This window comes from Staurois parvus, unplaced genomic scaffold (assembly GCF_062004578.1).
Source record: "Staurois parvus isolate SC_StPar_1 unplaced genomic scaffold, SC_StPar_1.0 ptg002872l, whole genome shotgun sequence".
Taxonomy (NCBI): Eukaryota; Metazoa; Chordata; class Amphibia; order Anura; family Ranidae; genus Staurois; species Staurois parvus.
The window spans coordinates 56,345-200,523 of NW_028320668.1; the positions used below are offsets into that span (position 1 = coordinate 56,345).

Below are 144,179 nucleotides of genomic sequence, written 5' to 3' on the forward strand. Positions count from 1 at the left end.
GCAAACTAAGAAAAAAACGTTTTTTTCTTCAAAATTTTCAGTTATGTTTGGTTTGTTTAGCAAAAAATAAAAAAAAAACAGAGGTGTTTAAATACTACCAAAAAAGCTCTATCTTTCTCAAAAAAATTATAAAAATTACATATGGGTACAGTGTTGCATGACCGCGCAATTGTCATTCAAAGTGCGACAGCGCTAAAAGCTGAAAATTGGCCTGGGCAGGAAGGGGGTATAAGTGCCCTGTAGGCAAGTGGTTAATCTACACTCAGTACCCCATAATGACAAACGTTTCCAAATATAGGAAAAACTAAATTATCACATTGGTATAAGTATTCAGACCCTTTGCAACAACACTTGAAATTTAGCTGGAGTGCCTCCTATTTCTCTTGATTGTTGCTGTGATGTTTCTACACCTGGATTGGAGTCCACCTGTGGGAAATTGAATTGATTGGACATGATTTGGAAAGGCACACGCATCTGTATAAAAGACCTCACAGCTGACAATGCTGTGACAGTGTCGGAGAAAAAGCCATAAGATCAAAAGAACAGGATTATTGCAAGGCACAGATTCTGCTGCACTGAAGGGTCCCAAGGGCACAGTGGCCTCCATAGTTTTCAAATGAAAGACGTTTGGCACAACCAGGACTCTTCCAAGAGCTGGTCTTCAGGCCAGTCTGAGCAATGGGGGGTGGGCCTTAGTAAGAGAGGTAGGTGACCAAGAACCCGATGGTCACACTGACTTGTGTGTGTGTGTGTGTGTGTGTGTGTGTGTGTGTATATATATATATATATCTAGTGAGCAGCAGTTGTGTGGCCGAAACGAAAATGCCTTGTTGAGGTCAGAGGAGAATGGGCATTCAATTTCAGCTACAACATTTAGATGGTAGAGTCAGAATTTGATGTACACATCATGAAATCATGGATCTTTCCTGCCTTGTATGAATGGTTCAGGCTGGTGGTGGTGGTGTAATAAGGTGGGGAATATTTTCATGGCACTAGCAAGGTGTACCTAATAAAGTGTTCTGTGAGTGTATATAACCAGCACCAACTTATGCACTTTGTTCTGTAATTAAAAAAAACAAAAAACAAAATTTGAGATGTGCTGCCCTTGCACGGTTACATTCAAGCAAGTTGGACTAATTCCTTTCAAAATGCATCACAGATGAAATCACATTCAGCTGAGTGCATGATATTGTATTGTACATTACTGTATGCATTATCCTGGGAAGAGCAAACAGCCGTGGACAAGATCAGTATATGAATGACCCCCCTCTTGACTCCCACAATGGCATAAAGATTGTCACTTCTAGACATGCCAATTATTTGTTCTGCATTCTGGATAAACTCATATCTAACCACCTATTATGATGCCATAGGTTGGTGTTATGATAACATACACTCACCGGACACTTTATCAGGTACACCTTGCTATTGCCAAGAAAATATCCCCCACACCATTACACCACCACCAGCCTGAACCGTTGATACAAGCAGGATGGATCCATACTTATGTTGTTTACTCCAAATTCTGACCCTACCTTCTGAATGTCGCAGCAACCAGTCTGTCCATTTTCCTCTGACATCCACAAAGCATTTTCATCCACACAACTGCTACTCGCTGGATATTTTCTCTTTTTCAGACCATTCTCTGTAAACCCTAGAGATGGTTGTGTGTGAAAATCCCAGTAGATCAGTTTTTAAATACTCAGACCAGCCTGTCTAGCACAGACAACCATGCTATGTTCAAAATCACCTAAACCCCCTTTCTTCCCCATTCTGATAATTGGTTTAAACTTCAGTAAGTAGTCTTCACCACATCTAGATGCCTAAAATGCATTGAGTTGCTGCCATGTGATTGGCTGATTGGCAATGTGTGTTACCAAGCAATTAAACAGATGTACCTAATAAAGTAGCCGGTGAGTGTATAGTGGGTGGAGACAACTGAGAAATCTAGTGGGTACATCTCATCACTGAACCTTTGGAAACATTAGACCAGTGTGTCAATGTACACTTTGCATTTGCTTTGCTTCTAAATTATTCCTGTTTATTGGAAAGAGGATAAAATTAGACAGTTTATGTCCCTTGCAGCCAAGATATTGCATGTTGTCCTTTCAGTTATGATTTAAACACAAAAGTGTCTTTGTTTTGACAAAATATGATGCTTCACTGCAGGGCAGAGGCTCGTGTACATTCTCCCTAAGGATTGCATCTAAATGATTTATTGTACTAAAAGAAATATGTAGACCGCTATGGCCCAGCTCTCTTGAAAAGGTAGTTTTACTGCTTCTGTTATCAGTGTTTTCTGAGTTTTTGATCTTAAATGAAATATGTAGACTACATGATTAACATTTGTATTCTAGGTTAGCCAAATCTACTGCATTAGCATGAAGGCCAGGCAACCACAATTTCAGAAAATGGTCATCAGTTCTTGCCTCCATTGGTGTCAGCACATTGATCTTACATTACATTAATGAGATGTTAGAATGCTAGACTTTTCACGCAATGGTGCATGGAAATGCAGGTCTGTGCATTCCTGTACACAGAGATGTGCTTTTGACCTGTTTCTGTGTTACAATATATTTGATTAGGTTTTGAAATGGAGAAACAGAGAAGTAATACACAATATGGGTTATTATTAGAATAATACAGATAGGATAGAACAAATGTAATAAATAAAGGAATAAAATTGTAAGCTCGAAAGAGCAGGGCCCTCAATCCCCTCATGTTTTGCATTGTATTGGTATTGTTCTGTCACATGTTCTGTCCCCCTTTGTAATGTACAGCGCTGAGCGAACTATTGGCGCTTTATAAATACTGTATAATAATAATAATACTGATAAATCTCACAGCGTTAAAATTAGCATGCAATTGGTGCACACTAATATCTCCAGGTTTTGAACGCCGCACCAAGCTTTGCAGTAAGTCGACCAGACTGCATTTAGTAGAAGCAACTTTTGGCTGCAGAGGAACAATTTTCCTGGTTGCTTCTCCAACTCCGTATGCTCAAAGTAGCAAGAAAATTCTACCAGTTAGACACAAGTACAGGTATGTATGACTCCTAATATTGTGTGGTCTGCAGGCAACCTCTTTAATCTACAGTATAAGTTGAACAATGAATGCATGAGCAATATGATTGAACAAGATAAATAAAAAACGTAACTGTTGCTGAGACTCAATGTAAATATTTACATATAAACTCAATCACTAAAGTCTCATATAAGCTTTAAAGCACTATTGAACCTTAAACCAAAAATGTAATAAGTTGCAGCTTACCAGTCAGAAGTGGTGGCTGCATTAGTTTTCTTTTCTTAGGCACAGTACAATGCATTACTAAATGTTTCAGCGAATAAAAGCCATTTAGGTGAAAATGTGAAACCTGCCAGGTACCATGACAAGCACACCGGTCTCCCAATGTGGCCTCTCAGGTACCAATAAATAGACATCAAATCCTCTACAAAGGCTTTCAAAATGTTCTCTTTTATTGTTTGACATGCTTCGCCCTTCCATTTGCTCCTTGCTGTGTTATAGATTAGGGCAGTGGCCATTTTTAGGAACTGCAGAATATTGGGGTGCCGTGAAGAGGCTCTGCAGCTTAGCATGTGTTTGCAAATGAGTGCTAACTAAACCCCTGTTTTTAACGCATACTGTTTGGTTTGTTTGCAAACTAGTCGGTAAGTTGAGCTTGGAATTTTTCTTTTATTGTTTGGTATTGCCCTTCAATGTGCTCCTTGCTGTGAAGGCCAGTTATAGATTGGGGCAGTGGCCATGTTTTGTACTACATGTATGTGAATCCAGCATTTCCAGGTAGGGGATATGCGCGTGTTGCCCCATCTGTGCTGTCATTCGGTCAGCTAATGATTTATGACGGGGTCCTGCTGATTTGGCTTAGAGAATAACAGTAGAGAACCCCATGTTTACTAACCCCACAGGGGTCTGTACACAGAGCAGTGATGTGGCTGTTTTTTTTTCTCCCTGTAAAGTCAGCCATGCACAGGTCGAATTCTGAAAGAATTCTTTTTAGAAAATTGTTCCAAGAGTTTTCGTTCAAATTGCGCACTATTGATGGGCCACATCAATGGCAGATTTTTGAGTGACCATCAAATTTGAGTGATTGGACATGTTGCAAATTTTTTTAAAAAACGAGCAAATTTTTAATTGATGGAAGAATCGTGCGAGAAATTGAAAACTGCAAGTAATTGAAAAAGAAATGAGCATGAGCTGTGACATGGAAAGAAAAGACAATTCTTGGCCATGAAAGTTCTTTTCTGTAGCACCATGAGGTGAAATTAAAGGCTTGGTTAGTCGAATTTTGAAATCAATGGTGATACCATTGGATTACAAACACCCAAAATTTCAGATTTTCTAAAGAAAATGTGTTCAGAATTCGACCCACGTATGGCCTGCATAGGTAAAAGCAGCACACATTACACATTGTTGGGCACACATTTAACCCTTTGATTGCCCCTAAATGTTAACCCCTTCCCAGTCATTAGTCATTAGTACAGTGATAGTGTATACTATTATCAATGTATTAGTGTCACTGGAGATATTGGTGTCAGATTGGCTGCCACACTATCACAGTCCCACTAGAAGTTGCTGATTGCTGCCGTTACTAGTATAAAAATAAATAACAATTAAAAATAACAGTATATACCCTCATTTGTAGACACTATATCTTTCACACAAACCAATATTCACTTATTGGGATTTCTACCACAGACATGTAGCAGAATACATTTTGGCATACATTTATGAAGAAATTTGATTCACTTTTTATTGGATGTGTTTTGTAATAGTAAAAAATTTGTTTTTTTTTTTTCAAAATTTTCAGTCTTTTTTTTAATTTATTTATATAATAAAAAATACAAACCCAGTGGTGACCACCAAAAAAAAGCTCTATTTGTGTGAACAAGAATGCTATAAATTTAATTTGTGTATAATGTTGCATGACCAACAATTGCCAATTAAAGTAGCGCAGTGTTGAATGGCAAAAAATTCCCTGGTCATGAAGGGTGTAAAACCTTCCGGAGCTTAGGTGGTTGAAGATGTTCAATGTTGTCGCCATCACCATGGGACATACTGGAAAGAGGCTGAAGGAGCTTAGCAGCAACAAAGGATGAAGGCAAGTGTTTATATAGCAAAATTGGAAATTGTTTGATAGATAATACATTGCAAACTAAATGTCATTCAGTAAAGCTTTACCTCTTCTTTTAGGACAAATTTAAGAACCACTGCTTTCTATCAATGTAGCTTATTTTGTAAGCATGCATGAATAAATCAGTTCAAGCAAAACTTTTTTTTACACAGGAAATGTCCAGAAAACACCTAAAGAATGTTAAGTGGCAATTGGGAAATAACTTTCTCCAAATGTATTTCTCTTGCTTTTGAGGTTAGGTCCTGAATTGATCTGTCCATTCTTGGCTTACTGATGTTAAACAGCAAGGAACTTGCACTTTTAGGAGGTCAGCAATGACAGCCACATGTTTCTCAGCACAGGCGTCCTTTAACAAGATTCGTGACCTCATGTTAGGGTAATGTTGGTCACAGCTGTAGAGGATCTGATGTCTATTTATTGGTACCTGAGAGGCCACATTGGGAGACTGGTGTGCTTGTCATGGTACCTGGCAGGTTTCACATTTTCCCCTAAATGGCTTTTAGTTGCTGAAATATTCAGTACTGTATTGTACTGTGCCATAAGCAGTGCCCACCTGAATATGAAGATTTTGGGTGGGTCATCTGAGGATCTGACCATTTTGTTTTTCTAAACTTCATTTAAAGTCATGAGGCCAAATAGTATTCTTTTCACACATTTGTGTATAAAAATGAATGCACTTAGTACAGCCTTTCTCAACCAGAGGTTGAGCAAAAAGCAACTTCTGCCATTCAGATGAAGAACCACTGACCACCATAACTTTTTTTTGGTACGGGTAAGGGTGGGATTTTTCCCAATAACCACAAATGTAAGCAGCATCCCTCCCAGTGACCATCACACTAATGTACTATGAACTGTAGATAGTATTTATTAGCAGGGGTTCTCTGATTCTAGAAAGTTTTTGAAAGGGTTCCTCCCCGGTCCAAAAGTAAAAAAAAAAAACTAAAAGTTTTTAAAGGGTTCCTCCTGTATTGGACAAAATAAAATAAATTGCCTTAGCAATGCACATTATGCAGTACACATATATTGGTGATATCCTGACTGTACAAACCAAATGCCATTGTCATGGGGTATTGGCTGCTCCAAAACAAGGGTTGATTTACTAAAACTGGAGAGTGCAAAATCTGGTGCAGCTTATACATAACAGCCAGTCAGGTTCTAACTTCTGCTTTTTCAATTAAGCTTTAACAATAAAACCTGAAAGTTGTTTGGTTTCTATGCAGAGTTGCTCTAGATTTTGCACTCTCCAGTTTTAGTAAAACAACCCCATTGCATGCTGTTGCAACAGTTGAATCCGCTTTCCTGAGAATCATTTGGCTGACTCTACTTTTTTTGTCCATATAAAGCACTTTCTCTTGGTGGAACGCACAATTCAGTGGAGTTTAGGTTGCTTATCGGTTGGATATAGAAAACCCAATGGGCTGGTTCAGAGATACTAACCTAAAGCTAAATGTGTGTAGCGTTTCCCCCTTAGGAGTCTGTAGAAGATTTGGGTCCCCCTATAGTCCTGCACAGCCAGGCATCACACATCTTGACAAAGAGCTTGCATCCAGAGCCACAAATTAGTCCTTGAGCTTTTGTTTTGTTGTTTATTGAGGGGATTTGAACTGGGATAGGGTTAGAGGTGTACAGGATACTCAATGGTACTGATAAACTGAGGACAACTTCCTGGAACTATTTATGAGCCTTCTCGGCAGCACAGTCTCTGTTGGAGAGCTAACCAGCGTCTCCTTAGTGTACCACCTCAGACCCTAGATGAATTTCTCCTCTTCACCCTGCAATCTGGAGGTGTCCCTGATCAGGGGATCTGGTTCCTGTCACTTTAAGAGATGAACAGTCACTGATAGGTAGCTAATCTGGTTTTCCACCAGAGTGCTCCTTCCCCTATCCACCCAGGCGGTGTAGGTGTGCTCACTCAGATCCTCTCCTGTACAACTGGTGGGTTGGTGGCTGCTGCCAGGTCTATCAGCTGGGCTGCTCCTTCCCTGCCATACAGGTGGTCCTCTGAGCTTTCCTCTTTTCCAGCTCCAGGCCATCCCACTGGGCCTCCTCCCTTCAGCCTCACATCTTACACCTGAACTCTCCACTCTCCTGCCACTGAGCAGGCTCCAACACTTTTAAGGGTGTCCAGCCCCTTGCCAACCTCTTGTAAAATTATAATATTCTGATTCTGAATTTTCTTAAATTATATAGGTTTCATAAGACACCTGATCTGCCTTCTTACTACAGGAAGTTGACTGTCTCTTAGAGCTTGTATACATGAGCACTGAATACAGTGAATCCAGGGTTCATCCGTTTCCATACTTATTACTCTTTATACATTCAGGCTGCATACTTGGTATCTACTAAGTGCTGTAGAATGGGTTGAAATACCCTGTGCATTCATCAAATAGAAAAGTCAGACTGTGGTTCTCACACACACAAACTGCCACCAAGCTCTCCTCTGATCTGACATATCAATATTGATCCAATTACAACCTCCCTGAGCAAGGATGTTGATTAGAGGAAAGGGGGCACTGAAGTGCTGGGCAACTGCTCATGTGTAACGCTGGGTACAAAAGGATTTTTTTTTTATTCAACCCGGCCAGCTAAATGAAAAGAAAAAAAACTTACACATCTGATGTGGGGGGCACACTGTTTAGTGCTTGCAGCCATTGGCTGCCAGCGCTATATGGATGTGCCGTTCAAATGCTGGTTTTCCAGCATGCCCGTTCGACAGTAGCTGGTCAAGGAGCTGTACACATGGGCCAAAAGTTGGCCGGTTCTTGTCAAACCATCTGTTTTTGGTCAATTTTTGGCCCGTTTGTACCTAGCTTTAGAATAAGGGTGTGAAGGGGAGTGGTGTGGTAGTCTCTCTCCACAGGTCCCTAGTAACACCTGTGCAGTACAGTTTTCCCCAGACTGATTCCCAAGCATTCCTCTGAGTACTCCTCTGGGTCCACACAATCTCCTTTCAACCTATCTGAAGAGAATATTTTTTGCCACCATGTCTGATTTTATGGGCAGGACTTTGGTCATTTGGAGATTGCAGTAGGCACATACAAGCCCTTTCAGTCTCCGCTCCTGAGTTGCTCTGTGACTTTACTCTTGGAGCTAATAAGCTGCCTGAGTAGAAGGTAGATGAGGATTATTACTCTTCTTTTTCTAAAGGAATCAGATCAGGGTGAGATGTATTTCCTGCAAGATTAAGGATACTATTGTTACCCTACTGAGCTTGCTCACCTGAGGTCTTCAGCATAGGTTCCCTAAAAATCTACAAACCTGCTAAGATACTCCCAGTTCCCTTGCTTTTGGACCTTGTCTTCTGGTGATTGGCCTCATCTGAAGCTCTTTACTCCTCCAAACTGCAAGAAACCTTCTGTTTAGGAAGTTTTCTTGCAGAAATGGAAAATCCCAGTGATTGAGCTAGCTATTTGTTTTCTTAGTAAGACACTAGTGGCCCCTGTGGAGTATAATGACATGTTCAAGGACCAAGAGGACAAGGTTAAAGGCCCTCTATAAGGCCCAATTTTGCTTGGTGAGCCCTGCTGTGCATTCTGCAGTTGCCTTCATGGCAGTCTACCAGACCTTAGCTGTCTGGACTAAATGCATGGCCCAAGATCCTAGATCAATCTTAATGTATCCCTCCATTCTCCACCACCTGGGGTTTTTATCTGTGGCCTTACACTATTGTGTGAATGGCTTGGCTGATACTTTTTTTTTTTTTCAGGATGGTCAGTGGAACACCTGTGCAAAAAAAAAGTTCTGTATTGTCCCTCCTTAGATAAAGAGATCACAGGGGATAAGAATATTCTCCTCCCAGAGAAAAACTCTTGTGTTCCTATTGGTCGATCTTCTGCTACTGAGACTAGGAAAAGTTCCTTTCACTGCTATCAGGATTTCAGCTCCAAGTCTAAGTCTAGAACACACTTTTGTTGGAAGACGTGGACTTCCAAACCAGCTAAGTTTGCCTCCAAACTTTCTAAATGATGGGGCATCAGTGGGTGGATGTCTATTGTCCTTCTTGTCCCAAGAAATCTCTAATGCTTGGTTCTAGAGACTGCCTCTGACTCTCCCTGCTTCTTGATCTCAAATTTGCCACTCTTTCTTGTTGCTGACAGCAGTTCCTTTATCGGGGGTTTATTGTTCCAGTCCCACTCAAACCTATTCATAGTTGGAAAGGCAAATGGAGGCATTCAGCCCATTCTAGATCTGAAAACTCTCAACTTGTTCCTGCAGATTCAAAAGTTTACATTGAATCAGCCAGGTTGGTCATTGCCTCCCTTCTTAAGGGGGATTTTCTGGCCTCAATGGACATCCAGAATGCTTTCTTGCACATTCCCATTTTTAATTCTCATTAACACTATCTGATTTTTGTTGTGGGGGCTCAACATTACCAATTTGTCAGCCTGTCCACTCCCCCTCTCCCCCTTGTTTTTTTTTGCTTGCTCTGGTTCTAACTTTGCTCTGGTGATATACTGTACATGTTATGGGTTACCTGGATGATCTCCTGCTAAAGGACCAGTCCTCCCTAAACCTGTCAGCCAATGCCAGGGTAGCCCAGCAGAGATTCAATTAGATTGTCAAACTTAGGGAGTTGTTGCCAGAGCTAATTCACTGATTGGAGTACCTGAGCCCACCATTAGATACAACCTTGTATAGGATCTTTCTTCTTGGGGCAAACGTCTGTCCCTCTGCACGTGTGCATGGGTCCTTTAGTTCCAAGGGCTTGCTCTTGATTCATGCCTGCATGAGGGTTCTGATTCAACAAGAAACTGGACAGGTTTGTAGCCAGGTCCAGGGACCCTTGGTACTTTGCGGTGGATGTTCTGGTGCCTCTGCGGGCTTAGTTCCACCTGATCTAACTTCCTGCCTCTTCAGCTTCACATTAAACTACTTCATAGTAATGAGAGTGATTCTCATTGCACAAAACTGGCAAAGGAGAAGACACTCAGACATATTGTGGGCCTTTCCAGATCATCCAGACCTTCTGTTCCAAGGGCTAGTGCTTCATCCTTCTTCTAGGTCACTGGCTTTAAAAATATGACTGTTGGAGCCCAGGTCCTGAGGGACAGGGGTCTATCGATTTTTGACTTAAAGAGAACAGTACAGGATGCAGTTCCCTTCCCTCTTTTCTTCGTTATTTCCTTATTGCTTGCTACGAAACAGATGCTAGCTGGGAGTTGGGGATGGAGAGCTACACAGGGGATGTCTCTGCAGCTTTCTTTTTGCTAGTCCAATCATCTGAAGGTAGCCATATTTAATCCATTGTTAAAAGCTAAAGGTTCTGTGTCCTCCAAGAAACAGGTTTTACTGGTAGCTCAAAAAATCCTATTTTTCCTCTTTAAAGGTTAACTCCACCTTTTACATCGTGTTACACCCATTGAATTTTGCACTGTTGTGTGGGGCTTTACCCCCACAGCTGCATCATTCATTTGCGGGGATTTGTGACAGATTGACTTGTAGTTTCAATTGAACACAACTGTGCTGATTACCACACTTGTAGTCTGTTGACTCTTCCTCCAGTTTAGTAACTGAAAGTCTCTACCTCAGTACTGACGTGGAGGAAGAGTTTGCAGTAGCCTGTCCATTGCAACCACAATCAACTGATCGTGTTTGCAATGCTTTGCAGGCTCTTTCACAAACATAGCACACTTTCTTTCTGCAAATAACGGTGCATTTATGTTGTTTTTGCAAAAGGTAGACTGAGCCTTTGAGTGATGTAGAAACTTGTCCTAGTTAAACTTTGTTTTATGGATTGAGTCATATTTCTAGAAAGACCAACAAAACTGGAGCTTTGGTTTGTTTACAGCATTTCAGGGTGCATTCTGAAGACTTGGCATATAAAAATAGACAGTGGAACGTACTGATGAAGCAATACAGCACTCTAATAAGGTTCTGGTATGTAAGCCTGTCAGGTGCTCCTCCATCAAAATGTGGTCAGATATATTTTTGTCTATTTCTATTTAATGTGGTCAAACAAAAGTTTGTGTGGGGTCTAAAGAGAGTTTTGGGTCTTACGCAAGCCATTAGTGGGAAGGTAAAAACAAAACAAATAACATTACAGAATATCAGACATATTTGATCAAGAATTTTGCTGATGGTCTCTTAAATCCAGCAGTAAATGTTGAGGGGAAAGGAGAGCATATTTTTCAGGTGGTTTGTTTTGAGTCATATTTGCTAAAGGTGTTTTTACCAAGTTTTTTTTGCATTTTTGAAGAACCAAATTTCAGATGACATAAATGGCAAAATGCAGTGAAACTCACCCAAAATTTAGCTGGAAAGTCTTTTTTCCTCATACACTGCAATGTGTTGGTTTGTGTAGGCTCTGTTGTAAAACAGTTTATTTTATCCATTTTATTGTGTTTCTTTCAAATTGCATTGTTTTCAATAGAATCCGCACCCAATGACATTACATTTAGGCTGTTTTCTTGCATTCCTTTCAGACATTGCCACCTGCTATTCTGTGTCTTAATACTACTTGGTTTCATAGAGGTTTAACTTGTTGTAGCCCATGAGAAACCGGGCATCTGTACTTTTATCCCCATTGCTGGAGGGCTGGCATCAATACAGCCCATGCTATACTGATACCAGCCATCACCAATTGGAAGGTAGGTGGGATGTAAAAAAATAGTGCATACCTCCTGAAGCACTGGTGCCTGATACTTTCAGTTGTAGGACTGGTAGGGAAGGGGGCGAATATATACAATTTACCTACCCTTTGATCGGTCAGATCAGTTAAGACACCTGACCATTCAGAGCAAATTTACTTTATAAAAAAAGCCAACACTCAGTGATGATACCATGGGTTTGTATGTTTACCCATGCTGGTCCTCTCTGTAGGAAGAAATTGGGCATATTGTTCTGTAGGGAAATGCAGAACCCAAATGTACTGGTAGATTAAGACAATGGGGCAGCACAGTGGCTAAATGGTTAGCACCTCTGCCTGGCAGTACTAGGGTCATCAGTTTGAATTCCAACCACGGCACCACCTGCCTGGAGTTTGCATGTTCTCACTGTGCCTGCGTGGGTTTCCTCCGGGTACTCCAGCTTCCTCCTGCACTCCAAAAACATGCTGGTAGGTTAATTTGGATCCTGTCTAAATTGGCCGTAGTATGAGTATGTATGAATGTAGTCCTATTTTTTACTTTGTGACGCCTTCCATGTTCACTGTTTAAAAAGCCAGTTATAGACCTGGGCAGGTGACCAGTTTTTTCTTTGTATGTTAATTTTGGAGGTTCAGTGGGTGCATTGGACACCCTGGCTGTCGTTGTGCTACATGCTGGGTGTCCGGTGCGCTCCCATGACCTTAATGAAGGGTGGGGCTCCCTCAGGTTCACCTGCCCTTGTTTCTATCCATTTAAATGCATGTGCCTCCATTGTGAGGACTCTCAAGATTTATAGAGTTAGGACCACAGATACTAAGGGTGCCGTGATGTGGCTCTGTGGCTTACGTATGTATTTGCAAATGTGTGCTAACTAAACCCCCGTTTTTAAACGCATGTTCTTAGACAGGTCAATTTGGTTTTTGATAGTTGGCTAACTGGCTGGCAGTTTGAACTGGCTTTCTTATCCCCCTCTTTTGATAAGTTATACTTATCCATGTTCCTTGCCGACAATAGCCATTATTAGACTGGGGTAGGCTGGCAAGTTGAACTGGATAGTCCTATTTTTTACTTTGTGACGCCTTCCATGTTCACTGTTTAAAAAGCCAGTTATAGACCTGGGTAGGTGACCAGTTTTTTCTTTGTATGTATGAATGTAAGCTAGGGACTTGAGATTGTATGCCCCTTGAGGGTTAGGGACTGATGTGAATGTGCAATATATATGTAAAGCGCTGCATAAATTGACAGCGCTATAAAAATACCCGTAATAAATAAATAAAAAGCGAATTAGAGGAAATTGTGAAAAAAAAAAACTTCTACAAGTTTCTTTTTATCTCTCTATCCCCTCTCCATCTCCCTCTCTCCCACATTCCTAAGTTCTCTCTTCTGCTCAATTTTTATACATATATACTTAACTATGTCAGTATTGTATATATTTATAAGAAATGTAATGGTGGAAACACTTTAAGGCAATAAACTCTGAATATATTCTGCTCATTTCTTGGCTTACACATAAAGAAAACAAATCTGTTTCCAATGTGAACATGCATGAGTGACAGATTATGATTTTTGCAGGTGGTACAGTATAGCTGGCTTCCAACTATACATAAATTCCCATCACTGATATTTGTGGAGGATGGTTCAAAATGTCCCAACTAAACCCGTCTTTAAGCATTTTAAAGTAATAAATGATTGTCATTATTACATTTGCACAATAATGGAATATGGAACGTTCAGATAAACGTGAGATATTTTGTTGGAAATGGATAACAAGTGAAGAATTGAAAACTTTGTGAGGTCAGAAACTACAATTAGTGTCAGACTTCTCTATGAAGAAATGAACAGGCTGGTGCTGGCCATGGACACTAGATAGTGGTTAATTGTGCCTGTCCAATCCATTTGCTTGATTCTTTATGTAAATAGCCAAACATTAAACTCAATACATAAAGATGCAGACATGGTCAAGAGGTTTAGTTAGAATGGGCAAGATAAGTATTTTAGCAATTCATTGTAGATTGATCATTGGTGCCAGACGTGGTACGTGGTGGTTACAGAATCTCAGAAACTGCTGACCTGCAGAGATTTTTTTTTTTTCACTAGTCTTCAAGCTAGAGGAAGGTTAGAAAAACAAAACCTAAAAAAAAAAAAAACATTCAGAGTCAGCTGTAGTCCTGTGGATAAAAAAAAAAAAAGAAAACAAAACTTGTTATTGAGAGAGGTCGGGGGAGAATGGCTAGGCTTGTTTGAAGTGGCAGGAAGTCCATAACTGCTCAATTAGCCAGTCTTTACAACAGTAAATAAAAAATAAATTGTGCTGGACATATATCACAATATGTAAAATGTGTAGAAATAAATAATCCACAATAAGTGTATTACTTTAAATAACGTGTGTAGATATAGCAACAAAATACTATGTATATACAGTATCACCACAAATAAACAAAACATCAACTAGGAAAAAACATCCATCTGTGATAATCTGTCCATCCAATTGCAATGCTTCCAATACATGAATGGAAAAGTGTATTCCCCCAAAGAAAAGGGCTGCCACTGAACCCCAAATGGTGTGCACTCACCATAATTTTTGACCTTCAGCCCAAAGGTCGATTGCGCATATTAACACTTTAAGACACAAGTGGCAAAAGTCTTCAGCCCAATAAAACAAACCACAATCTTCTACGTTTGCTATCTATTAAATAAAGTTTAAGATGTACTCACATAGGCCCCTTTCGGGACCTGTCCACTGATCCCCCTTGCTGAGCAGAACAAACAGATGAAAGGTCCTTGTCTGCTTCGTTTTATGCAGACTGGACATATGGGTGGTTGGGTGTAAATGGATCGGCTGTTCGTTTACACCTGATTGCCCTCTGATCTGCCTAGACGGAGGTGGACAGATCCCCTTCCGTTTGTTTTTAGCAGACCGGATCGGAGGTAGGTGGGGTGTAAATGGACACAAGTCCATTTATACCCTCCGGTCTAAAGGGCTGCACGGGCCGCGCGATCAGGTCCACCCGAAAAACTGACAGGCACCTGATTGGATCACCCATGTAAAAGGAGCCATAGTGTTGCAGATAAAATTACTTTGTACAATAAGTCTGCAGCTCCTCAATGAAGATAAGCTGCTCACAGCCAAGAGCAAAGATCATACCACTCTGTAAACAGCCAGCTCTCCCTCAGACTCCCAGGCTCTGCCCAACATGCTTCAGCTAATGTGACTTCTTCAGGGATGTCTCCAGGTGCAATGGATAACAAGTGGCTAGTAATGAATGGGTTACATAGTTAGTCTGGCTGAAAAAAAGACAAAAGTCCATCCAGTTCAATTATATAAAAAAGAGTTGTAATCCTACACCTACAGTTGATCTAGAGGAAAGCAAAGAACCCAACAAAGCACGATCCAATTTGCACCTGATGGGAAAAAAAATTCCTTCCTGATCCCCCGAGAGGCAATCGGATATTCCCTGGATCAACTTTACCTATAAAGGTTAGTATCCAGTTATATTCTGAGCTTGAAAGAGCAGAGCCCTCGAACTCCTCGTGTATCACATTGTATTGTTATTGTACTGTCGCATGTACTCTCTCCCATTGTGATGTACAGCACTGAGCGAACTGTTGGAGCTTTATAAATATTGTATTATAATAATAATAATTCTGTGTATCTAGGAAACAATCCAGGCGTTTTTTTGAAGCAATCCACTGAGCTGGCCAGAACCAAATCTTGAGGGAGTCAATTCCACATTTTCACAGCTCTCACTGTGAAGAAATCTTTCCATGTTTGGAGATTAAATTTCTTTTCCTCCAGACGTAAAGAGTGCCCCCTTGTCCTCTGTGATGACCTCAGGGTGAATAGCTCTACACCGAGTTCACTATATGAACCACTGATGTATTTATACATGTTGATCATATCCCCCCTTAATGTCCTCTTCTCAAGAGAAAATAAACTCAGTTCCTCTAATCTTTCCTCATAGCTGAGCTCCTCCATGCCTCTTATCAGTTTGGTTGCCCTTCTCTGTACTTTCTCCAGTTCCCCAATGTTCTTTTTGTGAATTGGTGCCCAAAACTGAACTGCATATTCCAGGTGAGGTGTTACTAATGATTTGTACAGGGGTAATATATCTCTCTCTCTCTGGAGTCTATACCTCTTTTAATACAAGAGAGGATTTTGCTCACTTCAGAAACCGCAGCTTGGCATTGCATGCCGTTATTAAGCTTGTGATCTACCAGAACCCCCAGATCCTTCTCCACCATTGATTCCCCCAGTTGTACCCCCCTAGTATGTATGATACATGCATATTCTTAGCCCCCAAGTACATAACCTTACATTTATCAACATTAAACCTCATTTGCCACATAGTTTGCCCAATTAAACAGTGCATTGAGGTCGGCTTGTAAGTTGGAGACATCCTGTAAGGACATTATTCCACTGCACAGCTTGGTGTCATCTGCAACGACTGAAATGGCATTTTCAATCCCAGACCCTATATCATTTATAAATATATTAAAAAGTAAGGGTCCCAACACTGAACCCAGGGGTACACCACTGACAACCCTAGACCATTCAGAGTATGAATCATTAACCACAACTCTCTGAATACGATCTTTTAGCCAGTTTTCTATCCATTTACATATGGATTTTTCCAAGCACGTAGACTTTACCTTACAAATTAGCTGTGTTTGGGGAACTGTGTCAAATGCTTTTGCAAGATCCAAGTATACCTCATCCACCGCCACCCCTCTGTCCAAGGTTTGGCTCACCCCCTCATAAAAAGAAATCAGATTTGTTTGACAACTTCTGTCTTTTATGAATCCATGCTGTCTGTTGCTCAAATATTTTTTTCCAGCAAGAACTCATCTATGTGGTCTTTTATTAAACTCTCAAGTATCTTCACAACTATAGAAGTTAAACTAACAGGTCTATAATTACTTGGTCTTTGTGCTGTAACCAAAATAGTAACACTGGACTTTTAAGATGTTTTGCACCCTCATTGGTCAAATGCATTTAGTTTTTTTTTTTCTGTGGTCCATTGGGGAGATTCACACTTTCCTCTCACATGTTGTATCTCCAGGACAGATTGTGAAATCCTCACCTTGCTTTCACTAGACCAGGTGTCCTCACTAAAATACGGTCCTTGTACTCCTGTTTGGAAGACAACAATAACATTTTGGAATGAGCAGCACTTACTGGACAAACGGAGAATTTTCCCAGAAGGAACACAGCAATAAAAACCTAACAGAGGTTCTGACTCTGCCCCATTCTTTTCAAAACATAAAAAATGTTTTGGCATTAGATACAATGTATAATAAATATAATCGAAAATAATACAAATAATAACAACAAGTGAAAAGAATTCCTTCAGAATGACTTTAGGCGTGTAGACCAAGGATATCAAGGATGACTCACTGCCACGGTCTCCAGGATATAGACAAAATTGTTTTTTTAGCATGTTGAAACTACTTAAAACTGAAATACGATTTCTGTGTGGACTCACTCCATTAAATAATACTTTGGTCTGAACCCCAGTAGTCTCAAACAGCTTCTATTTTCTAATTCTTCCATGTGTACAGCCCTGATGTGCATAAAATGTGTGCTAAAAGGTGTTGCTGCCCATACCAACCAATCATTTATTTATAGTTTTCTTTTTCAAGGCTTGATGGTAAAAATTACAGTTGGAAGCTGGTTTGTTGCTACGGGCAACAATAGACTTTCATTGAACACACTTTTCATATAAAAGACCCTCTGTTTTTATCCTTTAAATAAAGTGTTATAGTTTTTTTTTTGTGGTTATATTATGCGGCCAATTTAGATGTAAATTGTGCTTAGTGGAGTCCTGTATCCCAGCCAATAAATTCAGAGCCAGATTTGCTGTTGTAATGTTTTACTTAATTTCACAGCAAAAATATACTTCTTGCTATAGAGCCTTATATGACCTACAGCTTTCCATGCCCCCTTCTCTTCTCATGGCACTGGTCCAAAACTATTTAAAATGTTCTTGCTGAAATATATACAGCAAGGACAAGACCATGTCATCGTCTGATTGCACGCTGGGTTTAAAAACATTCCTTGTTACCAATCTAAATGTTAAATTAAATTAACGTAGCAAGATGTGCAACTGTATATATCAGACATGACCAGTGAAAGGCTTTCTGGCCTTGTGGTTGTATCCCTTGGAAAATGTGCTCATTTTCCCAGCTTTTGATCGCTGGATTGTGGCTTCGGACCTTGCAATTGTGGTTGACTAGATGTGGTGATAAGAAGATGTGAAAACATACGTGCAATAATATGTTTATGTGTTTGAATTCCATGAAATATTTAGCAATAACCAAGTTACGAAACTGTTTGCAATGTTACTTTTAGGCATTGACCAATAAAAGGAAGATAGGGGGTTACCTTAAGGGCATCAAAGTAGACTTGACCCATATTGAGGTTTAATTTGCCTGATTAAGTAAGCTAAGTTGCTGCCAATTGTTTTATTAAGAGCTAAACCAAACTTAAAAATAATAGCGACTTAGTAGGCTGACTATTAAAGCTCAAATGAACTTTCAGTTTAAATAGACACCATCACCTTGCTCATGCCTGGCAAAATGACAGTGTTTCTGGAAAGTGCATCATCTGGCCCCTTTATATTTGCTTTACCTGTGGTTCCTTGCAGTACCTTGCTGCTCTGCAGTCGGCAACAATACCCACTTCAATTTCCTTTTTTACCTAGCAATTGACTGCTAGGTTTGGGCACCATAAGTATTTTAGCATGTTACAAATATGAGTCACACAGAGGCCACGTTTTTGAGCCAATACCCAGCTCAGGTACTCAACACAGCCCTACAATATGTTCTTGCCACTAGGAGGGCAGACCTCTTCCTAAGTAGCCATCACTAACTTTCAACCAGACCAAATCAACACTTTGCACCATGTCATGCAGGACCCTGTTGTTTATTACCAGTCTTGCATATTATGAGAATTACATTTCCTATTATGGCCGCCAGTGGCCTAACTATTTCCAGACCAACTTCACATGCTGAAACCTGAATACACAGACATCTGCAGATACAACATATCCATCCATAAGCCAGCTTTTTTTTCTTTACTTTGATAATAAAACAGCGCAACTTCAAGCAAATAGTGACACACTGCTCAAAACAATTACATGAACACTTTTTAATCAGAGTATAGCATCAAGTCAATTAAACTCCTGGGATATTGATCTGGTCAGTTAAGAAGCAGACGGGGTTTTTAATTAGTTTCAGCTGCTTTGGTGTTAATGAAATTAACAACAGGTGCACTAGATGGGGCAACATTGATATGACCCCTGAAACAAGAATGGTTTTACAAGTGGAGGCCACTGACATTTTTTTCCCTACTCATCTTTTCTGACTGTTTTTCACTAGTTTTGCATTTGGCTTGGGTCAGTGTCACTACTGGTAGCATGAGGTGATACCTGGACCCTACAGAAGTTACACAGGCAGTCCAACTCCTCCAGGATGGCACACCAATATGTGCCATTGCCATAAGGTTTTCTGTGTCTCCCAGCACAGTCTCAAGAGCATGGAGGAGGTTCTAGGAGACAGGCAGTTACTGTAGGAGAGCTGGAAAGGGCCGTAGAAGGTCCTTAACCCATCAGCAGGACTGGTATCTGCTTCTTTGTGCACGGAGGAACAGAATGAACACTGCTAGAGTCCTACAAAATGACCTCCAGCAGGCCACTGGTGTGAATGTCTCTGACCAAACAATCAGAAACAGACTTCATGAGGGTGGCCTGAGGGCCTGACATCCTCTAGTGGGCCCTGTGCTCACTTCTCAGCACCTTAAAGCTGGATTGGCATTTGCCAATGAACATCAGAATTGGCAGGTCCGCCACTGGTGCCCTGTGCGTTTCACAGATGAGAGCAGGTTCACCCTGAGCACATGTGACAGATGTGAAATGGTCTGGAGAAGCCATGGAGAATGTTAGGTTGCATGTAACATCGTACAGCATGACTGTTCTGGTGGTGGGTCAGTGATGGTCCATATCCATGGAGGGATGCACAGACCTCTACAGGCTAGACAATGGCACCCTGACTGCCATTAGGTATCCAGATTAAATTCTTGGACCCATTGTGAGACCTTATGCTGGTGCAGTGGGTCCTTGGCTCCTCCTGGTGCATGACTATGCCCGGCCTCATGTGGCAAGAGTATGCAGGCTGTTCCTGGAGGATGAAGGAATTAATAACTTTGAATGTCCCCCAGGCTCGCCTGACCTAAATCTAATAGAACACCTGGGATATCATGTTTCGGTCCATCACACGCCACCAGGTTGCACCTCAGACTGTCCAGGAGCTCAGTGATGCCCTGGTCCAGATCTGGGAGGAAATACCCCATGACACCATCTGTCGTCTCATTAGGAGCATGCCCCAACATTGTCAGGCATGCATACAAGCACATAGGGCCATACAAACTACTGAGTACCATTTTGAGTTGCTGCAATGAAATTTCAGCAAAATGGACTAGCCTGCTGCATCATTTTTTCACTTTGATTTCCATGGTGTCTCTGAATTCAGTCCTCTAGAGGTTGATAATTTTCATTTCCATCAAGCTATGGGGTATCCTTATGTTCCTAACACATTACCCAGTCCATATCAGTATAGATATCCAGCATGAGATTTTTTCCCCATTGAGTTCTGATGTGTTTTTAAAGTGTTTCTTTAATTTTTTTGAACAGGGTATATAAAAGGCATGTTGTGAACACATCAGGTTTCTTATTATAGTCTATAAACCCCAACCTCCTGGCATAGAGTCATGTGCAAAGCACAGGGAGGCCCAAAACATGGGAAACCCATGTGGGCAACCAAGAGCACAATTTCACTACTTCACTCCTACATGTTGCTTATCTGGACTGCACATGCCACCACCCTTGCTAAACTCCACCACCCACATACAAGGAATCTGCCAGAAAGGGCAGAGGTGAAAGATTACTTCCTGTAAGGAGACAAGGAAGAAACCAGATAACCTCTTCATACAAGTATAAGACTTGGAGAGGGAACTGGGTACAGGCCATGTTACCTTTCTCCAATCATATCTCCCAATCCCAAGGGGGTGCGACAGACTATTGCTAGATTCTGCAAAGCTTTCTGGGAGGGGTACCTGGCACAACATTTTTAGATGTATTATTACTAATGCGTAGGTTAAGTTTGATCCTGGTTATGCTAGGCTTATTCATACAGGGGCTTCAGGCCAGCGAACTTCCCTAGAACCACCCTCAGGCAGGGCCGTCACTTGTTCACCCGCCTTCAAGCAGGGCATTCTGTAACCCTCATTCTCCTGCATGGCCTCCGCTCTCCTAAAAGCACTGAAATGTGTGGACATGTGTGAACACCTTTAAGTATGTAGATTGTGCTGTAGTTAGACATTCATCTGCTTTGCCAAAAGAACACAATTAGTTTTTAAAGAGATTAAATAAGTTAAACTCATTATATGATCAGAAATAATCTTTTCCTGGAAAAGCAATAACAGGTTTAATAAATGAATTTAGCAAGCATTTAGACGTCAATATTTACTTTGGTGTACTATATCTAGTGAGTCAGAATTGGATGACAGATATGTTTTCCATCCTGGGAGGATATTCCTGTTTTCATATTGTCTGAATACCCCTTGAAAACATAGAAGGTATTCACATTTTTATGTTTTTCTGTAGAATAAAGCCTGCAGGCTTTGCAATGGCATGTAGTTCAGATGAATCCACAGTGCCACTGTTGCTCTAGGGCAGGGGTGGGCAAACTTTTTGACTTGAGGGCCGCAATGGGTTCATATATTGGACCCGGGGGCCGGACCAAGAGTAGATGAATGATGTGTATGTGTCATCCATAGTAAGTATAGTAATATTCCCCCATAGTAAGCATAGTAATTAATCCGCCATATAGTAATTCATCCCCCATATAGTAATTCATCCCCCATATAGTAATTCATCCCCCATAGTAATTCATCCCCCATATAGTAATTCATCCCCCATATAGTAATTCATCCCCCATATAGTAATTCATTCCCCATATTAAGTCCCCAAGTCCCCCCTGTGTCAATTCACTTACCTTTGCTCCGCGCGTTCCTCTCGCCGTGTTCCCGCGCCGTTCTGGTGTAGCATGAAAATCTGTCTCCTATGAGGATCTGTCCCCCTCGACGTATCTGCGCATGTGCCAGTTTCAGGCATTAGCAGCCGATCGGCGATCTCTGGCACATGCGCAGATACGTCAAGGGGGACAGATCCCCATAGGAGACAGATTTTCATGCTACACCGGTCTTCAAGGCGGACTGTGAGAGGAGCCTAGCTCCCCTCACGTTCGTCACGCTGCCCCGCCTACACACATCCTGACAGCATCACGCTCCGCGGGCCGGATTAAAAGGTCCGCCAGGCCGTATACGGCCCGCGGGCCGTAGTTTGCCCATTGCTGCTCTAGGGGCATCTGTACATGTGTGTTTTTAAATGAATCTCAAGACATGATTCCGAAGATCATCAGATGCACTCCTATTAATATCAACTAAATCTGAACAGGCAGTGTGTACTTATATTTTTTCTTGATTTCAAGATACTTTAGAATTTTATAAATGTGTATTTTTCTATTCAAGTACAGAGCAGGCCTGTTTTAATATAATGTCAATATGTTGTTATATTAGGACAACATAAGCATTTGCAATGCTGCCACCCTTCCTTTTTGAAGAAAACCAACAGCCCCCTAGCAAATTAAAAAATTCTTATTAAAGTATAACACTTACAAATGCATCAACATTGTTAATATTTATTATGCAGCTTAAATGCATAAATTATAGCATACAGTTTTGCAGAGGGATGTTTTGCATATGTCATTCTGCACCACATGCATACAGCAATCCTAGATAAATAAATTAGGACAGCTAGCAGTTTTGAACATCTACACAATTGGGTGTGGTAAAAAAAAAAAGTGCAGTTGTCCCGCAAAACCGAACTGTACATTCATTCTTCATGGATACCAGCAAAATCAAAAGTGCCTAGGTTATTTTCTGTTGAGGTGAGTGTGGGGAGGGGAGTGCTAAGACGCATCTACCCTGTGTGCATTTGGGGATGGACTATCAGCAATGGGGGTTAGTGGAAGGTGGAAGTGGAACTAGGCAACTAGCAAAGGTCTCCTTGCGGCAACTGCAAATGGGCAGTCTTTAGTCCTGAATCTTCAGCTGGCTAACATTGGTGCTCAGTTGTAGCGTTAGTGCACATCAGAACAGTCACAGTAATGCCTGCAGGCAATAATGGCCTATAAGGTAGCTGTGTAGTCAATCCCTAAGGGCTTAGTCTCTCTAGTTGCAATAGGTCATGGCCGCAAGGCTGTTATGATCCGCCAGGTGGTGCCTCAGGCTGCCAACTGACAGACCTACTCAGAGCGTGGGGTCTAAGCCCGGGCTGTGCTTTCACCAGAGCCCCTGATGGTGGGGATGGACTTGAAACAGTCCCGGGCCAGGTCACGACCTCCGAGCAGGCCCGCCAGTGGCTGAGGAGACCTTTGGGGACAGGTACCGGGAGAGCCAGATATGAAGAGGATGGCGGCCCCAGCAGGGTAGTAACGGATCGTGGGCCCGTGAGGGTAAGCGGGGTACAGAATCGGTAGGCGAGAGTAGTCGGGTCACACGCAGGGTCAGCAGGGAAGTCAATCCGTAGAATGGTCAGGGCAATCCGGGTCAAACGCAGGAGCAGGCAGAATAATCAGGACAATCCGGGTCAAACGCAGGAGCAGGCAGAGTAGTCAGGACAATCCGGGTCAAACGCAGGAGCAGGCAGAATAGTCAGGGTCAATCAGGGTCACAAGATAGCTGCAGGAACTCAGGATCACAGGAAGGCCTTGCGGCAATCTGTGACAGTGCAGGGCATCTTTAAATAGTGCGCCCTGCACTGTCATTGGCCGGCTAGGACGTGCCCCCGGCTGTCATTGGACGCCTGAGGCGCGCCCGCGGCTCCTACTGCGCATGCGCGGCGTCCTGTCAGCCGCGGCTCGCCGGGACCTAGTGCCTGTGTCCCGGCGCGATCTGCCGCCACTGCGCATGCGCGAGGGACGGAGCCGCGATCGCGGACCATGGAGCCGCGGTCCCTGACATTGCCCCCCCCCCCCCAATGGGCACCCTCCGGGAGCCCCACTGATCTCTCCACCGCGGGTGAGCACGAAAAAACTCCCGGATGAGCCTGGGTGCGTGGACGTTCTGGGCGGGTTCCCATGAGTTCTCCTCAGGGCCATACCCCTTCCATTTTATCAGGAACTGTGTCTGGCCCCCCCTCCTTCGGCAACTGAGGATAGTCTCCACTTCAAATTCCTCCTGGTCACCTATAGTGACTGCCTCGGGAGGTCTGGATTCACGGTCCGGGAAGGGATCCGGTCTGGATGGCTTCAGGAGAGATACATGGAAGACAGGATGTATCTTGAAGGTCTGCGGAAGCTCGAGTTCGTAGGCCACCTCGTTAACTACTCGCTTTACCGGAAAGGGGCCGATGAACTTGGGTCCCAGCTTCCTTGAAGGACATAACATCTTCAAGTTGGTTGTTGCTAGCCAAACCTGATCCCCTGGTTGAAGCAGTAATTCTCCTCTTCTCTTTCTGTCGAATGCCCTTTTACTGTCCTCTTGGGCTTTAGCGATGGCTTCCTGAATTGTCTTGTTATTGACAGAAAAGAAGTTCAAGATGTCTTGAGATGCTGGTACCGGATTCTCAGGCATCAGATCAGGGAGGAATGTGGGATGATACCCATAATTGGAAAAGAACGGGGATTGACCCGTGGCTGAGTGACTCGAGTTGTTGTACGCGAATTCCGCGGAAGGCAGCAACGACAGCCAGTCGTCCTGAAGGTAGGATGTGTAGCACCGTAAGTACTGTTCCAGCGTCTGGTTTGTTCTCTCAGTTTGGCCGTTGGTCTGTGGATGGTAGGCGGATGAAAGCGACAGCTTGATTCCCAGCGATTTACATAAGGCGTTCCAGAACCTGGAGGTGAATTGGACCCCCCGATCTGATACGATATCTTCGGGAACACCATGAAGCCTAACCACTTCCTTGATGAAGATCCGTGCCGTTTCCGGTGCTGATGGGGTCTTCTCCAGGGGCACGAAATGTGCCATCTTTGAGAAGCGGTCGACGATCACCATTATTGCAGTGTAGCCCTGGGATGGTGGAAGTTCGACCACGAAATCCATGGCTATCCTTTGCCAGGCCCGCGTGGGTATGGGTAATGGACGTAACAATCCCCATGCCCTGCTCCTGGAGGGCTTGTTCCTTTGACAGGTGGAACACATTCGGACGTACTGCTCACAATCCTTGATCATGTCTGGCCACCAGAACGAGCGCCGTAGCAGATCCAGAGTCTTCGTTACCCCGAAGTGGCCCGCCATAGGATGGTCGTGGCAGTGCCCTAGGACCAGGGTTCGCACTTCTTCTGGGACCATGATCCGGTCTTCCTTCCAAATTAGCCCACCGTGGCTCTGGAGGGGTGATTCAGACGGAACTGGTAGTCCTACAGAAGCATCAAGAAGCCGGGAGCGAAGTTCCGTTTGTAGAGCGAGGAAACTCCCAGAAGGTAAGATGGTGTCAGGTACCACAGCGTCGTCGGGGTCCTCAAACATGCGAGACAGAGCGTCTGGTTTAGTGTTCTTAGTACCGGGTCGGTACGTTATATGGAATGAGAATCGAGAGAAGAAAAGCGCCCATCTCGCTTGGCGAGGTCTCAGTCGTTTTGCCGTTCTCAAATATTCAAGGTTTTTGTGATCTGTGAATATTAGGATTGGGTGTGTGGCTCCTTCCAGTAAATACCTCCATTCTTCAAGAGCAGTTTTAATGGCCAGGAGCTCCCGATCTCCAATGTCGTAGTTACGTTCTGCTGGGGTCAACTTCCTGGAGAAGAACGCCACAGGGTGCAGAAGTTCCTTGGTACCATTCCTTTGGGACAAAACCGCCCCTACAGCATTTTCGGAGGCGTCCACTTCCAACACATATGGGAGAGAAGCATCTGGATGGCAGAGAATGGGAGCAGAGGTGAACAATTCTTTGAGCTTTTCGAAGGCTGTCTGCGCTTCGGGAGTCCACTTAAAGCGGACCCCTTGTTTCGTCAGTTGCGTGATCGGGGAGACCAGACCGGAGAAGTTCCTAATAAACTTCCTGTAAAAGTTGGAAAAACCGATGAAACGCTGTACCCCCTTTTTGTCGGCGGGTATTGGCCAATCTAAGATCGCCGTGACTTTCTGGGGATCCATCGCGACCCCCGCGGAAGAGAGAACCAGTCCCAAGAATGTGGTTTCGTGCTGTTCGAAACAGCACTTTTCTGCCTTTGCGTATAGCCCGTGTTGACGCAACCGTTCTAATACCCGTATCACGTGACCCCGATGAACCTCCAGTGAAGGGGAAAAAATTAAGATGTCATCCAAATAAACCACCACAAAAATATCAAGAAGGTCACGAAAAACATCTTTGATAAAGTGCTGAAAGGTCGCCGGTGCATTACAGAGCCCGAACGGCATCACCAAGTACTCGTAGTGACCGAATCTCGTACGGAACGCCGTCTTCCACTCATCCCCCTACCTGATACGGACAAGGTTATAGGCCCCCCGCAGGTCTAATTTAGTGAATATCGTTGCCGATCTCAATCTCTGGAGGAGCTCGGGGACTAGGGGTAAAGGATAACGATTCTTTACCGTTATTTTGTTCAGGTCACGGTAGTCTATGCAGGGCCGTAACGATTTGTCCTTCTTCTCTACGAAGAATAACCCGGCCCCGGCTGGGGATGTGGATGGACGAATAAATCCCTTCCGAAGGTTCTCATCAATGTATTCCCTCAGTACTCCTGATTCTGCTTCGGACAAGGGAAAGATACGGCCGAATGAGATTTCAGATCCGGGTAGGAGGTCTATGGAGCAGTCGTAGGAACGGTGCGGAGGGAGAACGTCAGCTCCTCGCTTACTAAAGACGTCTAAGAAGTCATGGTAGGCTGGGGGAATAACCTGGGATAGATCGGTGTCACCATCCAAGCACAGGAGGAACCGGGGAACCACGGATCCTGTGACGTGGCAGTGACTCAAACAATAGGGTGAGCAAAATTGAACTGTTCCCTTTTCCCAGTCAATCTGGGGGTTATGGGCCCTCAGCCAAGGGAGGCCCAGAATGACTGGAAAAAGGGGGGATGCGATGGCATCCAAACGGAGGAACTCCTGGTGATGGTCTGCCATTGTGGTGAAAATGGGTGGTGTCTCCTGGTCCACCACTCCTGATTTTATACGGGACCCATCTGCCAAGAAGATGTTGAACCCCCTTTCTTTGGTCTGGAGAGGGATTTTTTGCCGGTGGGCAAAAGTCAGATCGATGAAGCAACTACAGGCTCCTGAATCAACGATTGCGGTCACCGACAATGTTCCTCCGGGGAGCTGTAAAGACACAGGAATGGCCAGGTAACTCGACTGATCATCCCTTCCTGCGGGTAGAGTAAAAGAAACGGGCGTGGACTTACTCATTTTAGCAGGACAGGAGCGCACCTGATGACCGGCTTCCCCGCAGTACAGACATAGGTTCTGTGATAGTCTCCTTTGACGTTCCTCGACCGATAAGTGAGAACGGGCCAATCCCAGCTGCATGGGTTCCGGGTTGTCCCCTGTTTCCGTGCTTCGCGGATGGTTCCCTGGGGTTGGAGCTGTATCTCTGGAAGGAATCCATGCCACCCTTTGACCCTGACTGCTCCTTTCCAGCCGACGTTCCCTTAGTCTACGGTCAATTTGAATGGCCAACTCAATCAGTTTTTCCAGGGAGTCAGGTAGGCCTACTCGCGCTAGTTCGTCCTTGAGAGGCTCAGACAGCCCGATGCGGAACTGGTGACATAAGGCCGCATCGTTCCATCTGGTGTCGCCCATGCAACGCCTAAAATCGGACGCGTATTCTTCGACTGTCCGGCGGCCCTGCCGCAGGGAGTATAGAGTCGCTTCTGCGGAAGCAGCTCGCTGAGGGTCGTCATACAAGACGGCCATGGCCCGAAAGAACTCGGTCACGGAGTCAAGATGGGGGTCGTGCTTCTCCATCAGACGGTGAGCCCAATCCTGGGGCTCATCCTGAAGGAGGGAGACTATAAACCCCACCTTGACGGTCTCAGTGGTGAACGTGCGGGGTTGTAAGTCAAAGTATAGGGTGCAGGCGTTCCGGAAGGCACGGAAGCGGCTCCGGTCACCACGGAATCGTTCCGGCAGAGGAACGCGGGGTTCAGGAGCTAGGGATGTGGCAACCGCTCCGGATACCAGGTTAGCGGGAGGTCCTGCAGGTGGAGGACTCTGAGCAGGGGGAGTCAGGGGGGCTAATGACTCCATGCGGTCCTCCAGTCGGGCGCAGCGACTGTGGAAGTTCTGAAAAGCCTGGGTCAAGGTGGCCAGGTGCTGACAAATATCCTCTAGGGACGCCGGTCCACTTCCTGGCTCTGTCATGGCCGCAAGGTACTGTTATGATCCGCCAGGTGGTGCCTCAGGCTGCCAACTGACAGACCTACTCAGAGCGTGGGGTCTAAGCCCGGGCTGTGCTTTCACCAGAGCCCCTGATGGTGGGGATGGACTTGAAACAGTCCCGGGCCAGGTCACGACCTCCGAGCAGGCCCGCCAGTGGCTGAGGAGACCTTTGGGGACAGGTACCGGGAGAGCCAGATATGAAGAGGATGGCGGCCCCAGCAGGGTAGTAACGGATCGTGGGCCCGTGAGGGTAAGCGGGGTACAGAATCGGTAGGCGAGAGTAGTCGGGTCACACGCAGGGTCAGCAGGGAAGTCAATCCGTAGAATGGTCAGGGCAATCCGGGTCAAACGCAGGAGCAGGCAGAATAGTCAGGACAATCCGGGTCAAACGCAGGAGCAGGCAGAGTAGTCAGGACAATCCGGGTCAAACGCAGGAGCAGGCAGAATAGTCAGGGTCAATCAGGGTCACAAGATAGGTGCAGGAACTCAGGATCACAGGAAGGCCTTGCGGCAATCTGTGACAGTGCAGGGCATCTTTAAATAGTGCGCCCTGCACTGTCATTGGCCGGCTAGGACGCGCCCCCGGCTGTCATTGGACGCCTGAGGCGCGCCCGCGGCTCCTACTGCGCATGCGCGGCGTCCTGTCAGCCGCGGCTCGCCGGGACCTAGTGCCTGTGTCCCGGCGCGATCTGCCGCCACTGCGCATGCGCGAGGGACGGAGCCGCGATCGCGGACCATGGAGCCGCGGTCCCTGACATTGCCCCCCCCCCCCAATGGGCACCCTCCGGGAGCCCCACTGATCTCTCCACCGCGGGTGAGCACGAAAAAACTCCCGGATGAGCCTGGGTGCAGGCAGAATAGTCAGGACAATCCGGGTCAAACGCAGGAGCAGGCAGAGTAGTCAGGACAATCCGGGTCAAACGCAGGAGCAGGCAGAATAGTCAGGGTCAATCAGGGTCACAAGATAGGTGCAGGAACTCAGGATCACAGGAAGGCCTTGCGGCAATCTGTGACAGTGCAGGGCATCTTTAAATAGTGCGCCCTGCACTGTCATTGGCCGGCTAGGACGCGCCCCCGGCTGTCATTGGACGCCTGAGGCGCGCCCGCGGCTCCTACTGCGCATGCGCGGCGTCCTGTCAGCCGCGGCTCGCCGGGACCTAGTGCCTGTGTCCCGGCGCGATCTGCCGCCACTGCGCATGCGCGAGGGACGGAGCCGCGATCGCGGACCATGGAGCCGCGGTCCCTGACAAAGGCCCTCTCACCAGACCCAGTGGTCCAGCACGAAAGTCCTACTGGATGTAGGGGAATCCTCTGTCTTGGTTCCTTGTGGCTCTGGACCTTGGTTCACCCAGTGGTACTGCTTTAGTGCTGGTGACAGTCCTAGTCTATGCACTCTCTGATCCTCTCTCTCCCTGTGGTTTCAGAGTTGTATGCCTGAGGCCTCAGCTCTAGCTACAAGTAGATCTGAATGGGGATGCGCTTGCTCCAGCCTCCTGCAGCAGAAAGACCACACATTTCAAAGAACCGCCCTGAGAAGATACTGCTGCTCTCTCTTCCCATGTACTGGCTTCCTCTGGGAGCTGTAGTCCACTGAGTGATGGAGGCTCACAATAATTCTTCTTGCCTGGACTTCAACTCCCATCTTCTACTGTGGCCAGCTTCACAGTCCATTGGCTTGTGTCAGCATTACCACTCCCTGCTGATGGGAGTTAGCAGCACATTCAATTCCAGCTTGTCTGTTCACTTCTAGTGCACATGTAGCTGTTGATAATGTCCCCAGCTTCCTTTCATACAAGTACTTTACTGCACTGTTTTCACTGAAGCCCTCTACCCAAGGTGCCCTCCTACTGGCAAGGGAAGAGTTGGCATTAACCCTTCTAATCACTGCTACTTACATATGGGGACCCCTAGGGGCTACTATGGCACCTCCACTGCCTATCTAGCCAAGTGGTCCTTTATCACCATCTTATGGCCAGAAGGGGAACTACACTAGGCACACCTGTATCCTACCGTACACTGCTAAATATATATCACAGTAACACTAGCTTGCTTGTTGACATGCTTCTGAAAGTCCTATTTGCCTGGCCTTATGCTGGTCCAGTGAGGCAGCGAGCTGGAGAACATGTTCTCACTTTCCAATCCACATGCTTATTCTAGGTCAGTAACTTTGTAAATAGCCCGAGACAGCCAGGCAGCTAGTATTTTTAGTAAGACGTCAGCATCGTCAGGCCCTACAGTATATTTTTCAAATTGCAGAATCATAACCTTAAAGTAAACCTGTACCCGAACTTTGCACACTAAGGCTAGATTCTGCCATATTACAGGAGCACTGGTAAGGTGCATTGGGGAGCCACTATATATCCCATAGTTTGTAGACGCTATAACTTTCACACAAACCAATCAATATACACTTATTGGGATTTTTATATCTACCAAAGACATGTAGCAGAAAACATTTTGGCCCAAATTTATTAAGAGTTTTGATTTTTAGTTTATTTTTTATGGGATGTTTTATAGCAGAAAGTAAAAAATATTGTTTTTTATTTTTTCAAAATTGTAGATCTCTTTTCTTTTTAAAAAATACTGCCAAAGCAAAGCTCTATTTGTGTGAAAAAAAAGATATAAATTTGCTTTGGGTACAGCGTGCAATTGTCAGTTAAAGTAGCACAGTGCCGCATAGCAAAAAATGGCCTGGTCATGAAGGGCGATGAATCTTCCACAGGGCAAGTGGTTAATATGTGCTTTGTATCTGCCTGGAATACAGCTTTAATGCATGACAGGGATAACAGGAACTCAAGCTGTAAGATCATTCAGCAGTGATCTTATACAGGGCCCTGGTTTGAGTAGACCACAAGGCACTTAGTATCTGTGCATGTATGTGCATCCACATACATGCTGTTGTGTGTGTGTTCCTGTGTGTGTGCACGTTGTGGCCCGATTTCTTAGGCTCCCATGCCTGAAAACGTGTGTGTTTATGCGCATGAGCCTTTCATTCGTCTTTGCAGAAGCTTCCTGCAAAAAGACCGGTACCTTCAATTCCCTCTCCTTTTGCAGGGTGACTGTCCTTGTCAATGCCCCTCCTGTATTTTTCTGCAAGCAGCCTGTAACAGGTGGAGTCTTCTGGACTCTGCTTTCTGCGCAGAAGTGTATTATGCAGTGATGATGTCACTGCTCTCTGCGCAGAAGTGTATTATGCAGTGATAATATCACTGCTCTCTGCGCAGACTGTACTGTGCAGTGATGATGTCACTACTCTTTGCGCAGAAGTGTATTATGCAGTGATGATGTCACTGCTCTCTGCGTAGACTGTACTGTGCAGTGGCGATGTCACTGCTCTCTGCGCAGACTGTACTGTGCAGTGGCGATGTCTCTGCTCTCTGCTCTTACTGTACTGTGCAGTTGATGCCACTGCTCTCTGCGCAGACTGTACTGTGCAGTGATGATGTCACTGCTCTCTGCGCAGACTGTACTGTGCAGTGATGATGTCACTGCTACTTTTACAAGGTAATAACTGGGTTTGCAAAGGCATTTATGGCACACAAAGTGCATTTATTTCCATTGTGGCTATTGAGCAGTATGAAGGTTTTGTTCCCGGACTTCAGCATTAAAGTAAATCAAGCAGTCAGTTTTTCTCTTCTCAGGATACGTTCGTTCAATACACTTTTGTTTACCCTGCATCCTCCAGATCAATATGCATCTATATATAAACTTCTCATAGAAGAAAATCTATTCATGTAACTGTTCCAGCATCCAGCGGCAGCTCATCGGCCATGCCCAGTGCTGCTTGTTCCAGCTTGCGTATTGCCGCCTCAGGCCTGGAATATACATCAACCTGCTTGGAGTCTGCCAAGCCAGTAGGAAAATCAATGAGAATAGTTTTACTTTCAAGAGCTTTCTGGGACAGTCTAGTTATACAACTGTGCCTGTCTGCATTGCGTAAGGGTGCAGGGCGCTCCACCTCTAGGCATATGTAACAAGGCTGCTTTCAGTAATCTGCTACTATTCTATGTTATAAAACAAGATTACAATTTACATAAACTTAAGACATTCTCTTTAATAGAGGCTCTAGGCAAAACTGAACATGAAACAATGGTATGCCTATAATAGACACAGTCCAACCTGCCCTGGGGCTTTGGTTTTCATATTCAGGCGTAGTTCTTTTTTTCGTTCACCAGGCTATCCCATGTCCAAAGCCACCCTGTTGCCAGGATTCTGGTGTTCTGGGAATGCTATATTGATATTACGCAATGAAATGCTAAAGTTCAATCTGTTTATATTTTGCTTGATCCTGAATCTTCCTTTTCCCCGTCATCAACATGCTAATAAAATGTTAACCTTTTCTTTACATACCTTTTTTTTTAGACCCAATTACATCATTACTGAGTCTATGTGCTTCTCTATACAGTGGATATAAAACGTCTGCACACCCCTGTTAAAATGTCAGGTTTCTGTGATGTAAAAAAAATTAGACAAAGATAAATCATTTCAGAACTTTGTCCACCTTTAATGTAACCTATAAACTGTACAACTCAGTTGAACAACAAACAGAAATCTTTACGTTGGAGAGAAGTAAAACTAAAAAACTAAAATAATATGGTTGCGTAAGTGTGCACATCCTTAAGCTAATACTTTGTTGAACCACCTTTTGTTGTGATTCCAGCACTCAGTCATTTTGGGGATGAGTCTATCAGCATGGCACATCTTGACTTGGTAATATTTGCCCACTCTTCCTTGCAAAAACACTCCAAATCAGTGAGATTGTGAGGGCATCTCCTGTGCACAGCCCTCTTCTGATCACCCTACAGATATTTTGATCGGATTCAGGTCTGGGTTCTAGCTGAACCATTCCAAAACTTTAATCTTCTTTTGGTGAAGCCATTCCTTTGTTGATTTGGATGTATGCTTTGGGTCGTTGTCATGCTAAAAGATGAAGTTCCTCCTCATGTTCAGCTTTCTTGCAGCAACTTGAAGGTTTTGTGCCAATATTGACTGGTATTTGGAACTGTTCATAATTCCCTCTACCTTGACCTTAAACCCAGTTCCAGATGAAGAAAAACAGCCCCAAAGCATGATGCTGCAATCATCATGCTTTACTGGGGATATGGTGTTCTTTGGTGATGTACCAAACATATATTTTGGAATTATGACCAAAAAGTTCAACTTTGGTTTCATCAGACCATAACACATTTTCCCACATGCTTTTGGAAGACTTAAGGTGTGTTTTTGCAAAATTTAGCTGGGCTTGGATGTTTTTCTTTGTAAGAAAAGGCTTCCGTCTTGCCACTCTACCCCATAGCCCAGACATACAGTCATGGCCGAAATTGTTGGCACCCTTGATATTTCTCCAGGAAATCATGTATTTCTCACGAAACGTATTGCATTAACACATGTTTTGCTATACACATGTTTATTCCCTTTGTGTGTATTGGGACAAAACAAAAAAAGGGAGGAAAGAAAGCAAATTCGACATAATGTCACACAAACCTCCAAAAATGGGCTGGACAAAAGTATTGGCACCCTTTCACAACTGCGGATAAATAAGAATGTTACAAGCATGTGATGCTCCTGTAAACTCACCTGGGGCAAGTAACAGGTGTGGGCAATATAGAAATCACACCTGAAAGCAGATAAAAAGGAGAGACGTTCACTTAACCTTTGCATTGTGTGTCTGTCTGTGCCACACTAAGCATGGACAACAGAAAGAGGAGACGAGAACTGTCTGAGGACCTGAGAACCAAAATTGTGGCAAAATATCAACAATCTCAAGGTTACAAGTCCATCTCCAGAGAACTAGATTTGCCTTTGTCCACAGTGCGCAACATTATCAAGAAGTTTGCAACCCATGGCACTGTAGCTAATCTCCCTGGTCGTGGACGGATGAGGAAAATTGATGAAAGATTGCAACGCAGAATAGTCCGGATGGTGGATAAGCAGCCCCAAACATGTTCCAAAGACATTCAAGCTGTCCTGCAGGCTCAGGGAGCATCAGTGTCAGCGCGAACTATCCGTCGACATTTAAATGAAATGAAACGCTATGGCAGGAGACCCAGGAGGACCCCACTGCTGACACAGAGACATAAAAAAGCAAGACTACAGTTTGCCAAAATGTACTTGAGTAAGCCAAAAGCCTTCTGGGAAAACGTCTTGTGGACAGATGAGACCAAGATAGAGCTTTTCGGTAAAGCACATCATTCTACTGTTTACCGAAAACGGAATGAGGCCTACAAAGAACAAAACACAGTACCTACGGTAAAATATGGTGGAGGTTCAATGATGTTTTGGGGTTGTTTTGCTGCCTCTGGCACTGGGTGCCTTGACTGTGTGCAAGGCATCATGAAATCTGAGGATTACCAAAGGATTTTGGGTCGCACTGTAGGGCCCAGTGTCAGAAAGCTGGGTTTGCGTCCAAGATCCTGGGTCTTCCAGCAGGACAATGACCCCAAACATACGTCAAAAAGCACTCAGAAATGGATGGCAAAGAAGCGCTGGAGAGTTCTGAAGTGGCCAGCAATGAGCCCAGATCTAAATCCCATTGAACACCTGTGGAGAGATCTTAAAATTGCTGTTGGGAAAAGGTGTCCTTCCAATAAGAGAGACCTGGAGCTGTTTGCAAAGGAAGAGTGGTCCAAAATTCCGGGTGAGAGGTGTCAGAAGCTTATTGATGGTTATAGGAAGCGACTGATTTCAGTTATGTTTTCCAAAGGGTGTGCAACCAAATATTAAGTTAAGGGTGCCAATACTTTTGTCCAGCCCATTTTTGGGGTTTTGTGTGACATTATGTCATATTTGCTTTTCTGCCTCTGTTTTATATTTGTTCCAATACATACAAAGGGAATAAACATGTGTATAGCAAAACATGTGTTAATGCAATACCTTTTTTGTGTGAAATACTTGATTTTCAGGAAAAATATCAAGGGTGCCAACAATTTCGGCCATGACTGTATGTCTGATTGTTGTCACATGTACCACTCAGCCAGTACTTGGCAGATATTCCTTCAGCTCCTTCAATGTTGCTGTAGGCCTCTTGGCAGCCTCCCAGACCAGTTTTCTTCTCATCTTTTCATCAATTTTGGAGGGGCGTCCAGTTCTTGGTAATGTCACTGTTGCACCATATTTTCTCCACTTGATGAAGACCATCTTCACTGTGTTCCATGGTATATCTAATGTATTGAAAATTTTTTTTGTACCCTTCTCCTGATACCTTTTAACAATGAGATCCCTCTGATGCTTTGGAAGCTCTCTGCGAACCATGGCTTTTGCTGTAGGATGTGACTAAGAAAATGTCAGGAAAGACCTGCTAGAACAGCTGAACTTTATTTGGGGTTAATCAGAGGCACTTTAAATGATGGCAGATGTGTACTGACTCCTATTTACCATGATTTTGAATGTGATTGCTTAATTCTGAACACAGCTACATCCCCTGTTATAAGAGGGTGTGCACACTTAGGCAACCACATTATTTTAGTTTTTATGTTTACTTCCCCCCTAAAAGATTTCAGTTTGTTTTTCAATTGAGTTGTACAGTTTATAGGTCACATTAAAGGTGGAAAAAGTTTTGAAATGAGTTATCTTTGTCTCATTTTTTTACACCACAGAAACCTACCATTTTAACAGGGGTGTTTAGACTTTGTATATCCACTATACAATGCAGGCAGATCATGACTGGTGGGTGGGGCTAGCAGGGTACCATGCATAGCTCCTTGAAAACATCACAACACCCTACATCATTACTCTACAGCCCTCAGCCCAGTTATACAAATATAAAAAATTCTTGACGGTTGTATATCTGTAGTGCACTGACCCCTGAAGGGCTCCGCTATTTGTCCTGAGTTCTATTTCCTAGAGGATACAGCAGCCAGGCACATGGTAGCTTTCCAGTTTCTCCTCACCATGCAGAATTTTTATATATTTATTGTTGAAGAACTTGGATAGGGTATAGGGTGATCCTTGAGATACTCCACATTTAGTGCAAACTAAAATACAGGACACTTTCTGATAGTAGCTAAACCCTTCAGGGTAGACCTTTAGTACAAGAGATAGTGATCATACAGCCCAGGGGACTCGCACTCTGGAAGCAGCCCTGAGCCAAAAACTCTGGAATGGTCTCTACAATTTTTAGTGCACAAAGTAGTAGGAGGAATATCTGATTTTTTTTCTCTACTCTTTAGGATAGCTCTCCCCTTGCTTAAGAATAGAAGATCTACAGCTCAGGGACGTCAGACACCAGGACAGTCCTAAATCAGCTACTCTGGAGCAGCTGCTCAAAGGGTTAAAGCGGCAACAGTCATTAGGATCTCTCTCTAAGGCCTTTACTCATTGTGTCCCAGTGTATTTGGTTGCCTCCTTCCAATACCAGCCAGACACTGTACCACAACTATTTTGACTCCAACTGTTATCCCTTATGGATAGGGTGGGGGGAAGTGCTAGGTGATGCTGGGCGCACTCTAGCCAAGAAATTTGGCATGCTGTATCTGACTTACTGCAGCTTCTAATGCACAATGGGAGAAGCTCTCAGTGTTCAGTGAAATCACAGTAAGCAAGTTCAGTACAGGATAGGAGTCTGTATAACTCTTTAAGGTTGGAGTTCAGCATTAAACTCCAGTAAGCATTTCCAACTCCACTCATTGCTGCTTTCATGTTCCCTGAATAGTCAAAGATTTTTCTTATTCACATTATGCATCTTTTTCTGAAGTGCAGCTGGCATGGTGAATCCATATTACTTTGGAAACAGAGTAGGGCGCCAGATTAGTATATGATTAAAAACAACACTTTAATGCCATTTCTCACTTACATCTGAAAGACCTGTAGACTGCTCCAGGTGTCAGAGTGGTGGTGCAATATACAGCTCTCCGCAATCTGGATGGACTGATAGGGTTGCAGGGCACAAGCAGGGACCCACTGCAAGATGATAAATTGGCAGCGTCTCTCCTCTCACTCATGGCACTAACAGGAAGGCAGACAGGAGAACGTGACAGGCTGTGGGGATGGCAGACTGCAACGTGTTTCCAAGGTCCTGCCTCCTTTTTCAAGCATTGCAAGGCTTGAAAGAGGAGGCAGGAGCTCGGAAATGCGTTGACAAATGAGGTGGACAGGAATCCACATGTTCCTCTGAACTCCCAGTACTCTATCAAATGACCTCCTAAAGAATCAGCAGCAGTTTCCTCTTTTAATCGGGAGGACTACGGCTCTCCTTGATTATTCCACTCTGCAACATATTTTGGATCAAGTCTTTGACTTCTTGACATAGAACCAGGGGTATGTGGTGGTACCTCTTCTGAATGGGAGGAGTACTACACGTTTGGATGTGATGGTCTATGGCCTTGGTGCACCAAAAATCTTCAGAATTAGTTCCAAAAACTAGTAAGTGTTTCTCCAGCAGTTGATGGAAGAGGCATTGCTGGGGCAATAAGTGACCCTGGAAGGGGATGGCTAGTTGATTCAACAACTGCTGATATTAGTCAAGGTCAAAGGGGCTTGTGACGGCTTGCAGCAGAGCACAGATAACTTGCACTGCTGGTTGGGGGTCCCATGATGCAGTGTTTAGGCACGGCAGAGATCTATGAAGATCCTTTGGTTTTACATATAGACAGAGGCCATCTTCAGGTTGATGAGCTGGATTAGTTGGACAGGGTTCGAGCTATCAGCCAATCCCCCAACATCTCAAGATCTTGGCGGGGTTCCACCATAACCGTGGCACCCCGTAGCTTTTTGTGGGCCCCAGTGGGCAAGAACTGGATGCCTTCTTGGAGGAGGGTCAAAAGCAGCTTCTGTTTCGGTGGCATGCGGACAACACTTACCAGTTCTGGCTGCTGTTTTGCCACACATTGTTGGGCTTTGTAAGCTTGTAATACATTGAGCCACACTGTCTGCAAGCCACAACTCTGTTTGCGTTCGTTAAGCTGCTCTGCTTCCACCAGCAGGTGAGGCAAGTCCAGACTTTTTAGGACATTCATGAGTGAGAGCATGGGCACTGAGGACACGACTGGGCTGTGGGTAAACCCTACTTCAACTTGTTCTACCACTTAGTCAAAGATTTGGACCCTCATCCACAGGACCCCTTCCTCCCTGATGAGTAAGATATTAGTTGCTTTTAGGGACAACCAGGATGGGTCTAGCTGGTCTTGGCTCCCAAAACGCTGGATGTAAAAGTCATATTCCATGACACTGACTTCAAATCCTGTGTTCACTAAAGCTTAGGCATACCATGACCACCTGTCTTGTGGGACCTTGGATTGTTCCTCTCCCCTGGGAGCCTCTAGTTTAATGGCTGGCAAGGGGTATCACAGCTCCTGGCCAGGTGCCCAAAATGACCACTCTGCCAACACTTCTAATCTTTATTCAGATCTTTTCCCAGGGGGTTCTCACCCTTGGTCAGGTTCCTGTTTAACTGTTGTCATTTCTTACCACATGGATGCCAGGTTATGAGTCAGTTCTTGAATGTCTGAAGGGCCAACAGTGGGAAAGGGGCCAGGGCCTCTTCTCTGACATAGAGAGGTTCACTTTTCTTGATTATGACCACAGTGGCTTCTGTCTCCTCCTGTTCCCTGGCCACCTCCTCCACCATTATATCATTAAAGGTGAGAGAGCATTGAAATTTCACCCTTTCCTGCAGGGCGAGCTAGATAGGTCATCATCATCTAAGGAATTGATAGCCAGTTCTGCAATCAGCCTGGTGGGTACTTGATAGGGGTAGGCAGCACTCCCCAGCCTCTCCTCTCACTCTGAAAGGAAGGTGTTAGACCCATTAAACTTGGTCAGCAGAGCTAGGGCTGCTCCCAGTCGTGCAATGGTAGCCCCTACTCTCCTGTCCATGGCAACCACTGAATGGGGCATATCCTGCCAACTACGCCAAGTGTAAGCTGTAGGGGCCAGGTGGTAGGCAGGGAAGGGAAGGAACTGCACACACAATTGCTGAAATTGAAGGAAATGTATTATCAAAAATGTTCCAACATGCAGTAACAGAGTCTATGTAGCGGCACAGAACTGGCAGAAACACTCATAGAAGTTATGCAGTACTTACAGAGAGTGATGTACGGAGACCAAGAGCATCTGGCATGGGGGGCTTCTGAGAAGTCGTAGGCAACAAAGAATTATTAAAGGTTCCCCAAAGCAGCACTGACAACAGTCCCTATGCTGCCCCTCCTCCTCTGGAACCTCTCTTTCACTCTAGGCACACTCTCCCTATCCAGCAGGTTCCTGTCCCTGACCTAACCACACAGGAAAAGCATGCCAAAAGCAGTGAGCCAGTGCTTTTTATAATCACACAACTGCTACCCAGATGACAAGTACGGGGGCTTCAGAGGAACAAAGTTCCTCTTATCCTCGATTGTCCTTCTATAGCAATGCTGTGAAACAGCACCATCTACAGCTAGGAGGCTGCACTGCACCTGATTACCCACTCATAAATGTGCACACAAGCATAACATTAGAGGCATCTTTTCTGCCAACTTCTGGCAGCTTAATTGGAGCATAAATTCATATGCCCCTGAGGCCTAAAGTATAACTCTGGCAAAAAATGTACATTTTCCCCTTCTTGTGATATCAGGGCAGGAAATGAATATAACGGGGGTCTCTGAGACAAGAAAATAAAATTATAGACAGCCGTAAAAAACTTCACAGAGGTTGCACTGCAATTAGAACATGTTGATGGATGGCAATGAGTCACTGAAATTGTGTGAGAGGTCTGTCCATCATCTAATGCAGTAGCATAAATGCAATGCATAAAATAATGCAGCTGTATTCCAGACAAAAATAAAATACACACATTAACCCAGTTCCATATTACTTCAGAAATAGTTTTACTTATTTCTTATTGCAAACTTTGTAACTATCTAAATTTGATTTAATTGATTTGCAATTTTATATACACTATATTGCCAAAAGTATTGGGTCACCTCTCCAAATCATTGGATTCAGGTGTTCCAATCACCTCCATGACCACAGGTGTATAAAATCAAGCACATAGGCATGCAGACTGCTTCTACAAATATTTGTGAAAGAATGGGTCGCTTTCAGGAGTTCAGTGAATTCAAGTGTGGTACTGTGATAAAAGGTCACAGTAGAATTGGCCTCAAGAAGTTTAACAGAGTTATATGTAGCCGCTATTTGCGCTCATTTTTGTATTGCGGAGTGTTAATTTTGAAATATGATGGAATATGCTTTCTGTTGTCTCTTTCTGTTGCTAATAAATTAAAAAAAAGTTTTATATATATATATATATATATATGTTTTTATTCAATTATATATTATGTTTTATAATAATATAATTAATATATTATGAATTATACAATATTAGCATATGATATATATAATATCACACACATCTAGGCATGCAGACTGCTTCTACAAACATTTGTGAAAGAATGGGTCATTCTCAGGAGCTCAGTGAATTCAAGCATGGTACAGTGATAGGTTGCCACCTGTGCAAATATATCTGTGAAGTGGAAGCAACTGGGAACACCAGTAACTGAACCACCAAGTGGTAGGCCAGGTAACAGAATGGGCTCAGCGCATGCTGAAGCAGACAGTGCGCAGATGTGGCCAACTGTCTGCAGAGTCAATAGCTACTTCATGTGGCCTTCAGAACAGCACAACAACAGTGTGTAGAGAGCTTCATGGAATTGGTTTCCATGGGAAAGCCTCACATCACCAAGTGCAATGCAAAGCGTAAGATGCAGTGGTGTAAAGCATGCTGCCACTGGACTCTAGAGCAGTGGAGACATGTCATCTGGAGTGACTAATCATGCTTCTGTCTGGCAATCTGATGGACATGTCTGGGTTTGGCGGTTGCTAGGAGAACGGTTCTTGCCTGACTGCATTGTGCCAAAGTTTGGTGGAGGGGGGATTATAGTGTGGGGTTGTTTTTCAAGAGTTGGGCTTGGCCCCTTAGTTCCAGTGAAGGGAACTCTTAAGGTGCCAGCATACCAAGACATTTTGGACAATTTCATGCTCCCAACTTTGTGGGAACAGTTTGGGGATGGCCCTTTCCTGTTCCAACGTGATTGCACAAAGGAAGGTCCATAAAGACATGGATGAGTGAGTTTGGGGTGGAGGAACTTGACTGTCTTCAACCTGATAGAACACCTTTGGGATGAATTAGAGCAGAGACTGTGAGTCAGGCATTCTCGTCCAACATCAGTGCCTGACCTCACAAATGCGCTTCTGAAAGAATGGTCAAACATTCCCATAGACACACTCCTAAACCTTGTGGACAGCCTTCCCAGAAGAGTTGAAGCTGTTATAGCTGCAAAGGGTGGGCCAACTCAATATTGAACCTTATGGACTAAGACTGGGATGCCATTTACGTTCATGTGCATGTAAAGGCAGGTGTCTCAATACTATAGGCAATATAGTGTACATTGATATAGTATGGGAAAGGAAGGGGTCAGACTAGGAATCAACCAACCATACTGCAAGCCAATGCACTGGAAAGTTACATGATGATAGGAAGAAAAAACTGGGTGAGCAATGGGATAACTCATCTGTCTGCTGCTGCTCATTTGCTGTGGAGTCACAAGGCTGGGGATGGAGTGGGGACACCACTATATTTCTTAACTGGGAGTGTTTGATATTGCATTACTCACTTTAATGTTGCTATGCAGTGTTCTCCCCTGCAGAAACTCCTCTCTGCCACTAGATGTCACCAGTCTGTGGGCGGGGCCGACCCACCCGGTGTATGCACTTGCTAATGCTTGGGACCATAAGGGGCTGCGTTCATGTGACCTCAACATTGTGGAGGTACCTTGTCTTAGAAGTGAGCAGTATGCCCCAGTGTTCCTGTATTATAACCTGAAGCTATCATACAGGGGCCTCCTGGTCTCACCATACATACAGCTGCTCAGGGTTTGCCAGAAGGAAACACCACAGAGCAGTGTCCCATTCCATCAGTCCAGCTTGACTCTGGCACCTATCTCCTAGGGACAGAACGGGTCCCACCTGGAACCAGTGTGGACCCCATATGCATGCATAATTAACTCTTTTCTCTTCCGTAGCATGTGGCTAAGCCCCTAGGGTCTCTGCCACATGAGTCCAGTCTCAGCTGCTGGGACACCGACCACTACGGAGGTAGGCTATGAACCTCTCCCCTCACTATACTGTCACCCCTGCCAGTACCACTCTCCCACTGTCATATCATCCTTCTCTGGTATGTGTTGCCCCTAGCATCGACATATCACCACATGTGTGCATTACAGCCCTGTTCTTCCATACGCTAATACCACCATGCATCCCTTTTAGTAACTTAATAACAGGCAAGGACAATGTTTCAAAAGTTTTGCTGTAACTCTCAACATAACAGTTCCAAAACAAAAAGTACAGTATTTTCCCTAAACTAATCCCTAACTCAGGCATGTGGCTGCCCCAGCATACCTGCACAGGCAAGAGTCCATAAAAAGTAGGTTCCACAGTGGCAGATCTCCAGAGCTGGTGTTCTTCCAGATGGACTGCAGGTTTCAGCAATCCCCTGACATGGTGGATGTGGCAGCAATAATGCTTGCTGTCTGAGGTGGAATTACTTCCAATTTTCTCTGACTGGGCAGAGCCCTCCCACCTTTAATTATCAGCACAAAGAAAAAGAGAGGCAGAGCTCAGTAGAAAGTGCAAGAAACAGGTTAACTGTTCTCCCCAGCCCCCACCCACCCGGTTGAACAGCAGCAGCTGTCTCACTAGCCAGCATTTCAACCTGCTTACAAATCTTCTGGGTTGAATTACAGCCGGAAGAAAAAGACGAGTGACATAATTGGACTTGCCAGAAGACCTTTGGAAAAAGGTATTTATAATATGATTTTATTAAAAGAAAGCCCCTGGGTCATTGAAACCGTAATTCTGCACATGACATATGTCATTATAAAAAAACATTGTCCATAATCAACAAATCATGGATGCATTTAGCATTCCATGAGTTTACAAAATAGAAATAATATGTTAATAGGAAATGTCCTATTTATTTAGGGTATATACTGTATGTATTTCATCAGAGAGGCCCGTGAGGCACACTAAATCTAGTATATAATACAACAGCAGTTATAATAATAATTATCTTCTTAGTATAGGCTTTATGCCCTTCACCGAGATTTAACTCAGTATGCTGTCTGACAAAGAGCCCAGCAGCTAGAAACAACTAGCAGACGTTTCTGTGCTTCTATGAACCTAACCGCTGATGTCTCTCATTGACCTTCACACTAATGGACCATGAGCTGTGGCTACAATAATTATTAGCATGGGTTCTCTGAGACTGGAAAGTTCTTTTGAGGGTTCCTCTGTGTTAAATATGTTGAGAAAGGCTGCAATAGGTGTTATTAGGTATTATTATTACAGGATTATGTTGAAGGCCAAATAGGCGTTAAAGTGACTTTTTCCCTTTAATTAAAAAAATACACCTGTAAAAGAAGACTTTTCATACTTGCCTCACCAGCAGGCGATAAATTAGATTGTACATTTGTTGAACTACAGCCTCCACAAGAATCTTCACATCCAACCTTTTTGTGTGTTGCACATGCCTGCATAGCCCACTGTACACTGTTGTTCCATCCACTGTCCCCTACTACAGTATTGTGTCCTGCAGTGATATAGAAACCGGCAGGAGAAACCTCATCACACTGTGGGAAATCAGGCATCCGACACACCAGGAAGAGTGTCAATGCAGAACAGAATCTGAGTCAGCAATCTCTGGAGTAAGTATGAACAGACTTTTTTTGTGAATGCCCTTTCTTTAGGAAAGCAACAGAGTCACTTTAAGTATTATGATTAGAATAAGTGCTAAGGCAGTCTTTCTTAACCGCTTCTGCGCCGCCCTATAGCAGAAATTCTGCTACAGGGTGGCACGGGTTCGCAAAATCACGTATATATACGTAACTTTGCAGTACCGGTTAGGGGGCACGCTTGTGCCCTACCCACGCCGCCACTCACGGCCTCGGCTGTCAATCGCCGGGTCCCAAATGGTGATTCTCCGCAGGCACCTGGCGATCTCTGAGTATTACCGACAGGGGGAGGGACCTGTGTATAAACAACACAGATCTCTCCCCTGTCAGCTCCTGCACACTGCTTTGTATAGCTCTGTATGGCCATACAAAGCAGTGTGCTTACAGTGTAAAGCACACACACAGCACAGAGTAAAACAGCACACAGTTAACCCTTTGCCCACATGTTAACCCCTTCCTGCCCAGTGCCATTAGTACAGTGTCAGTGCTTTTTATTAGCACTGATCACTGTATTGGTGTCACTGGGGATGTCAGTGACACCAAGTCAGTTCCCTTCAGTGTCAGAATACCCTCCGCAGTCCCGCTATAAGTTGCTGATCGCCACCATTACTATTAAAAAAAAAAACATAATTTCAGTACATATACCGCCATTTGTAAACACTATAGCTATCATGTAAATTAATTTACATGCATTGGGATTTTTTTTTTTAGCAAAGACATGTAGCAGAATACATTTTGGCCTAAATTTATGATGGAATTAGATTTTTTTAATTTAATTTTTTTTTTTTTTTTTTTTACTGGACATGTTTAATAGCAAAAAGTCAAAAATATAGTTTTATTTTCAAAATTGTAGGTTTTTTTGTTTATAGTGTAAAAAATACAAAATGCTGAGGTGATCAAATACCACAGAAAGAAAGCTCTATTTGTGGGGAAAAAAAGGACATAAATTTCATTTGGGTGCAGCGTTGCATGACCGCGCAATTGTCAGTTGAAGTAACGCAGTGCCGTATCGCAAAAAATAGCCTGGTCAGGAAGGAGGGTAAATCCTCTGGAAGGCAAGTGGTTAACGGAGCTTTATTGTTCCTTCAGTGGTAGTTGTGAATTCCCATCTGATGGTGCCTGCTTACAGTGGTTCCAGGGCTGGTGTCACTCAACATGGGGCCGGTGGATCCTCTGCTCTCAACTCCTAAATAAGTAACCACTGACACCAATGATATTTTTAGCTATCTGTAAGGGGTCATTCCTCTCATTGATCCAGAAGGGCAATCTTCCTACTGGACCCTATTGTTACTCTGTTGTGAAGTCAAATGTAAAAAGTCCTTCAGCCACTTTGCTCTTCACCAACTTACAAGGTCACCTCTCCCTCTGATCATACTATTATATAGTGATCCAGAGTATTAAAGTCAAAGCATTACAATGCCAACCAGGCAAATAGTATTCTAAAGAAGGTCAGCAATGGTAAGTTCCCCTTTAAAACAGTTTACATATTATTTTTCAGATCATAGATATGCAGCCATCTGAAGTTACTTGTTTTGATTATAATACATAGCTGAATATGTTATCAGCCAAACGCGAGTAGCCGAAGGACATAGTTTTATAATAGCAGCATTATAATTTAAAACTGCCTTTAATCATCAAGCACTTTAATTAGAAAATGTTTTCAGGATCTAAACGTTCTGTCTTTTTTAGACATTTTACTTATTAGTTACAATCATTTCCATTTTAACTCATTTTGAGACCAACATAACAGTACAGTCTTGGAATGCTTTGTACAGCTCCTTTAAGTATATTTTCAGGAAGCACACATTCTGAGCTGTTATAACATTTACCTTAAAGACCTTTTCATGTCATTTTGACATTTTTACAATGAGGATAGGTAAAGACGGAAGTACAAAACTGTACATTAGGAATGTTACAATATACACATTCATCCTTAGGGTTGCAACATAAGATGTTGTGATATTGGGAGTTGTTTCATTTAATTAATAGTTTAAATTAAGTGAGTCCATACCAGTTTGAACTGCGGTTCGAGACTTGCCAGCCCACTTTTATTAAACAAAATTAAAGTGATTGTAAAAAGTATTGGTTTTTTTAATAACAAACATGGTATATACAGTTGTGTTCAAAATAATAGCAGTGTGTTTGAAAAAAGTGAATAAAGCTCAAAATCCTTCCAATAGCTTTTATTTCCAAACACACAAATGCATTCGGAACACTACACATTCTATTCCAAATCAAAACATGAAGAAAAATATATCAAATTTGTGTTGTTCCTCTAAAAAAATTGAAGAAAAGTGAATATTAGACTGTTCAAAAAAATAGCAGTGATTGTATTCTTCTTTACAAACTCAAACATTCACTATATAAACTGAAAAATGTTTGAAGATTTTGCTTTCCTTTGAATCACTTAATGAATATTTAGTTGTATAAGCACTGTTTCTGAGAACTGCTGTACATCTGTGTTGCATGGAGTCAACCAACTTCTGGCACCTGTGAACAGGTATTCCAGCCCAGGATGATTGGACTACATTCCACAGTTCTTCTCTATTTCTTGGTTTTGCCTCAGAAACTGCATTTTTGATGTCACCCCACAAGTTTTCTATTGGATTAAGATCCGGGGATTGGGCTGGCCACTCCATAACATCAATTTTGTTGGTCTGGAACCAAGATGTTGCACGTTTACTGGTGTGTTTGGGGTCATTGTCTTGTTGGAACACCCATTTCAAGGGCATTTCCTCTTCAGCATAAGGCAGCATGACCTCTTCAAGTATTCTGATTTATTCAAACTGATCCATGATCCCTGGTATGCGATAAATAGGCCCAACACCGTAGTATGAGAAACATCCCCATATCATGATGCTTGCGCAACCATGCTTCACTGTCTTCACAGTGTACTGTGGCTTGAATTCAGTGTTTGGGGGTCGTCTGACAAACTGTCTCCAGCCACTAGACCCAAAAAGAACAATCTTACTTTCAACAGTCCACAAAATGTTGCACCATTTCTCTTTAGGCCAGTCATTGTGCTCTTTGGCAAATTGTAACCTCTTCAGCGCGTCTTTTTTTCAACAGTGGGACTTTGCGGGGGCTTCTTGCAGATAGCTTGGCTTCACATAGGTGTCTTCTAATTGTAACAGTACTGACAGGTAACTTTAGACCTTCTTTGATCTTCCTGGAGCTGATTGTTGGCTGAGTCCTTGCCATTTTGGCTATTCTTCTATACATTCGAATGGTAGTTTTTCGCTTTCTTCCACGTCTTTCAGGTTTTGGTTGCCATTTTAAAGCATTTGCGATCATTTTAATTGAGCAGCCTATCATTTTCTGCACTTCTTTATATATTTTCCCCTCTCCAATCAACTTTTTAATCAAGGTACGCTGTTCTTCTGAACAATGTCTGGAAGGACCCATTTTCCTCAGAATTTCAGAGAGAAATGCACTGTAACCAGCATGTACAACATTTGCTGTCTTCCTTCCTTAAATAAGGGCAATAATTGCCACCTGTTTTTCAAAGAATGAATGACCTCACTAATAGAACTCCACACTGCTATTATTTTGAACATGCCCCTTTCAATTAGTGATTCAATTACACAGAATCAGCAGCATGAATGTCATGACTGTTGGGTCTGTTGGATTTCTATTACTCTACTACACCTGCTAGTAAATTATTTGCCATGTAGAAATATCATTTCTACCAAAAACAGTGATTGATCAGGTTAGTGATGTCTGACTGCTATTATTTTGAACACAACTGTACTTACCTGCTTTGTGCAATGGTTTTGCACAGAGCAGCCCCGGTCCTCCTCTTCTCAGGTCCCCCATCTGTGCTCCTGGCTCCTCTCTCCCTCACCTTGTGCCCTCATTTCAAGCCAATTGCTTTGGGGGCACTCGTGTATACTTTCTCCCGAGCCTCACTCTGTGTGGTTGACAGCAGTTGGAACCAATGGCTCCTGCTGCTGTGTCTGAGCCAACAAGGAGGTAGAGAGCCTCTGCTCTCATGCACATCACTGGATTGAGATCAGGCTCGGGTAGGTATAAGGGGGGGCTGGGGTGGATGCTGCATACTGAAGGTTTTTTTTACCTTAATGCAGAGAATACATTAAGGTAAAATATCTTCAGGCTTTAGAACTACTTTAAAGTTCAATAGAAAACAGTTGCCCATACTGATGATATTCACCATCAAAACTAAGTAACAAAAAAAATACTGGGCCACCTATCTCTCTCTTTGGCAGCACCGATGCCTAAACTAAAGATTTTAAACCTTGGCCTTTGGATTCTGGCCCCCCAGATCATCTTACACAGTACCCCTGTGTTTCCAGTTGCAGTCTTGTCTCAGCTTTCCTTGCACCCCAGGCTCTCTCATTCCTCTGAGTCTTCCAAATTCCCTCAGTTCCCTGGACTTGCCAAGTCATCTCAGCTCTTCCAGTCTCCCAGATTCAATTAGCCATCTTGACTCTCTCACAGCCCTATGGGCAAGGAATCTCACCTCTAGCATTTCAGCAGAATATACCTGTTTCTTAACAGGAGCCCTGAACTATGCCCAAGTCCTTCATTATAAGGGCTGTGTGTACCTGCACTCACAGCTTGCTGGTCTCCTGCAAGACCTGGACACTGGGTTGGAGACTTCTTCTCTTTCAAAAGTCTTAGAAATTGTTAATTGGGGAAAACCAAAACCCAGGGAACTTTGAACCACCTTTCTCCTTTCATAATCAACATTCCAGAGCCCTGCACTCTGCATATGTGAGAATCCTTGTCTTTAATTTATTGCAAGTTCCCCTCCATGTTCATGCTTTTTGTTGAAAGTTTGTTTCTACAACTTTTAATTCACAGTAAATTGTCTCCTCTTCTTGTGAACTTGTCAGCAGGACCTTGATTCGCCACTAGCAATGGTCATGCTGGCCAAGGGCACCTCCTACCATCCTCCTGCAACAGGAACAAGATGGGGTACCATGCACAATACCCTACATCAGTGGTCTCCAAACAAGTGCTCAGAGGCCCTTCACTTGCTTTTATCTGGCCCTGGAGGCATTATTTCATCCACTGATATGAGTTAGGTATAATCCCCCCCCCCACTTACACCAATGAAAGGGGCACAACTCCTTACAATGACACCAATGATGAGGCAAATTCCTCCCAGTGACACAAATGATAGGGTCCAATGATATGAATGATGGGCAGAATTCCTCCCACTGACATCAAACAAAGGGGCATTATTTTTTCCCCACTGACATAGGTTTCTTGTCTACTCCCACTGGCCGTAGTCCGGCCCTTGTAAAGTCTGAAGGACAGTAAACTGGCCCTTTGTTTAGAAAGTTTGGGGACCCCTTCCCTACATGATCATGTTCTGATGGGTACCTCTTCCCATAAATCTCTGCATTAGAGAGGTTCTTCTGACTCCAAATTATAAAGGACTAAGCTAGCCCCACTCAAAGTACCCACCCAGGAGAGCAGTTTCTTTAAAAGGGTTACTAACATCTGCTTACACTAATCCCCTGTTTAATCATTGCATGTCCCTGTGCCATGGGTACCACAATTCTGGAAGGTAAACTGGAAAACTGGTAAATAGGTCCTCAGACCACATACCAGAGTATGATAGTGCCACACCAGGTTATACCACAGGGTACAGTTCCCAGTCATTTCACTCTACTACATACAGTCAGGTCCATAAATATTGGGACAGCAACACAATTCTAACATTTTTGGCTCTATACACCACCACAATGGATTTGAAATGAAACAAACAAGATGTGCTTTAACTGCAGACTGACAGCTTTAATGTGAAGGTATTTACATCCAAATCAGGTGAACGGTGTAGGAATTACAACAGTTTGCATATGTGCCACCCACTTGTTAAGGGACCAAAAGTAATGGGACAATTGGTTTCTCAGCTTTTCTATGGCCAGGTGTGTGTTATTCCCTCATTATCCCAACTACAATGAGCAAATAAAAGGTCCAGAGTTAATTTCAAGTGTGCTATTTGCATTTGGAATCTGTTGCTGTCAACTTTCAAGATGAGATCCAAAGAGCTGTCACTATCAGTGAAGCAAGCCATAATTAGGCTGAAAAAACAAAACAAACCCATCAGAGAGATAGCAAAAACATTAGGCATGGCCAAAACAACTGTTTGGAACATTCTTAAAAAGAAGGAACACACCGGTGAGCTCAGCAACACCAAAAGACCCGGAAGACCACGGAAAACAACTGTGGTGGATGACCAAAGAGTTCTTTCCCTGGTGAAGAAAACACCCTTCACAACAGTTGGCCAGATCAAGAACACTCTCCAGGAGGTAGGTGTATGTGTGTCAAAGTCAACAATCAAGAGAAGACTTCACCAGAGTGAATACAGAGGATCCACCACAAGATGTAAACCATTGGTGAGCCTCAAAAACAGGAAGGCCAGATTAGAGTTTGCCAAAAGACATCTAAAAAAGCCTTCACAGTTCTGGAACAACATCCTATGGACAGATGAGACCGAGATCAACTTGTACCAGAGTGATGGGAAGAGAAGAGTATGGAGAAGGAAAGGAACTGCTCATGATCCTAAGCATACCACCTCATCAGTGAAGCATGATGGTGGTAGTGTCATGGTGTGGGCATGTATGGCTGCCAATGGAACTGGTTCTCTTGTATTTATTGATGATGTGACTGCTGACAAAAGCAGCAGGATGAATTCTGAAGTGTTTCGGGCAATATTATCTGCTCATATTCAGCCAAATGCTTCACAACTCATTGGACGCCGCTTCACAGTGCAGATGGACAATGACCCAAAGCATACTGCAAATGTAACCAAAGAGTTTTTTAAGGGAAATAAGTGAAATGTTATGCAATGGCCAAGTCAATCACCTGACCTGAATCCGATTGAGCATGCATTTCACTTGCTGAAGACAAAACTGAAGGAAAATGCCCCAAGAACAAGCAGGAACTGAAGACAGTTGCAGTAGAGGCCTAGCAGAGCATCACCAGGGATGAAACCCAGCGTCTGGTGATGTCTATGCGTTCCAGACTTCAGGCTGTAATTGACTGCAAAGGATTTGCAACCAAGTATTAAAAAGTGAAAGTTTGATTTATGATTATTATTCTGTCCCATTACTTTTGGTCCCTTAACAAGTGGGTGGCACATATACAAACTGTTGTAATTCCTACACCGTTCACCTGATTTGGATGTAAATACCCTCAAATTAAAGCTGACAGTCTGTAGTTAAAGCACATCTTGTTCGTTTCATGTCAAATCCATTGTGGTGGTGTATAGAGCCAAAAATGTTAGAATTGTGTTGATGTCCCAATATTTATGGACCTGACTGTAAATGAATAGAAGTAATTAAATGTCATTGATGGAGGTCTGGAGCATTGTGGGGAGAAATGACCCATCCCACTGTCATTTAGTCAAAATTATTGCATTAATAGGAAATATTCGAATATGCTACTGAGGGTGCTACGTCCTAAGTATTCCCAACCCTGTCAGAGTCCCTGTCTCTCTGCATTGCTCTCCATGCTGTATATTGCACCGTCTCTCTACATTGCTCTCTATGCTGTATTCTGCACTGTCTAAGTTGCTCTCCATTCTGTATACTGCACTGTCTCTCTACATTGCTCTCCATGCTGTATACTGCACTGTCTCTCTACGTTGCTCTCCATGCTGTATATTGCACCGTCTCTCTACGTTGCTCTCCATGCTGTATACTGCACCGTCTCTCTACGTTGCTCTCCATGCTGTATTCTGCACTGTCTCTCTACATTGCTCTCTATGCTGTATTCTGCAATGTCTCTCTACATTGCTCTCTATGCTGTATATTGCACTATTTCTCTACATTGCTCTCCATGCTGTATACTGCACTGTCTCTCTACATTGCTCTCCATGCTGTATACTGCCCCTGCTGTTGCCCTCAGCTCTGTCCTGGGCTGATTCTGGGTTTCTGTGTGTTGCTGTCTTGTCTCAGCAGGCTGTGCTGTATCAGGTAATGTACTATATTCTGTCATGCTGTGTGCACTATCCTTGGCTGGCTGCCCTGCTCTCTCACTGGGGGTGGAGTAATGCTGTTTTGGGGCTTTTCCAGATAAAAGAAGCTGAATCAGTGCTGGGCTGTGAGGACGCAGAGAGGAGGCTGGACAGAAGGGAAGATTGCTGTTCTCCTGGGCAGGGAGAGGGAGCTGTGTGCTGCTGCTGGGATCCAGCCTCTGTGCCTGGCACACACTGACAACCTGCTGGGATCCAGCCTCTGCGCCTGACAACCTGCTGGGATCCAGCCTTTGTGCCTGGCACACACTGACAACCTGCTGGGATCTAGCCTCTGCGCCTGACAACCTGCTGGGATCCAGCCTCTGCGCCTGACAACCTGCTGGGACCCAGCCTCTGCGCCTGACAACCTGCTTGGATCCAGCCTCTGCGCCTGGCACACACTGACAACCTGCTGGGATCCAGCCTCTGCGCCTGGCACACACTGACAACCTGCTGGTATACACCCTGTCTATGTTTCACACTTGCTACTCTTTTCTGTAAACTTCTTTCACCCTCCAGGTCACTGTATTACTATTTGTAAGGAGAGATCCTGTCTACTGCATTCTTTATATTATGTGTTTATATATTTGACATTTACTATTATTCATATATTAGGCAAATAGCAGTGTGCAGTGTTGGAGTCCAGATTGGATCTTTCAGCGCTCAGACTCCAGGAATCTGTACATTGGTAGTTTGCTGGCGTTTGTTACCTATTGCCTAATAAAATAATTCAGTTTGCACTGGATAATGCTGCGATCCAGAAACACTAACCTCTGTAATGTCATTCAGGGAAGGAAGCCACCTGAATTGAGCCATAACCCAGCTTTTTTATATTTTATGTAGTGAATCCATGTAGCTGTGCCTTTTTCATTTTGTTTTTAAAGTTTGCTGTTTTGAATAACGTTTCAAAAGAACGCTAAACTCTTTGGATTCAGTAAGTAGAACTGTGGAACCCTATCATTAGTGTTAATATCTGCTGTTTATTTTTCCAGGTTCAATTTTGTGTCTGGGGTATTTGCACATGTGGTGCCCTCTATTGTCAAGCGTCAGTATTACAATGCTGTGGGTCTTGGTACTGCTGTCCTGTGGGGTTCCTGCTGCTCTGATCCCATCACCTGTTTCCCGCTGTCCGGCTCGCTGTGATCCATCCTCCTGCTCGCCAGTGCCCACGAACTGCCCATCTGGAGAGACGGCACTGCGTTGTGGCTGCTGTACTGTATGTGCTGCTGATGAGGGGGACAGATGTGGAGAAGGACCAACGGATCCTACTTGTGCCTCCGCTCTGCGCTGTGTGAAGAGTGGGCTTGCGGGGGGTACAAGGACTTGCCAGTGTCCATCTCCCCAGCCTGTGTGTGGGAGCGATGGAAAAACTTATAGCAGCTCATGCAAGTTGCAGGCAGAGAGTAAAGCTGTACAGAATCAGGGATCTGCAGCCATCATCCCAATCCAGAGAGGAGATTGCGAGCAAGGTAAGAACAAGGGTAGCTGGGGACTGAAATATTCAGTTGTACATGTAGGACAATCTGGATCCCCAGTATTAATCCTAATAATGATGATTTTGTTTTAAGGTCATTTAAAAGGGATGTGCAAACTGCACTAACCTTTATCAACTGTTAATCAGTTTGGAGTCAATTTGCAAGCATCACTACATTCTGCACATTGTTTTTTTTGCTGCAAATATTTAAATTTTTGGCTATAGTTACATTCTATATACATTAATCTTTACCAGTATAACCACTGAATCTTTGCATTAAAGACATGTAAAAGATGTTCCTGGAAGTAACTTTCTTTTGGAAATCTATCTTGCCTTCTCTTTTGAATCTGAGCATGCTAAGCCAATTCCATTTTATCCTCTGTTTTTTCTAAATATAATTTCCATTCTGTTTCTTAAGTCATCTTACACTATTTATATAGCCTCACTGATTTATGCTGCACTTTACATATTGTACACTTACATCAGTCCCTACCCTCGAGGAGCTTATAATCTAAGGTCCCTAACTCACATGCATAGGACCAAATTAGACAGGAGCCAATTAACCTTCAAGCATGTCTGGAGTGTGGGAGGGTACTGACACAAGCACAGTGAGAACATGCGAACTCCATGCAGATAGTGTCCTGACTGGGATTCAAATGGGGGACCCTAAGTGCTTTTAGGCAGAAATGCGAACCACTAGACCAGTGACATTTTTATTGACATTGCGTCATTCAGCCATGAAACACTAAACTAAAAATTATATCTTCTTTTGTATAATCTTTGTTTATTGAAGATTTTTCAATACAATACAGAAGTAATAGAATCACAAAGAGAGAGCAGCAAATGTGTTGTAGAAAGTATTCCAATTACTGCATTTCCACATTTTAACAATTGTAAGTAGCGTCCGGCAAGGAGACAGTAGAATTCTATCTCACCACACCACTTATGAAACCCAAGTGATAGGACATCGGTGATAACACAGATAAGAAGCAGTTGAACATCAAAAGATAAAATAAAAAAACAATAACATAAACCTATGCAATAAGGTCAACTAAAGTAGGTCTACTCGCTTGTAGAGATGCGTGCATAAGGAGCAAAATGGAAAGTCAAGGTCAGTGTATAGTCTATTGCAGAAAATAATAATCCCCCTTTAGGGGGTCAGCAGTAGCCATTAGGGCTATTATGACTTCTGAAGGTAACTTCTGAAGGTGTGGCCAGCATTGACGAATGGTCAGTTCAGTGGTCAAGTATCAGGCTGGGTTAGCCTGTGAAGCTCAAGAGAATAATACATCCAGCCAGACCAGATGTCATGAAGTTTCTCTTGTTTGTTCTTAGCAGTGTAAGGGTATTGCCTCCATCACCCTATATCTCACTCCACCAATCTTGTAGGGTGGGACAACAAGTTTGTTTCCAAAATCTTGGGGTAGGGCTTTTAGCCACATTTAAAAGGTGTGGAGTGACACTATATTTGTATGATTTGAAAGAGGACGGGGTATTGTGGAATAAATACTGGAGGGGAATGAACTGTATAGGTTTAAGGGTGGTTTTCTGAATCCACAGTGAAATTTCGCTGCAAAAGTTTTGAATCTTAGGGCAATGCCACCACAGGTGCATGTAAGAGTATACCTTCTTTTGGAAATTAAACTGTATCTCAATTTATGATCTGTAATCTGTCCCTGCAGTTTGTTATGCTTCTTAATTGTTGTCTATAATAGAGGTGCTTATCACACACACACAGTATCTCCCAGAAGTGAGTACACCCCTCACATTTTTGTAAATATTTTATTATATCTTTTCATGTGACAACACTGAAGAAATGACACTTTGCGACAATGTGACATAGTGAGTGTACAGCTTGTATAACAGTGTAAATTTGCTGTCCCCTCAAAATAACTCAACACACAGCCATTAATGTCTAAACTAACAAACAAACCAACAAAACTGAGTACACTCCTAAGTGAAAATGTCCAAATTGGGCCCAAAGTGTCAATATTTTGTGTGGACACCATTATTTTTCAGCACTACCTTAACCCTCTTGGTCATGGAGTTCACCAGATCTTCACAGGTTGCCACTGGAGTTCTCTTCCCCTCCTCCATGATGATATCACGGAGCTGGTGGATGTTAGAGACCTTGTGCTCCTCCACCTTCCGTTTGAGGATGCCCCACAGATGGCCAATAGGGTTTAGGTCTGGAGACATGCTTAACCAGTCCATCACCTTTACCCTCAGCTTCTTTAGCAAGGCAGTGGTTGTCTTGGAGGTGTGTTTGGGGTCGTTATCATGTTGGAATACTGGCCCAGTCTCTGAAGGGAGGGGATCATGCTCTGCTTCAGTATGTCACAGTGCATGTTGGCATTCATGGTTCCTTCAATGAACTGTAGCTCCCCAGTGCCGGCAGCACTCATGCAGCCCCAGACCATGACACTCCCACCACCATGCTTGACTGTAGGCAAGACACACTTGTCTTTGTACTCCTCACCTGGTTGCCGCAACACACACTTGACACCATCTGAAGCAAATAAGTTTATCTTGGTCTCATCAGACCACAGGACATGGTTCCAGTAATCCATGTCCTTAGCATGCTTGTCTTCAGCAAAGTGTTTGCGGGCTTTCTTGTGCATCATCTTTAGAAGAGCCATGCAGACCAATTTGATGCAGTGTGCAGCGTATGGTCTGAGCACTGACAGACTGACCCTCCACCTCTTCAACCTCTTCAGCAATGCTGACAGCACTCATACGTCTATTTCCCAAAGACAACCTCTGGATATGACGTTGAGCAAGTGCACTCAACTTCTTTGGTCGACCACGGTGAGGCCTGTTCTGAGTGGAACCTGTCCTGTTAAACCACTGTATGGTTTTGGCCACCATGCTGCAGCTCAGTTTCAGGGTCTTGGTAAGTTTCTTATAGCCTAGGCCATCTTTATGTAGAGCAACAATTCTTTTTTTCAGATCCTCGGAGAGTTCTATGAGGTGCCATGTTGAACTTCCAGTGACCAGTATGAGAGAGTGAGAGCGATAACACCAAATTTAACACACCTGCTACCCTTTCACACCTGAGACCTTGTAACATTAACGAGTCACATGACACTGGGGAGGGAAAATGGCATCCTCAAATGGAAGGTGGAGGAGCGCAAGATCTCTAACATCCACCAGCTCCGTGATGTCATCATGGAGGAGTTGAAAAAGACTCCAGTGGTACCATGTGAAGCTCTGGTGAACTCCATGCACAAGAGTGTCATTAATGGCTGTGTGTTGTTATTTTAAAGGGACAGCAAATTTACACTGTTATACAAGCTGTACACTCATTACGTCACATTGTAGCGAAGTGTCATTTCTTCAGTGTTGTCACATGAAAAGATATAATAAAATATTTACAAAAATGTGAAGGGTGAAGATACTGTAGATTTCTTCTTCAATTGTTCAATTCTTTTCAAATTGTAACAAGAAAAGGGAAGGAGCTGTTAGCTAGTTAGCTGGCCTGCCCCTTGGGTGGTATAGAAGGTGTATTAGGCTAAACCATACATGTGCATGCCTCGCTGTTCATATAGCTGAATTGTGGCCACCAACATGAACCTTAGTAGCAGTGCAAGGGAACTGCCTTATTGTGGTCTGCCAACCATTTGAAGAGCGCGGCAGGCGTAGTTCACATGGCTTCAGCTCCCAATGTGTCATCTCTTTTTTTTTTCGTTGGTGAAGCTCAACTTCACCTGCACCTGTATATTGCTATAAAATGTAGCGGCAGGCACCCACAGGTGTCTGCAAACAATTCCAGCTGTTCTTCAAAATGTCATCACACCCATAAAATGTGAACTGCTAGCTCTGACTTCATCTAAAAAGTTGGTGCTTGGCCTTCCTCCTTTGTCTCTATATGGAGCAGCCATGTGATGAGCAGATTTAAGTGACCAATAGGGAGTGCAAGAGGGGGCATGGCCATTTATGACACTAGGAAGTCAACATTTGCATATCATTGCACTTCAATTTTAGAGACTTTTAAGAGGGTTTATATTTAGGTTTCAAGAAACAAGAGGACTGCTGTTCTTTTATAATGGACCAGTTCACACCCCTGCTGTGTATTGGTATAAATGGTACAGGTATATACGCTTATTATTATAAAGTATTTATATAGTGCCAACAGTTTGTGCAGAACTTTACATTATAAAGGGACAGTTACAACAGAATTCAAAACAAGAGGGCCCTACTTCTAAGAGCTTGCAGTATGGTGCATCAATGTGTGCTTTTGGCCTCATAGACCTCAATAGCAAAGCATGAAAAAACACATGTACCATGCATTTTATTGATTTTTTTCAGAGAATGACAACAAGCCCCACCCCCTAGCAAACTCTTGTTTATTTAAGTCTTTTGTTGGACAAACATAAAATGCAGAATGCATGAAAACACACTGGAGGTACATTGACACCAGATGTGGTGGGACTGTATTGGGTGGCTTTTACAGCACAGTCTCAACGCATGGACAAGGCAAAATGTGCCTGGTTCACACCACTGAGTCGTGGTGGTGTGCAGGCACAGTGAGCTGAGAAAATGTACTTACTGCAGGCTGAAAATGTAAGTTTATATAACATCTTTGTGAAATCTTCATAAAGTTTGTTAAAAAAAAAATGAGAAAACAGTGTGATCTGCCTAGCTCTCTGAGCAGATCTCAGCCGAATCACACTGCACACCAGAGACTGGAGTGAATGAGCCCTAAAACATGTCAACTCATGTTAAAAGGTGTATCAAAAAGCAGGAAAATGTAGCCAATGAGTATGAACCTAGTCAGAACAGCAGGGATTGCATGCAGGAATCACTGAGTGCTTGCTATTATGTGTGGGTAACAGCTCAATAATTTTCATACCTTTACAGGTACACTTTAGCTAAATTATCATTGCCAAAAGATAAAGCAGTCCCATCATGACCAGGAAAGTGCATTTTCACATGGAGGGTGCTACCCATTTTGTACAGCCGTCCCTTGTCTGTTTGCAGCACTTCAATTGTATTTTATTAGGGGAACCTCTAGTAATAAGTGGTATTTATTATGTATTAAATGTTTAACTGCAAAAGTAGACAGAAGAAATGAAGGTATTACGATCGAATCGTTAAATCACAGTTTCTTCATACACTTTTTGGCTAATGATAAATTTGTAAATAGTGGTTATGATTCATTACAATATTATGTTGTGCCCAGTTTGGAATGCTCATATTTTACTTGTTGCCATGTTGGAACCATGGAAAGCTGTGTCCATGTGAACTTTCCATACTGAATTATGAATAGCCGCAGACAGGAAATCAAGCCAGTGAACACAGTCTGAATACTTCACAGGAGAAAAAGATAGATAATTAATACTGTTTAAAAATGTTTGTCATTTTACTGCCATTACTACCATTAGTTACAAAGTCACATATATCAGAGAGGTGGGGAACATCAAAGTGTAAGAAAAAAAACATACTCAGTAAATCTCTGTAATACATGTACATTTATCCATGGTTTGTCCCTGCAAGTTACAAAATACCTATTGAACTTGCTAGAAATCCAGAGAGCTTCTAACTATGGATGAGTCCTGGTTGAGTCTGAACCCCATTCAGCAGAACCCATGGGATGGTGTCACATAATTTCAAGCTTTCCAGCCCAATAAGCTGGTCATTGTCATTTTCCAAATATGGCCATGGTGCCATATTAGGCCAGTGGTGTCACAAGCATCCCTGCCTCTTCTGCATACAGAAATGCTCCAGTCGCAGCTGATTGAACTGACTGGGGCTTGGGCAGCAGGGATGCAATCATGAGACAGTTTCTCATGGGTTTTGCCAAACTGGGTTCACACCAAACCCAGCTCATCCCTACTCCTAACTTTCTATATTTGCTGACAACTCTGCTTTTGCTGCACTGAGATCCCAAGAAGTGTTGTCAGCTTTGCCTAAGTTATTTTCTTAAGTACTACACTTCCCCTTTTCCTTGTGTTACAGAGTTGTGGAGAGGGGAAGGTCTTATGTATTCCAGAAGAGAGAAATGGACAAGAAAGATAATGCTGCTTAGGATTTCAATAGAGGCACTGTGTTGTCAGCTCAAAGAGATAGTAACAGGAACTCAAGCCAAACATTTTGTTTGCTATGTACAGAGTGGGGATGGGTTCTTAGAGCTGTCGTGCCCCCATTGGGAAGAATTACCCTCACTTTCTGTCCAAGTGACAGGGTGTCACAAGGACAAGAATTGGTCAGGCATCTCTCTGACTGGAACACAGAATGCAAAAAAAGGAAATTTGTTTAGCAGAATGGGAAAGGATTAGAAAAGCTACCAGGTTTCTTATTGTGCTATGTCTTTTCTTGTCCAGTGACACCTATACCCTCTCAAATCTTGTCCTGATGTCAGGAGAACAAGAAGTAAAGGGAAACTACTCAATAAAGCTATAGACAGGAATAAAAACTTAACAGAGGTTGTGACTATTAGTCATTATATTAAAAACTTAAGAAACCTCTCCCTATGCTTGTGATCAAGCCAACAGTGGTGAAACACATCAAGGAAGGTTGGTTTTGGGTGGAGACCACAATGTATGCAGTCTTTTTTGACAAATTAAACACAAAAAGAAGAACCAAGTTTTGGATTATTGCTTATATCTTTTACTTAAAAAACTGAGCTCGAATTAGCCTTTCAATAGAATGTTTTTACCTGTTTTTTGTAGTTATACTTCTACAAGCTTTTTGCCCCACAGTGAAATGTTCAGATTTGACATGTTTTCTTGGACAGTGTGTCTACAGCTGTTTTCAGTTACCTTCATCTGTCTTCAAAATGTTCACACGATGTTCCATGTGTCTACAAAGCAACAAGCAAAACCTAAGTTTATCCCAGTGGACACAACACATAAAGTTAATAAAGGGTCAGTCCACCCAAAAGTGATACTGAAGTAATTGGTGGAACCTGGTAGGTTGAGTCAGCTCTTAGCTTTTTTTTTTGCTTGGACAACCCAACAGTGAGATCTTCCAGCCATAATTCTTGCCTGTATTCTGGATGTTATTGCTCAACTTTACATGTTCAGCACCTCTAGTTACATTCCCTGTAATATAAAATTATTATGTAATCTAACAGGGAGAGTGGGAATCCCTCACAATGATGACAGGAGGTCTTTAGACTCTGGAACTCAAGCTTGGCTATTTTACCAGTAAAGTCCCAAAGGGGTATGAAAAATATCTGGTAGTTTAAATTTCCCACATCTACCCAAAACTGAAATTTTGTTTGGTGTACTGACCTTTTTAACACACTATACAGGGACATGAGAAGTAATACATTTTCTTTACATATTTATTTATTTTTTTATTTTATTTTGTGCCTTACAGTGTAAAAATTGCCAGAACAGTGGAGTTGCCCTTTAAGCACTAACATGGAGCACTGGTCAGTTTAATTTGTAGTCATTATTATGTCTTGTTTCAGTTCCAATTAAAACAAATGCTTGGATAAAATTCCTATTTGAAGATAAGGGCAATATAACAGCTTTAAAAACACAAATGGAAACTGGCAGCCAACAGTACAGCCTGGGAATATATTTCTGGCACTTATTCAAGATCCAGATTGATATGTTATCCTATTTTCACTTTTGCTGTTAGTGAATACTACCTCCTGTTTATTAATGTATAATACTCATTTATATAGCATTTGTTCACTTTTGTTCTTGTTACAGGTCAGAAGGATCCAGACAGCCCTCGCTATAAGTATAACTTCATCGCTGATGTGGTGGAGAAGATTGCACCAGCTGTTGTGCATATTGAGCTGTACCGCATGTAAATCTCAGCCACGTCATGTTATATAACATAGTTCAAATGGGGTTGGACTAACTTTTGTCATACAGGATGCATTGGTTTAGTAACCATATGGAAAAAGTTAACCTAACAATGTACAGTATATCTTGTGTTTAAATAGTGCCTGTTTTGTGCAGTACACACACTTTTGTGTGTGTTTATAAAAACAATGGACAGTATAGCTATTCATCCTGTGAAACTGCATGTCCATTCTTTCTGTGTGTATGAAGACAGAATTGAAAGTTATTAGGCATTTTTTTTCTCAAGGTTTAATGTTATTTATTTATACAGAATAGTGTGAATCAGGAAAATACTGCATTATGGTCACTAGATGGATCTGATAATCAGAGGAAATAAATACTTATTTATAAATAATAATAAATAAATAATACATATTTACTATGATCATCTCCTCAATCTAAAAGTGGCAATACAATATTTTTCTGAACCACTCTGTGTTTGTTGAATAAATAACATTCAACCTGGAGAGAAAATAACTTACGATTTTGCCCCCATTCACTCAGAAGGACTGTACACAGGATAAATACAGTAGCTCTGCAAAGTGATTTATTATATGATATGCAGAGTTTTGTCTATATGCTATTATTGCACTTATATGCTTTAATAATTGCACTTATATGTGCTAATGATTGTTTTTTTTTTTATTACATTGGTTTATAGATAGTGGTACTTTTACCTTAATCATTACTTCAACTTTCAGTTAAATTTTAATTTACAGGTTAACATGGTCCCAAATAATAGAAATAAAAAGGCATAATAGGATAAACTTTAAAAATCACTGTAGGAATATAGACTGTTGTAGAAAGCTGTATACATATTTGGTAGATAGGTTCAATAGTTATACACACTTTAAGGGGTATTTATGAAAAACAAGGGTAGATGAAAAAGGTTTGTTTTTTTAAAGTGATAGCAAATATCAAAATGAATTGAACAACACTGCTACATATGGCAAAGAACAATGTGCCCACCACAGCCAATCTAAAATAATTTCTCCTAGTTCCGGCTACCCTATTTTTAAAGCAGGTGAACTCTGGTTGATTGTTTCACTTAATTGCACTTTACAGTTGCATACATTTTAATATATTCTTTATTACATTTTTTTGCAACACCTCCAATTTTGGGCCTCTTGGCTTCAATTTATGGTCACTTGGCTAGAATTTGTGATGGGCTTGTATTTTAAACATGATAAAATGTAAAAAAAAAACAACCTGGCAGGTCCCAAGGAGCTTCTTCTAATAATTACTCTATTTACAGCTCACTGTACAATAGCATAAACAGTAATCTGGCATGTAAGAAATAGTAAAGGAATGAGGAATATGGCATAGTTCACATTTTTGGTAACCACTTTATTTGACAAAATTATTTCCATTGATAACAATAAAATGGAATAAACAGTTATTTGGCCAGAAAGAAAATTGTTTTGTTTCCCTAGTGGTCAGTGGAAAGTGGTCATTGGGAGGAGGGCTCTCTTGCACTGTTGATCAGTGAGAGAAGGGCCTTATGAAGGTCAATGGGAAGAATGCTCCTTAAATTGGTAGTTAGTTGAAAGAATGCTATCTTTCAAAAAAAAAAAGAAGTGTCAGTGGTAACTTATATGAAAGGCAGAGACACCTAATTGCTCAAGGAACGTTTGTGGCCTCTGGAGAACCCTAGAGTTCCATGGAACACCGGATGAAAAAGGCTTTTGTAATATGTTACTTGTGCATTGTCTTGGGATTCTACCGTCTTACAACCATTTCTTGTGTCCAGGTTCTCTTTCTTTGGAAAGCGTGACATCCCCTCAGCCAGCGGATCAGGTTTCATTGTCTCAGAAGATGGGTTGATTCTTACCAATGCCCACGTGGTGACAAACAAGCAAAGGCTGAAAGTGGAGAGGAGTGATGGGTCCACATACGATGCAAAAATAATAGATGTAGATGAAAAAGCTGATATTGCCCTCATTAAAATCAAGCCAAAGGTATTGCACATCTTTTGTACTCTTCTACACTGTAAACTTTGAACTTACCTTCAGCTGGCACCATACATTTCAGGGTCACTGGGTATCTGGCTCAACAGAGCCTCCTCCCTCTGCCGAGGAGGTTCAGTGCAAACATTTATGGCTATAAGAGATTGCAACTCTGTTACAAATGTCAAGTTTGCAATCTGCAGAATTTAATTATTACTAATAAGTCAATGGTAAATATGAAACATGCTCTGTAAATACATCTGATATAAGCATGCATCTTTGCTTACTCTTAGTTGGTAGAGCTTTCTGTTGTTAGACGCATTGGTCAATATGTGAACATTGCATATTTTTAGAGTTACATGCTTTGACAGGTCTGAACAGCAGTGATACCTACATCTGCTCCAGGATGGCAGATGCTTTCAATACGTGACTGATGCTGGCTATATACAGTATTGGCACTTTTGGAAGCTTTCCATCAGCTGTTGAATAAAGACTTGATTGAGTAGAACTGAATAGCCCACAGCAAAGGTTTGATTGTTTTTCCTGATTTTGGTAGATTAAAGTGACTCTGCAATGAGAAAAATATGCCAACTAGTATTGCTTGCCTTCTTTTGAAAATGCTTCTTGCCTGACTGTGTCTAGCTGCAATGGTTTTGAGTCACAGACTTGGAAATGCATGCTATAAATGAGTGTCAGAAAACTCTCAGAATTCCTTATTTTGATATTTGTTCCTGGTCAGAGACCCAGAAAGTAAAGAAACTAAATCATCAACTTCACAGTTAGGGAACCAATATTCTTAAATGAGAGATCACCAATGGAAGCCCCATACGTTTTTACATTAAATTCAATTTAGGTGAATAAAACTGTGGTGCAAATTGACCAACATGCTTTTCAACTGTTTTTTTTGGTGTTTTAAAGTGACTTACACCACAATTGTTTGGATACAGAATTCAGAATGCTTGGGAAGCAATTAAAATAAGTGAGTTGAAGGGTGAAGGAAAGCTTTAAAAATTGCCCAATTATGCCAAGCATTTTATTTACTGTTACTGAGTGCTAATTTTTCATGGTGTAAGGGAAATACCTATTAATAATAAGTGATAGTGAGCTAAAATAAAATGCTTAGACTTGTTCTGTGCAATGGTAAATACTCCAGTAACACATCATTGTCGCTGTGGAAGCTGAATAAATGCCTGACAGGAGAATTCTGTGACAGTCTGTAGACAATAGAGCTCTGTAACTAAATGACCACATAGTCATTTGACTGTGCTGATAACTACATGCTCGTATTTACCAAATGTTTCTGCATATACCACCTATGGGTCTATGTTTTCTAATTAGAGAGAACTGACAATACAGATACTGTAGGTAGATAACAGCCCTGGGTCACTGCTGCTCTTATGGCTAAAAGCCAGTGCTGAAGGGTAGAATGGGTCAACTTCTGTGTTGTGCAATGGATGTATAGATATCAGTGTGGTAATTAGATATATGCAGTAAATGAAAACAACTGAGTACACGTATTGGTGATTTTCTTACTGAAAAAAGCTCTGCTGGTAACAAACTTACACAGGACATATTTCTCTAAATTCTGCTACACCATTAGAATATGTCTGCTGAATGTGAAAATGAAGTACTCTGATAGTCGGTATTTAGGGAAGCTGGTCATACACTTTACAGTTTGATTGTACAAACTTTGTTACAATCTCTTTTTGATTTATCAAAACTATGTAATGTGAGGGCCTACAATTTTTATTTTGTAAATAATCAGGCAGGCTCCACTAAATTTGATGGTGAATCTAATGGAAATTCTACGGGTCAGACAGTAATATGTATTGCTGGTTTTACATTCCTGTTGGCATGCAGCAAGGACTCCAGACAACTAACAATAATTCTTTTCTAACATGAATTCTTTTGACTCCCTCTTTTGCATGCATTAAATATTTGAAATCTATTCTAGTCAGAGGAATCTGAAGGCCAATCCAAAGCATTCATCTTAAACTTCTTGAGGCAGTTCATAGTTTATTTGTGTTTTGGATTATTATTATGATTATTATGTGGAACTACACTATATCTTCTCTTTTCAGGTTCAGTTTTATCACTGATTGCAGGACATTCATTGATACTTAGTAGTTTCAATTCTTCCCTCTATCTATACAGTAATAAATGTGCCATTGCGTGTCACACATCTCTAAGTCACAATAGATTGACTCCAGGGCTTAACTATTGGCAAAGTGTTCTTTTCTTCAAATTCTTCTTTTGTCCTCCAAATCCACACTTGACAATTAAAGCCTTAGGTCTGATTTTCTTTCATCAGGCCACAGCACTTGGCTTTAAAATACCTCTGGCTTATCAAGGCTTTGTATTGCATATTTCATATATCATGTTGCTACATTTGTTTCAAGATAATCTGTCAAAAAGTTTTAGTGGATTCATTAAACCAAAAAAAAAAAAACCCGTATTTTGAAAATTTGCTTTAAAATGTTTAAGGTGTTAAAAGCCAGAGAGATGTGTTGATTGGTCAAGACATCGATCAATACATTGATCAAGAGGGTTTCAAACCTTTTACATATCTATTCACGTCTTGGACAATTAACATTTGCCTTGACATGATACATGAAACATGGTAGAGTTAAGGTGTAAGTACAGCTGGTAAAGCCATTTTTGTTTTTTTTAGTTTTGGATAAAGTAAGGTTTCAAACCCTTGTCAGTTTGTTTACTGTCTGTGTACCATTGGTGAAACTTCCCTTCATTTTTTGTCACAGAGAAGCAACAAGGAGTTATGAGAAATCTCCCAAGATGAGGGATTCCCTTTCTTAGACAGCTCTCCCTGGAACAGGGATGAATGGAAGATTTCCCCTTAGCTCTTGTACTGGCAACAACTACAAAATTTTGGATGTCCCCTCACCTACTTTCTTGTGGTCACCAGGGCAAACAAAGTGGTTTTAACTAATCCATTCTTTGTCCTTCACAATTAACCTAGAAGCCCTGCAACCTGTTCTTCAAATGGCTTTCTATTTCATCAAATATGCAAAAAAAGGGGTTGATATTAACGGGAAAGAGAAACAATCCTTGATTGGTAATGTACTTTTACCAAATCTGCAAACTGAGAGATGGCAAGTACTATTTTGTTGCTTAGAAATACAAGTGGCTAATTAAAGGCAAAACTCTATCTATGCTTTAGTGTTGGGTGACGTGCTGTCTTAGATCGAGTCAGCTAAGCATTTCACAGTAGACCCAAATGTAGCAAAACCCTTAACAATCTTTTATTTGTTACATCTTCCTGATGTGATCCTTGACAGTCTCTAGTGTTGAGATGGGTCACCATATGGTGGAACAGTGATAACCATTGATTCCGATCTCCAATTCAGACTGGATGTGGCTACTAGGGAGATCAGATAACCCTCGAATGTGTATTGAAATATCCTTGTTTGCTTTCTTTGCCAGCCAACTTTGAGGTGCTTACACCCTGACTGTATGACAGCACTCTTTTTTGATCTACCCAGAATAGGCTGCTGGGGCAAAGGGAGAGGAATGACATGTCATAAGTAGGCTCTAACAGCCAGGGGGAGAAGATCACATATTTTTTTATGACCACTTTTTTGGTAGTTCAGAGACCTTTTTGGAAGTTGGCAAGGTTAAGAGACCTTTTTGGAAGTTGGCAAAGTTAAAAGGTACACCCAAAGCCTAATTTATAACTTTAGTCTTAGAAGTGCCCATCATGGCACACTGACTAATACCAGAGGAACCTAGAATATACTAATAGGAGAGGCTGACACTATTTTTTCCAACTGTAAGAGGTTTGTATAAATTTATTGACACTCAGCATCAGAGTCTTACAACATGCCACACAATAAATATCTAATTTAGACTCTATATTGCACTTACCCTGGATCTGACATTTTGATGAAGCAGTCTTGGCCTAGGCGGCCACATTTGCCAGGGCAGTACTTTGGAGGTAGTTAAAGGTTCAGTACTGTGTTTCTAAATTCTTGCTTAAATACGCCACCTTTCTTCATGCATATGTCAGATCTGTTCACAGCAGTCTTGTCTGTGGCCATAAATTACTGCCAAAGAACATCAGTATATCCAATTGAAAATGCTAATAAATCCCGCAGCTCACATAGTAAATTTAAGACCTGTGGCATCAACTATAAAACATTATCCACATTTCAAAGCATTTCTGTTTTACAGGAATATATCAAGTGATATTTATTTATTTATTTCAGGTACTTGTATAGCGCGGCCAGTTTACGCAGCGCTGTACATATATATATTGTACATTCATATCAGTCCCTTACCCTCATCCTGTTAACGTAAACTTTACCTGTAATGCAGCACTGTAAAATAGATAGGACTCCAAAATCTCACTCAAAACTTATACCATTATTCACATATACTTAAAAAATGTTTTTGATCAGTAAATTGTTTAGTAGGCTGTTTAAAGAACATTTAATTTCTAAAAAAATAAACATGTACAAAGTACGTCCAACCATAGTACAAAGCATGAGAAATTTTCCTGCTGCACAATTATGTTATATATTGTAACAAATACAGAGATGGCATAGTCTTAAAGAGAAGTAGCAAAATTAAGCAGTTTCAACCACTGATTTTTGGAAAAGGGATAAGATAAAACACAGTACTGACTATAGCAATCATGCCCACAGAGATGGACGCGGTTCAACCATTTTGGCTCCAATCTCCATCTTGGCAAAGGATCCTCCGTATTGTACAAACATATCCCCCTCATTCACATTCTTCCTCTCTGTTCAGCCACAGTGACATATGGCCTGTGTGTTGGCAGTGTCACAGGAGGCCAGAGCACAGCAGGGAGCCCCGAGCTATAATACCCTCAAGGAAGCTGGGGCCTCCCTGTCCAAAGAACCTGTGCAATCTAGCACATCGTAAAAAGATCACCCAAGCCTTCCCCTGAGTTCGAACACATTCCAGAGGAGTAGAGACTAGCTAACACTTTTAAAATCCATTTTTCCCCTATATCCCCTTACATAAAATACAGGCCTCTTCAGATTGCCCACGAGAAAACAAACAGTTTGATAGGTCACACTCCCTGACTGGAATACCTAGAAAAGCAGAAAATTACATCTCTTGAACCCTTCAAATATGTATTTCATATTTCATATCTAACCATTCCTCAGATGCGTCTGCATAGTAATCTACCCACGGGTGGAATGTCCCTTGTGCATAGGAAAAGTTATGAGCCAAAATATGAACTATGAGAGATTTTGCCTCTAGTTTAGGTCTACGCACAGACCTTCCCTCCCTAAATGAAGCATTGGTCCTTGGCTTTAGAGCCACCCCCTGCTGGGGGACTACAAAATGGGCTGTCAGGCCTAAGAGAGTAAGTTGAAGAATTCTCCCTTTTAACATCAGAACCAACTTGGGAGACGTGCCCTTTCACTCTGAAACTTGATCTGCTTAACCCAAGGCTGATTGGCAAGTACTTTAACCCTTTAACCTCCTTTCTGTTACCTCTTTTACTGTGCTGTTGTTCTCTGTATATTTATATTTATATTGGTTACATCTTTTTTCTGTAAATTTTTATTGCACCCTTTTGACCTTTTAGTAATAAATCTTTCTTTCTGAAAGTGTTGAACTGTTTCTAAAGCTCCTTAATGCAATTTACGAATTCCTGCCTCTAAAAGAGTGCTACCGTGTTTGTTTAACCCTCTGTATAACCTGTCTGCAGTGACAGCGCTATACAGATGATTATCTCAACCATTGTAGTGTTATTGCTGGTATTGCCGAGTTTCCTCTTTCTCTGTACAAAAAGGAGGTGGTGGCAGTGTGAAGGTTTAATGGCATTCAGGTTGCCGGTACATCGATTGGAGGTCCAGTGAGCTGGGAAATCATTGTGCAGGGTGCAGCTAGGCGTGGCATTGTTATGCACGTGACATCACGGTTTAGATTGGCTAGTCCTTCGGTCACGAGTTTGGTGAGAAGTTCAGGGGTCTGACGCCGCGATCATCACACTGACCCTTTAAAAAGGGAGGGGATAGGAAAGAAATAAATGTTGCCACACCAAGTCTGGGTCTTTCTTCCTCACTCCCAGAGGAGGGTTAAAGATAAAAAGAGGGGAAGACCAGAAAAAAAGGGGAAAAAGTGAGGGGTGTGTGTGTTTGTGTTTTTTCCATAAAAGCTTTATTAAAGAACAAGATTGTTGCAAGTAATATAAAAATAAGCACATGTATTGAAATGACACGGTGCATAGTAACATTTTAAGAAGCTGTTTTTGGGTCATTGGTAGGAGATGGGACGAGCCCAGGAATCCAAAAATGTGAAATTGTCCAACCTGGAAATAGGCCTAGAAAGGTATTGAGAAATCAGGGGATGAGGTAGGCACCGCTGTCCTGTCTAAGAAACATCCCCGGTCAAAGAAGTGATTGGTGCACATATTGGGTTTGGGCCACATATCATCCAAAAACCATCCCAAAAGTCCAGAGAGGAAGTCTGGGTTCAAGCGGAGAGGCATAAGTGAGCCCTTCTGCGAGGAGGCAGCAAACTGTTTGCACGCTAGGGTAAAAACCCGGAGCATAGGGCCGATAATAGGATGGGTCTTGATCAGACGATAAGCCGCAGAGGAGGGGAGGCATGGGATAGTATCCAGCAGAATGGGAGAATACAGCTGCTTTATGGTTACCCATGCTTCACCCGTTGGTGAATTGACCAATTGACCACTCTGTTCAGATAGCAGGCCCAATAGTATTTCTTAAGACCAGGAAGGCCAATGCCACCTCTGAGCTTAAGAAGGGATAAGAGAGCATGTCCTAACAATGGGACTTCCTTTGCCATAAGAAAATAAGCATGATATTGCACAGAGACGAAAAGAAAGAAGCCCAAATGGAGATAGGATAGGATCAGTCTGAAACAAATACAACAGGCGTTATAAAATCTTCATTTTGAGAACGGATGCCCTGCCAACCCAGAGTAACAGGGTTTACCCCAGTGTTGAAGATCCTGAGTAATTCTAGATACACAAGAAAGGAAATTCCAACTGTTGGACAAATCATTCGATAGCTGGATCCCTATGTAGGTATAGCGTCCTTCCACCCACAAAAATTGAAATGGGCGAAAGCCCCCAGTAGGGCAGGTAGAGAAGTGCGGGGAGCAGACAGGAACAATAAGACGTCATCCGCAAATGTGGCCAATTTAAGCTCACTTCCCCTCATAGAGATTCCTTTAATCAGAGGATTTGCCCTTATCTGCCTAAGGAAAGGCTCCAAGGTGATAATAAACAAGATGGGTGAAAGGTGAAACACCGGTGACGCGTACCATTGTAAATTCAAAAAATGTCTGATCAGTGGTGTATTTTGGTTTTGTGCTGCCCCCCTGAAAAATGGCACCATAGGCAAACACCTTGTTTGCCATGCGGTAAATACGCCCCTGTGTCTGACAGGTGGACCTTGGCTCTGACCCTAGCCTGAGGAGAAGCAAAGAGGGCCATAATCCAAGAGCAGCATTTGCCTTGTAGCCTAAGAAATGAAGAGCCAATTCCATGTAGTTCCAGGCCACCCTGTCAAACTCCTTTTCAGCGTCAAGGGAGAGGAAGAATCCCCACTGGCCTATCGTAGTCACTTGAGCTCTGAGTCTGCTGGGGCTGCTGACATTACATCCAAGATAGCAACGTCCAACAACAGTCTCAGGGCTTTTAGGTTTTTACACAAATAATGATTTACTGGTAAATAATATGCACCAAACAAGCTAAATGCACATATAATCTTATGTATTTTTAATTTTATTTTAAATTAATGATCTTGCAGCAGGGTTGTTTCAGTGACCTGGGGAGGAGTTGCATCCTCTCCGGCTCATTTGTGTGCTGAGAGGTGGAACCAGCTGCCAATCAGGCAACCTGATGGAATCTGACAATATTGTTGGGATCCTTCCAGTAGCTTTGGCTATACTTTTATTTTAAAGTCTAGTAAAGTGCAGACATATGGAAACACATTTCCATGTAATAATTTCCAGCATTTCCTTACATTTTTGTCATTATATAACGCGTATATTCCTGATACATGCATGGTTTATTCTTCATCTGTACAGTAAATTACTCCGTTTAAGTTTATAAATAAGTAGACAGATTTATTTCAACATGTGGGGACACAGCTGTGAATGATTCACTTTGACTCGTCATTCTTAGTTGATATCATTAAGCGGATGGATTTCAAGCATTTGCTTGTAAATAAAAACAATTCAAACTGGAGACGTGACTAGACCAGGAACACAATATCTGGCTGACACTCTAATACACTCTAATAAAAACCAAAATAAAAGTGAGCCATCATCAAAGAACCTCCCATGATAATGTTATTGACTTGTCTCGTACTGCAATAAATCAGGGCGGAAACTACAAAGGTCACCATTTTTTGATGTGTGAAATGACAGCTCTGTACTCCCATCCAGGTGTCGCGATTCTGATGAGATGACATGTTTAATGTTTCTAGTAATCCTTCTCTTTTTTAGATGTTTGATTGCTCATATGACTCATAGGCAGCTGTTTTTTGGCTGAGAGCAATGGCAGTTCATGGAGAATGAAGATTGACTGTGCGTCCTGAGCCTTGGCCTTGTGCTGTTACTTTTGCTTATAAGACTTAGGCAAAATGATGTGGCAAGCAGAGTTATGGGAACAATATGTGTCCTTTTTTTCAGATTCGTATTGCCAGGCAACATTGATGTGTTGAATAACAACACCTTTTTCTAATTAAACATTACTTTCAGACAATACTTTGATCACTAGGGCCTATTCACACTACAGCACTATTTTGCTGTATGAAAAAGGCATGCTAAGTAGAGATCACAGCTTTTCTATGTGGCTGGTTCACATCTATGAACTACAGTTTAATGTGAAAGACATTGATACAAACAATAAGATTTTTTGAAAATTTCAAAGCTGAGTTGAACTTTTCCAGAAAATAGCCTATGCATTCAAGGGGCCTCAGCATTATAAAATGATCATTAATGTTATTGTTTTACCCGTAGGCTATTTGGGTCCCCTCAGAAACCTGGCTGAAAAACTCCTAGTTAGCAACTCCCACATCTTGCATTGTTGATAGCATGCAAAAACCATTGTTTTTCATTCTTGCAATCCTGGGAGTGGGCATCCAGTGGTTTTCATGTCTTAGCAACAAGTCAGGACATGGATGTAGCTAACTAGAAATTTTTAAGCAGGCTTCTGAGGGTACCCAAATGTCCTACAGGTAAAACAATACAATTAATTATTTTACAAAGCTGAACAGATTTTTTAATATATACTGGGGGCTCTTGACTGCATAGGCTATTTTGTGGAAAAGGTGATGTTTTGCTTCTGCAAACTAAGCACTGAAAGTGTGATCTCTATAACTGGTCTAGTTGTGGTGAGATAGCTTAACTTACAGTCTCAGTAGCATGGCAGACAGTAAATCAATCCAAATGACATCTTGCAGATCATAGAAAGCTTTAATCCAAAACTTGTGCAGACTATAACAGATGAACATCAGATAGGTAAAAAAATCAGTGTGTTAGCAGAATGCAGTACATGTGGTGAATGGAGGCTAAAGCATGAAGAAGGGTGCGACTAACTACATAGAGTTACCCCTAGCCACGAAATGAGATAAGGACAAAATTATTTAAAGGCAAAACAAACAGCAATGCATGTGTTATATGATAGGTGACCTTAACGTTAAAGATACTGCAAAATCATAAACTCAATATAATGTAGTATTTAATATTATTTGATTAAAATCTGCAAGCTAAAACAGGCTGGTACAAGTTACAGTCTTATATTGCTCATACACCCCATCCATATGAGTAACCCCATTATAATACACTCACCAGCCACTTTATTAGGTACACCTTGCTAGTTCTGGGTTGGACCCCCTATTGCCTTCAGAACTGCCTTAGGGCAGTTCACACTACATGTGTTTCACTGTGCTTTTTTTCTGCATCCAAAATGCACAGAATGTAGATTATATGGTTGTCAATGCCATAGTTCACATCAGTGCTTGCAGTTCCAGTGCGTTCCGGATGCAAAAAAAAAAGCAGAACAGAATGCATTTTTCCTGCACAGAACTGGAACGCTGTAAAACTCATCAAAAACACATTGGAATGCACTGGAATGTACCAAAACACACCACAAACGCACTGGAATGCACATGCCCCTATTTAAATTGAAGAAAAAGAGAGGGAAAAAAATTAATTGGAATGCATCAAAAATGCACCAGAACGCGAAAAAAAGGCGTCAAAAATGCGCATGCAGAAATGCATCTGGAACACATCTGGACTGCGTTTCTATAGTGTGAACCAGACCTTAATTCTTTGTGGCATAGATTCAACAAAGTGTTGGAAACATTCCTTAGAGATTCTGTTTCAAATTGACATGAGTTACTGTTGCCTTTCTATCATCTTGAACCAGTCTGCTCATTCTCCTCTGACCTCTGACATCAAAAAGGCATTCTCTTCCACACAACTGCCGCTCACTGGATATATTCTCTTTTTAGGACCATTCTCTATAAACCTTAGAGATGGTTGTGTGTGAAAATCCCAGTAGATCAGCAGTTTTTGAAATACTCAGATCAGCCCATCTGGCACCAACAAACATGCCACGTTCAAAGTCACTTAAATCCCCTTTCTTCACCATTCTGATGCTCGATTTGAACTTCACCAGGTTATCTTCACTACATCCAGAAGCCTAAATGCTGCCATGTGATTGGCTGATGGGGCTATAGTAGACACTCTCGATGCATTTTTTGGCCATAAAAATTCTACTTCTTCAGGAAAACCAGAGGGTAACCATTCTTCATTTAGCAATGCAACAACACAGCAGCCAGATTAAAATATGTTTACCATGCCTTTTATGCACACAGATCCAGTCCCACAAGAGATGACTGAGCCTAAGAACCACAAGGGATGGGAATGTCACCACCAGGGGTGGACTGACAACTCATGGGGCCCCCCGGCAATAGGGGATCATGGGGCCCCTGTGTCCTTGCCCAAACTCAAAAAAGCCTATGAAAAAGGTACCAGGGGCATCTCATGAGGCCCCCTACTGACCCCGGGCCCTCGGGCAGTGCCCAAGTTTCCAAATGGTCAGTCTGCCCCTGGTCACCACTCACCCAGACAGTTATCTTCCATAGGCATAATATGGCAAGCAATAATAAGAGTTATAAAGTGCCCTCCTATTTCTCCTCAATTATGAAAAAGATTCCACCTAATAACAGTGTGCTAATCTGTATATATCGTACATAATGTTGCCTGTCCTAATATAGCCACTGAGTCATGTTGGACAACACCCGGGGATGCTTCTTTAAGGAATGCCTATTTACAATTCAGACTTCCCTGGCTTTTGAGGTCATAAAGATGGGCACAGTTGTCCCCAGTGGTTGGCTTATCTGTTAATTCCATGTGTATAGTAGTCTCAGATGTTGGGGGATTCCTTACCCGACAGGTGGTTCCCTTGGAAGTGAAATACAAAGTGAAACTTTATAGGCTCACTTACACCTACACGTGTGCATTACCACATCCGCACCATTCACAGGGAACAGTGTCAATCTAGCTTTTTAATATGTTACATATTTACAATACCTGATTAATATTTACTAACCTGAACTGAGATTGCTCTTAAAGTACACTTCAGATACTTAAAGTGGAACTTCACTCTCTCAATTAACATTGACTATTTTGAATCCTTATGCTGCTAGCAATAGTAAATAGATAGGATAGTATATGATATTTACTTGTTTTAAACAGTTGTTTTTCCATTTCTTTAGTTACTTACTGGTTTCAGTGTCTAGGCAAATGATGTCATCCATCTCAGGAGTCTGGAGGAGGTGTTTTCTCAGTTGAGGACACCCTCCTGCCTTTATGCCTGAGCTAAGGGCAAATGGATTCCAGGAAGTAAATGCTACATGAATCATCTGCCCTCACTCAAGATGGCCGCCGCCAGAAATGCTAGGGGATGTGTTCCTAAGTGATTTCTCAGCAAAATAAAGCTTGAAGACATGGATGAATGGGGGAGTTTGCTTTAAGTATTAAGCTAGACATGTGCAGAAAAGAAAAATTTGTTTCGTTTTGTTTAATTTCATTATATTACTAGTTTCCTTTCATAGATTTGATTTGGAATTTGTTTAGTTTAGTTTAGTTTATTAATTTTCTAACGAATTTCAAATTTTCAGAACAATTCTAATTCGAATCTACTGCTCCAAATTCTGTGGGAAAAATAGTTGGTTGTTAAGGAGAGGGTCGGGAAGCCGGCCTGTGCGTCCTTAACATCTGATGACTCATCAGCTGTCAGTGGATTTCCGCACTGACAGCTGAATGTAGACAAAAGAATGTCGACAATGAAAAATAAGGAATATAAAAAAGTGGCAGATGGCGCTGCTGTCAGATGGCGGGAGCCTTTGTTGGGTGTGTTTTAATAAAGGTCTTATTAAAAACTGATAATGTGTTTTTACTTACTTTTTTGGTGAATGAGTAGGGGTTCTATGTACCTCATACTCATTTACATGGGGGAGGATCTGGGGCCCCCTTGTTAAAGGGGGCCTCCAGATTCTGATAAGCCCCTAGCCCACAGACCCCCACAACCACAGCCCAGGGTTGTGAGGAAGGGTTGCGATTAACATGAGAATAAGGTGATTTGGAGGGGGCCCATGTTGAGGGCATGCGGCCTGGTATGGTTTGGGGAGGGTCTTGCTTGCTTTACCCCCTCCTTTCCTGACCTGCTGGGCTGCATGCTTGAATAAGGGTGTGGTATAGATTTTGGGGGAGACCCCACTTTTTTTTTTGGCATGGGGTTCCCCTTAAAATCCATGTCAGACCCCCACATTTTGTTCTTTATTTTTCATTGCTGACATTCTTTTGTTTACATTCAGGTGTCAGTCGGGAAACCCACTGACAGCTGATGAGCCATTGGTTGTTAAGGATGCAGCAGCCGACTTCCCGGCCCTCTCCTTAACAACCAGCTATTCTTCACACAATTCGGATTGGGCGATACGTTTTCGTACTGATCATTTGGAATTAGAAAACAAAGCAAAATGAATTTTATTGAGATTTGGATACATCCGAATTACAAAATAACCAAAAATTAGTTCAAATTTAAATACGAACTGAAACAACTTGTCCAACTTCAGCCCAGCAGCGAGTGGACCGATTGTACGTTACTACAGTATATTCATGAGAAAGTGTGTTTGCCACGCGTGTTCTAAAGCAAGTGCTTAGGAAGGCTACAGTTCTGCTGTTGTAGGAAAACTGATAACCTTAGTTTTTTTGCACTGCCCACTTTCCCTGAAATAATGTTGGTTTTCTAAGTTGCTTTAAGTTCTGCTTTAAATTTTGAGGACAAGCTTTAGAGTGTATCCCCTTCTTCAGTCATTTATCTCGTGTCAAGCAGATTCCTATTCATAGTTCAACAGTTTTCCTTTCCTGAGAATATTTTTTTTAATCCCTTTAAGAACCAAATCCTTCATGACTTCCATAGACAGGTATAGATGTGAGAAATTATGTCCCTCAGGTGTGCCATAATCATCTTCTTTGTGTTGCATTTTCTACAGGGGAAGCTGCCTGTGCTGCTATTGGGTCGATCAGAAGATCTCCGGCCTGGTGAGTTTGTTGTGGCAATTGGAAGTCCATTCTCTTTACAGAATACAGTCACAACAGGTATTGTGAGCACGGCACAACGTGGTGGGAAAGAACTGGGCTTGAGGAACTCTGATATGGAATACATCCAAACTGATGCTATCATAAATGTGAGTGCTTCATAGTTATTGAACCTCCTTAGCATTTGCCAAAGCATGCTAATTATGAGTCTGAAAATTATTTTTTCTTTTTTTTTTTAATATACTGTATGTTAGTGATTTTAATTGTAACTTGACAACTGGCATTGGCAGTAAGATAGATAGTAACAGATAGTAAGATAGATAGTAACAGGCTCCTATTTAAATAAACTGTTAACATATGGTAATAATATGGTAGAGACTCCATATAAGCGCAGGAGGAATTTGTTCTTATATGCAAATAAACTGCTTTCCCCTTCTTACACATTTGCATATCCACTTGCCGTGGTACACTCTGGCCAAACTCTCTGTCTGGAACTCACATGACACCTGCAATGTTCAGCCTTTTCCCATTTTTTTCCACAATATCTCATCATGTATTACCTCATTTAGTATGGCTTGTGTCCCGACTTGGCATTACCAGCACCAATGTCTTCCTCAGATCTTACCAACTCCATGGGCCCAATCTTATGTCTGATATAGCTGTAAATTCTGAGCTATGTTTTATGCAGAACACGTTTTTCAAGGAGTTTGTGTTTACCATGAGGAGATCATTGATTGTTCTAGCAGTTCAAGAGGTGAGAGCACCAAAGAACAATTTTACAAATTAAGTTTATCTTTTTTGTACTACCTGGATATCAGGACACAGCTACGGGGAAATTTAATAACGAAGAGACTGCAGGGGCTGTAAAGAGCAGTCACAAGTCTTGATTTTGTAATGTGCATCCTTCTTTCTCTGAAGGCAGCTGACCAATAGACTATATAATGCATTCCAAATTAAACTGACCCTGAGGCCTGATTCATGCCTCTGCAATTTTCAGTGTGTTTTCAGTTTAGCAGAAATGCACTACAGTCCATTTTACATAGTTTCCTTTGGGTCACCTTCACATCTGTGCATTTTTTTGGAAAGGGTCAGGGACTTTTTTCTTGCAGCATTTTCCATTTTTGGTTCCATAGACTTCAATGCAAACACATAAAAAATGCAGTGCTTTTGTTTTCAGAGTTTTTGCTGGGGTCTTCTGCAGGACAACAGACACCTCCCAAAAACGCAAAATACACCAAAAACAAATTAAAAATGTGTAAAAAACATGTGTGAAAAAAACACAAAGCATCAATCGCAACTTGCATAGGTGTGAAACAGGCCTCAAAACAGAAAAGGAGGTATACTGTCACAGTTCTAGGTATATATTGATCAGCAGAAGATTAAACTTGGAGAAAACTCACACTGTCCAGTGCCTTAATCCACTAAGGCTACTTAGCTGCAATGCTCCATTTGGAATCCCATGTTTTGGAATCCAATAATGGTATGTTTGTAAATAAAAAAAAGTCTGGTTGGTTTAAAATATGGTGTTAAAGGATAAATTCACATTTAAAAAAATAAATAAATGCACATCTTTTGCAGGTAAAGAAATGTGCATTTTTTGTATTAGGAGCCTGTAAAGCATTGCATTCACGATCTGCAGATTGCGGGTATAATGCAGGTCTCTTGCAGACTGTCAGTGTAAGTTGTCTGCTCTTACCTCATACGGGAAGACAGTTACACACTGACAGGATCAGCAGCAATGAACTACCTAGAGCCATCAACAGCGCCGTGGTAGTTCATTGAGAACTACAAGCCAACAGCTGCAAAGGCTGTCAGTACTTGTAGTTCATTCACTCACAGAATTTATAAATAAATGACGTCGACATGTGGGTGTAGCCCCAACATGGACACAATTATTTCAGATAGTGACAGCAGGTATGGGGAGAATATCCCCAACTTGCAGTCACAGGGAGTGGGGAGTGGGGGGATCAGGGAGCAACTGCAGGACTGGGAACATGTTACATGTGCCACCCTAAAAATGGGTGGCACATGTAACATGTTCCCAAAGGCGAACCTATTCTTTAAGCTTTTAAGATAATATCACATGGCTGATTACTAATCAATTAAACAATGGGAATGAGACAATACAGACCATTACCCTGACAGGTACTAAAGTCAATTGAATAGGAAAATGATGAACATTGGACTGCAGTCCATGGACTTTATAGGCACCACACCAATTGTTATAAAAAAATTTAAACTTTAAAAATTTTAAGTAAAACAATTTAAAAATAAAGTAAAAACAAATTAACCACATGACCTCTGGAAGATTTACCCCCCTTCCTGACCAGGCCATTTTTTGCTGTATGGCGCTATGTTACTTTAACTGACAATTGTGCGGTTATGCAAAGCTGTACGTAAATTAAATTCATTTAATTTTTTCCCCACAAATAGAGCTGTCTTTTGGTGGTATTTGTTCACCTCTGTTTTTTTTTTATTTTTTGTGCTATAAACCGAAAAAGACCAACAATTTTGAGAATAACACCCCAATATTTTTTACTTTCTGCTTCAAAACATATCCAATAAAAAATATAAAAAATCAAATTTCTTCATAAATTTAGGCCAATATGTATTCTGCTACAAAAAATCCCAATAAGCATACAAGATAGGTTTGTGCAAACGTTATTGCGTCTACAAACTAGGGTATATATACTGGAATTTTTAATTTTTTTTATATTAGTAATGGCTGTGATCAGCATCTTATAGCAGGACTGCGATATTGCAATGGACAATCTGACACTAACTGATACTAACTGACACTAAACCAGTGGCACTAATACAGTGATCAGTGCTAAAAATATACACTGTCACTGTACTAATACCACTGGCTGGGAAGGGGTTAAACATCTAGGGTGATCAAAGGGTTAAATGTGTGCCTAACCAGTGCCTAACCAGTGTTTATATGGGTACTATAATATAGTGTTTTTACTAAGAGGTGTGCTGGATTTTATTCCCTGCTTTGCAGGGAAACAAAATCCAGCACATCGCCACAGACAGGACACAGCTCGGCCTTGTTTGCATAGGCAGAGCTGTGTCCTGTCTCTCTCCTTACCCATCAGTGGGTACCGGTGATCAACCATTGGCCAGCACCCGCTGGTCAACTTCTGCTGTGACTAATGACAGCAGAAGCGGCCCGCTAGGGGTGCGTGTGCCCTACCAGGAAGTGCAGATTCATATATATATATATATATATATACTGTATACATTATCCTACATACAGCGGCTACCCTGTAGCAGTAAAGCGGCTATATAAGACATAGTAGCATCCTGCACCCTTAAGTCAATTATGGTGGTGGCCCCACACTCATGGAGGAAGTATCCAATATTCAGGCTAATGGTACAGATATAATCATCCTTGAGTTGCCATTATCCATTCAGATAAAGCTTGACATGTTTCATGTTTTTTCCTTTTTCAAAAGCAGAAGGTGCATATGTTGGACTACTACCCTAGAAATAAAATACATGCAAAAAAAATAAATTGAGTATTATATAAATACAATTATTTGCAAAGATGTAACTCAAACATTATCACAGTCATTGCACTTACAAAGCATCAGCAAGGAGGCATTCCAAAACTGGTCTGCCACAGGAGACAACACATCCCCCCAAAAAAAAGAAAGGAAAAAATTTCAATAGTACTTCAGGAGCTGATCACATCTAAAATAAAAAAAAACACATCAGCTGTAAATTCAAGGCAGACAAGGCAGAATTAGTCCAAATAAATTGTGACAGTTGTATGCCTCTCATGTCATCAGGTTAGTATCTGAAAAACATGTCTATCTGTCTGATTTTTACTATGAATGTGCTAAAAGAAGACAAGAATGTAATAGCTGAGACAGCACTAACTGTAAGTATCTGTTTATCTTGCAGTATGGAAACTCAGGAGGACCTCTTGTGAACCTGGTAAGAGCTCATGTCCTCCCTGCCTGTAGGTACTGGTTCTATGTGTAGAGCCATGATGTGCTGTCAGTACACGTTGATTGATAGAGCCTGGCAGGAGGTTAGCTGTACTGGCATTACATTACTGTATGACTCAGATGTATGTGGTTGGCAAGACTTTCAGAGGGAGTTGGTGTCACTGACTGACTAACCCTTCACACATGTAAAAGTTCAATAGATCTAAACTTTGTGGATGTTTAGTCACTGGGGAAAATGTAAGTTTCCATCCCACTGACATGTTGATCATTTAAAAAGTAAATCCGCACAGGAAATCATCATGTATCGGAAGTGTTGCAACTTTTTTAGTGGGAGGCAGAAAATAAAGATTAATATAGAAAAAGGATTACCTTTGATGGGACGACAAACTTAAAAAAAAAACATCAAGCCCTGTGTTTATTCACAACCACCATATGTATTTTCTTCCTGAATGTTCCTACCTTTATTCATGTACTAAGGCTTTTTTTTTGTTAGGTGTGTCCCTCTCTGGTTCACTGCTTCCCTACTGACCCTTTGATCACATTTTGGGGTAGATTTACTGAAAATGTTGCACACAGACTCTGGAGTAGCTGTGCATGGTACCCAATCAGCTTCTAAATTCAGTTGTTCAAGTGTGTTTAATCAACCTTTGAGAATAAAACCTGGAAGCTGATGGGTTTCTATCCAGGGCTGCACCAGATTTTGCACTCACCAGTTTTAGTAAATAACCCCCTTTATGTCTGTCTCACCTGTGCAATATTATTTTCTTCATTCCTTCTCTTTATCTTTAGTCTTCTGCCAATTTTCTTCATCTCTTGTTCTAAGTGTCCTTACCTTTAAGGACATTTTCCTTTAAATTATGATTTAAACTAAGTTTAAAAATAACATTCCTTACACTTGATAAGATAAAGATACCCACCCACAAAAAGAAAAAGAAACTCATCTCATATACCTTCTAAAGATTTTGCGTAAATCCATCCCAAAAAAGAAGAAACAACTTCCATCCATGTTTTGTTCTAAGTGTCCTTACCTTTATTCATATCCCATGTCTCTTTCTTTCTCTCCCCTGCTTCATCTTTGTCTTTATCTGTACCCTTCTCTTTCTTTCTGAGTAGTCTTCACCTTTTTACCATGTCCTTCATTGCTTCCATTGCTCCCTTGCCCTCCCTCCCGTCTCTTCCTTTTCTCTTTTCCTTTTCCCTTCCCTGATACCAAAGGTTGAAGGAAAAAAAATAGCATAATCGACCAATCAACAGTAATAGCCGCTGGCAGTAATCGAACGAAAAAAAAAACCCCAACAGGCTGGTTGTACTGAATTCTATTGATAGATCGACTTCAGTACAACCAGCCTGCCCGTACAGGAATTAGTCAAATTTCGATCTGTCTATGGATGGCTTAAGGATAGGGTGAGTTTCATCAACAATGGAGAAACCCATCTTCTAAACATTCAAGGGGTTAGTTCATTTTTATTTAAATTTTCCCCAAAAATCCCTATGTATTATAACATCGTCCACGCATTAATATCCAGTCCTCCATTTTATAAAGGGTTGCTAACTTTTAAAGCTGCTTTTTCCATTGCACTCCCCTTTCTGTTCTGCATATGGTAAGCCATATTGAGCATTTCGATGCATGGCTCTGGCAACTTAGGAACAAGCACTCAGCTTCATTTCCTACCCACACATGCGCAGTCTGGTCTATTTCTTTTTTTTTTAAATTATATAATCACTGTTTGTTGAGATTTTGTACAAGACATAGTTAGTCTGGCTGAAAAAAAACAAAAATCTATCCAGTTCAACCATTAAAAAAAAAGTTATAATCCTATACCCACAGTTGATCCAGAGGAAGACAATAGTACAAAAAAACAACAACACACATACATCAAAAAGGATCAGTGTTTGCAAGATAAGTCCTGACAGTGATACAGCATGATAACAGGGTAGATTGCAGTTCAACACATTGTGCCCAAAGGCCAGATAAAGTACATCAACTGATATACAAATCAAAGTCTAACTTGCAAGCAATAAAGACGTACACAGAGAAGTACTGTAAAAATTCTATGTACCATCCTCTCAGGACCACATCCAGCAAAAGGAAGAAAGAAAAAGTAACAAGACAAATACCAATGAACTATGATCACAATTAGGGCACATCTAATACCATCCATTGGTGAGTAACCATCCCCCAAAGAACATGGGTGTAGAGGGAATGAGCACCTCAAAATCCATATCTAACTTAAAAGACAAAAATATGATAGGACATGTCTGTAAAATGCCAAGGTTATCATAGATTTGACCTAGCACTACATAGAGGCTTAAGATTCACACGGGGACTAAAATGTGAACATAGGGGGGGCACTATTAAATCCAGTAAGGAATTTAGTTAAGCATCTGGGATCTCATTAGAGTAATACATCCACACTGACCCAGTCTGGTCTGTTTCACTCTCCCAAAAAGCTGGGCTGCAAAAGAGTGAGGACTGCGCATGCATGGGTAAGGAATGAAGCAGAGTGCTTGTCTGTGAGTTATTGGGGCTGTGTATTCAACTTGGATCAATATAATATAAGCCCAGTCAGGGAGCAATTTGTATTCATTGAAAAAATGCAAAGTGTTCTGTAAATTGTGCTTGTGCAATTGAGTTACCTCCTGTGTTCTGTAAGCAGCAGAGCAGCCACTCAGCATGGGACCTGGACTCAAGTAGAGATCACTGGAGTAGTGGTGCCTCCTACAGTGATTTTCAGCTTTCAGGAGGATCGGCCAGGCATATAGTTACATTGGTTTAAGCTGGAACAAAGTAACTATGTAAAAACATATCCATACTTGGAACTATTTTTTAAAGCTGTAAATAGACATTTTAGATGTTATACCTCCATGGTTACAGCTGGAACACAAATTAAAATTTTCACCTCAGAGTAAAACAGAAACCAACAGGCACATATGGAAGATATGAGACATGAAACACCAAGGACCATTCTATCACTTGACCCAATGAGGGAGATTTACTAAAGCTGGTGAATGGAAAATCTCAATCAGCTTCCAGGTTTTATTGTCAAAGCTTAATTGAACAAGCTGAAGTTAGAAGCTGATTGGTTACTATGCACAGCTGCACTAGATTTTAAGTGCACCAGTTTTAGTAAATTTCCCCCAATGGGTAAATCATCAACTTACTTCTTGAGCACCACAACCATGCTCAGGACACGTTGAACATTGCTATTATTAAGCCGTGCTCTCTTGATGTTGAAAACTTGCAAGCTGTCATCTAGAAATGTTGTTTCCATCTGGCGGGGATAGTGTTTCCTCGCTACTTGCCAACCACACTTCATTAACCGGCATTTTCCCCTTTTCACCACAGGACGGTGAAGTGATCGGAATAAACACTCTAAAAGTTACTGCTGGCATCTCATTTGCTATCCCATCTGATAAAATCCGCAAATTTCTCGCCGAGTCACACAGCAGGCAATCCGCAGGTGAATGTGAAGCCGCTATCTGACCTTTTATATGCTTCTAGTGAATAGTCGTCTTTTTATCATCCCAGATTACATGGTGCATGCCAGCCTGCCCACTTACTGGTTTGTGGCTTAAATGTAAATAAAGCAATGGGCAGGTTTATTAAAGGGCTGTTATTAACATAGTGCATAGAAATAACAGTCCCACACACGTTGTAACCTATCCTTTTGCTGCAAACAGCAATGTCAGATCAGCACTATGTCCACATATTATACCAACCGATGTTTAGACACCAAACCAACAAGCAAATTAATAGGTAGATTTAATGCCTATCTGTCTAGTTTGAATAATAAACTCGACATGCAGCAAAGTAGTAATACATTCTCAGAGGTTTTTTATCTGAGCACAATAAAATAAACATTCCACAGTAAACAATTTTTTCAAATTCTTACTCCAGCACTTCAAAGCTGCAGACTCTTGCTCTGGCAGTTCTGCTTCCCTGAACTTCCAGTCTTTATAGGCAACAGTTAATAGGGGACGGTGCAGTCTGAAGTTGGTCTGTTAGCTTGGGAGGTGCAGTAGAGCAGTTTTTCGCCCCTTGTCAACCTAGGCTATGGGGCTGTATGTTTCTGTTGATGCACAACTCTAGTACCTGCTTGCAAGGGTGGCTCCATAAGATGTTGCAAGAGAAAGGAGCTACCCTGAAACAATAAACCTGGGGCAATGGTTATGGCACCAGTTTAAACTAGAAGATAGGCAAGGATTAATGGATAAAGAAGCTACAGATTCAGTATTTGATGAAATCAGCTGCTAAAAAAAATGAAAGGATAATATTACACTTTAAAGGTAACTGTTTTTCACTGCAAAACCCAGTCAGTCAATATTCACAAATGTACATTTATGAATCGGCACAATACTGCCTAGTGAGCAGTCATCACAATGTTTTGGAGTCCTATTGCCCTGTTCAATCAAGTAATAAGTGAAATACTTGATCCTTGTCTGGTTCTGTGTCAATCCCTTTGATAATCTAGCCCAGCTATTCTCAGCCAGTTTCCATGGAACCTTAGGGTTCCTCCAGAGGTTGTTAGGGGTTCCTTGAAGAGTAGCTGATTGACCTTCTGTTTCTGCTGCAAAATGTCAGGGCCAATGCCACTTGGGAAAGCCAGCTACATGACACCAATGATCTATTTAATTATCTGTTAAGGTGGCATTCTGGCCACCACTGTAAGGGGGTATTCTTTCCACTGGCAACCAATGAATTGATTTTAGTAGGCCTGGAAATTATTCCAAGGGTTCCTGTGGCATAGGAAGGCTGAGAGGCTTTTCTAGCCCTAACAGAAAGCACTGGCACAAGAAAGTGAAAAAATATGCTCAGTGAACCGCACATACCATATAAAACCTGCCATACAAGTGAATAGTTGTATGTGGCTGCACTCTTGTAAATGTCGATGTTCTTGTGCATCACCATTTACTCGCACATGCTCATATAACATATTGCTTGAATGAGGAAGTTCTATGTCTGGGAAATACGTTCTACAGGCTTTGGTGGCAAAGCGGCGAAGTGTTGCTATTTACAAAGGTACGGCCATATACAGCCATTCACTTGTACAGCACACTCTATATGGCACCTGCTGTTCTGCGGGGGCAGGGAAATGGCTGGAATTTTACCTCCAGCATTTTTTAGTCTTTCACCATCTGAGTGCATTTTATGGATAGTGAATAGCGTAGGAAAGGGTTTAGGACCTGTGCCAAGTTCTGTTGTTGTGTGTGTCCCCATTGGGAGGATTCACTCTCAGTATTTGTCCTGGTAACTGTTGTCACTAGGACAGAAAGTGAGGGAAATCCCAAAAATTGGAGTTTGACTTCAGAGCAAGTTACAAAAGAAAATCCTTTAGTGGAGACACCTGTTCTTATGACAGCTTTTTAAGTTCTGGTTCACACAGCCAAATTATGCATCTTAGCCCGCAGCGCGATTGTGAGTCCGGGAACCACAGTGAAACCGCATGGTCAAAAAGACCATGAGGTTTTCCTGCTGTCACATTTTTAAAAAGGTACATTTTTGTGCAGGAAATGCGGCACAGCAGCCCATTCATTTGCCCGAGCAAACGCCTGCAATAGTGTGAACTGAGCCTAAGATGGGAATTCTGTTCAGTTTGAGGAGATTTCCTCCTATATTTCGTTGCTTCTCTAGGTCAAGGAGTGAAGGGAAATTTCCCCTGCAAGTCACAGACAGCAAAACCTTGATAAGGGTTTTAATCATTCCTTACTATCTTATGGGCTAACTCCACCTTTTACATCATATTACATGTTAAAGTGATACTAAACCCAGGAACCTGCATTCACTATATCTGATCTCCCTCAGTACACACAACATGGAAATGCAATTATTTTAGTAAATATAGACTGCTATATTCCTTTTCTCATCAGCAGTTAGAGCAGTCTTGTGACTTCAGCAGAGCACTGGTAAAGCTTGTAGGAGGAGATTTCTTTCTGCTCTAGGAGGATATGGAAGTCCTAACCCTCTGTCTGGACAGTGCTGATTGGCCCTGATCATATGCACTCTGCCAAGGAATAAAAAAAAAAACCTCTCTAGCAATACACACCAAACTGAGTATGCACATGTGACCATAGGTTCAGTTTGTATCAGGTATGTGACCATAGGTTCAGTTTGTATCAGGTGGCCATTTCAACAAGAAGAGGGGCAGAGAAGAAAGGATTAAACAGCCTTTTTACACAATGCAGAGGATTAACCCCTTAGGTTCCACAGTGAGCTTAACAGCAAATACAGACTGATTTTACTGATTCCATTGATTGTGGGTTCCAGTGATTCCACTGATTGTGGGTTCCAGTGATTCCACTGATTGTGGGTTTAGTAACATTTTAAGACCACTTTTACGCTCCATTCACATTGGCTTAAAAACTGCTGTTTCTACAGGAGTTTTGTGTTTTTCCTGTAGAAGCAGCTCAGTGTTATCCTATGGGTCCATGCACATTAGAATGATTAGAGACATATTTTAATTCCAACATTTAGAGGCAGGAGAAAAAACCCTTCTGGTTTGCATTTTTGATTGGAGCTTTCTAGTAGAAAAAAATGCTGAACTCCTCTAAACTCGCCTAAACTATATACAAAAACACTCCATATCAGTCAAGGGAGAAGGCGGTTTTTTAAACCCAGTGTGCATGGAGCCCTAGAATTTAACATGGTTGCAACAAATGCTGTCTTCAAGCACTTAAAGCTGAATTATCTTTTTTCCTTATCACAGGAAATTCCTATGATATTTAAGGCTATCTAGTGGCCAAATGTGGTATTTTCTGTTTTTAATGAAAACATTCCACTTGCACAGGAAATAGCCTAATAAGATTCATTTTTTGTCCCATTCCCATAGGGTGTACTGGTTTGTGCACTTTCGTTGGACAAATTGCTATGTTTTTTTTTGTTTTTAGAAATCCACCCCTGAGTTTTGAATTTGTGTACGTTTTTGTCTTGGTTCTCTCAAGATCAACAAACTATAATATGGTTGTCCGACCCTCAGGCCGCCCTACAATTCAGATGTAATTTTATATCAGTGTTTTATTTTGTGTTTTCTAACTGGAGTCCATTTTGCAGGTCAGGGAATTAAGAAGAAAAAATACTTGGGTATAAGGATGCTGTCGCTTGGTCCTAGGTGAGATAAACAATTACTCAATACCTTTAAAGGGGACATTTTGTATTTTATAGGTATTTTATAAATGTATTATAATAGGCTTTGCTTTCAGTGTCTCACACTACTTTTTAGAATCTATAACAGGGCTGTAAAACTCAGACCTGGGATCCCATAATGCTCAAAATGTTTTAGGTTTCAAATTCATATTCAAGATGGAATAAAACAAGGATTGTTCAGTAAACAGTAAACAAGGACAGTTATGTCTGTCCCAAAAATGACCATGTGGTTTATCAGCTGTACATACTATTCTTCCCTTTACTACTCTGCCGCTTTGTATAGCTTCCAGGAGCGAAGAGAAGTTCCTAGTACTTCCAAGTATGGGGAAGGTAATTGGCTATTGCAACATTCAGCGCTGTCAAATGAGGACACTCACCCTGTGAAAGCTCCAAGTTGCAAGCCACTCAGATTGACTATCCATTACAAATGCCCTTAGTGGTTGTTACTAATTGCTGTTTTTCCTCAGTAGCTTTTCTTAGATACATTTTTTTAAATTTTCTTTATTTACTTTTTAATCTGCCGGTCCCTAGGAAATACAATGGCAGTTTAGAAAAATAATTTGATTTTAGTTTGCTCCCCACCACATAGCTGACATCAAATGTTATGCAGTGTTTAGTGCATGATCCGAAACCATTTTGAAGTGCTGTACTATCCATTACTGCAAGTAACAATGTTCTCATTACAGCAAAGTAAAGGAGCTCAGGGAACAGCTTAAGGATTTCCCTAATGTGACGTCCGGAGCTTACATTGTAGAAGTGATTCCAGATACACCGGCAGAAGAGTAAGTGCAACGTAAACTGTGTTTTGTTTTGTTCCCTTTTGGAAAATACAACAGAAATGCATGTAACAGCTTTGGATAAGCATTCATGTGGTAAAATTTATTATGGCGTTTCTAAGCGACATGAGAAGTAAGTGTAGCCATACCATCTTAAGGGCGATTGGATTTGTTTTGGGTCCCCCTAAGCTCTGCATGGCCAGACAACACACATTTTCCACACTTGCACACTTGGAGTCAGTAATACAGTCCTTGAGCTGGTTTTTAGTTGTTTTTATTAAGGGGTTAACAACTTGTATGGGGTCTAGGGGTATTTGAGATGCTCAAGGAACTGCAAACTTGAAGACAAACTTCTTAGCAACAATACTGTACAAAGATGTGGATCACAAATAGCAACTGTCTATGTTAAGGAGCACTGAAGTCCCCTTGGTGTACCTCCTCAGAACCCAAATTAATCCTCCTCTTCTCCCAGCTGCACTGGGGGTATCTCTGTGCAAGGGATGTCAAGATCTAGCAATTAAGTAGTCCCGGATGAGGACTAGTTGGGTCTTGCACCTGACTGCCCTCTCCCTTTATCTGGCCCAGGGGGTGTAGGAGTACTCACACTCTTCTGTCCTGTCAGTGTGGTGGGTTGTAGCTGCTTTCAGGCCTTTCGCTGGGCTGGTTCCTTCCCTGCTGCTCAGGCTGTTCTCCCTAGGAAACTTTGGGAAGTGGAGATTCTTCTTCCAGAAAACAGCCTGTAGGTAGACTCCCTTCCTCGGGGCCCCCTCTCAGGCTCCACACTCCAGCCTTCTCTCAATCCATCTTCCACCTGACTCCCCTGCTGCTCAGGCTCTGACAAATTAAAGGGTTGTCCTTGGTCACCATGCCTGGTCTTCTGCATGGGGATTGGCCAAGATCCCTCAAACATGCGGATCCGGGCCTTCTCCCCTCCTCCACCTCTCTTTCAGAAAGTTCTCTGAGTTTCTGGAAGGGTGGGAGGACTCCAGAAGCCCTGACCTGTAGAGCCTCCCATCCTGCACTGAGGTGAACTCCTGCCTCACTTCCAGGCTGATTTATCCCAGGCTACTACCCAGCCTCTAACTAACAAAATGACAAAGCCTATCACTAGAGGGCACTAGTCAAGCATGTGATTGATACTAGCATGGGCAATTCAAACCAAGCGTATTATGAAAAAGATAACCACCACAGGTTGCCTGCCATGAAAACTCTGGTACAATGATTAGTAAATCCAGCCATCGTAAAAAAGAAGTTTAGTCAAAAATAATGATTTTCTACAGCTATAGTTGTGCAGTCTGCTGAATTCTGTCCTCTTCTGCCACTGAACCTATGGCGCTGTTGGTGTTAACAGCTTAGGGTCTCCAGGCTCAGTCACACTAAAGATGATCCACCAGGAACACATCCTGCCCTCTCCTCCAATAAGAAAAGTTCCTTCACTGTAACATGATCTGTGAATGGGAGAAACTCTGATCAGTCACAGGTTTTTCCTTCATTCAGATACACAATACAGATTGTGTAACAGGCAGTGTAATCAGTGAAAGAACCAGAAAACAAGGCCAGCAGAAAATTAGCTTGTATTAAACAGGGTATCTCAACTATAATTCTGCTACTTTACAAAACCTTGGCTCTTGAGTATTCTGTCCAGTTCTGCTCACCAGTTCTCAGGAAGGATGTGCTGGAACTGGAGAGAGTCCAGAGAAGGGCAACAAAGCTATTAAGGAGAATGGTGGACCTCGGTTTTGAGAAATGACACAAACATTAAACGTATTCTCCCTGGAGAAGCAAAACTTAAGAATGGATATGATGGTGATATACAAATATCTTAATGGTGGTTCCAACATTGGGGGGAAGCTATTTAGTCTCAGGCCATTCAAGAAAACACATGGCAACTCAATGAAGTTGGACGAGAAGCTGTAGAACCATGAACAGCATAGGGGGTTCTTACTCCCTTACCTTGCTTTCAGCAGGAGGTGTCACTAATTTAAAATTTTTTTTAGATGGGCATCCTATTGAACATAATATACAGGGATATTGAAAATGGTAGAAACATAAATATACACACACACATGTTCCTTAAACTGGATGGACTGGCGTCGTGATTCATCCTTACCAACTTTTCTCAGTGAAGGAGAGGGCAGGATGGGGAATGTCCCCATGGGATCCTCTTTATTGTTTCTGAGTCTGGATACCCAAAGCTGTTAACCCTCATAGCACTGGATGTTCAGCAACAGGAAAAGGACAGGGCAGCTCTGCAGTGAAGATCTTTCCAGAATCCAGCAGCCTGCACATCATGGGACATACTCACTTACAGGTAAGTAATGTAACTAATCCTAAAGAAAATATATGGCATAACGTAAAGGTGTAATATACCAAATAATCTACCCCTAAGGTTAAAATATCCAATAGAAAGGACAATAAGAACAGAAAACACCAAAGCAATTAAGGAACATAAGCTTGTAAAAAATAAGGCATAATTTAAAAAATGGTTTGCCAGTGGGTAGGAATGATATCGGAAATCCAATCTATTAGCAGGATGTCCATAGGAATCAATGTACTCAGCAAAAGTAGCACATGGATAGGCAACACCTGAAATGGGAACGCATCTCTGCAAAGTAACAAACAAGACACGAGGGGTATAAGTAATATAACTAAAGCTTTAGAGAACATGTTTTTTTTTTTTAGCTAAACTTCAGCTTTATATTCTATTCCAGTTTTAGTGATCAGTATTGCTAATCCAGCCAGCTATGCATTCTAGACATTCTATGCAAATCTCAACTTTTTCCTGTGCCTTCCCACTCTGAATCTCCCTCTCTAGCTCTTTTGCTAAGTTTATTTTTCCAGCGCTGGCCAAACACTTCGGCAAATACGAGGTCTTAGAAGGTACCCTGAGCCAAACTACACTCTTCTGCAGTCATCTGGTATCATGCCATCACTATGAACAACATTGGGACACTATACCTAATGAACTACTGATCATTTTCACATGTAGTTTTAACTAGTTTACAAATCCACTTTTTGATGATATGCTCAGTTTAAATTTCCCATGTTTGTGACTGATCTAGTACAACCCATAATTGTATGACTAATACACAGACAGATTGGAAGGCCTTTACATGCCCCCTTCTGGTGACACATGTTATTGCAAATTTAGAAATTCCTGGTTAAAAGCAAACTATTGCCTTTTATATTTTTTATTATATAAATAAAAGTAAAAATGACTAAGCTTATGTACATAACTATATCGGTATGTTAATGTCTTTAAATATCTGGTTTCTATGTAAAGATTGTAATTATTTATACACTTAGGGCAGGCTTATGATAAGATAATTTGTTTTTGGTTTCATCACTTTTTGTATTTGGACACACATTTTATATTTTTTTTTTAATTTGGTGGTTTTGGACATTTATTTTATAACCACAGAATTTATTATGATTTTTGTATAATTATTTTTGATTCATTTCATGTTTTGTGCTGTTTTATTGTTTCACTGAGAATAAAACAGACCAAAGAATCATGAATGGACAAAACACTGCTCTAACCTTGAGTTGTAAATGAAAGAAAATGAAAAGTTTGTGGGTGTATTGTCACTGGGGCTGGTGTCGCCTGAACACTCTCAGTCTCTTAAAAAAAACCTTCTAAAAAAAATTTAACAGCAAATATAAAGACACTGCTATTGATGAATATAATGGCTCAACCCCTTTCTCAGTGTGTTTGCAGCTTCATGAAATCACTCTCCTCTCTTCTCTATACACAGATATGACTACACAATAAAATCAGATACCCAATCAAATACAAAATGATAAGGGCCCTCGATCCCCTCATGTTTTGCATTGTATTGGTATTGTTCTGTCACATGTTCTGTCCCCCTTTGTAATGTACAGCGCTGAGCGAACCATTGGCGCTTTATAAATACTGTATAATAATAATAATAATATACAGTAGAGGGCATATCAATGGGTTCTATGCAAGAGTACAAGAGTAGCAATACACTCCCCCAAGCCACTAGATGGCACTAACATCCTTCCTCAGGCTATTGTTACAAAAGTTTGCAAAAAACACTAGTTTTGGAAGAATCATTAATATGATTGTTAAAATAAATGACAAAGGACACTGTGCTTAAGAGTGTGCTTTCCTTAACTAAGTGCAAAAGCTTAGAGTTCTGTGGCCTACATATTAAAAAGCCACATGTGCAATAGATAGGAAAGAAATATTTCAATTGCTAAGATGTTCTATTGTAAATATGTAACCCTAGTGGTAAAAAATGCTATTCTTTTTATGTTTACCGCATGGTAAGGTCCCTTTATTGTCAGAAAATAAAAGATTAATCTGATTTGACATGTTTTAGATTGGCTACCTTTCAAAAGGTTAGATGAGAAAATAGAAACTGACAGATGTGCTATAAAAGTTTGGGTAGTTTAATCCTGCATGATAATAATACTAGTTTTCAAATGGCAGCACGGGTGCCACTGATAATTTTCTATCAATGACCTGAGCAAGGATGTGGGTACCATCTAGTGGCTAGAGGAGTTTATTGCAAGCCTAATGTTTTCTAACATAGAACTCATATACTTGCTGAATATTTTTATAGTATGTGTACACCTACAAAAATGTTTTTACATTACTAACATGTAAGTAATTTTTATGTTTTTTTTTTAATCATTCAGTTTCATTGTGTAGTAATTCAGTGTGTCTGGTTAGCACATATATCTCTAATGGTTTCATTAATCTCCTGTAAGGCCAAGATCTTTATTTCAAATGTTTTTCTTCATGACATTGACAGCATACCTCCCAACTTTTTGTGATAGGAATGAGGGATTCCTATTAGGAAAAGTATGTTGGCATAGAGCACACCCCCTTAAAGGATAATTATTTAAAAATAAATATATATATATATATATATATATATATATATATATATATATATAGTGAGAACTCGCTTCAGATGGTAGAGCTTTTTTAAGGCACACAGCAACTCGATTCTTTTTAAGGGCCTTTTTCCCCAATTTTATTTGAAAGAAAGTTCAATAACCAAAATGCTTCCCACGCAGGGGTATCCACCATCAAACAAATGCAAATGACATTCAGCCTTCTGGCTCTCTCAGGTACACCGCTTTATGTCTGTCTCCTACAGACTCCTTCCCAAAGGTTGTTTTTTGCACACAGCGAACCTCTAGCACGCAGCTATTTTGGCTTCCACCTCTCTTAGGTGAAGCCCTCCTGACTCCAAGGCAGAGACCTCCTGCCTGCTGGGGTGGAGCCCTCCTGACCCCTGTCTGCCAGGGTGGAGCGCAGAATCATGGCCTGGCCTCCACAAAAAGGCCTGCACACACCTGTGCAATCAGCGCGCTGGCTGCTCTCAAAACATGGGCCCAGGATTGGAGATTTCATCCCTCCCAAATCTCTTAGAAATCTCCAGGCTACAGGTCCCAAAACAGGCTTTACAAACCAAAGAGGAAACTGATAAACCAGTTTCCTCTGCTTTATGGGAACTGCCTGGGGCCCCTCAACCTGTATGGTTGAGAATCCTGGGTCACCACCGTGATTTCCACCGTGGCAGTATACCACACTGCCACTATATATATATATATATATATATATATATATATATATATATATATATATATATATATATATATATATTAGTTAAACCCACAAGTGCTTTTTTCTAACCACTAACATTCTTTTTTACTGGTTTTTGAAATTTACCAATGCAGAAATTTAGAAACTGGATGAATGGTTTAGCACCGTGAAACCCTTTTTGAAAGATAAATGGTGCACTTTAAAATCAAGCATATAGATCAGACCGAAATGAGGGACAAATTAGGAGGAAACAGAGAGGGACTTTATTCTAAATCAGGGACAGTCTCTTGAAATCAGGGACAGTTGGGAGCTATGTTGACAGCACTCTAAGACATCTTTACATTTGCTGTTGGGTGTTAGCTAACGGGTCCTCATGGTAAATCTGAAGATGTTCTGGGGTTACCAATGCCAGTGAGGTTTTCAGCTTCACTTTATTTCCAGTTCACAGTTGGTAGAGCTGTGTCTAGCTTTTTATGATTCTCCTGGCTGCTTACTTTTTACAATAAATAACATCAGATGTACCTGTATATTATTGCTATACTAACTGCAATATTTTTATTATCCTTTATGGGAAGCATGTTGATCTGCACTGTCCTATGCACTCTCTATTAGTTTTTGTTGTTCAGCTGTAGTATTTACTTTGCCTACACTTCAGCAATCTCCAAACACGGAAAGGTTCCTTCACAGTGAGAGCTGTGAAAATGTGGAATAGACTCCCTCAAGAGTTGGTTCTGGCCAGCTCAGTGGATTGCTTAAAAAAAAAAGGCCTGGATTCTTTCTTGGATACACAGAATATAACTGGATCTGGATTTTTTTTTTTTTAATGGTTGAACTGGATGGACTTTTGTCTTTTTTCAGGCAGACTAACTATGTAACTACACCTATAGGACTTGCAAAGACAAGTGCTGGTAGCAAGAGGTAGAAGATTACCTCCCTATTACACCACTGACTGTTTCTTGTGGATGTTCATGTGAGCACATTCTGATTAGGGGTTCTCCCATATTTTGACAACTTTCAGGTCTGTTAAGTAATCTATATGATTAACATTTATCTCAGATCCTCTCTGATATACAGATTTTTCAGTAGTTTTTAAAATCTTCCTATCACTGCTCATCCTGTATTAGCTATTTATGTACATGGTAACACAGTCATGGACACATGTTGCAGCAAATTTATGAAAACATGTGACAGCTACATAAAGAAATACATTAAAGTGTACATTTGCCAATGCTTGCCTTCATTTAAGTTCATCTAATTATTATTGATGTGACATTGATTGTTTCTTTAGGGCCGGGTTGAAGGAAAGTGATGTAATTATCAGTATCGGCAGTCAAACGGTGACCTCCAGCAATGATGTCAGTGAGGCCATCAAACAAGAAGGGCCCCTACGTATGGTAGTACGAAGAGGAAACGAGGATGTTGTCATCACAGTGACACCTAAAGAAATTGATCTTTAATGGAAGCAATGAGCTGGTTTCATAGGTCTTCCAATCAACAGGTATACATCTAGGCACTGCCTGTCAGAGGACACTGTATATAAGCACTGAGTATTAATGTGCCTCACCCAGGAGAACCCTTTAGCATTTCATTCCCAAACCCTCTGCCCATGCTTCTTCCAGAACTGACTATGTGCCCTAAACCCAAGCTATCATGCCGGATTCTGTGTCTTAACTGGACAAAAATGTAGAAATGTTAAAATAAATATTACATTTTAGAACCCATGGATTACATTTTTATAACTTGTTGATCATGTTCTGTGTTACTCTGAAATGTTGTTTAGGTTTGCGTTGTATTTTAAATCCACATGATGCCAACATGATGCATGCAACCAGTTTGCTACGGGAAGATCAACATAGAAGAATGTTTACATTCTACAGAACAAAGCTGTGCAGGGAAGCTGTTTTTGGCACAGAGTAGAGTGGACTGGGGCTCCCCTGTATGTGCCATGTATTTGGTCTTGTAACTTGTGGGGTGATATGTCCAAAAACAGGGGAGGCATCACACACTTTGCTCCAGGACAATGCTGCTTCCCTGTACAACTCTGCTTAATAGGATTTGAATGACCGACACCTCTTCATTTGTCACACTTTTTATAGAATGTAATTATAGACATGGGTGGCAGTGAAGGGGATTGGGCCTACATAGAGCAGGGGCCCAGTTGTAGCTGTGATGACTGCTGTGACCCCATTACATTGCCATTGCCGCTATCTAGTCTGCACTTTTGCCTTAGGAAGTAAATGCCTAGACCTTTCTTTTTTGGCTATGACATTTGTATGGCCAATATGAAAATACAAAATCTACAAGACAACCTGCTTCCTTTATAGCCAGGTTCTGGCCACCTGGAGCTGAGGTCTTTGGTGATTGTAGCTCATGTAGCATTTTGAAGCAGACATATGCAATTTACTATGCCTGTTTAGTGTTGACCTTTAGCTTTCATGAAACCTGTGAGTGGTTCTTGTGACCTTATGTTCCCCTGGCTGTAAATGCACTTTAGGCTCAGGCAAGTAGTTTATTATATGTAAGCTTTTAAGATAACAGAAGGCATATTCTTTTAATAACATTACATCATAACTCTGGCAGTACTACATCATTGCTATGGGGCAATCATTAAGTAGGTAAGCCAATGCAAAGAGTAAAAAGGATTTAGCAGTAAGAGATCGCAATCTTTCTTATGTCATCACTTAACAAAACTGTTGTATAGTCAACGGTAATCTAATTGGTTACTACTAAGGGTTAAAAAATTCTTTGATGTTTGCACATGCAATGTCATGAATAGTACAGAAAGTTGAGAAATACATTATAGATACCATCGATGCTGAATTGGGTGACCTGCAGCCAATAAAAGTGTGGTGTGTGTTCTTGGGTAACAGTGCTCTACAAATGCCAGACAATTCACTTATATGTGCAACAACCTCTGTTAAAATATATTTTGTTCCATTAGTATATTGCAATATATGTTAAATGTTACAAGTGTGGTATGGTGATCTCTGTTGGCTTGTCTTTTATTCTAGTGAAACTGTGAGGACAGACATATGAAAAAGAATTACTTATTTGTTTTAAAGGTGTAAACAGACAGCTTACACTGCTTCGCTATCTAGTGAGTCTCTAAACTGGGACCAGAATGGAATCAACAAAGTCTGAACGTCCAACCTGGATTTTTATTTTCAGAGACTCCCCAGATACTGAAACCATATTCAAGTTGAAGTCCTGTAATCTGTATTTTTAAAACCAAGTGAGCATTAGCAGTCCCAAATTTGAATCCTCTGATGTTTTCCAGGGATCTGAACTGGTTGCAGAGGAATTAAAATGCTGTTTTTATATTAATCGTCAGTAAGGACTTCATTTTGCTTAAATGAAATAAGCTTTAGAAAATGTAACATAACAGCTTTCCTCTTAAAATACCAGAGATGCACCAGCATATGTTTGTGGATATATGCTGCTGACCCCTAGAAGTAGGGGTCATCCAACCCAATGTGTGACAATGTAGTGTCTGGGTGGCCATGATCTGAGCATCTAAGAATTTGAAGCATGTGTAAGCTCTAACTGGAATGGCATTTAATTTGCTAAAGCACTGTATATCATAAACAATTGTCATTTTTGTTTAATAAAATAATTGTTTTCATCATTTTTTCCTCATTTGTTGTATCTCAGTGTTGGTGATCTTTTTAAGTGGGATGAAAGGCTTACCATAAAGCAGTGCACAGGAAATACCAGCATGGCTCACTGTGAGGGGGCATGAATAAACAGGCATTGTTTAATAGATGCAGCTTATTCTAAGTTTGAATAGAAAAGTAGAACCAGGCAGAGGACGATTTTTTTTATTAGAAAGGTTTTCCTTCATTTTTTATGTAGCAGGATAGCTTACCCTACTATTTTTTTTTATACTGTGTTACAGAGACTTGCACGGATCAAAGGATGGAACTTAGATTAAAAATGCAGCGCATGTAGTGTACCGCCTGCTGGGTCATCATTTGGGTGTGGCCACAAGGTGGGCATGGCCAATAAAGTTTAACTTGAAAAGTCTAAAGTGGTGCTGGACCAACCACCACCACACTTCTTTTTATCGATTTAAGGATTGGAGGCATGTTGGCCATGAAAAGGGATCCTACCACTCTCTGGAAAGGTGGCCAAGAGGTTAATTTATTTCAACCTATAGGATGGCAGCATGACATTTTCCCCTTGTATCAAATAGCAAAAAGAATGGCAACCAGTAATGATCTAATTTCCTTCATTGATCGAAATCTGGGGTCCTTGCACAGGCACTTCAGCATTAATAGGCCCATTTGCAACAAACTGCCTTCAGCCCTCAATATCGCTGATAACAACAGTGTCCTCACCAATCTCATCCCACCCATGTACAACTCACAGGGTTTGGGAGAGGTAAAAAGTACCTCTGGAAGTCTGGTCATGTCTTCCACCTCCTCCCCACCAGCACCCCAACCCTTTTGTGTTGATTCCTGCTAACTGCACAGGCCAAAAAGCCAAGGAAGGGGGCAGATTCCACCAGCTGGAGTGGGAGAAGCTGTGAAGTCAGCAATTTTGCCAAGTTGGCATTGGGGCACTGGGCATGGCACTGATTGGGGAACAACGTTTTCCTACACTCCAGCAGCTGGGGGAGAGACAATGCATGGTCAAAAATGCTGCTGGAGACAGCAGTGTGGTATTTGGAGACTTGTGGCGAGGTTTAAACTATGCTCCATGGTAGATATTTTTTCAGAGGCAGTTGTCTCTTCACCACTTGTTTAACCCTCAAAAGTCCTCACCACCGTACTTTTATTTTAGTAGGCCGCATTTGAGGAGTCAGTGATGAGGCACTTTTTCACTTGAAATAACGACAGTGGAGCTTCCCAGAAATATTGTACAGCCAGCACTGAATCAGTTGGAGTTGGACTCATTTTGAGAGGGAAAACAGCATGTTACAATGCTACAAATGCTGCATCTAAGTGTATATATGACAAAAAATGAAATAAATATTCTTCACACCACATAGACAGCATTTCAGCTTTCGTAGTAGGCCATATTTCAAACTTAACACAAAGCATGCAGATGTTCGGGCCAAATATATACAATAAAAGGATGAAATACTGTGCACACTGAATAAGTACTATTTATACCATTTCTGATGGGCTTTACTGTCAAAACCACATCCCATTTTAATTCTATATTTTTAAGGAGTACCATAGAAGTAATATGCTGAGCTTATAATATGTAATATTTACACAATGTATTTTGGCCCTCATTAACTCAACCACATCCACATTTTCTTGTGAGGGCCCAAAAAAAGATTTACATTTTATTTCTCAGATTCCTAAGTAATACAGTATCCCACACATAGCATACGTATGTAGTATTTCTCCAATTTCTTAAAGACCATGTATGCTAAACTGTTCTGTTAGACTTAAGATGACACACACATCAAATGCATTTATAACACAATTTATTTTGGACCCTATCAGCTAAACCACATTTCTATTTATCTATGAAGTGTAAAAAAAAATTAAAACTATTTGGCCTACTTGATTAGCTTTTTGAGCAGGAGAGACCACAGCCAGCTTTTATTATGAAAAAAGGTTTACAATGTATTTTCCTTATATTGTATTTGTTGGTAGGTGTGAGGGCAGTAAACACACAAAGGCCTGGAATACAGTAATTGATGTAATGAAGAACTTGCCAACAGTACAACAGCCTGGCGGGGGAGCTCACCCAATTTACAGTCAATGTAATGTAGAGTCAGCAGTAGTAGGCCTGAACTGCTCTCCCTACACTAGCCACTTCACAAATGCATGCCAAAACCTAGGGGCAGGGACTTAAAAAGACTCTGCAGAACCCAAGATGACTGCCAGGGTCATTTGGATGCGGCATAACCAACCAGAACGCTACCCTAGGGGAACCATAGAGAAACCTAATTTCCCTTGACTTCCCTTCCAGCTGCATTGCTGCTCTGGTCAAGTGCAAACCACAGTAGAGAAAATAGACTACACCTGCCTACATGCTGTCTTAATACACACTAATAAAAATCTAGTTTAGACCACACTATTTCAGAGAAACAGTAGTCACAAGTATTCTGGATTATCACAGCAAAGGAATAGGCTGCAAATCGAAGGGCATAATTTAACCTGCAGTAATCTCTATAAATGTTACAACTGGAGAGCAGCATCATGAGCATTAGAGGTGCCACCATGACATTGCCAGAGCAGCATACAGTAATACACTGCTAACATTGAGACACTAAGCTGGAATGACCTTGCATAAAAGTTTTCCAAAATCAGGCAGTTGAGGAACAGCTGTGAAAACAGTAAGTGTGGCACCCTGACATTATCAGAAACAGAATATTACACCACAAACATTCAGGTGCAACGGAGGAGTGACCCTGCTTACAAACATTTTCTAAATTTGACAGCTAAATGGCAACTGCAAAAACACTAGCTGTAGCAATATGTCATTGCTGAAGAATTGGACTAGAGCTGTAGATAAGCACCAGAGGTAATTTTGGCAGGTCTGCAGTGGTGGCAGGAGATAGTAATGATGTCAGGCCAGCAGCAGCGGTAGCAGATGGTAATGCTGTATGGTATAATAATAATAATAAAAGAAAAAATGTAGTATCATCAGCTGTGGGGGTTTGGTACTCATTGCTGATCCAGGATTGTTTTATTCTTATAATGTCAACTGGCAATACGACCACGCAGATCACTTCTGTCAACCTCTTTTGATCTCCTCTACAGCCTCCCTCCTCTTCTTAAGTATAAATTTTCACTACATGTGTAATTCACTTGACATCCACTAATAAATGCTTATAGTAAAACAATACTAAGCATAATACTAGCTTTTCTCTGCATTACAATGAACTAGACACTGAAATTTGTAACCTTGTTACATTTTGTTGGATATTAGATTAAAGCTAAACTTTTTAAAAATTTTCCTCTGCTTATATGTTCTACAACCAAAATACTGTAAAAATCTGGCCATCACCTAAGGTTAAAGCTATCCATAGCAGGTGCCGGCCATGATTCGATACATCTACGGGCAGGTTGTCGGATTCTTTTAATGTGATTACTGCAGGTGGTTATAGCCACCAGCAGTAATCATTGTGTTCTGCCAGAGTGTGTTGATGGAGGATTTGAGCAATTTTCTTTCTTTTTACTTGTGGTGAAAGGAAAGAAAATTGCATAATCTATGGGCTGCTTTACCTAACTTTACTCAGGTGATGTGTCACAGGCCATGCTCATGATAAGCCATTTTAATTTCAAAAGAGACTCAAAGCCCAGCATAGGAAGTCATTGTCCTATCCATTAAACCACTGGGGCCTGAAAATTACCCTACTGTAATTTCTCTTGAGAATTACAATAGTTTTGTGAAAGTTGCTTAAATTGCATGAACATCTCAGTGTCTCTTTCATGTAGAACCATGTGATTTATCATATTATATGTGTGGAGATGTGCATTATTTTCACTAAATAAGCTTTTGCTTCCCTTTTCCCAGTCACCCTGTCATGCTATTTAGATCACATGAAAGCCAACATCTCTTCTGATTATCTGTGGTTCTTGTGCCTTTCTCTATGCCGTTCACTTAGATGATCCAAAATGTCCTCCTCAGGGTTTTTTTTACATTCCTTATCAAAGCTGTGACACTGAGAAACAAATAGGAAATATACCATATAATTAGAATTTACTTTACCTGTTTACCTGTTATCTTTTAGCTTGTAACATAACAACCTCTTTTTTTTTTTAATGACAAAATGACCGTGGAGTCTGTTAATAAAATTGGGGGCATTAGATTCTTTGATAAAACATCTGGTTTGCATTTAATCTTGATCCAGTGGGAATTAATGCTGATATGAGATTTACTGCTTGCAGTTTGGAAGTCTATCTCAAATAGTGCTAAAAATTACTTAAGCAATTATACTGTACAAAGACAATTTCTACAAAATGCTAGTTAGTTGGTGCTATATCTTAAATAATGAAGTGAAAAATGTACCCTGTTCTACGTTTTGTCCTGTCCAATCATATTTTATTTCTGAATTAATCTGCCTTAGTTTTACTGACAACAAGGTTCTACAAGGGACTACCTGATTGGTTATAACCAGTAACTGATTGTTTAGGCAAGTCTTCAGACTATAAATGTGTTGATGTTAATACGGAGTTTTATTATCATGTATGTCCAGCCTAAAGTCCAACTTCAGCTTGGGCACAAAATAAAAAATGTCCATGGCATGTGGGAAGAGGGGGGAGCCCAGAATTAGATTTTTTTTTTCTACTTTATTTTTATACATTTTAATTGTCAATATAAATACAACAATTTTCTATATATTAAACTATGCAAAACATTTTTTTACAGATACCCATCCCCCTTTTACACCTAAATAGCGCAAATCCTTCTCCCTCCATACAAAGGGAAATGCTTTCTGTAAACTTTGTTTTTCTGTCTTCGGAAGATTGATATTTAGTATCTCTGACATCGAAGGGTTAATTTTCAAGTTTGATAGTTCTCCATAATATTTAAAATTTTTTATTAAATTGGATAGAGTTACTCTAGGATTCACTACGTAAAATAGCATGTCGTCTGCATACTCCGCTACCTTATGCTCCACTTCCCCTATCAAAATTCCTTTTGCATCTATATTCCTTCGTACAGTCCCCAATAATGTTTCCAATGATATAACAAAAAGTAAGGGAGAGAGTGGACATCCCTGTCTGGTTCCATTGTACATTTAAACAATTTGTGATAAAGAACCATTGACTTTGACTGCAGCTATTGGAGAACTATATAACGGTTTGACCCATAGCATCATCTTAGGTCCAATGTCCAAAGCTTCCAATGTGTCAGACAATAATCCCCAATCTACCCTATCAAAAAGTTTTCTCGGCATCGATTGATAAAACAATTGCCAGATGATTTTCTTTCTTACTTTTTTGCAAAAGCAATAATGATCTCAGTCCATTATCTCTTCCTTCTCTACCCGGAATAAAACCCACTTGATCTAAATGAATCAATTCTGGCATCAGCTCCTTTATTCTATTTGCTAGGACTTTTGAATATAATATTTTATCTATATTTAATAGCAATATGTGCCTATAACTAGCACATTGGGACAGATCTTTCTCTTCTTTCGGTAAAATTGTAATACAGTATATGCCTGCAATGACTCCTCTCTCATTATCATTCCCTCACCCAGAGCATTCTTGTATATACATATCTTTGGTACGAGTAGTTTCCTGTAATATCTCAACGTATATCCATCTGGTCCTGGGCTCTTTCCTACTGCTGTACTTTTAAGAGCTGTATAAATTTCCTCCAGCGTAATAGGCTTATCCAAAACTGATGATCTCCCCTCCTCTAATCTAGGTAATTCAGCCTCTTTTAAGTACGCCGGTATTTTTCCCTTTCTTTCTTCTTCTGTCTCTTTCAGGTTTTTAGATTTGATTTCATATAGATTACTATAATATTGTTGAAACGTTTTAGTGATATCAGTAGTTGAATGTACCATTTCTCCATTCTTATCTTTAATACTCTCTATGTAATTTCTTGATTTCTTTTCCCTCAATCTGTTATTTAGATATTTTCCTGGTCTATTCCCCCACTGATATCTCTCTTTTGCAACCATATTAAAAACTTTTCTTGTATCCTGTTCCACCAGATCTTTTAATTCTTCTCTATTTGGGGTTATCTTCTATTATATCTCTATTTCTATTTTCTCCTTATGTAGTTGTCCTAGATCATAGAGTTCCTTAATTAATAGATTATTTTTTTGTCCCCGTTCTTTATTTTTTTCAGCCCCCATTGAAATCAGGATTCCCCTAATATAGGTCTTATGTGCTTCCCAGATAGTAGCTACGGAGACCTCTTCTGTCTCATTAAGTATAAAATATTTCTCTAGTTTCCTCTTTATTCTTTTTCCATCTCAACATCCTGTATGAGTTCCTCATTTAATCTCCACATACTTCCTCCACTTTGTTCCCCTTCCAACCTTAATCTTTTTATAACAGGTGCATGATCTGATAGAGACATGACTTAAATTTTGGACCAGAGACTCTAAAAGCCTATTTTCTATCATTATGTAATCCAGTCTTGAATACGTCCCATGCACCGGAGAGAGAAAAGTATAATCTCTATCTCTTGGATGTTTAATTCTCCTTGAGTCCATCAGTTGACACTGATGTAGCATTTTCTTAACCGACTTCAAATTTCCACCTCCCTCTCTCTGAGTTCATGATGAAGCATCCATCGAGGGATCCATACAAAAATTAAAGTCTCCTGCTACAATCAAGTTACCCTTCTTAAAATTTATCAGTTTTCTTAACAAACTCTCTAAGTAAGTCGTTCAGTTCTTATTAGGGCAGCATATATTTGCTAATGTGCATTGTATTCCTAGTAATTTTCCTTTCAAAAATACAAAGTGACCTTCTAGGTCAACTGATCTATCTTCCATGGTGAACCTTACATTTTTTTGACAACCCAATTGCAACCCCTTTTGCGTGTTTAATTGGTGAGTCTGCATAATACCACATTGGGTAGTGTTAAGAATGTACTTTAACATTTGTATCCTGTGATAAGTACCGTATTTTTCGCTCCATAAGACGCCCTTTTTTCCCCCAAAAAAAGGGGGGAAAATGTCAGTGCGTCTTATGGAGCGAATATAAAGCGGCCGGTCCGGTATTTCTGCCGCCACCATGTCAGAATACCGGGCCGGCCGCTCAGCTGTTCTCTCCTGCAGGTCCTTACCTGTTCCTCGCTCCAGCGCTGCACAGTCTTCCCGCGCTGGCTTCTGTGACAGCCGGGTGCCCACTGCGCATGTGCTGCGCTTTGTGAATGATCCAGTGTCTTCTGGGACACATGACAGGTCCCAGAAAGCGCCGGGCCATTCACAAAGCGCAGCGCTTCTCGCACATGCGCAGTGGGCACCCGGCTGTCACAGAAGCCGGCCCGGGAAGAAGAGGGAAGGACGTGGGAGTGGGAGCGGGTACCTGTCAAATTCAGGTACCCGCTCCCCCTCCCTCCCCAAAGGTCAGCAGTCTCTGGTCATTCCCTGCACTGTCTGCAGTCTCTGGTCATCCCCTGCACTGTCTGCAGTCTCTGGTCATCCCCTGCACTGTCTGCAGTCTCTGGTCATCCCCTGCACTGTGTCTGCAGTCTCTGGTCATTCCCTGCATTGTCTGCAGTCTCTGGTCATCCCCTGCACTGTCTGCAGTCTCTGGTCATGCCCTGCACTGTCTGCAGTCTCTGGTCATGCCCTGCACTGTCTACAGTCTCTGGTCATTCCCTGCACTGTGTCCGCAGTCTCTGGTCATCTCCTGCACTGTGTCCGCAGTCCCTGGTCATCTCCTGTACTGTGTCCGCAGTCTCTGGTCATCTCCTGTACTGTGTCCGCAGTCTCTGGTCATCTCCTGTACTGTGTCCGCAGTCTCTGGTCATCTCCTGCACTGTGTCCGCAGTCTCTGGTCATCTCCTGTACTGTGTCCGCAGTCTCTGGTCATCTCCTGTACTGTGTCCGCAGTCTCTGGTCATCTCCTGTACTGTGTCCGCAGTCTCTGGTCATCTCCTGTACTGTGTCCGCAGTCTCTGGTCATCTCCTGTATTGTGTACACAGTCTCTGGTCATCCCCTGTACTGTGTCTGCAGTCCATTGTTTCAGAATATTTTTTTTTCTTGTTTTTCGCCTCTAAAACCTAGGTGCGTCTTATGGAGCGAAAAATACGGTATGTCTCTTGCAAAAATACTACATCAATGGAGTATTGATAAATTTCCCTTAATATCTTATGCCTTTTGATCGGGGTATTCAGACCTTTCATATTGTAAGTCATAAAATTACTAACAATCATTTCTACTACTAACTTTCTCCACCATCTACATACCAACTTAATGAGAAGCAGGTGCATACGATTTGTAACAGGAAACAGTCTTCCAGGTGACCTTTATCCCCCATCCCCCAATCCACCTACCCAGCTTATCCCAACCCTCCCCACTCCCTCCCACCCTACCCCTTAAAGCCCTCTGGCTTAATACTAGCCCTGGAATCTGTCGTAGTATATTACCACCCCCAATTCCTATTTCAGGTTGGAGCTCAAAAACACTCGCCCATTCAGACCCCTAGTTCTCATCTTTGGGAACACAAATTTGGTTGCATGTCCAAGTCCCCAACATCCTGCCGTTTTGGAATCTTTCTCAATCTTCCTCAGAGTTCCTTCCCTCCTAACCCCTTACTTACACTAGGCGTCATGTCTATCCCATGCATTAAAGAGGGAGGGGAGCAAGGGAATTAGGGGCACGGGGGCGAGAAAAGCAAAGGGAGGAGCAGAGAGAGAAAAAGAGGACAGAAAAAAAAATTCTTGATCTCTTTCCCTCTCCCACCTCCCCACTCCACCCCCATCTCCTCCCTCCCACCACTCAATGTCTCTTTCTAGAAACCAACTACCACTTTTCTTGATCTGCAAGATAAACACTCTCCTTATTTTATCTTGCAGATCTTCTCCTTGAGAATCTTCTGGCAGGCCTGTATCCTTAGATTGTTCCTTCTCTCTCTGTTTTCCTGATCCTCCAATTTATATGATAGTTTCCTTTGTTCTCTTCTTATCTCCTCCATCTATGTTTCTAAATTAATAATTGATTGAACGTGGACCTCCATTTTTCCCTCTACTTCTTCAACTTGAGCCAATAATCGTTCCACATTGTTATGTAATATCGCCTATATCCTTCTTCATGGACTGTTCCAATTTTTCAAACATTTCTGCAATTTCCATTTTTATGAGCAAATGTGTCTTTGCTCCTTGGTCTTCCATTATTTCTCTTACACTTTCCATAGTTATAGGATCTTTCATTTGGCTCCCATCCAGTGTCCCATATGACAGTCTAGTTTTGTCTCCGTCATACTTTTTTTACCTTCATGCTGTTTCTCATGAGTTCTGGACTTTTCTCCTGTGGGGGCATATTCTCCTTTTCTCCTGTGGGGGCATATACTTTTTTATTGTGCTTGTATTTGCACTTCGTTGGGTTTTTTTTACTCCACCCCCTTTACCAGATCTGACCTTCATGTCGTTATAAATTTACAACTAATTTTTATAACTCCTAGACAATTGTTGTCTGCAATATTACTGTCCTTGTAAACAGATTTCAGGGGAGACTTAGTTTTTCCTTTTTCACCAAGAGTTTGGTAGGTAAATTAGTCCGGTTTTAAGTTTCCTCCCCCTGCACCCGCTTTACAATTTTCTTTATTTTTCCTTTTCCCTTTACTCTTTTAAAGAGCTTTAGGGATTTAGAGCCTTTTAAAGACTTTTAGGGATTTACAGTCACCTAGAGTTCACTTTTCTCTCCTCTTCAAGAGTCCCTGGGTGGCCCCTGCTGTCTGAAAGGGTTTTAAAAAAACATATCTTCTACAGTCCTGAACAGCCCCTGAGACCACCAAACAGGAATCTTTCCGTACACTGTTCAATCAGACAACCGAAGCATTTTGGGGGTTTACCGCCTCCCACAGCGACTCACCATCCTTGCCTGAGTCCGGTGTGTAGTACCATTCATAATCAGTTTATTCCTCCATGTCAGGCAGGCATGCATTCTCATTGACTTGTGCTGGGAGAAAAGTAGTTCTGACATGCACAACAGCTCATGTACAGATGCCCGTGCATAAATCAAGCACAGGTTGCACAGAAACTGGGAATATTTTACAAATCTGCTTTAACTGCTTAAATGTAAATGTATTTGCTATTTTAGTAAAAATGCTCAGACAATAATACACTGTACAATATTGATCAGACAATTAAGTTTGGCACACACCTACCAAAAGCAAATTAATAATCTAGTAAACACACAGGGGTCTATTTTTAAGACATTTGCTGCACAAATGTCACTGTATTTGCACAGCTGTCACAAATATTGTAATTCCTGTAATGCTTCTAATATGTTTATTTCCTATGATCATCAGCTCCATCTAGTGGCCATAATGTGGTATTTTCCTGAAATACCTCAGTCAGGAAAATACCACATTATGGTCACTAGATGGAGCTGACAGTCATAGAAATAAACATTTTAGACATATTATGAGGATTATTTTTGATGACTGTGGGAATTCTATGACATTCATACAGGGAATTTGAATAAATTCACACAAAGTGTTGCTCCAATAATTGCATTTATTCAAACATAATCAACTATCAATTAGTCGTTGTTGTTGTTTGCGTAACAGTGCAGAGTGTATATAGTACACAATACCAGTCTGATCACTTTGCAAAGGTAGGAGTCACTTGAGTAATATAGTGAGCTTCAAATTCATCTCCAGAGTTAAGGGAATCAGTCATGAACACTATTGTCATTATTGGGGAAGTGCTATAGAATTTTTTTTTGGTATAGTGACAGATCCTCCCAAGCACAATGTTGTTGTCTGGATATCCATCATATATTGTCACAGCACCAAAATAACAATTCAGATCAGATTCGGGAGCCATCCTTTTTAAATAAAATACAAAAAAGTATTGTTATTACAATTCACGTACATTTTTGAGTACTTAATTTATACAATTCACATGTGTTTGGTGTACTTACTTTACATAGGAGAAACTGAGCTCTACAGTGCTTCCGGGTACTGCTTCAATTACCCATTCACACCAGAAGTTAGGTGGATATAATCTATTAGATATTACTCCTGAATGGTCATTCAGTCTCTCTCCACATTTCTCTAGGGCAATATAAAATATAGGTAAGTAAGGAACAATACATACATTTGTAAATTTGTGTCTGCTACTTGTCTACCTGGGTGACAGCATCATTTATATAACTCTCTGAGTAAAACCTTTTTGGGGAATTATTGCACTTTTTGAGACATTATTGAAAGTGCCAAGACAGCATACAACAAATGGATAATAGTATAGCTGGATTCAGGTATGGAATGGCATTACCTGACAATATCGGGGCAAATGCTTTGACAGGCTTTGACAGGTGAAGTATATAAAAAAACTTCTGAATCAGGAAAAATCACTACAACATCAAAATTGTTGTTTAGTCCCTAGTGCATGTAGCACTTGGTCCCATTCTGATCCATGCTATGGTTGCTGAGATAATGCGGTTAATAGTTTACACCTACTCCACTGCCGTTTGACCATGCTGCTTGGCAGGTGTGTTCTGGAGACAGGTGGGTGCCATCGTTCACCACAGCAGGGGAAGAGGGACCTGTCACAACATGGAATAGCAGCACATAGAAGAAGGGTTGGGCCAGCACTGAGCTCACCAAGGGCAGCCCAGCCACCAGCAGCTCCTACAGCTCTCCACAATCAGCTCAGGAGCTTGAGGTTAGGTTGGTATGGTATGGCAGATCTGTCTGGCATCTCCTTTCTAACAGATTGTAGAAACAAAGGGTAACAAACTGGCAAGCTGCAAAACAAAGTCCTATGGTCCGCCTGTTGGACAGCACTGCTTTGATAATTGCCTCATTTACATATTAAAATGTGTGAGTTAGTTGAAAGCGTATGTTTTTAGAAAATCTCTCTTACACTTTCTGCCTGAAACTATCCCCCTATTTTGCCATTTGCTTACTGTGACATATACACATGTTCCAGGTTCCAAGTATAAACCAATGAATGGGGGGGGGGTACAATGCTGTACTGCAGCTCCCCCCATAGGAACACTCGTTATTTGGGCTTCAGCTTGAGGTGGAGCTGACAGGCAGTTTAAACAGACATAAAGTTGTGCATTTATTAAACAATGGAGACATGGATCAGAACAAGATCAAGTACTGCATGCAATTGATCTCCTGGGGATTCAACAACAAGTTTGAAGTTGTGGTGATATCTTGTTAAAGGAATTAAGAGTGTCAGAACTGATCCTAAGCCTGGAGCTGGCAGATGGGCTGGGGCAGATAAATACAGAAGCCGCCCAGGAACCAGACAACAGGAAGTGGACAGAGAGAGTTGGAGAGCAGGTATAAGGAGACAGCCGTGCAGGACGCCAGAGGTCCAAAACTACAGAGAGAGAGGTAGAGAGGAGGAGTTGCTGACCGCCAACAGACATCGCTGACAAGTCTGGAGGACAGCAGGAAGACCAGATTGCTGCTGTCCGCAGGATCTCTGAAGGAGAAACCACGAGGAAATGGGGGCCCCCATCTACAGAGAGGCTTTCTACCATCTGACCGAGACCATAGATTGGGTGAGAGAATTCCACATTCAAGCCATCCACGTTGCACATGACATTGACCAGTTCAATTATTCTCTACTCAGCTTGACTACTATCATTTTCCCATTTACATATGTTAAGGCCTAGGTTGGATGGCCTACTAGTTATTACAGTTCCAGCATATCCAATCACAGAGGCCCATGGTACTATCTGCTATCTGCAGGCCCAGATGTATTATTGTTGCCATTACAGTCTGCCCATTCAGCAAAGAGCTCTGCATTGCTGCAGTTTGCCACTGTGGCCTAAGGAAGAACCCAACTTCACAGAATTGTGTTTGCCCATTTTTACTTACTGCCAAATTTTACACGTCTTCCTGTGTGTGCCAAAAGGATACTATTTGAATGCAACATCACTATAGGAGGCTGCTCCTTCCCTTTGAATCTCTACGTGCACCAACTAGGGCCCCATTGAGCGTGCAGAAGTTCAACACTGAAGCTAAAGAGACATTAGTCTATTCAATTAAATAGCTTTTCTTTCCTTCAGAATGGACTCAGTCCTGAACCACTGAGAGCCCAAACTGAATTAGCCTCTCTGCTTGATAGTTTTTGTGACTCAATGGGGAAGAAATATCTCTGGGGCTATTGTTTAAATTCTGAATTACAGGACCTCTAGGACTGATTGAGATTATGCTATGTTGTGACCTTTACTTGAAGTTACAAGAGTGACAGCTGTTACTTTATGCACATATTCCCTGTTGCTTTATTGTGCTTACATTTGATTTCAATACAACCAGAATATCAGATCACTCTAAACCAGCTTTTCTCAACCAGGGTGCCTTGAGGTTTTTTCAGGGGTGCCTTGGCAAAATATCTAAAAATTGCAGCAGGTGGAAGAAGCCTGACTTTTAGTTACACAAAGCCACAGGTTTTCATTGTTCACCATTACGACCTTCTAGCCGCCGGCGTCCTGACAACCATTGACATCATCAGTTGATAAGGATCACATTAGGATCACTTTAGCTCACTGATGGAGAAAAACTGAGGGAGAAGAGAAAAACTGGAACATTACTTATAGTGTAAAAGTGCATTTGCTTTGGAAGAATAAATCATCTAATGTTGGGTGTCCTTTATGTGTGGATGTTGCTGTGTTATATAAAATTATTAGAATATTTTTCACATTTTAGAATGGGGTATCTCCAGACTGTCCATAATTTTAAAGGGTGCCTCGGGACTGTCCATAATATTAAAGGGTGCCTTGATTGAAAAAAAGTCGAGAAACTGTAAACTGTGTATTTTATGGTTGCAGCAAGAGAATTTTTATTGCCAGAGGTTTAAGGTGGTGTCAGCAGAGGTTGGGCTACCAGAAAGGGGTCATGAGAGACAGGGAACCCAGAAATTACTCAGTGGCCCTTGAGGAGGTAGTACTACATAAGTAAATCATAAAGCTGTATAATGTTTTACGGAATACAGGTGGCTGACTATATTAAACTTTTCTGAATTATTCCATGTAAACAAGAGATGAGAAGAAAGTCTGTAGATATAAATCACTTCTAAAATGAGTTATGTCAATCTCTTAGTGGTCTTATTCAGGTTATAACATTACATTCTGCTGTACTCACCAGGAAAAGTATCAACAACTGCAAAGATAAACATATATATTAAAAGTTTAGAATAATCCAAAAAGAAAAATATACTTTTCTGTTATTTGTATACATTTACATTTTCATGTGATATTGACAGAATTGTTACACAAGAGAGCATTACTGTAATCCAGCCAAAGATTCTAATTGTAAAGCCATTAAGGTATGTTTTGTGGTCATTTTAGATACAAACGCTGCTTAGCTAAACAGTTTGTAGTTTGTGATAAATCAGCTAATTCAAAAAAACATATTGGGCTCCATTCACTAAAGCAGATCACATGCGGTGTTTAGGTGATCTCAACATTTTTCCCAAATATTGCATGCAATGCTAAAAATGTCAGTTCACTACCACTATTATGTGGTATTTACCTCAAAGAGCTTGGTAAAATCTGCATAAACTAGTGTTACTGTTAATTCACTAATAGAAACAAATAAATAAATGCCCAAGTTAGGTAGTAGTAGAGGGATGCAGTATTTAACACCTTTCTGCAGATGGACCTTAAGGCCGAGAGGCCACATATATGTGTACCCAAAGAGAAACAAAACTGTGCTGAGAGCATGCACCGTGTGCGCTCCCAGCACAGTTACTGGCTGCTAATGGAAAGCTCTCTACTCGCAATCTCTACTCTGGGAGCTTTCTGATCATGTGACCGCTGTGACAGCCAATCACAGCATTGAAATGATCTGAAACCCTGCCCTGCCTCCTGGCATCTGAAACCCCTTGAAGAGCCCAGAGGCACCCGCGCCAAGGGCTTAAGGAATGTAAAAATACAATATCCAATTTGGAGTAGTCTCTACCTTTTTGGATCAGTTCTCTGAACAGTACTGAATAGAAACCTAAATATGGTAAAACAAAGAATAATTGGGGTTTATTTACTTAAAGTAGAGCTATAGGCAAAACGTTTTTTTTTGTTTTGGATGGAGTGGAGATGGATTAGAACACTTTTCAGGTTTTTTATTGCTACCTGTGTCCCCATTAGGGAGATTCACCCTCTCTATTTGTCCTGTTTACCATCAGGGCTGGATCTAGCTGGTCTTATATTGCGGTGCAGTAAAAAATGTCAGGGAGGTAGAGAATAGGAAGTCAGCAGGACAGCGTGCAAAAACACTGATGGGCACTGGCAGGGGGCATGGATGAGCATTGACAGCTGGCACTGATGGACACTGACAGGTGGCACTGCTGGGGCTACACAGATCATCAGGGCACATTGATCATCAGTGTTCTGATGATCTGTGTACACGTCCCCTCCGAGGAATGCCGATTACCGTCTCTCCTCTCCTCACGAGCTGTCAGCGAGACAGCTCATGAGGAGAGAAATGCCGATAACCGGCATTTCCCTGTTTACATATGATCAGCTGTGATTGGACACAGCTGTTCACATGACCGAGCCGACATCTTCGGCTCTTTCTGTTGATCGGTGATCCGCTGTGTCCGAGGGACACAGCACACCACCGATCGCTGCGCTGTGAGCTCCCGGAGCCGCACATGTGTGGTTAGAATGGGAGGACGTCATATGACGTCCTCCCAGAACGAGAGAACCGCCTTGCACCTGTCATTGTACTATATGGCAGGTGGGAGGCGGTTAATATTGGAAAGGGTGAATGTCTCTAACAGGGGCACAGACAGCAATAAAAGCCTAATAAGTGTTCTAATACATCTGCACTCTATTCAAAACTAAAAAAAAATGTTTTTTCCTCTAGTTATATTTTAGGTAAATGCAAAATATCTTTATAAATGTCAAATATTGAATGAAAATAGTATTAAAAATCACACAAATGTATAAATACCACCAATAAAAAAGACATTTTCTCTTTTATTGGTGGAAGAAGGGTTTTTATATATGTGTGTGATTTTTTTAAATACTATTTTCATTCAATATTTGACATTCATAAAGATATTTTGTAATTACCTAATATAACTTAGTTGTTTTTGATACACAATGTCTCCTGTGAAAGCAGCTTCCGTTTCACTAGTATTCCAGTCACCTTTTTTCTTTTGTATTATTACATCTGCTGCAGGGAACACACTGACTTAGTGAGTCAGCATATGTCTATGTTTTAAACCATTTTATCTCTTTATTAGCAATAAAAAACTAAAAGAGGTTCTAATCCATCTCCATTGTATCAATCCCACTGGAAATCTCATGAGATAAAGATCCAAACAGTTCCATGAGACAAACGCCGCAAATTTCAATGAAATACTGTATGCCTTATTTTAGTAGCTGTATCTGTGAAAAACGTTTTGAAAAAAACTGAGCTATTTTATCTCAAATTTTAAAGAGGAAAATACAGCTTTGTGAATTGAGCCTATTGTCATTATTTTGAGAATATGAAAAACAGCAATAAAGGAGTAGCCACTGTATGTTATTAAGATTATTTAAATTTCCTTTTTCTAATGGTTTTGCCTTTTTTTTTTCAGACCAGCTATGGTCCTAAGGGGTTTTTGATAACTTGGAATGAACTAGAACATCCAGAGAAAATTCAAACACAGGGGGAACATAAATAGGTATTATAGGTGTCTTTGGTAAAAGTGCTGTATGAGATAGTCTTAATTTCTAATATTTGAGACTGGTGTTCAAGCACTTTCAGAAAAACAATCATAAACCCTTAGTCATTTAAACTCTTTATGTAGCACAAGAAAAAAAATTTGAAATCAGGTATTCATTTACATTTTTTATAAATACAGTTTTGATCGATCATGGGAACTATAAGCCTAAATGTCCTCTGTTGATCTTATTACATGTGCCATCTGGGTGGTAAACTCATTTAAAACATAGTTAAAATAGATCACGTAGTCACTAATGAAGAAATTGGTGGTAATGAATGACGCCCCTGTTCTCACCTGTCACAGCAGGTAGGATCATCATAATGTGCAAAAGACAGAGAGGATAAGCCATTGTCTCCATGTTGACTGCTGAGTGAACACATTGGAATAAGTTGCTCCTATAAAGGTTATGATCTTTGCTGGCATGTCTTATAAATCTTTAAACAAACAGGAAACTGGCACCCTGCAAGCAATGAGATTATCAAAAATCTTCTGAGATTATGGAAAATGATGTTGCAATAAATTCACCGATGTCACTATGTACTTCCTTGCTGGAATGGGAAAATACTTTTTTTGGCTAAACAGTACAAGGATTTACCATTTTATATTGAAGGAGGATGATGGTCTTATGCTATGAATCAGACATGCAAGCATCTGTAGACTTAGAACTTGTCCATAGAGATGATCCGCACAACCGATGTTGCTTCTAAAATCTTGGATTTATTCAGAAAACTATACAGTTATTTTTTTAAATAAATTAACTATTCAGTTAATTTATTAAAAAAAATATACAGTACACAATATACAACTAGTTAACTTTTTATTAACTAGTATTTTGCATACTGTACGCTGTGGTTTTCTGAATAAACTCAAGATTTTAGAAGCTGCATCGGTTGTGTGGATCATCTATATGACTTAGTACTCTCAGATGTGCGACTGAAGATCTAGCACCCGTAATCTATATTGATGAAGGAATAATGGGTAGCAGCACCGGTTCCTTTGCACATGAGACTGGGAACTTGGTAAAGACTGCCAAGCATGCCACCCACATCACCAGTCAGGGATCACTAGCATAGGCTAATGTTAGCTTTTTATTACTAATTCTGCTCATTAAAAGTACATGTTTTACTCATTATTTTAGTACAAAGAGCAATGAAAATATGCAAAGTACATTAATCTAAAGCAGCCAGTTGTATTATAGTTGTCTACATTGATTGCTTTTTATACATGTCCTTCTTGCCTATTGCACTTGCCTAACTGCATAACATCATGCTGCTTTTGCAGAAAGTATAGGTACATTTTTAACTCAACAGGTAACATTACAGTTGACCTAAACTGTAGTCATTAGGAAGGGAAGGCCAGTGGTGTGAAATAATATTGCTGTAACATTTTATTGGCAGGTCCCTCTTTACTAGAGTTCACAAACAGATAGTCAAATGCCACAGTAGCAGCACACTGGAGCATTGATATCAGCATGGTCTTTAGTAGAACTGAGTGAAGACTTTGCTGACCTCTACATCTACAAGGCATATCTGTTGGCGCACGCTGGCTTTAGTTAATGTGACCTGGATCCAGATCGGGATGAGGGAATTGCCCTGGGTTCAGTTCAAGAAAGGTTAGACAAACTTCAAATAAGTTTGGATGCTGAATCCTAACCCAAAAAAATAATGAAAGCCAAATCTGCTAAATAAAATATGCCCATTTTCTGGGCTAATAGGCAAGGGGTGTGAAAACATACCATGCCAGTGGGGACACTGCCCCTGGGAACATGTACAAAAGCAAAAAAAAAAAGAAATTCCTTTCTGCCAAGAGCAGTTGTTTTTCAAGTGCTCAAAATGAAACATTAGAATGCCCAATTCCTGTAAATAACATGCCTGGGAGAGCCCTAATCCAGCACTGGTATTTACAAGGGAAAAAAGTGTTTAAAATTGCCAGCAAATTACATTTCATTGTGTCTGCTATGTACTTTGTGGGAGGTGCTGTGGGCTGTTTTTTTATTTTTAAAGTTGGCAATGACTGTCATTTGCCTGTATTTCAAACGGTATCTTTTTTTGTTTGTAAATATCACATTTGTTGTAGCACATCCTACAGCAGGAATAAAAAAAAATGAGTAGAGTTCCTCCCAAAATACAAACTAAACCCTTATGGCAATGCACCTTGTCCACAAGTTGATGAGGACAAGGGCCTGTTCTCTACAACCCTGGCTGCTGGTTGTGGGGGTCTGCAGATGGGAGATCTAATAAAGGGGGCCCCCTGATAATGCCTCCTTTATGTAAATGAGTATGGCGTACATATTTCCCCTACTCATACATAACCAAAAAATGTAACCTAGAAATGAAGACACCAAAATGTTTGTCAAGTCTTTTGTTAAAAAAAATAAATAAATCCCTAAAAATGTCCCTCTTTGTAAATCCATCATCAATCATCATCATGTCCACCGCCTGTCAGCTCACTGTAAAAAAAAAAACCTGATGACCCGGTGCTTGTGATGGATCCCGAGCTCCTAGAGGGAAAGGGTGAGGATAGTGGTGACATGTACCCACTGCTTCCTTATAAATCAGTGACAGCGGGAAGCTATCATATATAGAAGTGGTAGAAATGCTTCTTCTGTATATGATACTCAGTTCCCTTTGAATGGGCAGAAGTTCAGTGCGAAAGTTCAGACTGATCCTAGGTTCATCTCTAATGCAGAGTACCTGTTATTTTAGGGTATACAGTTGCAAGAAAAAGTATGTGAACCCCTTAGGATTACGTGGAGTTTTGCATGAATTGGGCATAAAATGTGCTCTGAACGTCTGTCATGCCTTCAGCAATTTGTTCTTTGTTAATTAGGCATTATTAGTATGCCTTATCAGTTTGTAATTCTCTGTTCATTGTGTAACTGCTCCATCTAGTGGCTGTTTGTATACACTGCATCTTTTCACAGTAGAAGTTTGACCCATTTCAGCTTCCATAGCTTGTAGCCTATGAACTCTGATTACATCATCAGCCCTGCTCATAGCAGCCATTTCCTCATCACAGACTCCATTCCTGTGGTAACCACGCTGCTGGTAGGATCCAACCCTCACATTCAGGCTCACAATAGCATCGTCGGTACGTCTACACACATGTCTATATCTTATGCATCTGTGTTTTATGTAACCTACATGTCTTACATGTGTTTATATGTGCATTGCCTTACTGTAATGTATAATATGCTTTGTCACATGGCAGACAGTGTTACTAAGCGCCTTATTTTCTGTTCCTCAGTTTCACCTCTTATATCTTAGCAATAAAGACAAAGTTGGACGTCGCTTCTTTGTCAACTCATTGCCGAGAAAGGTTTAGCTGTCTGTCAAGCTATGTACCTTCACACATAAGGAGGACAGAACAACGTCATCTAAGTCACAACAATAAAAGAACACAGTCTGCTGAACATAATACTACACAAACATTAGATGTTGCCATGGTTTAATTGCACATAACATGTAAACATTCACAGTGCAGGGAGGAAAAAGTATGTGAACCTTTGGACTTAATAACAGGTTGACCCTCCTTTGGCAGCAATAACCTCAACCAAACATTTCCTGTAGTTGCAGATCAGACCTGCACAACGATCTGGAGTAATTTTGGACCACTCCTCTTCACAAAACTGTTTCAGTGTAGCAATATTCTTGGGATGTCTGGTGTAAATCGCTCTCTTAAGGTCATGCCACAGCATTTCAATCGGGTTGAGGTCAGGACTCTGACTGGGCCACTCCAGAAGGCGTATTCTGTGCTGTTGCAGCCATTGTTTTGTTGAATTACTTGTATGCTTTGGGTCATTGTCCTGTTGCATCACCCATCCTCTGTGGAGCTTCAGTTGGCGGACAGATGGTCGTACGTTTTCCTGCAAAATGTCTTGATAAACTCTGGAATTCATTTTCCCATCAATGACAACAATCTGTCCAGGCCCTGAGGCAACAAAGCAGCCCCAAACCATGATGCTCCCTCCGCCATGTTTTACAGTGGGGATGAGGTTTTGATGTTGGTGTGCTGTGCCTTTTTTTCTCCACACATAGTGTTGTGTGTTCTTCCCAAACAACTCAATCTTGGTTTCATCTGTCCACAGTATATTTTGCCAGTAGTGCTGTGGAACATCCATGTGCTCTTTTGCAAACTTCAAACGTGCTGCAATATTCTTTTTGGACAGCAATGGCTTCCTCCGTGGTGTCCTCCCATGTACTCCATTCTTGTTTAATGTTTTCCTTATTGTAGATGTGTCAACAAAAATGTTAGCATGTACCAGAGATTTCTGTAGGTCTTTAGCTGACACTCTGGGATTCTTCTTTACCTCATGCAGCATTCTGTGCTGTGCTCTTGCAGTCATTTTTACAGGATGACCACGCCTAGGGAGAGTAGCAACAGTGCTAAACTTTCTCCATTTGTAGACAGTCTGTCTTACCGTGGACACATGAACATCAAGGCTTTTGGAGATACTTTTGTAACCCTTTCCAGCTTCATGCAAGTCAACAATTCTTGATCGTAGGTCTTCTGAGAGCTCTTTTCTGCGAGGCATGGCTCACATCAGACAGTGCTTCTTGAAACCAGTAAACCCAAAACAGGTGTGTGTTTTTTAAGGGCAGGACAGCTGTCAGCAACACATCCAATATCATCACACTGATTGGTGTCAAGGTTGGCTCACTCCTGGCTCCAATTAGCTCTTGGAGAAGTCATTAAGCTAGGGCCTCACATACTTTTTCCTCCCTGCACTATAAATGTTTACATGTTATGTGCAATTAAACCATGGCAACATCTAATGTTTGTGTAGTATTATGTTCAGCAGACTGTGTTCTTCTACTGTTGTGACTTAGAAGACGTTCAGAGCACATTTTATGCCCAATTCATGCAAAACTCCATGTAATCCCAAGGGGTTCACATACTTTTTCTTGCAACTGTATATCAGCATTATGTTGTTATTCTTGGTTTCCTAGTCTGCTGCTTTCAAACTCTTTTGACAATATCTATACAATTTTTTTCAAAAGTGTTACCATAATATGCTCCTCTCAGCTGTCTTTTGTGCCCCATCTGTACTGTTTCTTTGACACCCACAGAACTTCCTCAGCACTTAAGCAGACCATAGACATTCCAAAAACAGAATGAAAAGTTTGAATCATACATTTTATGCATCATTATTGTGCTAGCTGCGACACACGATTTTTGTGCCGTAATCGAAAGTGCCTGATCCAACATAAATATTATTAAAGGTATTTATATAGCACCGTCAATTTACACAGTGCTTTATATATATATTGTACATTCACATCAGTCCCTAATCCTCAAGCAGCATAAAATCTAAGGTCCCTAACTCACATTCATACATACACATACTAGGGTCAATTTAGACAGCAGCCAATTAACCGACCAGCATGTCTTTGGAGGAAACCCACACAGGCACAAGGAGAACATGCAAACTCCAGGCAAGTAGTGCAATGGTTGGGATTCAAACTGACAACCCTAGTACTCCTAGACAGAAGTGCTAACCACTTAGCTATTGTGCACAATGGTTTTTTTTTGCACAAAAACAAAACAATTGATGGCACAATCGTGTGAGCTATTATTGTTGCTCACTCGACAGAACGTTCAGATTTCGACTCATCTATGGCCTGCCTTACAGTTTTGTCCACCTCCAGCTATCCTGTGTTTACAGCTAGTCTCCTATATATCCAGTATCGCTTTGTACTGATTCTGTGCTCTGTCTACAGTACTACTCTCTGTCTACAGGAGGGTACAGCATACCACATAGTAAAGAAATTATCCACCCTGGACATCATCCCATGATATAAAGCATCTGCTCACCCATTTACAACACCCCTTCCTGTGCTGCCCATCTCCTTCACTTCAGACACTGCTCATGTATTGCTCCTTCTCACTTGCTCCCTTTGCCCCCCTATACTGTTTCTTTCTACCCTCTCCAGCTCTGTCACTTACAGCTTCCCTCTTCCACCTCCAGCAACACCTTGCGTATTTGAAAAACACACAATTATAAAAGACGTATGCCCTGGACATGACTTTAAAATGCCAATAGAAGTCACAGAAACACATTCAGTCAGATAAGCTCTAACACCAGGAAGAGAGCATCAAGAAGAGTGTTTTGTTCTCCTAGCTGTCTATCTGGGCCTAAGAGTCCTTACCTGGTCACAGCTCATTAAACTACAAAGTGACCATCCACTTAGACCTACAGAATGTACATTGGCCTGTGGCAGAGACCCAAAGATACTGGAAGATAGTAGCCTGTCTGGGCCTAAAGAGTTCTATGAGAAGTCTGCTGTGTGGATATATTTATTTATGTTTTGGGTACCCTGTACCCCTGACTCTCTCTCTCTCACCTCCTCTCTCTCTCTAAAGCATTTGAGTCAATAAATTTAGCAAAATAAAAGGAGTGAAGGATCTTAAATACATATGTACTTTACCGTCAGTGGGATGGTGTGTGCAGCTACAGGGCAGATTAGCATTAGGAAAGACAGGAGAGCCTCTTGAAATCTAGCAGCTCCTAAGGAGATCATAAACATGTTAACATGTGTGTTGATCATGAAGAATGAAGCAATGCTTATTAACAAGCCTATAGCATTTACGAACAGTTTTGAGAGCAGAAATTAAATGCTTTGGGGTGTGTTGTGTTGTGACTGCAGGAATTTTTGTGAATTCTCTGCAAGGTGGATTTTTTTTCAATATATATTCTTTATTTAATCAAAAAGGGAGGTACAAGCCATGAGAGGTGCTAAGCATGTCCACATTATACTGCATATAAAAGTATGTGAGTAAGCAGGTGTTTGGATCAAACATATACAGAATGCTAAATGATACAGAAAAAATCCCAGATGGGTTATATCTGGGTATCCCACACATTCCGATACAATGGTAAATGACCAACGACTGCAAAAGGGAAGTCTGTTCATCCTTAGGTCGCATCCCCTTCATTTTTACATATACGTCAACAAGAAAAATACAAGAAGAACCCCCCCAAAAAAAGGAACAGGAGCGGTACTAAAAAAAGGGGACGTGTCACCTTTCAAATTGCTGGTCGTACCTGCAGATTTAAAGAAAAAAAAATGAAGGGGGAGGATGGGGGGGATTGGTGGGAAGGGGAGAAATCAGGTAAAGAAAAGATGGAGGAAGGGGAAGTGGAAGGAAAGAGACTGTGAGTTATGGAAGAGGGAAAAACCTGTCTTGGTCATCAGGCGACAACGACAGCAGATTTGAACTCTCTAGGATAGATTTATATTAATCAGAAAATGTATATTCGTGACAATAGAACCAATTTTTCAGAAACTTGTCTTCATCTACCCTAGCCAACCACATAGGCACAGACAGGGAATGAGGCTGCTTCCAAAGCGCAGGTATGCAACTCTTGGCCGCATTAAGCAACTAAGTTTTTGTAGATCTTTCACAGTATGGTATGGTGGTGCAGTAAGAACCAAGCCGGGTCAAGGAAGTTGATAGTCTGTGAATTTTTTATGTATACACCTGACCAAAAATGCCGGAGATGATCACAGGTTGAAATGACGTGTTAGAGGTCACCCAAGATTTCCCCAAACCTCTAGCAACAGTCCAAGGCTTCAAGATAAAGTTTACAGAGCTTAGAAGGAGTAAGGTACCAGCTGGTCCAGACTTTATAATTAATTTTCTGGGTCAAGGTGCAGACAGAGAGTTTATGTGAGAAGTAAAACAATCTGTCAACCTGTGAAAGGTGGACTTGTATACTTTGATCTCTTTGACCCTTTACTTGGTCCAGCTCAACTTTGCTGACACAAAAAGCTTTGCCTCTAGTAATAATGCTCTATGCCTCTGGTCCTGACTGGTACTGTCAGTATTGTTGGCTGCCTTGATAATTTTGCCTGCGTGCAAAAGCAAAAAGTGTTATCACACAGCTGCTCTGTACAACCAGTGACTGGAGCTGCTTTGTCCTAATTCATTATTTCCCAGTGCATTCTGGGATACAGGAACCTCCACTGCCCTTGATGCCGCATGAAAACAACATGCTGCTTAATTTTTAACACAACACTTCTGCTCTTGTGTGAACAGCATTGTGGTGCCCATTGTAATATCCATGGTAGGCACTGCACGGTGGGTATGAGACTTTAAAAACCCCGCTTAAACACATACATGTGAACAAGACCTTAATAATATACAGAAATTGTAGAAACAATGCTTGCATGTTTTTGCTGATTTGTTCACCATCACCACAGATGCTAGCCTTCTTCATACCTTAGCCTTTTGTATTTTGAGAGGATGAGAACATACAATGAGGTTCTGATATTTGTGTCAGAAGACAGTGGAAGTGTTTATGTCAATCGTATTGTGACTATTACCATAAGATACAGTAAAAATCATGCTAGCTTAGACTTAAAGCGGAGTTCCAGCTGAGAAAAAAAAAATGTCAGTAGCTACAAAAACTGTAAAACCGACCGTCTTCTCTCCCTGGCACCGGCATCTTTAGTGTGTGCACCCGGCTGTGACAGCTTGCGGCTTCACAGCCAGGTGCCCACTGCGCATGCACAAGAAGTGTTGCGCTTTGTGAATGGCCCGTAGTGTTCCGGGACCTGTCACATGTCCCAGAAGACTACGGGGAGGGAGGGAGGACAACTTCTGCTTCTGATCGCCTAGGCAATTGCAGCAGAAGTGGGAGCGGGTACCTGTCAAAATTGACCTGCTCCCCAAAGGTGCCAATCCTTAATGGGGAGTGGGGGATAAAACATTAAAGTGGAATTTCCCCTTTTGGGTGGAACTCCGCTTTAAATTCAAGCGATTCTAAAGGTTCTTTTTTTTTTTGGAAAATAATACACATTCTATACTTACCTAGTGTGTGCAATGGTTGTGTAGTGGTTTTGCACAGAGCAGTCCCGTAGGCTCTCTTGGCCTCTCCCTCCTGTCCCCCACAGCAAGCAACTCACACACGAAGCAGTGGCTTGGCCCTACCCCCCTCTCTCCTCATTGGCTGACTGGCTGTGATTGACAGAAGCAGGAGTCAATGGCTCTCGCTTGCTGTTTCAGCCAATGAGGAGGCAGAGACCCGGGACAGCCGAGACAGTTTTTCACATCACTAGGTCCCGATGAGGCTCAGGTAAGTATTGGGGGGGGGGGGGGGTAGGAAGCACTGCTGCACACAGAAGGTTTAAAAATCCTTCAGCCTTTACAACCACTTTAATTGTGGGGGTCCCAAAAATTTTTTTGTACATAGCCCCTTTAACCTCATTAAATTCATTAAAACATACCTTCTTTTAATAAAAAAAAACACAGTATTGATTTATAGCTTTTACCCATATAAAAAGTACAATCCATTTGTTAACTCTCTTTAGGTTGATACAGATTTAACTTTTAAAGTAATATAAAATAAGTGGCAAAATAGTGATTTTTGTGCAATTTATCATTTTAGTCCAGAACTATACTATACTAGTTTAAATTGTTTTTGTTAACACTTTAATACGGGGCACTTTCACCCCCTTCCTGCTCAGGCAAATTTTCAGTTTTCAGTGCTGTCGCACTTTGAATCACAATTGCGTGGTCTAGCAACTTTGTACCCATATTACATTTCTATCATTTTTTTGGGACACAAGTAGAGCTTTCATTTTTCTTTGTTTTTGTCATAAGATTTTACAAATATATAATATTTCTTCATAAATTTAGGCCAGACTGTATTCTGCTATATTTCTTTGGTGAAAATAACCCAAATCAGTGTTTATTATTAAATTATTTAATCAAAACTATAGTAACATGGTACTAGTCTGGGGAAGTGATCAGGATTTTTTTCTTTACACATTATGATTGCTTATACCAGTGAATTTCACTGTAATAAGCAATCATTTTTATTGAATGAAATTGATTCATTCAGTGTTTACTATTGTGGTTAGCTGTGATTGACCACAGCTAATCACATGGTTGAGATGGGCTGTGATTTGCCTTGTCTGTACCATGTGATCACTGTGACCAATCACAGAGATCAATACAATAGTACAGAATAGATGGCATGAATGAGAGCCATCCATTGTGTACAATTGTCATGTGATCTACTGTTGATTGTTCACAGTGATTGCATGGCACTGGCAGCAGCCAGTACACTGATTGAACATACGCTGTGTTCGGTGGACACAGGGGGTGACAAATTGACCTGTAGTGCAGCTCATGGGGAGTGTGCAAGTCGCGTTCCTGGAGGGTGCCACTATTAATAATTGTTTAACAATGATTCAAACTTGTGGTAAAGGGCCTCTTTTGTAATTAATATGGAATCATAACACTGTTTGTGGTTTTATGAATTTTATCTCCTTTCACATTTGCATGCAGGCCATGCTGTCCAGCAAAAGTGATGGGTTGGAATAAAATATACCTTTGCCAGGGATGCATTTGTGTACTCCTTGCTTCTTTTTATAATGTGTAATTACAAATGTACTTTAGGCATTTTTTCCTTGTTACATATGTCGTCTCTGCTACTTGCTTTGGAGTACTAAAAAGCATTATGTTTCCCTATTCTTTTTCTCACAGAGCATGTCTGCGAGTTGGCTGACTCCTTAACCACTTTCCTTCCATAGGATTTACCCCCCCTCTCAATGACCAGGCCATTTTTTGCTGTTCAGCACTGCGCTATTTCAACTGGTAATTGTGCGGTCATGTAATGCTGTGCCCAAATGACATTTATGTCCTTTTTTCACACAAATAGAGCTTTCTTTTGGTGGTGTTTGATCACCTCTGTCATTTTTACTTTTTGCGCTATAAACAAAAAATGACCAAAAATTTTCAAAAAAAAATTTATTTTTCAATTTTGGTTATAAAAAATATCCAATAATCTCAAAGTTAGTCATAAATTTAGGCCAAAATGTATTCTGCTACATTTCTTTGGTAAAAAAAAATTTCAATACGTGTAAATTAATTGGTTTGTGTGAAAGTTATAGCGTCTACAAACTATGGTATATATATATTGGAATTGACAATGCTTTTACTTTCTGACTGCATATCACATTTCTTTAGGTGCTAAAATGCCAAGGCAGTACAACCCCCTGCCCCAAATGACCCTATATTGCAAAGTAGACACCCCAAGGATTTTGCAGAGAGACATGTTGAGTCCATGGAACATTTTATTTTTTGCCACAAATTTTTTGAAAATGACAATTTGTATTTTATTTTTTACACAAAGTTGTCACTTTAATGATATATTACTCATGCATGCAATGGGTATATATGCAATTACACCCCAAAATATATTCTTCTACTGCTCCCGAGTATGGGGATACCACATATGAGAGACTTTTTGGCAGCCTAGCTACATACAAGCCCCCAAAATCCAATGACCACCTCCAGGCTTTCAAAGGGCATATTTCCTCATATCACTTCACCACTACCTATCACAGTTTCTGAGGCCCTATAATTTATGCAAAAGGAGCCCGACTAAGTGTTGAGTGCATACTATATTGTACATGGGCATACTTTACAGTATGCCAACATTTCTGAATTAAAAATTCTTTTTTTTAAAATTGGTCTTATATAATATTAATATTTTCTGAGTTACTGAATTTTGGGTTTTCACTAGTTGTAAGCCATAATCATCAAATGTAAAAGAAAGAAAGGCTTGAAATATATCACTCTGTATGTAATAAACCTAAATAATATATGAGTTTCACTTTTTGAACTGAATTACTAAAATAAATTTGATTTTTGAAGACGTTGATGATGCTCTAATTTATTGAGATGCATCTGTATAGAGATTTCAAGGAAATGTGCTTTTTAAACCTAAGTAAAAATTACCTCTTTATCACTTTGGAATAGTTAGCTGTGATCTGTGATTAAATATCAAAGCTGCGTATTTCAATAATTTCATTATAAAATATAATATATTGAATATAATATATGGTCCTCTCTTTGTGATTTTTCTATTTAAGCATGGTGATGGACGTGCACCCCTAATCCCTGACGATGACATATCTGACGAAACGCGCCGGATGGAGCTAGGGTGTACATCATCACGCATGCACGCACACCTGTGGCCATTTTAGATGTGGTCCACATGTTTTTTTTACTCATATACAACACTGTATTGAATTTCTTGTCATGTAAGTGCATTACTTTGGCTCAATAAATATTGCTTAAGGATTTTACACTATGGGCGGTTTTCTTGTTCCATGTATCTGCTTTCTATGTGCTTATCAACAATCATCCTATCTGGAGTGCGGGAATGCTGTTTAACACACGGCTGGAGGCTAAGAAGGAGCTCTTGGAATGGTTGCCGTTTGATTACATTTGCATTCCAATTGACCATTCTATAATATGATGGTCAATATTATTTGGTAAGCCTCCTGTGAGCACTGAGTAGGGTGACACTTGGTGCATTTATATACACTTGATATTCCTCAATCACTGGAGACACATGATTTGATTAATGGACATTATATATATAGTGTCTGTTTGGCACTGGGACTGAATTGATCTCTTTATAGTGGTTATTCGCTCACTATTCACAAACACATTTTATTTATTTATTTTTGCTATATTTAGTGCTGCACCTTTATATATATATATATATATATATATATATATATATATATATATGATTTTATGATTCACAGTATCAGAATATAGTGCTGGCAGCTTATATGATGTACTGTATATTTGATGCTCGATTTACCAGCACAGATTCTAATAATTTCATTATTTACTCCTGTAAAGTGCAGCGGAGAAAGTACAGTACTTGACCAATCAAACATAATATTTGTGAATACATTAAACTCCTTAAAGTGGTTCTAAAGACTGAAGGTTTGTTACCTTCATGCTTTATCTGCAGTTCAGCCCCCCCCATACTTACCTGAGCCCGATCCAGCGATGTGCATGAGAGCAGTGGCTCTTTCCTCTCTCTCACTCCTCAATGGCTCCCGCTGGTGTCAATCATAGCCAGTAAGGAAAGAGTGGGGGTGTGGCTGAGCCGTGCTCTGGTACCAAGCACTGTGATCCGCTGTGTCCAGTGTGTATGTTCACTGTGATGTACGGATACGTTGCAGTGCCTGAGGAAGCCGCCCACCAGCAGTAAATTTACTATTGGCAGGTGGCAAATGGTCGAAACAAGTACATATAATATACTTTCCTATCTATACTAGGAAACAGATTAAAAATAGTCATTGTTAATTGAGAGACTGAAGTTCTGCTTTAAATGGATGACAGGTTGCTAAAGCACTTTTTATAAAAACAATTAAAATATGTATATTTTTTTAAATTTAGAAATGGCCATTTTTACCTTATTTTAGATTTGTTTTTTGCATCTCTGTGCTGCTGATCTCCTCCAACATCTTGAAAAAAAAGTTCTGTCTACATGTGCTCTAGCAGCAGCTGCACATCTGCTCACTTACACTTAGCTTTTACTCGCAATTACTTGCGACAAAAGTAAATAAAAACCAGTATTTGTTTTAGCACAATTGGATAATGGAAGTCAGCAGAGCTTCACCTCAGTCATTAAGCTAAGGAAAAATTCTCTTGTTTTGTGATGGTACAGCCAAATGCAGTAATTTTGATGAGCTGCATAGAACTGTAATGCTGCAAAGATCTGCAGCAAGAAGGTAGAACGGGTACCTAATTGTAGCACAGTCCCATTTATTTCTCTCCCATTATTTCTAGTGTTTTTTTCATGGTTATTGTTTGCTGAACTGTCCATCATGAAAACTCTTCCAAGATTTAGACAAAGAGCTTATGAAGAAATAACATAGGAATTAGCTATGCTTATACCGTGGAAATGACTTCCTTATTATCTTGTCAACATCTGATATTTGAATACTATCCAATATTTTCTTTTTTATTCATGCAAGACCATTAAATAAAAAAAAAAAACAATAAACAAAAACCAAAATTGGGAAACGCATGGCATAGTACAATGAAAATTGTTATTAACAAGTGCACTGTGTAAAATACATTTTTTTCTTTTGAGGTTGTCTGGTTTCCTTGTACGTGATCTGAGGGAAGGCTTCAGGAAATCTGGCGCTTACAGAGGATATCACAACTCACAATGATCTCTCTTTATTGGGACACCTGAGTGTGTTAAGTGTGAAAAGGTTTCTTTGGAGACGCATTTAAAAATAAATGCTGTTATGGAATCCTTGACTATATGTTACTTTTACAAAGACCCCATTTATTTAGCAAGGTAAAAGGTAACTGGAAACTAATATATACATATATACAGTATATATACAGTATGTATTTATTGCAATTAAGTAAATTAAATGGTTATTTACATAACATGTAAGTAAAGTAAGCAGTACTATACATTAAATGCAGGAGCACTTGGTTAAGCACTGTACACTCACCGGCCACTTTATTAGATACACCTTGCTAGTACCGGGTTGGACCCCCTTTTGCCTTCAGAACTGCCTTAATTCTTCATGGCATAGATTCAACAAGGTGTTGGAAACATTCCTCAGAGATTTTGGTCCATATTGACATGAGCTACCGTTGCCTTTCTATAATCTCAAACCAGTCTGCCCATTCTTCACTGAACTCTGACATCAACAAGGCATTTTCGTACACACAACTTCAGCTCACTGGATATTTTCTCTTTTTCGGACCATTCTTTGTAAACCCTGGAGAAGGTTGTGTGTGAAAATCCCAGTAGATCAGCAATTTTTGAAATACTCAGACCACCATGTCTGGCACCAACAACCATGCCGTGTTCAAAGTCACTTAAATCCCCTTTTTTCTCCATTCTGATGCTCAGCTTGAACTTCAGCAAGTCGTCTTCATCACGTCTAGATGCTTAAATGCATTGAGTTGCTGCCATATGATTGGCTGATTAGCAATTTGCGTGACCAAGCAAACAGGTGAGTGGCTGGTGAGTGTATATGATATGTGTATAATCAACAGTTACACTGATATTGAATATAGTGTGGGAACTCGCTTCAAGTGGTAGAGCTCTTCTTCAAAACACAGCAACTCGCATCTGTTTAAGGGCCTTTTTGCCCAATTTTATTTACAAGAAAGTTCAAATAAACAAGAATGCTTCCCACGCAGGGGTATCCATCATCAAGCAAATTAATAGTATTCAGCCTCCTGGCTTGCAAGCAGTTTTAAGTCTGCCTCCTGCAGACTCTTCCCAAAAGGTTCTTTTGGCACCCAGCGAACCTTTAGCACACAGCTATTCTGTAGCAGCCCCTTGCTGCTTTTGGCTTCCACCTCTCCTAGGTGTAGCCCACCTGACTCCACGGCAGAGACCTCCTGTCTGCCGGGGTGGAGTCCGCCTGACTCCTAACTGCTGGGGTGGAGCCCGCCTGACTCCTAACTGCTGGGGTGGAACCCAGAACTATGGTCAGGACTCTATAAAAAGGCCTGCACACACCTGTGCAATCACTGTGCTGGGGGTTCTCAAAACCCGGACCCCGGATTGGAGATTTCATCCCTCCCAGATCTCTTCGAAATCTCCAGGCTCCAGATCCCAAAACAAACTTAATAAATAAATGAGGAAACCGAAAAGTCAGTTTCCTCTGCAATACATTAACTCTCTGGAGCCCCTCAACCTGCCTGGTTGAGAATCCAGGGTTTTCAACTGGAGTTTGACCGTGGCAGGACACCGCACTGCCAGATATCCCCCCCCTTTGTTTTGACCCCGTAGGGGGCAGAACACACAAACCTAAAACCCGTCCTTTAGCCCTTCTGTGCCGACTATCACCTGTAAAGGTCCAATCCTGGCTGACTTCATTTTCATCTAAGGGAGACACTACTCCCTGCCCCAAGAGGTGACTTCCCCTGTCTCCCCTAACTGGGGCTCTACTACTTCCCCGTGCCTTTTTACGAGTGCGCTTCCAAAAGCGCGGTCTTTCTAATTTTCTTAAGACTATGCTAGTCCTTTTACCACTAAGGGGTTTACAAATCTCAGTACCCTTTGTAATCTGGGGTTGACTCCTAAGCTTTAAATGCCTGGTACCTGTCATATTACAACGTGCTCTCTCAAATTCCTCTAGACCATCCCTTTTTGCTTCATTTACTTTTACAGGGGATATATTTTTAAACCCTTTAGTAACAGACATGGGCTCTTTTATTGTGGCATCAAACTCTTTTAACATCCCCTCGTTAAGCTTTGGGCCATTTCCCTTAGACCTTTCATTCTTATAACTTGGGCGTTTACTGGACCTTTGGAAAACTTTTCCAGAGTGACCTTCCTTACATAATTCTGCATTTGGGTAGACGACCCCAACCACATCACATTTACATGCGTCTTCCGGCACTTCTGCCCAAACCTCTGTCCTGTCCAACAGTACTCTGGTGTGCCTCTCATACAGATTACTGCTATGAAGCAACCCAGCAATGCACTGAAAGACAATTTTCACCATCACCAACAAGGATGGTATCACAGAATTCCTATATTGACCATCTTTGTTTTGTAAAGCCTGTAATACCCAGCTCCGATTAGCGGGACTCCACTGTACCAGCTCTCCCGAACATGGAAGAGACAGTATGGTATACACCGGCTGTACACTCCAGAAGGCTAACATTTCCTTCAGCAGGTCCGTTATAAAAAGACAGCCTGATTCCACACATAAGACCTTCCTGGGGACATGGAGACACTCATTTACTGATGCCTCAGAGGTGGTGCTTCTTAACGAGGCTTCCTCTTGGCTGGAGGTACTCAACACAATAACCTGGGGCTCTCCCAGAGCGTAACCAGGTGTGGGATTCACCCAAATACTCTGAGGCTCAGTGTCAATGAGCTCTTCCACGGCTTCTCTATGGATATCAGTTTGGTATACTACACCATTAACTCCTTTATGGGCTGTGGGCAAAACTTCTGCTGAGCGTTTATCCTTAACGGTGCCTTTTACCAGCAGTGGGTTAATTTTGGCAGTGACAGGAGCGCCCTGGACTAACAGCTGCTCCACAGTCCCTCTTTTCAGCACAGCAGAAGTTGTGTCCACTTCATTGTTGGCAACAGAGGTATCTTTTATTAATGCCAACAAGCTTGTTGCCCATCTGTCCCAGTCCATCGTCCCTGTGATCCCATCAGAGGTACTACGCAGCACCACTCCAACCGCTGAAGGAGACACAGAGGGACAGAGTGGCTCTGTATCACACCCATTACCTATATCTTCATTATCCATATCACAATGGGAGACTCCTTTTCTAGGCACAACAGGTTGCAATTTCCTACTCTCACCACCGTGACCTAGTGGCGTGTCATTCACTACAAAAACCTTTGCATTAGTGGATTGCATTAACCCATCATTATGAATACGTTCATACCTTTTAGACTCACCATTGCCACACTGAAATAACAAATTCTCATCACTCAACTCAGATACAGTCTGGTCCACCAGAGCAACATCATAATTATCCTGGGTTACCTTACCCACCGTTGCTAGGGGAGATAACACATCCTGCTTAGTGGTCACCCCTACAACATTTAATTCAGCATTCTCTTTATATGACATTGGTGCAACCCCAATATCAGTACTCTTCACATTGATATTTTTAACCGTTGCCTCCCCACTAAAAGCATTATACAGAGGCAAGTCTTTCTCACAATCAACAGCAGTGGGTTTCCCAACTGGGAGTATCCCATATTTATAGCAGAGTGTCTCAAGGTCAGTTTCAATCAGTGCATTAGTGTCTCTCACATTTATCTCAAAAGTACCAGTCTTACCCACCACTGTAACAGGCTTCACCTTCACTTGAGTGCGTGGAATCTGGATCCTTTCTGTCATCTCCTCTGCTTGGCTTTGGCCAGCCAGTTCATCCATGCAGCTATAGGATGATACTGTGGCAGGCACTTCTGACTCCTTGGCACCCCCTGCAGGCAAAACAGGTACTTCACTGTTGCTAGAGGTGGCTGCCAACATTTTTAAACATGAATCTGGGCTTGCAGATGAAGACTTTTGCCCAGTAGCACCCTCATCAGTGGTATTCCATAATATGGGGCAGGTAAAGATACCATGCCCAAACTGACCACATTCCAGGCAGGGTATGGTTCCACCGACAACCTTCTTGGGATATGGAACCACATCTCCCTTGTAGCCCCTTCTCCTGGTTGGCAGGCTTTCTCCTGTTGCTATGGGAGATGGCACTCTCCCAGCTGAACTTTGTGGGTTCCTCCAGATGCGCTGAACTCTCATCTCTGCGTTACCACAATCCTCTGCAGACGACACTCCTCTCACAGGGTCCGCAGGCCTGAAGTCACAGGTGTTGCTATTGGCAACCACATTCTTCTGAAACTTTGTGGCAGCCTGCTGCTCCTTCCTGGAACTCCAAGCAGGCTTCCCATTTGCATACCCAGACCTTTGTCTGGTTGTGTCACCTCGTACTGGAAGCTGGGATAATGGGCACTTGGAGACCGTGTGCCCCCATTCACTGCACCGCAAACAGCGCTCTTGCGGCAGTATCTTGGCCAAACTTCCAACACTGCATCCTCTTTCAGGCTTAGTACTCTGCACACAAAAAACTGGTTTCCTTTCACCAGCATTGCCAGGGACAACAGCATGCACTTCCCACTGTGGCAAACTCTGTGCAGCCATGTATGGGGCTTGTTCTGGTGGTAACAACCCCTCCAGCCACAGGGCTCTGTCTCTCATTTCAGAAAAGCTTGCTTCTTTTTTGAGTTTTGACCGCCCCATCTTTGCAGTCACTCCACAACACTTTTGCACAGTCCAGGTACACAATGGAGCACTGTCTCTTTAAGGCAAGTTCCTTTTCTCTTGCAGGATCTCCTCACCTGCACACACTGATAGTGCAGAGTCATGCACCAAACACAGTTCAACACATGAACTTACTTCCTTGCTGGGATCTCTAGTTCTGCCCACATCCTCCACCATATGTGGGAACTCGCTTCAAGTGGTAGAGCTCTTCTTCAAAACACAGCAACTCGCATCTGTTTAAGGGCCTTTTTGCCCAATTTTATTTACAAGAAAGTTCAAATAAACAAGAATGCTTCCCACGCAGGGGTATCCATCATCAAGCAAATTAATAGTATTCAGCCTCCTGGCTTGCAAGCAGTTTTAAGTCTGCCTCCTGCAGACTCTTCCCAAAAGGTTCTTTTGGCACCCAGCGAACCTTTAGCACACAGCTATTCTGTAGCAGCCCCTTGCTGCTTTTGGCTTCCACCTCTCCTAGGTGTAGCCCACCTGACTCCACGGCAGAGACCTCCTGTCTGCCGGGGTGGAGTCCGCCTGACTCCTAACTGCTGGGGTGGAGCCCGCCTGACTCCTAACTGCTGGGGTGGAACCCAGAACTATGGTCAGGACTCTATAAAAAGGCCTGCACACACCTGTGCAATCACTGTGCTGGGGGTTCTCAAAACCCGGACCCCGGATTGGAGATTTCATCCCTCCCAGATCTCTTCGAAATCTCCAGGCTCCAGATCCCAAAACAAACTTAATAAATAAATGAGGAAACCGAAAAGTCAGTTTCCTCTGCAATACATTAACTCTCTGGAGCCCCTCAACCTGCCTGGTTGAGAATCCAGGGTTTTCAACTGGAGTTTGACCGTGGCAGGACACCGCACTGCCACAATAGGCTAAAGCTAGCCATACATGGGTGGAAATTCAACTGGTTCAGAAGGGACCGGCCGAACTTTCATCCATGCATGGCCACTGTGGTTGAACAGAAGTTGATCTACTAATCAACCATCCAGCTGGAAAAGTTCTGTTGGATTAGCGTTCCAGGCTACAGACTGCAGTGCTGATCGTTGTATTCTGATGGTGGAATACACAGACACTGCGAGGAGGGTTGGCAATTGTAACTATTTGGGGGCTGTCTGTAAATGTCCGATTACAAATTACAGGCGTCCGCAAAAAAACATTATTCTCACTGTGCATGCTCAGTGCTGGAGATGGCCAATGAAAGCCAGGTCTGTACATGCGCACTGTCTATTTCTGTAACGTGATTGCGCATGCCGCTCAACATCTGTAAAACCCTACACCCACTTCCTGCCTGCCGCCATTTCTCAGCTGGACTTTGAAGTAGGATTGGCCTGCTGCTTCCCTCTCCTCTACTAGCACATTTGTCTGCTGAACTCTGCTCACACAGGTAACAGAAATAATTGGTATGTTTGCTAGCCTAGGTGCTACTACTCTGCCACCGGTATTTTGGGCATTCTTGTGTGCACATAAAAGTTCACTCTGTTGACACATGTATGTGATTGTGGACGTGTATGTACCACTATACTACTGGCACCACTGAGATTATTTTGGGCATTTTGTGTGTGCACTAAGTTCAGTTCGCTTGGGCAGCCAGGAGAAGGGTGAAAAAGAAAAGCAAAGATAATAGTGGCTAATGCATGGGCCTAGCCCAGTGGCCACTATCATGTTTGCTTTTCTCCTTCCCCCCCCCCCCCTTTTTGTTTTTGTGCTGATAGGTTGGATTTCCCTGTCCTGTCTGGACCGTGGAGTCTAGACTCCCAGTCACATCAGCTCCTCCTATACCATGGTGACACCACTGCTGCTACCCAAGAAATACCACCTGCCTGTTGAAACTCCTGAGAAGTATTCCGTGGGCTTCATCAAATACACAATTTGCTGTAGTGTGCCAACAAATGATCTGCTCTAATGAGTTTCATGGTGTTCTTCTCTCACCTCTTTGTGCTTTAGGACTACCCTGTCTGCTCCGGCTCCGCTCACTCAGCACGTTTGTCTGCGTAACTCTGCTCACACAAGCCACAGACTCAGTATGTATGCTAGTACTACTTATCCACTAAGATTATTTTGGCCATTTTGTGTGTGCACTAAGTTCAGTTTGAGAACGCAAAAAAACCACACTGCTTGCCTTCCTAACTCTACTGGTGCAGGCCATATGATGTATGTGATATTGTGACTGAATGTGTACTACTACTAGTTCAACACTGTGGCCACCACTGAGATTAATTTGGGCAATTTCTGTGCACTAAGTTCAGTTTTAGAGTGCCAAAGGCCATGCCGCTTGCTTGCCTAACTGCTAACACAGGAGAGGCCACATGTATTATATGATTGTGAACAGGGGCGGACTGACAACTCATGGGGCCCCCGGGCAATAGGGGATCATGGGGCTCCTGTGTCCTTGCCCAAAGTCAAAAAAGCCTATGAAAAAGGTACCAGGGGCATCTCATGGGGCCCCCTACTGACCCCGGGCCCTCGGGCAGTGCCCGAGTCTCCAAATGGTCAGTCCGCCCCTGATTGTAAATGTGTATGTACTGTACTACTACACTACTGGCACCACTGATATTATTTTGGGCATTTTGAACTACCCTGTCTGCCCTGGCTCCGATCGCTCAGCACATTTGCCTGTGTAACTCTGCTCGCACAAGCCATAGATTCAATACATATGCTAGTAATACTCTGCCACTGAGATTATTTTGGGCTCTAAGTTCAGTTTTAGAGCGCAAAAAACCACACCACTTGCCAATTAAGCCTACATCTGCAGTGCTGGCACAGGCCACATATATGTGATTTTGAATGTGTGCTACTACTACTGGCAGCACTGAGATGGATTTGGGGCATTTTGTGTGCACTAAGTTTAGTTTGCTTGGCCAAGAGGGTGAAGGAGGAAAGCAAACATAATAGTGGCCACTAAATGACTGATATCTTTATATAATCTATAATCCTGCCTGCGTTGTAATCTTTATATTTGAAAACAATAAAAATTCTACTGCTTAAAAAAAAATAGTAGTGGCCACTATCACGCTTGTTTTTATCCTTCACTCTCCCCACTTCCGTCTTTCTTCTTTGTGCTCTTAGGTTGGATTTCCCTGGACTGTGGACTCCTAATCACACCAGCTCCCATGCAACAGTGCCACCACTGCCACTACCATCAAGAACTACTGCCTGCCTGCTGCAACTCCTGAAGCATTCCCTTTGGCTTCAATCCAGTAAGCAAATAGAGAATGTTTTTGCGGTGTGCTTTCTCAAAGAAATGATCTGCTATAGTCATAGTGAAAAGTATACCTTATGCTGCTCCAAGCTATGGATGGAAGGAAAAGGATCACCCCACCGGCAAGTGAGAAGAGGAGAGAATAAGTCAGAGTGATTCCAGTGTCACCTAATACAAGTGAAGGGATGGACGCTGCTCAACCGACCCCAGGAGTCCAATGTTGAAGAATGGCCATGCCTTGTGATGCATTTTGCCCACCCACTGGGGCTTGGCTTGGTCACAGAGGACCTCTGAGACCAAGCCCCAATGGGCAGGGTGAAACGCATCAGAGGGTGTGACCAGAAAGGCAGCTGAGGCCATTCCTCAACATTGGACTCCTGGGGTCAGTTGAGCAGCATTCATCCCTTCACTTATCTGTTATAGCCCTCATGTTTGCTTTTCTCCTCACTTTTTGTGCTATTAGGTCCTCCTGGACTGACACCACCCACTATTGACCAGCCACTGGCACTGCCACCAGTCTGTCTAGATTGGATCCCTATTCTTGCAGCTCTGTCCTCTAGTAAGTATGGAAGCCTGTTCTTTTGGAATGTCTGTTTATGTGACTGTTACTATGGGGAAGGGAAATTGGGTGGGGGAAGTAGGAGTCTGTGGGGATTGAGGTCATATAAAGCTAATGTTTTTGTTTCTTCTTCCCTAGTAAATGCTACAACATTGAGAAAGCAACTGTATGGCTCTACAGACACCACCGCCACCACCAGATTAGACAACCAGCTCATCTAACTGTGAGTGCTTATCCTTCACACCAGTACACCACACACTCTACTATAGTGGGCGACATAGACAAAAGTGCATGATTTTCTTTCTTTTCTGTTTTAGACGCCACATCCATCCATTTAGACTCCACATCCACAACAATCTTCACACATGTTATATTAGTACAATTCTTTAGAAAATTCCTAAAGATCAGTTTTAAATAACTATAGATTTCCTGACTTTCGTGTACACATCCAGGCATCTGCAGCACACAAGGCATTACTAGTACAGGTTACACAGTCAGTACCAGTTACTGAAATGTAAGAAGGCTCATTCTGGGCTGGTTTGACCATAGTTTGGTTCTTTGATTCAGTGTACTGAGATTTAAGAGGGCTCATTCAGGGCTGGTTTGGAAGTAGTTTGGCTTTCTGGTGGCTAATTGACTATGGGATGGAAATTGGAGAGAAATCTCTAAAGCTGGATGCAGCTGACAAAACTGCTGGATTATATTAACCTAAAATTCATGGAAATTTGAGAAATATGGTTTTAGACTGTTCTTATAACTTAAACAGATGGCTAACAGCACTAGCTATATGTTTATAGCTTAAATATTGATATTTGCAATGTTCTGCACTTAAGTATACCATTTGATATACTTTTTTGAAGTGTCAATAAAAATGTGGCTCTGTCAATAAATCTCATGATTTTTGCCAGTAAAAAATTGGTGCTGTTTGCAAATTGTGAGTCTCCTGTCAGTAATTTTCATTTTGGGGGGGATGGGAAAATCGGGTCAGTTTTTTTTAATGCAACTCGCAGGTTAAAAGAAAAAAACTGACTCATCTATGGCCAGCTGAAGGTACAGAGCTGCAGTTGAGCTTGTTTCAACAGAGGGAACATATGCTAAATGTGTATTCAGCAGTGTGATTGATAACCTAATGACATTGTATGATGCTTCCATATATGCTGTAGATACAGTATAATGAGAACTAAGGAGAATGGGCTGGGAAAATTCCCTCCATTGACATTCAGGGAAGTATATCTTAACAGTTATATTCAAGCATTGGACAGAGGAAAGAGAGTTGGGAAACGAGGGGAACAGGTGAGGTAAGAGAGCAAATAGGGAAAAGGGATAGGAAGGTTGAGAAGGGGAATCCACATAGGCCACCTAAGAGAGTCCTGAAAGGTGGTTAAGGCAAACAGGGCTTCTTTTTGACTTTTTAAATTAAACTAACAAATGTCATACTGAAATGCTCTGTGCAATAATTATCCTGGATAATAGACACATAGCCTGTCACAAGAGATGAATCTTTCTGTGGGAACAGTGAACACAATCATTCACAAACATTTGCATTTTTGAAAAATTAGCACACACTGGGTACCAAGACATCTTTCTGCTTTTTACTAGCACAGAAAAGTTGAAGTATGCATCTGCAGAAAACAAACAGCCTGGTTTGATCACTAAGGGAGTCCTGTTTCTCCAGGACAATGCACGAGCTCATACTGCTCATTACACCACATGCACATTACAGCAACTCGACTGGAAGGTATTTCCACCTGTTTGGACCCCTAAAAGAGTTCCTCAGAGGTCAGCATTTCAGCACTGATGACGAAGTAAAGCCGGCTGTCCTAGGATGGTTCTGGTGTACTGACAAATGTATCTGTGCTGAAGCTTTCCAGACATTAGTTAAATGCTGGTATAAGTGTATAAATGTAGCAGGGGATTATGTAAAAAAATAAATGCAGTTTCCACTTCTTTTATTATATAAACTCAAAAGTCCCAGTTTGACTTGAATGCCACTTGTGTATATACACTATTGCCAAAAGTATTGGGACACCCCTCCAAATCACTGGATTCAGGTGTTCCAACCACCTCCATGGCCACAGGTGTATAAAATCAAGCACCTAGGCATGCAGACTGCTTCTACAAACAGTTGTGAAAGAATGGGTCGCTCTCAGGAGCTCAGTGAATTCAAGAGTGGTACTGTGATAGGCTGCTACCTGTGCAATAAGTCCAACCATGAAATTTCCTTGCTACTAAATATTCCACGGTCAACTGTTAGTGGTGTTATAACAAAGTGGAAGCAACTGAGAACAACAGTAACTCAGCCACAAAGTGGTTGGTCACGCAAAATGGCAGAGTGGGGTCAGCACATGCTCTTAAGGCGTCAGCATACCAAGACATTTTGGACAATTTCATGCTCCCTATTTTGTGGGAACAGTTTGGGGATGGCTCCTTCCTGTTCCAACATGACTGTGCACCAGTGCACAAAGCAAGGTCCATAAAGACATGGATGAGCAAGTTTGGGGTGGAGGAACTTGACTGGCCTGCACAGAATCCTGACCTCAACCCCACAGAACACCTTTGGGATGAATTAGAGTGGAGATGCAAGCCAGGCCTTCTCGTCTGACATCAGTGCCTGACCTCGCAAATGTGACTCTGGAAGAATGGTCAGACATTCTCATAGACACACTCCTAAACCTTGTGGACAGACTTCCCAAAAGAGTTGAAGCTGTTATAGCTGCAAAGGGTGGGCCAACTCAATACTGAACCCTACGGACTAAGACTGTAAGACTGGGATGCCATTAAAGTTCATGTGCATGTAAAGGCAGGTGTCCCAATACTTTTGGCAATAGTGTGTATATATATATTTATTTATTTTTTCTATTTATATACTAGTAAGGAAGGGGTTGATAAAAGGATACAGTTTTTGCCTATTTCTTCTCCCAACTCTCCCCAGCCTCCCAGCTAATCTTAAGAATAAACAAATACATACTCTTAACCACTGGGATTAGGCGATGAGGTGACTGTATTTTATCTTCTCTTCAACTAAGCAGGTAATTAGGAGCTTCATGATCAATTTTGTCTTCCTCACTCCAAACCCCGAAGGTGCAGGGTGTCAAGTGTGTTTGAGTGGAGTTTTTTTAAATTTTCTTTTCTTATTTTTACTAGCACACCAAATCATTTCCAGTGGCCAAAAGGTCTGCCAAGTGCTGAAGCAAGGAGGTAGAAAACTACTTTTTTATTATCTTATCACTTTTATTGAAATCAACCTGGATATTTGATATGGTTAAAGCTGAACTCCAGACCGATATAAAATTCACCAATAAGTATTTTTTAAAAGCCAAGTAATTGTACTTTTTTTAACTGCAGCTTGTGTAAATGTTTGAATTTGAAGCCGTACCAACATCTGTACAGCAGCAATGAGACTGGGAGCAGGAGCTGTAAAAATAGCAGCCAATCCGAGGCGCTGTCTACATACATTATATGCTAACAGAAATAAAGAAATAGAGTTATGAAGAAATGACTTGCTGTTGCTCAGTAACTATCATCACAGGTGATGACTCCTATGCTATTGATTCAATACTGAGTGAATGGAGACATCTCAGTAAAATTTACTATTGGTAGTAAACCATCTAAAGCTGGCCACAGCCACTAAAGGGTCATCAGAATTTCATATGACATGGTTGATAGGTTCTGATTAGGCACATGGAGAAAAGGAGGTTGAGTGCTCTGCCGGCACCTTAACAGTAGAAAAGTAATATCTATTGGAACTAACATTTTGGCCTGTTTGTGAACTATTTCCTCCAGTGAGCCTTAGTGGCACCATCTTAGGATGCACCAAAGACATTAGATCCTCATCAGAGCTCAGGCTGTCATCCAATACTTAATGCTGGAACAATTTAAGAGGAGACACCTCAAGATGATCACTTTATTACCAGGTATCTGACTACTCCAATTTACTAGGCATCTGACTAATCCAATTAAAGACTAGAGCTATCAAACACCATTCCCTGTCCACAGAGAGTGGATCAATGACCAGGAAAGGTTATCTTTGGTTCTGATGGCAATTGGTTGGGATTGGCCAAGGATGATAGGCACCTAGCTACAGAACAAACAATTTCAGGGAGTAGTAGCAAGCATCTTTTAGTGTCTGCTTTCTGGCAGGACTTCCTAAACAATTAAAATGGTTTGAAGATTTCCTCTAAGAGTTATATGTGACAGTTCATTTTATTTTTTTAAGAGCAGGAAGAAATCACATTTGTAATGTTCCCATGTTGCGTAATGTGTCAGTTTCCTTGTCGTTTAGAGATTATAAAATGCTGCCAAGAATCATTATCTTGCATATATATAATCGACTTAATCTGATATGCTCATAAAGTCTCCAGCCACCATGGAGTCTATGGCTCTGGTACTCTGTATTGTGCTTTATACAGCAGATATCCCTTCTCTCACAGGTAAGGCTAGGTTTATTATCAGTTATTAATTCTGGTTTACTACAACATGACATGATGGTGTCCATGCAGATGGACACTAAAGACCATAAATGGTGTCATTGTTGATTAATGTAATTATTGTAATGTTTCAGATTCTAATTAATTGATAGATTTGTATATATGGATAGTATGTAACCTGCTGCACAGTCTTGATTCATTTAGACTAGTGTTTTCCAACTTTAAGGAAAGTATTATGTCTTTTCTTGACTCCAGATCCTCACATTATAAATACCCTTCCCAATGAACACACTAATTATGTCATCTGTAACAGGAGCAGGAACAGCTTTGAAGAACAGCGTAATTGGGTAAAATAAAAATAAAGTGAATAGCTATTGAGAAAAATAATCTTACACAGTTTTTGAGGTTAGGTGATGGGGCAAGTAATATAAATTTTACCATTTCAAAATAATAAATTTAACTGCAGCATCTACAACTGATGTTCTATTTTCCAATATACTATATTAACATAAATGTATTAGCATTTATATTGGACTTATGTTCCTGTAGTTTATGGTACATTCACAGATTCACGGATGTGTAGCATTACTTTACTTTTCATTCTATTTTTTCACATCTAGCAGTAACTGTTCGTTTACCATTTCTATATCAATAAAATAACTGAAATAAAGTTAGCATTCCATTATTCTGAGAAAAATATTCAAATACAGATAATAAAAGACATTTTATTTGTTCAATAATAATAATTTGTGTTTTAGAAATGACAAAATACATATAATACTAAATTAAATGAATGTTTAACTGTTAAGTATTATCTGATTTTTTTGATGGAATAATTTGACTATTAAATCACTATTTTCTTGAAGCCTGACAATACTTTTGTTTGGTCTTACAGTTGCACAGTTCACTACTGGTAAGTAGGATGATGAACAAATCTGAATCCCTCATTTCAGTGATTTGCATAGATAAACCCATTGCTCCGACTGCCTAAAAGTGTTAGCTGAAGTTGTTTTTTAATTGGTTTGTACTTTACTTAAAATCCATATAAAGCTAGATGTCAAGAGGGTGTCAAGAAGGTAACACTGATGCATGATTTCACTGCAAAACGGACAGTGTTGTCATCCTGGTAAAGGAAGTGAAAAAACAATATTTAGTGGCTGGATTAACAGGCAATAGCAGCTTCTGCATTCCTATCCTGAAGTATTCCATTTAAGCACTGGTCTATAACATGTATCCTAATGGCCATGATCCATAATCTGTCAACTTTAATGTGGTTATAAAGGCTGAATGCTTTTTATACCTTCATGCATTCTATTCCTGACAGTAAAAAACCTTCAGCATGCAGTTACCCCCTTCCCCCCCAATATACTTACCTGATCCTGATCTTAATCTAGCAATGTGCACGAGCGGCTCTCCAGAGTCTCTCCCTCCTCTTTGGCTGAGACACAGCAGCAGAGCCATTGGCTCCTGCTATTGCTTACAATCACAGCCAGTGAGGATGGAGCAAGAGGCAGGGCCAAACCTTGCACTGTGTGTCTTGTAAACACACGGAGGCCACTCGGGAGCGAGCACATGAGTTCCCCCAGAGCAAACAGCTTGTTCTGGGGGCACTCAGCAGGGGGGATGAGCCAGGAGTGATGGTGGGGACCTGAGAAGATGAGGATCTGGCCTAAAACCATTGCACATAGCAGGTAAGCATGGCATGTTCATAATGTTTTTTAAAATGGACCTTTAATATCACTTTAAAGTTGAACTCCAGATTAACAGCTATATAGAGATGAAATACTGCACATGTAAGCCTTGTTGAGCCTTTTTGCTTACCAAGAATTCATATTTCTGTCATCCAGTTCTGAAAATTACACAGCTCTGCCATACAGCATAGAACTTTCTGGTAGGGAGGAAGACCTGATTTTTTCTGCTGCGGGTAGGTAACACATACAGGTCCTTACCCTTTAACTAGACACTGAAATGAGAATCAGCAGATTGATGAGTTCACTTTTCTGTAACTCTGCTCTCCCCTTCCAGCAGAATGTTCCTTGCACTGAAGCCCAACTGACTGCCGTTCTGCTGCTAGACAGCAAGAAGCTAGTACCAAGTCAAATTCAGGCACTTACACTGCTTGCATTTGAAGAATACATTCAAAGATGTGTGAACGAATACAGAGCTGCCTTAACTGCTTCCCGTCCACCCTATAGCAATAATACTGCTACAGGGCGGCATGGCTGTGCAAAATCACATATATATATATGTGATTTTGCATTTCCGGATGCACGAGCCACATGCACGCCCTATCTGCACTGCTATTTGCGGCCTCGGCTGTCAATCACTGAGTCCCTGCCGGTGATTACTCGCCAACACCTGGTGATCGAGGAGCATTACCGACAGAGGGAGAGAACTGTAAGTAAACAATACAGTTCTCTCCCCTGTCAGCTTCTGCACACTGCTATGCATGGCTTTACATAGCACAGCCATGCATAGCAGTGTGTTTACAGTGAAGCACTAGCACAGCACACATATTAAACCAGCACACAGCACACAGTTAACCCTTTGATTGCCCTACATGTTAACCCCCTCCTGCCCAGTGCCATCAGTACAGTGTCAGTGCTTTTTATTAGCACTGATAACTGTATTGGTGTAACTGGGGATGTCAGTGACACCAAGTCAGTTCCCCCCAGTGTCAGAATGCTCGCCACAGTCCCGCTATAAGTCGCTGATCGCCGCCATTACTCGTAAAAATAAAAAATATTCCAGTATAAATACCGCCATTTGTAAACACTATAACTTTCACGTAAACCAATTAATTTGCATGTATTGGGATTTTTTTTTTAGCAAAGACGTAGCAGAATACATTTTGGCCTAAATTTATGACGAAATTTGATTTTTTAATTTTTTTACTGGACATGTTTAATAGCAAAAAGTCAAAAATTTATAATTTTTCTTCAGAATTGTCAGACTTTTTTCTTTATAGCGCAAAAAATATAAAATGCACAGG

The 144,179-nt window shown here is 41.5% G+C and overlaps 1 protein-coding gene across 1 annotated transcript; it reads left to right on the forward strand.

Annotated features, from left to right (window-relative positions):
- Positions 1-51,936: 51,936 nt before the first annotated feature.
- On the forward strand, positions 51,937-97,741 carry LOC149428993 (serine protease HTRA1-like). Its single transcript, XM_089666855.1, has 10 exons — positions 51,937-52,318; positions 52,855-53,331; positions 61,001-61,100; positions 62,889-63,096; positions 76,617-76,811; positions 80,572-80,604; positions 83,965-84,079; positions 87,667-87,724; positions 88,446-88,541; positions 95,405-97,741. Exons 2-10 carry the CDS (start codon positions 52,884-52,886, stop codon positions 95,571-95,573), a joined length of 1,422 nt encoding a protein of 473 aa, XP_089522981.1. The 5' UTR covers positions 51,937-52,318; positions 52,855-52,883; the 3' UTR covers positions 95,574-97,741.
- Positions 97,742-144,179: the final 46,438 nt, after the last annotated feature.

Coding starts and splice junctions, on each gene's coding strand:
- LOC149428993 (XM_089666855.1), top strand. CDS start 52,884: ATGTGGTGCCCTCTATTGTCAAGCGTCAGTATTACAATGCTGTGGGTC. Junction 61,101..62,888: donor CATATTGAGCTGTACCGCAT/GTAAATCTCAGC, acceptor TCTTGTGTCCAG/GTTCTCTTTCTTTGGAAAGC. Junction 76,812..80,571: donor AAACTGATGCTATCATAAAT/GTGAGTGCTTCA, acceptor TTTATCTTGCAG/TATGGAAACTCAGGAGGACC.